General features: G+C 48.2%; 2 protein-coding genes across 4 annotated transcripts; one reads left to right on the top strand and one right to left on the bottom strand.

Moving 5' to 3' along the window:
- The first annotated feature begins 69,998 nt into the window (after positions 1-69,998).
- PDIA6 (protein disulfide isomerase family A member 6) lies at positions 69,999-94,759 on the top strand. The gene is made up of 13 exons (XM_060116823.1): positions 69,999-70,120; positions 75,504-75,645; positions 79,803-79,860; positions 80,311-80,437; positions 83,794-83,900; positions 85,610-85,740; positions 86,140-86,254; positions 86,785-86,925; positions 87,686-87,770; positions 87,893-87,965; positions 89,718-89,876; positions 93,561-93,657; positions 94,262-94,759. The coding sequence occupies exons 1-13, from the start codon at positions 70,102-70,104 to the stop codon at positions 94,328-94,330; spliced, it is 1,323 nt and encodes a 440-aa protein (XP_059972806.1). The 5' UTR covers positions 69,999-70,101; the 3' UTR covers positions 94,331-94,759.
- A 617-nt stretch (positions 94,760-95,376) lies between these two features.
- Positions 95,377-142,167, bottom strand: ATP6V1C2 (ATPase H+ transporting V1 subunit C2). Of its 3 annotated transcripts, XM_060117378.1 has the most exons (14): positions 142,039-142,167; positions 139,362-139,429; positions 121,065-121,150; positions 120,028-120,057; positions 113,941-114,035; positions 109,292-109,383; positions 107,874-107,972; positions 107,193-107,261; positions 105,222-105,314; positions 105,012-105,105; positions 102,279-102,416; positions 101,369-101,466; positions 95,730-95,862; positions 95,377-95,466 (listed from the first exon to the last, which is right to left on the bottom strand). In XM_060117378.1, exons 1-14 carry the CDS (start codon positions 142,165-142,167, stop codon positions 95,377-95,379), a joined length of 1,314 nt encoding a protein of 437 aa, XP_059973361.1. The 3 variants fall into 3 exon arrangements, with proteins under 3 accessions (XP_059973361.1, XP_059973362.1, XP_059973363.1); XM_060117379.1 differs by lacking the exon at positions 120,028-120,057; XM_060117380.1 differs by lacking the exons at positions 102,279-102,416; positions 120,028-120,057.
- Between the last annotated feature and the right edge of the window lie 1,513 nt (positions 142,168-143,680).

Below are 143,680 nucleotides of genomic sequence, written 5' to 3'. Positions count from 1 at the left end.
GTGTATGTCCAAGCCAGTGCTTTTCACTGAACTTGGCTGCCGTGTAGGAGATATGTGATCTCCTGCACAGCACAGGGGAAAGGGAACCTCAGGCATGGAGACAGCCAGCCTCTCCTTACACCCCGTCTTCCACCGTGGAATTCAGCAAAGGGCCACGGACCTCGGCTCAGTTCCTGACATTAACACGTATTCGAGCTGCTCAGGGCCCTGCCCTGGAAACATCTGACAAATGCTTGTCTCTTGGTGCCCCTGGCTCCATATCTGCTCCTGGCCAGAGACTGGGAAGGAAAGGGGACATTATGGGGTCAAGTGAGGAGAGAAAGGGCATGATGTGGGAAGTGGAAAGTGGTGTGGGCTGAATGTGAGCTGGAAGCAGAGTGGGAAGAGGGGTGGAGGGGGGCAAGGAAGGGGACTGGGAGTAAGGAGAAAACACTCAGGAACATCTTCTCACGTTTCAAAGAAAATGTCATGACAGGCAGGACTTGATAATTACTGTCATTTGTGGGATGTTTCAGTACAAGAGAACCAAAGAATCACGATGTCATGAGCTCAGGGCTTTCCTCCAAATCAGCATGCAGTCACCAAATGTATATGGTTTGAGTGTCCTCGGGAGCTTCCTGTGCCTTAGTCACACCATGGGCTGCACACCAGGGCCCTTTGGGGAATAGAAAGCTCTTCTTCATGTGGTTATGACAAGCAAATAGGACCTCACATGTGTACAGATGGACCCTGGGAGGTGCTAGGGTTCCAGAGAGCTTGGAGCCCCAGAACCTCAGAACTGGAAGGAAACTCACATTGTTTAGGTCAACCTTCCATCCACTGTGTCCCTCCAAGCAGGCGCTCAGTCTCGGCTTGGATGCCTCTAGTGGTGGGGAGCTCATGACCTGCAGGGAATGGCGGAGGGGTGGGGAGTGATGCAACAGGAAAACTCTCAGGAAGAAAAGAGGCCATCCACTTCCTGGTAGTGAAGTCATTCCACATCCCGAGACCATGAGGGCAATACCTCTCTAGGCAAGAGGTTGGATGTCTCACAGAAAACTAAGCTTTGAGTCCCACCTCTGCCATCTTGTAGCTGTGTGAACTTGGACATGTCACTTTGCCTTCTGGAGTCTCAGCTGCCTTTTCTACAAAATAGAGAAAATGCCCGCTAGACCTCCAGTAGGTGGTCATGTAGAGCAATAAGGAAAGCACATGGTGAACCAGGATGTAAAGAGTTGCTATCATCACACCCATCTTTCATAATATTGAGATTGAAATGGGACCTAAGAAATCAGATACAAACTGGTTTGCTTGCTAGTGCCAGTATATGAGTTCTCATGTCCTTGTCTATAAAAACGTGCTGACAGTCAGACAGAGAAAGTAGCAGGGAGAGGTCAGGAACTGGGGAGATGCTTACGTCCAGATTCCGTTCACGTGCCTTCGTAAATGCCCAGCATAGCATCACTCACTGCGTTCACTCTCCAGTTCTCGTTCCACACCCACCACCAGGAGGTGGTAGCTGTGGAGTCTGGATAGGATGACCCCACCCTCGGCCTCAAAGTGGAGTCCCGATCATTCTAACCCACTAACGTCCCCCCCTTGACACATACATCTCCCTCGTCCCCATTATCGTTTCGGGGGGGAAAAAAGCGACCCAGCTCCAAACTTCTCAGAGTATTCCCCTGGCCATGGCAATGAAGATTGGATGAGACCTAAGTTGCTCCAATCAAGGGGCAGCAAAAGATTTTTGTTTGATTGATGAGGCAAGAGACACTCCCTCTCCTTCTGGACATGGATGTGGAAGCATGTTCCTCTGCAAGCTGTTGGCATTCACCTTGCAACCATGAGGAGAGCCAGCCTTCAAATGAAACAGACATGGTCAATGGCAGAATGGAGACAGACACAAATGTCCTTGGACTGAAGTACTAGATCAAACTGATCCTGAAGCCTGAACCGTCTGGATTTTCTAGTCCAGTGAGCCAATCCACTTCTTTATTGCTTAAACCACTTTGGGTTTGCAGGTGACAGAAGAAGTGCCCATGAATGCCGTGTGGCCCATAGTTGGGACCACCTGAGATGCCCCATATCTATCTTCTCTGACTCTCTCCAAGGCCAAGGTTTGCTCCAGGATTCTGAGCAAAGTCTGGGAGCAGGGCTGTTGTATATAATTTTGCATTCTGTGCCCAGAACCAAGGTTCCTGGCAGAGGAGCTGAAAGCCAGCCCACACTCCCCTCGCCAAACCATGCTCCCCAGGGCAGGGCTGCCTCTGCCTAGGGGAGGGGGCACCATTTCTTTATTCAAAAGGGCCCTGTAGGGACTTCCCTGGTGGCGCAGTGGTTAAGAATCCTTCTGCCAATGCAGGAGACATGGGTTCGAGCCCAGGCCTGGGAAGATCCCATATGCCGCGGAGCAACTAAGCCCGTGTGCCACACTACTGAGCCTGCGCTCTAGAGCCTGCGAGCCACCACTACTGAGACCACGTGCTTCAACTACTGAAGCCCACGCGCCTAGAGCCCGTGCTCCGCAACAAGAGAAGCTGCCGCAATGAAGAGTATCCCCTGCTCGCCGCAAGTAGAGAAAGTCCGCGCACAGCAACGAAGACCCAACGCAGCCAAAAAATAAATAAATTAATAAAGAAATTTTTTTTTTTTTAAAAAAGGGACCTGTACACACCAAGCCTTTTGCCTGCAGGGATGGGTCTATCCAGGTTGGGAGTGGGAAACAGATGGCGCCTTCTCCTAATTTGCATAAATGTTCCCTATGGCCTAGTGGCAGCTGAGATCCTCTCATCTCAGGCTGACGCCCCTGCAGCCAACAGCACCCAGCACTCCCTCCCCGCCCAGAGCCCCCGACCTAGCTCGTCTGCACTGCTCTTATCACTAACTCGCTCTTTCAACAAGACTGGTGGAGGCCATCAGCCCTTCCACATCTGGCTTGTCTCAGGAGGGAGATACAGGACCTGTGACAGCCGTGATGCCTGGGGGGCTGTGCTGGAAGTCCACTGGGGAGAGAGGCCTGTGACCCGGGGAAAGGAAAGAGGGTGAGGTCAGCTGCTCTGCAGCCCGGCAGAGCCCGGCCAGCCCTAAGGGGAGCTCAGGGGTGTATCTACCCGGCAGCATTGGGCAGGATGGCCAGACCGTGATGCCCCTTCTTGATCAGTCACTGACCGTGGATGATCCTGCGATGCCCTCGGCTGAAGAGCTCCCTGTGGCTGCAGCACACCCAGGAGGGGTGGACAGCTGTGGACGAGCCCTGGCTGGTGGGGGACCAGGGCGCTGCTCTTTTCAAGGCAGATTCATCTCACCCCATCTCTGAGCCAAGTAAGGGCAGCTGCACCGTGGCTGTTTCCTCTTAGGGTTTTCAGACTGCAGGTCTGTGCTTCCATTTAAGGAATGGCGAGCACCTACTTGGCACACACTCTCTCCCATGTGAAACTGGGTGCGGGCCTCGGGAGGGGCTCACGCAGGGGCTGGTTTCCATCTGAGCTCTTTCCTGGAGCCAAGCGGGAGGGCGCGGCAGGTCTGTGCACCCACCCGGCGGCTGGTATTTCCAATAAGCCCTGAGATCAACTTCGCACTTTCAAAATGTCCACAGACTAATGGCAGCGAGGTGTTGGCAGTCCAAGGAAGCGTTTCCAGAACAGAGTCAAGACGTTTGGAGATGGAATCGGTCCAGATCTACTGCTCCGCTTGACCCACCCTCCTGCTCTGGGCCCTTCGCAGAGCTGCACCCAGGGCACCTGCTGGCCCCAGGGAGCCAAACTGGACGGCATCGCGGATGCTCAGCCGCCCAACCTGCAGCGGCGTGGCCCTCAACCGGCCTAGACCACAGGGTCTGGGCTTGTCCTCGACCCCAGCGGCGGCCGAGCCCACGCGGTTACGGCCAAACCAACCTGGCTCCTCCTTCCACTTCTGGGCTCAGGTGAAGCATGGTGCCTGGTTCCGTTTTGCCCGGTGGCTGCCCACGGACTCCACGAGACAGCCCATAATTGTGGAGCAGTTAACCCTAACCAGGAGAGACGGGAGGCCGGGAAGGGCTGGCTGATGAATTTCTTGCCTTTCCTAGAGATCACCCACCCTGTGAGCTGTTCCTCGATGCAGTGGTTCACACAGCTTCTCCAGAAACAGCGAGTGACCTTGAAATCAGCTCCATTTTTCTTAGGGTCTTGGCCTGCCTGGTCTTGTACTGCTTTGTATTTGTTTCCTTCCTTTTTTGTCTCATTTCCTTTTCCTTCCACCCTTTTTTTTGCCTCCCGGCACTGCAACATCTCCCTCCCTCTCCCCAAACATCTTGCCTCAGGGTTGGCTTCCTAGAGAATCTGGGTTAAAACAGAGCTATTCGGAAACAGCTGAAGGCCTCATCACATAAACGCCCGTAGCCAAGGGCAGCATCGGTGGGTAATCTGGGACTTCATTTCATTGTCCAACCATCCTCATGACATAATCGGAGACACAGCCTTGCTCCCCTCGATGTCCTGAGGCTGTGTTGCAATCAGTGACTGCACAGTTGTGTTACCCTCCATAGTATGACGGGTTATAGGACCATCACTGGCATCACAGACCTCATTATTCATAGTGTGTTACGGGTTGAATTGTGCCCCCCCAAAAAATATGAGGAAGTCCTAACCCTGTGACTGTGACTATGAGGCTTCTGATCACAATTCCAACGTGTGTGGGTGTGGGCATGCGGCGGTGAGGGTCCTCGCCATCAGGAAACAATTCCTTAACGCCAGCTGGGTGTCCTACAATTCAATTCAGCTCTGACACTGTCCCCTCAGAGACAGACAGCATCAACTTCCACAGGTTAAGGGGCTCGATCGGGACTGCCATCCTCCCCACACACTTCGGGGACCAGTCCTAGGTCCAGATTATCACCTGTGCATCTGACCAACTGGCTATAGATTGAAGGTTCCTATGACCCACTCCTGGGGTTCGATTAATTTGCTAGAGTGGCTCACAGAACTCAGAGAAACATTGTACTTGATTATTGATTGCTTACAAAAAGGAATGAACTCAGGGACAGCCAGATGGAAGAGATGCACAGGGCAAGGTATGAGAGAGGGGGCACAGAGCTGCCATGCCCTCTCCAAGCACACCACTGTCCCAGCATGTCCAACCTGGAAGCCCTCTGAGCCCTCTCCTTTGGGGTTTTTATGGAGATTCATTACGAAGGCATGATTGATTAGATCCTTGACCACTGGTGATTTTAACTCAGTCTCCAGCCCCTGTCTCCTACCCTGAGGCCTGAGGGGCGGGACTGAAAGTTCCAGGCCTCTAATCTCTTGGTTGGTTCTCCAGTCCCTACCCTTAGGGGTTTTCCAAAAGTCGTCCTCTCATTAACATAACAAAAACCACCTTTATTGTTCTCCTCTCTTAGGATTCCAAGGGTTTCAGGAGCCCTATGCCAGGAACTGGTCAAAGACCAAATATATGTGACCTTATTCTGAAGGAAGGTCTTTGCAGATGTAATCAATTTAAACATGAATTATGAGTTATACCGAGCCCCATCCCAATCACTGGTGTCCTTATAAGGCTCACGTCACCATTCCCACCCTCACCTCCCAATGCAGGAGGATGGGGGACTCTTCTCTGGAATAATGTATGGCATCTAATACCAGTTCCTCTCTTTCTTCTGTCCAAGTGATTCAACCACTCTGAGTCGGTATGTAAGTCTATAAACTGGACATATCAGAAGAGAAAGTATATCGTAAGGATGTTGTCAGATGCATAGGAGATCATGAATGTGAAAATTCTCAAGACCCAAAAGGTATTGCACAGCGGTCCTCATTATAATTATCATTATGGCCGTGTCAACCTATCTGTGCATGACCAACTTTGGCACCTCTCAAAATTCAAACAAAAGCCTGGTGACACGTACAAGTAGGTTCCATAGGACCACAACCTTCTCGGCAATTCATCTGCCACTCGATATTTAACTGATTGTAGAGCTCCCTAAAAATAATTTACCATAAACAGAGCTGCTAAATCTTTCCCTTGTTTTGCTTTGTGTGAAATAACTATGGCGATAAAAGTAACAAATAACCCCTTCTACCCACAGACAATTCTCTGACTCAAGAGGAACAAAGTAAAATGTCATTCCCAGATTTGGCACGAATGCGTGTGGCTGCGGGTCCATTACTGAACAAGTTTCCGTAGCTCATCAGGCATCTGTCAGCACGCGCGCTGAAATCAAACATGTAAACTCACAGGCATCAGCCCAGACAAACACCACCTGCCTCTTCATTTTATAAGATGGCTCTTTAATCCCTCCAAGTTGGAAATGTTCTTCCTAGACACCGAATACTTCTTGAGGAACAGTTTTCGTAATGAGAGTGGAATCCCTCTCCCACCCCAGCCCATTGCTTTGACAGGTGTTAATTACACTCTTGATCAGAGAGAAACATCTGCACACTTCAGCCTGGGGGGAGGTGGTCATTTGCAGCTCGGCAGGCAGTGCATGGAAAATTGCTAGAGAGACCGACTTGCTGGCCACATGGGAGCCATCGCTGGGGTTTCCCTTCACCGTGCCCCCCACCCAGTGTCTCTGGAGAGGCAGGCTTCAGAAGGAATCCCCAGACTCGCCAGCGTTCCTCCTCTCCGTATGCTATTTTTCCTTCTCTTTCTGCAAAGAGTCAGGTCTGCTGAATTGTCACACTGCACAATTCATGACTGGCCATTCTATATGTCTTTTCATAGGTTTGTGGCATTGTTATTTGGTGGCAATGTCAGCTCTGACTTCACATGCTGTCTTTATCTATCCCACTTAGATTTTTCCCCAGAAATATTTAGGTGTTTGACTACAGGGTGCTGCCCAGACCTTTAGACCCCCTGGCGATGTTGTTCAATGTACAGCATATAGACTGTTTTATGGGTTTTTTTAATTTTGAAAAAAAAATCTGATTCCAAAATACATCTGGCCCTGAGGAATTGCCCACTTGTACTCAGGTGACATTTGACAAGTGCCTTGACCCTCTCCGCCCAGACTCAGGTGAACACTTACCAGACAAACAAGAGCTTTCCTGATGTCCCCACCTGTTAGCCGTTTCTACCCAAAGCATTGCTCCTTGAGAGCGAGGATGTGTGCACACAGTTGGCTGCACCTCTCACTGGCTGTGTCACTACCCCAGGGGACTCAGCTTCCCGCCTGTCAAGTAGGGCGTCTACTTCCTAACCTCTAGCCCTGTGTGCTCCTGGCTCTGAAACACCAGCTATGAACTATCTCAGTGTTATGGACCCAAATCATATGTTGAATCCTAACCCCCTGCATGGCTGATTTGGAGATGGGGCCTGTAAGGAAGTAATTAAGGTTAAATTGGGCCTCAAGAGTGGGTCCCTGATGCAATGGGAATTGCGTCCTTACAAGAAGAGGCACCCGAGAGAAGTGCTGTTCATTCCCTCTCTCTCTGTCTCTCTGTCTCTTAGTCTCTCTGTTTCTCTCTGTCTCTCCCTCCCCCCACCTCCTTCGTGTGTGCACAGAGGAAAAACCAGGTGAGGACACAGCGAGAAGTGGCCATCTGCAAGCCAGGAAGAGGGCCCTCATCAGAAACCAAATCAGCCAGAACCTTCATCGCGGACTTTCTAGCCTCCAGAATTGTGAAAATATAAATTTCTATTGTTTAAGCCACCCAGGATTTTGTTATGGCAGCCCAGACTAACACAGATACTTACTCTAGTTTTACAGATAAGAAATAAGCTCAGAAAGGTGACATGGAGTCTTAAAGGATGAGTGAGAAACTAACAAGCAGTTAGGGGAAGGGAACACTTTTCATCCAGAAGTGCGAGGGCTTAGAGGTATAGAGAGAGGCTGGTACGTTCAGAGAGCAGGGTAGTACCTGGAGGTGAGGACTTGGGGTGCCATCTTAAGGCAACCATATGCTTTGAATAAAAAACGGGGGCATATGGTTTAGCATGAATATGTAAATGGAGTCTAATTCTGGGAAATCCAAGTTTTGAGGGTGCAGCCTGTATGCCAGGAGTGGGTGGCACAAACTCAAAAGACCTCAAACCTGAGAATATCAGTGGGACCCACCCCGTGAGCAATACCTGAGGCTCTTGTCACTTGAACACATAAAGAACACGTATTATGAAGACAACCAAAGGGGTATGTGAGAAATGCTGAACCACACGGTAGAATGAATAGAGCTTCCTAAGCCATCAACGCAGTGCACAAAATCAGCTTCTACTATTCACAGCTAATCTCTCCTCCATGGTAACTGGGATACGCCACATCATTTTCCTCTTTCTTTCTACTGCTTTCTGTGCTAACCACAAATCTACTTCTTGCTCTCAGGAAGATCTACAAGCAACATCCCAAGGTCCCAAGCTGGAAAATGATGAGAGAAGAGTTCTCAGCATCTTTGCCCTCACCTTTCTTCCATTGGCTGATTTTCTTGTTCTCACTGGCCCTGTCTTTTTCTGCTCTTGAATAAATGTCTGAAGGGACAACTTACCTCCCATGCAAATGGGCACCTCTATTTCTCTGGGCAGCCACAGTGAGAATCTTGAGTGGGGTTTAGAAGAAAATGACATCTGGGCTGTTTCCTTAAAAGCTTCTCCCCGATACATAAAGTCCTCTAAATGATAATTGCTGACTTGGTCCTGTTATCAACCTCCCCCTCCACCCCCCAAGCAGCTGGGCTTAAAAATTATCTGCTGATTGCCTCCCTGTGTGTGTGTGGGGAGGGGGGTGTTGGCTTTTTAACTCTCCCAACCCCGGTAACAGTGCACATTTTTATGTATACAGGCACATACACACACACACACACGCACGCATCTGTTTATTTAACGCTATGTGCTAGACAGTGAAGGCCTCGTAGGAAATGATCACTGCCCTCAAGCAGGAAAAGTGTGTGTGCAAATATGTGAAAAACTAATTTTCAAAGCAAGAGTTAAATAATACCAGCACCAATGGAAGAGATAATCCCTCAGACAGAGATAGCTCAGTCTTTAATAAAGCTGTCCCCCAACTCGACATGGATGCTCATGACAGCTCCGAGAAATGCTCAAGTCAAAGATGGCAGACCAGAGAGGGATGGAGGGGTTAAGCTACTGGGATTCTTAGCATGAAAGGAAGATTGGCCTTTCAAAGCCATCAGCAGGAACAAACGTTTCATTTGTAGTCCTGGCAGCCTGTCTGTACCAAATAAACAGCTTAAACAAATAGACCTTTATTTTGATAGTTTTTAAATGGGAGTCGTGTTGATTTACCCAGTGTATGACTTTTGCAAAAATCACACCATTTGAGCTTTAGAGCACTCTATTTCCCATCTCTGGGGTAAATTGACTTTTAAATGAACGTAGCTAAACAACCAAATCTCTGTCAGCAGGATGAAGGCTAAGAAGTGCGCCTGCCTCCTACATGGCTGTGTCAGTTTCTGAAGGCGTTTCTGTGACTGTTTTCAGACCATAGATCCTGAACCCTTTCCTATCCCAGCAGACATGAGAAAGCAAATGGGGACAGATCCTGGCGAGAGCAGACTCAAAGCCAAGAAGCCAGATTGGGCATCCTCTGATCCAGGACTCAAGGAATACCAAGAAAGCAATCCTTTTTCCTTTTCACTTACCTTTCACACAAAAAGGAGAGAGGATTGAGCACTCAGCGTGGTGGTCCCAGCCTGTGCCTAGGGACTCTCGGCCATAAAGGCTGCTGGCCAGACTCCCACAGGGAGGATGTTGGTCACTATATCCATCCATTGCCCATCCGTCATGGAGCCACCAAACATTTCACAAGCCCCTCACACCACACGCTTCTTACTATGCTGGATGCTCTCAAGGCGGAGGTAGAAATGAATCTGATGAGGTCCCTGCTGTCAAGGACCTCACGCATACACATGTAGGGACATAGCTAATGTAACACCCACAAAGCCGTCTCTTTAAAACTTATGACTCCAAAGCACGATGAAGTCAGACAGACCCAGGTGGAAGCCCAGCTCTGCCACTCACTAGCTTTGTCTTCTTGAGCCTCAGATATCTCACTGGGAAACTTTCAAGTCAAGTAAATGAAACTGAAAATACTCCTGTGTGTGAAATCTCCGAGCACACAGTAGGTGCTCAGTAAATGTTAGCTCCCATCCTTCTTCCCATTAGATAATTACTGCAAGCCTAATACCAACCTATAAGACTGAAAGTGGAGATGACAATATAACGGATCCTGATGGGAGTGGGAAAGACCTTTTGCCTTTACCCAAGAATTTCATGCTTCTACTGTGTAAAAGATGTTGCTGGCCCCCGCCTGCCCAAAGCATTCAGCTTCCCAGCTCCTTCTGGCTTCTTAGCCACGTAACCCCAGCACCTAGACACACAGTGGACATCAGCAAGGGTTCCGTTCAACAAGGTCCCTCCAGGATTTCCCAAGTCAATAACAGCTTCTGCGTCTTTCTGGTGGCTGTATGGCTGTGTTCCTTTCTCAGCAATCCCAATGTGTTTTTTAGGAGATAGGCTCACCTGCTATAAAGATCCAAACATGAGAGAGAAATATATTTCCAACATATAGACAGTTCAGGGAAGCTAGTGCTTTTTTACTGGGCACTTAGTATACTCAAGGCCTCATGCTAACAGTAATATGTGGTATCTAATTTAATCCTCCTAACAAGAGATGATGTTGTGGACTGAATGTGTGTGTCCCTGCCAAATTCATGTGTTGAAGCTCCAACTCCTAGTGTGGCTATATTTGGAGACGGGGCTTTCAAGGAAGTAAATAAGATTAAATAAAGTCATAAGGGTGGGGTCCTGATCCAATAGGATTAGTGTCCTTATAAGAGGAGACACAGAGAGCTCACATTCTCTGCCATACGAAGACACAAGAGAAGGTGGCCATCTACAAGCCAGGAAGAGAACTCTCAGCAGAAACCAAATCAGCAGCACCTTGATCTTGGACTTCCAGTCTCCATAACTGTGAGAAAACAAATTTTTGTTGTTTTAGCCACCCATCTACAGTATTTTGTTTTGGCAGCCCAAGTAGACCTAAGATGGATGATAGTTATTCTAGTTTTACAGGTAATAAAAATAAACACAGGAAGGTGATTTGACTTGCTGGGGTCACACAGCAAAGCCAGGATTTGGGCCCAGATTTGCCACCCTCCCCAAGGCCAGTGCTCCTTGTACTGTCCTCCAGCCACCTTTTTTGATAGCCACATGTTCTGTGGCCAAAGTGTGGTTAGAATCCTGCAGTTTGATGTCTAGGGCAGCATATCCCCAAAAGAACCCTGGGGAGCCCTATCTCTGTAGGATGTACTATGATTCAGTTGTGTCCTCCAAATAAGACATGCTGAAGTCCTAACCCCCAGTACCTTAGAATGTGACCTTATTTAAAAATAGGTCTTTGCAGATTTAACCAAGTTAAAATAAAGTCATCAGGGTGGTTCCTAATCCAATATGACTAGTGTCCTTTTAAAAAGGGGAAACTTGGACAGAGACAGACATACCCAGAGGGAAGACAGTTTGAAGAGATGCAGGGAGAACATTCTATGAAGATGGAGGATTGGAGTGATGCATCGACAAGCCAAGGAACACCCGAGGTTCCCAGAAGCTGGGAGAGAGGCTTGCAACACGTCCATCCCCAGCACCTTCAGAGACAGCATGGCCCTGTCAACACTTTGATCTGCTTTCCAGTCTTTTCTGCTGATGACGGGCAGGTGGTGGGAATTCGACTTTAACTTCACCCAGTCACTTTCAATTTTAAACTTTGACTCTTTTGCATATATACTCAAATTTAGATTCTGCTCCTTCCCCTTATCCTCCCTAGGATATCTATGTATGAGGGCAGCTCAAGCCCAGAGGGAGAAGGTAGATACCTGTCCTCCCTAGTCCCTAGCTGTGCTGCCTAGTCCTTGAGCATCATGGCCTGGCATCCATGGGCTCCTCCTGCAACAGCCCACACACCACATAGCCTCCTCATCATTGCCCCACCCCCAGGCCTCTTCTGGTCTATGATCCTCACATCAGGTCTGCTGGGCACCAGGGAACTCTTAGTCATAAAGTTTTTAAAATATGTAGTTTTCTGTATGCTGAGAACTACAAAACACTGATAAGAGAAATCAAAGAAGACCTAAATCAATGGAGAGATATACCATGTTCATGGATCAGAGGCCTCAATATTATTAATAAGTCAGTTCTTATTAAATTGATCTACTATAGATTCTGAATGATAGTATTCCAATCCTAGCAGGCTCTTTTTGTAGAAATGAATCAAACATTTGTATGGAAATGCAAAAAAAAAATTAAAATAATTTTGAAAAAGAAGAACAAAGTGGAAGGATTCACACTATTTGATTTTAAGACAATATAAAGTCACAGTAATTAAGACAGTGTGGTATCAATGAAAGAAAGACATATGGATGAATGGAACAAAACAGAATCCAGAAAGAGAACCAAACATGTATGGTCCATTGATGTTTTACTGAGGTGAAAAGATAATTTGTGGAGCAAGGTGAGTCTTTTCAACAAATGGTGCAAGAACAACTGGATATCCATACACAAAATTAAAAGAATCTCAACTCATACCTCATACCATATACAAAACTTAGCTCAAGATATCAATATATCATAGACCTAAATGTAAAACCAACAAGTATAAAACACTGAGAAGAAAAGATAAAAGAAAATCCTTCTGACCTGAGGATTAGGCAAGGTTTTTTTCAGATAAGACACAAAAAGTAGCAATCAAAACAGGAAAAAATTGAACTTCTTCAAGATTAAAAACTGCTCTTTGAAAGACACTTAAGGTAATGAAAAAAAACCCCATAAACTGAAAAAAAATTTGCAAAACATATACATGATTTTAACAAATCCAAAATATTCCTAAAATCTCAAAATTCACCAAAACAAGCCAATTTTTAAATCAGGCAAAATATTTGAACAGACCCTTAAGAAGAAACATGGATGGTAAATAGCACATGAAAAGATGCTCAACGTCATTAGTCATTATGGAAATTCAAATTAAAACTATGAGATGCTACCACACTCCTATAAGAATGACTAAAATTTATACACACACACACACACACACTCACACACCTATATGGAGAGAGAGAGAATATTAAGTACTTAGAAAGATACAGAGCAATTGGGACTCACACACTGCTGGGGGGTAGTCGCTTTGGAAAACAGTTTGGCAGTTTCTCAAAAAGTTCAACATACCCCTACCATATGATCTAGTCATTCCACATCTAAGTATTGATATTTTCCTAAGAGAAATGAAAGCATATGGCTGTAGAGTTGTACCTGAATGTACATAGAAGCTGTATTTATAAGAGCTCCAAACTGGAAACAACCCAAATGTTCTTGAACGGGAGAATGGATAAATAAATTGCATTAGGTTCCTACCATGGACTCAGCTATAAAAAAACGAACTACTGACACATTCAACAACATAGATGAATCTTAAAAAAATTATGCTAAGAGAAAGAAGTCAAACATGAAAAGCAACCGTATGACTTCATTTATAAGCCATTCAGAAAAAGGCAAAACTCTAAGGACAGAAATCCAGAGGTTGGCAGGGGATGAGGGTGGGAGGAGTGACTGACTTCAGAAGGGACAAGAGGGAACTTTTGAGGGTGAAGCAAATATTCTGTCTGGATCGTGATGATGTTTACACAACTATATACGTTTGGCAAATCTCACAAAACTGTAAACCTAAATTTTATGATATGTCAATTACATCTTACTAAACCTGACTTAACATTTTTTGTCATTATTACCATAATTGTTCTCTCTTTTTAAGCAAAAGTTTATCATTAGAAGAGAAAGGAAGCACTATTTATGCTAATTTCTTCTCATTAATACATGACTAAATACCATGTTTTTGTATAGAGAGAGCTATAAATAAAGAGCTACATCTCACTCACGTGGTACGTTCTGTACATCGCACCTGACAGGAAACTTTTAGAGTCACTGCTTCTAGACTAGTCCCTGCACAGAATCAAGGTGAGGAAAGTGGTCATGAGTGTTAATTCTCTGCTTCTCACCCACGTGCCCCTCACCACAGCTGGGGGAGGAAGGCACGGTCACCGTTATTACTGTTTCCATTACATAAACAGAAAGATGCAAGAATGCAAAGATGAAGTTAGAGTTTGCTAAAGGTCACATGGCAGGTTGGTGGCAAACCCTGAGCTTGAATCCACATCTTTTTACCACAGAGAAAATTGTAAATTTTCCTTAATCTTCTCCCCAGAAATAACAAAGTGAAGAAGTGTGGGTGGGAGCTATAGACAGAGGTCTAAGCCCAGTTGAGGGGAAATGGATGAGCAGGGAGAAAACCTGTTTACAGGCCAGTGGGCTATTTTGGGTGCTTTCCACAGACCAGCTCAGTCGACGTGACAGCGCCACCCACATCTCAGCCTGGAGCCTGTGAGGTGGCGTGGGCCCAGGGGTGACAGGAGCTGGGACATGCCACCTGCTGTGCTTCTGCAGCCTCTTTGCTCTGATGGGCCCTGAAGTGGAAAAAGCTCCTCTCGGGACAGACGACCTGGACCTGAATCCTGCTCCAGCCCACATTCCCTGTGGGGTCCTCGGGGCCCAGGACAGCAGGCAGGCCTGGGGGACCTTCCCGTGTGGATAAGCTGACTCCTGTGTCCCCACGCTGCGAACCTTCCCTTTCCGCACAGTGGGGACCAGAACTCCACTGTCGGCCCCCGGAGGCCTCCCCTATGTCACCCCAGCCCTCAGTTGGCTGCACCTTGTTCATCCCAGGCAGCATTTCCCCTAGTGAGCTTCTCTCTCCACCAGCTCTGAGGGGTCATTAAGGGGCATTTTCAAAGAGTTCTGAGGAAAAAAAATAAGTTCAGTGGGAAATTCTGGGCTAAACGAAAGAGTTATGGGTTGAATTGTCCCCAAAAGATGCATTGAGATCCCGACCCCCACTGCCTCAGAATGTGACCTTATTTGGAAATAGACTTGTTGACGTAATTAGTTTAAGATGAGGTCATTCTGGAGCAGGGTAGGGCCTTAATCCAATCTGACTGGTGTCCTTATAAGAAGAGGAGAGAGGCTCACACAGGGAGAACACGACCATGAGGCAGAGACTGAAGGGTTGCAGCTGCCGAAGACCACCAAGGAGGCCAGCAACACCAGAAGCTGGAAGAGGCGGGAAAGATCCTCCCTGTGGATTCCACAGGGAGCACAGCCCTGCTGACACCTTGATCTGGGACTTCCAGCCTCCAGAACTCTGAGAGAAGACATTTCTTTTGTTCTAAACCACCCAGTTTGTGGTACTTTGTTACGGCACCTTAGGGAAACTGGTGCACCAAGTTCAAAAGAATCCTGTACTTCTCAGTGACTTTCATAAGCTGACCTGCAAGAATGTCCAAAAAAGGAGGAAATAAGCCTCATTTTCTCAATGGATTTTTACCACAGAACTCTTTGGGAAAGGGGGATCCTCAGGGCTCACCTGTGGTCCCCCAGGGAGATGACGTAGAATGAGGGACCAGGGGGCCCACACAGCCTGGGTGCACCTCCAGGCAGGATGCTCCCTCCCACAGGTCCACCGACAGTCCCCACAGAGAGCCCTGCCCCTGGTCAGTGAAAGAAGGAAGGAAGGAATGAGCACCCCTGATTGGTAGTGGTGTCGTCCTACTGATGCATGACTAACCCTCCCCCTCCAGGGGCTCACCCCAAAGGGAGACACCACAGGACATTTGCTCGCTTCTCTGGCCTCACCTCCTACCCTCCTTACCCCTTGCACACCAGACCTTTAGTTATACGACACTAAAACGCGCCCTGCTTTCTCTCCTCTGGGCCTTTGCACGTGCTGCCCCTGCTGTCTGGAATGACCCCCTCTCCCACCCAAACCCACCTTCTGTCTTTGGCTGGGTTACCACTCATTCTTTGAGGCCAAGTTCAGGGCCTAGGGAAGCCCTATCCCAGCACCTTGCAGAGGGCCCTACCGCAGTCCTTACCCCTGGTCTCCAGCGAAGGTGGCCGCAGCCAGAGTGGGACCCAGTGCAGAGAGATGGGCCTCAGTGTCCTCAGGTCCAGTTCAGTGTGGCCTCCTGGCTCTGATCTTGGGCCCTCACTTTACCTCTCCAACTTTCTGTTTTCTCATGTATAAACAATACTCTTTGTCAGACTTTCATGAAAATAAAATAATATATGAAAGGTGCCAGACATTTAATCAGATAAATAAAAGAGCACTGTTTCTATTTTGATGTTTGTCCAGGGCATGTGTTGCCAGCGGGACTGTGAGCCTCTTGAGGGCAGGACAGTGTGTGTCCTTCCCCTTTGAGTCCCAGCCCCTGGCACAGCTCCCAACCCAACCAGACAGCAATCGCCGCCGGGGCTCAGCAGGCTGCCGGCTATGTTGTCAGCCCTTCCTCCTTCTGTTTCACAACCTGCCCCCGGGACTTCGGTGCACCAGCAGCATTGCTTGCCTGGCCGCTCCTGAGGAACCCTTTACACCTTTCCCCGTGGCCCGGAGCCTGGCGTCTGTGGAGCACAGAATGATGGTGAGTCCCGGGGCATGAATCAGCACTCGGGGGTCAACCTCAGCTCTCCGCGTGACATCCACAGCCACTGCTCACCCATCAGCAGAGCAGAGCAGGCAGCACTTCCTGTCTCAGAAAGTCCTTGTCATTTACCAAAGCAAGCTGAAAACTGCTATAGCAGATCCCACTGAAAGGACGTGCCTAGGAAGGAGGTGAGTTGAGAAGCTGCACTAACCTCTTCAGGGCTCCACTCTGTGTGGGAAGAGGTGCCCTCTTCTTAATGCTGTAGCTCTTTCCATTTTCCAAATGTATATAACATACTGATAAAAAACATACGAAGACGTGCATTCATTAAACAGATATTTGAGCATCTTTTAGTCACCAAGTTCTGTGGAAATCATGGGGACAAAAATTTTAAAGTCCTACACTTAAGAAATATATTAGTTAAGGTACAAGCTAGATGGCTAGAACAAAAATTCTCCAAATACAAGGTCCAAACCATATAGGAGTTTATTTTTCTCTGTATAAAACTTCAGAGATGAATTCTACTCCACAGGGTCATTCAGGGAACCAGGTTCCTTCTGTGTTTTTTCTTACTGTGGTATAACTTACATATAATAAAGCACAGAACTCTTAAGAGGGCAGCTCATTTAATTTTTATATGTGTATACACCTGTGTAACCAGCACCCAGATCAAGATACAGAACATTTCCAGCATCCAAGGCCCTCCTGTCTTACTGCTTTGTCACACTCTAGGGTGTTATCGTCATACTGTGGTCAAAATTCACTCAGATCATCACCTGCATGTTCCAGCCCAGAGGACAGGCAGTAGGAGGATGGGGTGGGGTTGGGGGAGGCACACAATCTCCTAATAAAAATATGATCTGGGGCTTCCCTGGTGGCGCAGTGGTTGAGAGTCTGCCTGCCGATGCAGGGGACATGGGTTCATGCCCCGGTCTGGGAAGATCCCACGTGCCACGGAGCAGCTGGGCCCGTGAGCCATGGCCGCTAAGCCTGCGCGTCCGGAGCCCGTGCTCCGCAACAGGAGAGGCCACAACAGTGAGAGGCCTGCATACCGCAAAAAAAAAAAAACCCAAAAAACCCGCAAGACAAAAAAATGTGATCTGGAAATGGTACACATCACTTCTGTGCATACTCCATTGGCTACTTCTTAGTCATATGGTCACATGGGTTGCAAGAGTAGCTGGGGAAAATTGCCTTTATTTGGGTAGCCACGTGTGCCAAAAAAAACTTCATGAGGTTCTATTACTAAGAGGAAGAAATGGAGAATGGATCCCAGGTGTGGAAGTAAGCAGGTAAATAGCCAGACAGCACACATACCTGGTCCTCTGGAGCCTGTTTATTGAGGGGACTCATGGAGCAGTAGCAGGGCATCAGAATCTGGGGGAGGGATGGACAGTGGCCCTTGGGCTGTGAGGCTTTTTAGCTGCAGTTAGAGGCGTGCTGGTCCCTCTCTAGCCAGATCAGAGACTAGGATCCAACATCAGTATGTCACGGTGGGATTTTGGCTCCATTTCAGCATCCATAGTTAGGAGACCACCAGCCCCTCCCATGTCATTATCAGGGGATGGAGTGGAAGCCCTACCATTACAGCTTTTATGACATGGCCACCTCAGGGATCTACCAGAATTGACTGCCTCAAGCTCTTGGCTTTTGCTAGTCTCCATGAGTTTTGCAGGAGATCAACTTGCAGAAAATCAATCTAGGACAAATTTACTCCTACCTATAAAGAGGACAATTAGCAGTGAGGGTCACAACAGGCTCACACTCTAATAGAAGCTGTCAACAAGCTAAAGCAAATTCAGCATGATAGAAGCTCTGACGGAAGTCTAGGAGTTCTCTGTATGGAAGGCCATCAGTGCAGAGAGAAAACACTTAAAGTGCGTCATAAGGAAAGAGGGGGCTTTTTAGTGCACAGGGGAAAGGACATGCATGGCAGGGGAATAGCATGGGCAAGGCAGCAAGAGGTGTGACGGTGGGTATAATAAGCCCCTTAACAAACACACAAACGAGCAAAGATTAACTGTACATAGGGGAAGAAACACAATAAAAAGAACCTTATGGTAACATAGGTTTATTATAGTAAGCATTAAATTTACCCGGCTCTAACTTTCCTGGAAGTCAAAGCATGCAGGAAATTCGCCAGATTATATAACTTTCAGTGCCTGATCTAAGTAAGGACACAAGCTTGTCAAGAATTATATCTTCCAAAATTGCTACCTGGCATATACTTGGTTTTAACATTAAAAGGAATTCAAAATTATAAGCAAGATGGGTAGAATTTGTCCACTGTGATATCTTAGGAAGTCTTTGCAACCTACGTATGTTAGGGGCAGCAATAAATAATATAATTCTAAACAGCATCCAGCATAGAACCATGTTACAGATAACTAGATGCCTAACCACACCTTAACTCTGCTAACATGTAAATTATTTTGGGTTTAGTCTACACTGCTGTGTCAGAGGTCCCCAAATACAGGGACTTAAAATAGACATGTGTTTCTCTTTCACATAACGGTCTGAATGCAGGCAGTGGGCCAAGACTGGCAGGTATCTCTGCTCAGTGAGGTCCTTTAGGGACCCAAATTCCTTGCCTTGTGCTTTGCCATCCCCGAGGCTGTCATCACTGTCCACGTGGTGAACCCTGGCCCCTCAGAACCCCCTCAATATCCCAGCCCAGGAAAGGTGGAAAGAGTGGGCAGGGCAAGCAGCTTACATACTTAAAAAAGTAAGTTGATCTTCTAGATAATACAAACTATTAATATAAAAATAGTAATCTGGTTTCAAAATCATAATAATTTGGAAATGGCACGCACCACTTCCTTTCCCATCCTATTGGACGAAAGTTAATCATATGGATACAGTTAGCTGCAAGGGAAGCTAGGAAATGTGGTCTGTGGTTAGGGTTAGGGTTAAGGTGGATGCATGCCTGCTTACAACTCAGGGGCAGGGCTTCCCTGGTGGCGCAGTGGTTGAGAGTCCGCCTGCCGATGCAGGGGACGCGGGTTCGTGCCCCGGTCCGGGAAGATCCCACGTGCCGCGGAGCGGCTGGGCCCGTGAGCCATGGCCGCTGAGCCTGCGCGACCGGAGCCTGTGCTCCGCAACGGGAGAGGCCACAGCAGTGAGACGCCCACGTACTGCAAAAAAAAAAAAAAAACAGAAACAAAAACAAAAACTCAGGGGCTCCTGTTGCCAAAAGAAAGAAGGGCCGTTCGCAGCCTCTGTCCCAGCGTCTAAAGACAGGTGTTCACAGAGATAAAGTAACCGAATAGCGAAGGAGTAAGGAGCTCATCAAGGCAGCGAGCTCACCAGGCCCAAGGCTTTTCTTCTATTTCTTTCAAAGAAAAAATCTGTTTGTTGCTGACCCTCACTTATGGGTAAGGAAGAGAGAGTATCAGAACAATTCAGGGAGGCCTCCATAAACTCTCCAGGCAATGGTTCAAATTTCTACTCCATTAAGCCCTCTGCCAAGATAAAGGCCAACCTAAGCAGGTAGTCAAGGTGACAAACTTACGTCCCCTTTTCTCACTTTTGCCAAAGCTGGGTGATGCCAAATCTGGCCTCACACCACCTGACCCATTCCTTGCATTCTGCAGACTATGAGACCCTCAGCGCCACCAAGAGGGTAGAAACTTGCAATCGTTGTGCAAAGGTAGTATCAGTAACCGAGGATCCTCGTTCCCGGGAACGTGTTCTTTATAGATGGAATGCTCTTCCTCACTGTGAGCAGGGTGACTCACAGAGACCCGCAGTGGCTGCCCCGAAGAAACAAAAACAGGAGATGATCGATCGATCGAGAGGGCTTGCACAGCTGCAAGCTGAGCTGTCATGTGATGAGGCGCCACGGACTTAGGGCAGGAATGCCAGCACTCTCCCACCCGGGGCCCCTCCCGTGGAAGGGATGAGCCCGAGGGCCCTGAGGGTGACCCCTCTGGAGGACGCCATCTATGCCGCAGCAGGCCCCCGCCAGGTGGGTCCGGGCCCAAGACCAGAGACGAAAGCCTTTGTGATAATCTGGTTCACGTCTCCCTTCTCCCCAAAGACTCTAAGCTCCGTAAGAGCAGGGGCCATGCCTGTCTTTTGCACTGTTATGTCCCTAGTGCCTGGCACATAGTAAATGCTCAATAAACCTTTGTGGACTGACATCCTCCCAACTCAGGCCTCACCTGGAGCCACGGTGCAAGAACACTTATTGGGTATCTGCTACCTGCTGAGAACTGAATTAAGTATTTCACCATGTGGTATCTTAGCTCATCTTAACAACCTCGACAGGTATTATTACCCACATTGGGATGGAACAGAGCCTGGGGCCCCTCCTAGACACTGTGTTCTCGTCTCAGGATTACAGGCTTCCAGAATGGGGAGCAGAGGCAGACTCTAAAGATAGCTCAACTTCTTCAACGTGCAGTCAGTCCCTTGCCTAATCCTTACACAAGCCCTGGGAGCTAGGATCCCATTTTCCACATTTTAAACAAGAGGAAACAGACTCGGAAGGATTAATAACTTGCCCAAGCCCCTCAGCTACAGGCACCAGAGCTGGGTTCGAACCCAGATCATTCTGACTCCTAAGCCCCAACTCCTTCTACTTACGTGGACTCAACACTTGTCCTTGGCTGTGGACTGAATTGTGTCCCTCCCCCAGAATTCATGTGTGGAAGCCCATGTAACTGTACTGGAGATGGGGCCTTAAAGGAGGTGATGAAAGTTAAATGAGGTCATAGGGTGGGCCCTGACTGGATAGGGTTAGTGCCCTAGTAAGAAGAGGAAGAGACACAGGCACCCTCTCTCCATCATGTGAGGACACAACAGGAGATGGCCATCTGCAAGCCAAGAAAAGGGTCCTCACCAGAAACTGACCATGCTGGCACTCTGATCTCAGATTTTCAACCTCCAGTACTATGAGAAAATAATTTCTGGTGTTTAAACCAGACAGTTTAGGGTATTTTGTTATGGCAGCCTGAGCAGACTAATACAAGATTTTTCTAACACCAGATAGCTCAGAGTTCAATGGAGCAACCGCATAAGGATTCTCTTCCTCAATGTTCAATATTTTAGGGGAAAAATTGCTTTAGTATCTCCCAAGGACATCACAGAGTGTATAAAAGAACTGGGAATTGCTGTAGCGACGGGCCTGCTGGTTTAACTTCCTCATAAAGAATTTATGGGGCACAAGTACTCCCCAGGAGCTTCCAGAAACTCTTAAAGCAATTTTTCCCAGTCTGAAGATCCTGCCTTGTAAACGCCTGGCCCTCATCACTCCTCTCCAGGGGGCAACTGCCCTTTCCCTCTGGAAGGCATCTGTTCTACCAAGCACCCCTCACAGCTACCCAGTTAACACAGAGCATTCAGAACGCCGAGGAGGAGGATTGACATCTCCCCATTTCCCAGGAGGGAAGGTGGAGTTCGATGGGGGGCAGGTCCCCAGACTCACTGAATAACAGTCCTTGAACTCCATCCAGGGTCTTCTGACATGAAAACCACGGCTCCCATGTCAAAGTACAATGTAAGAAAGTACATCTGAATAAACTGTGTTAAATACGTGAATCGATTCACGGGCAAACCGTTACATTCTAAATGACAACTAAATAAGTAGAGCTGTTTGAACACCGTGTCAGCCAGAGAGAGAAGTAACACAAAGATAAAGAGGAGTGAGGGATGGACAAAGGAGGAGGTGGAAAAGGGGAGATGTGCATTTTCTTCTCTCTGTTCATCTGGGGCTCCTTCAGTCCCCCTTCCAATTCAGTCCGTCCGGCAGTTATTGACGGAGGCCACGGGCCAGGCATGGGGCGAGGAAGGGCTGAGACTCAGAAATGACTCCACTGAAGCCCACTCGAGGCTCATTACACTCTGTCACGTCTCCACTAAATTGTGCGGAGCAAAGCAGCCTCTGGGAGTGGGAGGGAGAGTTCAGGGTCCTCCAGTGCTCTGATCACACCCCCTTGGGGACACAGCAGGTTTGTTAGTAAACTCCAAGTTAGGGCTTCCACTGACTTCCTATGTCTCATTTATGCCTCTTAACACCCTTAAGAAGAAGGTATTGTAAGCAGCTCTTTTTTACAGAAAAGGAAAATAAGGCTCAGGGAGGCTAGTTAACTTGCCCAAGGTCAAGTATCTAGTGAGTGGCCGAGCCAGGTTTGAACCCAGAGCTTCCTGGCTCCAAATCCATTGCTCCTGCCACCCTTTCAAGTTGCCTCCGGTCCTGTGTCTGATCCCTCATTTATACACGCATACGTAGGTCTAACTTGGCACTTAGAGTCCAGACAAATTTGGAGCTGGGCACAACTCAAATTCACCCTCACTCTGAGTGTGTGAGCAATGCATACCCTTGGAAGGAAACTATTTGCACCTGTTTCTGAGGGGGGATCTAAAACCAGGGAAGTAATGCCTGAGAATGAGCCTGGTAAATTTCTGAGCCACCCAAATGTGGGTTGATGCCAAGGTCAAGGTCCCTCGCTCTGTGTCTGCCAGCAGGAAACAAGACTGGGAGCCCAAGTTCACACCACAAGGTCTCCTTGAGCTCTTACCAGACCCTTCCCTGGGGGAGAGTCCCCCACCCTGGTCCCTTCCACATCCCACCATAACCAAAAGCCTCCACTTCTCCGTCAACAAAAACATAACTTAAAATACATTTGATGATTCACAGCACAGAATAGAAAGGCATCCCAGGGTCCTAGTGGGTATTGGCTCTGCCAAAGCAAATCCTCATGGCTTTCCACAGCATCACACGCTTCTTCAAAAGCGAAAAATGATTTTAGCCTTCTCAGTAGATGTTGAACCAGAAATGGAGTTTCAGATCTACATTTTGAAGTGTTTCATAAAGCATTCCTCTGGAAATAGAAATGAGTTTGCTTTTTACCACAATGCATGAACTAGCTCGTTTCTGAGCTCTTTGAGTGATCCAATTTTTTTCATGGATGTGGTACAAGGGGGTAATGCGTGAGATTTATATGTAATTCTCTTACAAATGTTTTTCTCCCAATATCTAATTATCCCATTCAAACCCAAATACATTGTCTTCTAAATTTCTAAGTGGTTTCATTAACTCTGATACATGCTCAGGAATCAAGCAAAAAAATTACAGAAGAGATAGAAAAACAAGCAGCTGCAGACACGTGCACATCTGGGTTCTAAACACTCATGGACTCGGCAGCTGAGGTGTGCTATCGAAAAGCCATTACTGGGAGTCCTTTGGTTGCCAAGGTCTTAAAAGGATTGTTCTACTGTCTCTGCCTCTCCCCTTCCTTACAAGGCCATCCTTGGGAGGCCATCTGGTCCCTCCCATCCATTCTCTCCTGTTTTCTTCCCACCGTGAGCAAACTGGGGCTCCACTCTCCTGGATAATAAATGCACAGAACTGGGAAGACGTCTTGGAGGCCTCCCTCCTGCCCCTACATCCTGTCCGTGACTATGACCCATTTAGATTTCTTTTCCATCTCATGCATAGAGGCCCAGGGTCATGGGGATCACTGTGTCTCTCCACTTTGTTTGCAATGAGAAAATAAGAACCTGGAGAGGAGAAATGACTTGACTAAGGTGACGTCCACGAAGGGGCCAAACCAGGACTAGGATGCAGGCACTTCAGCTCCGCACCTCCTTCACTCCCCAGTAGCCCTCACGTGGATGCCCGCAGACGCCCGACTGGTCTCCCTCTTTCACAACTCCCTCAACTCACCTGTCCCACCACAGCCTCGACAATGATGTCTCAGCCTCCCACTGGAACCCCTTCAAAGTCTTCCCAGGCCAAATAAAGTCCCCGATCTTTCACCTGGCGTTTGGGGACCTGACGATTCACACTCACTCTACCATTCCCACTACTTTGGAAACAAACTTCCAGATGGGTGATCCTCCAGCCCAACCTGCTTTTGGCCACCCCCAGTCTCATCCCCTTGCAACTCAAACAACCAGTCAACATCCCACCTCCCCCCCGCCCTCTGTGGCCCCTCCCCGGCCAAGTCGCCCCGACAGCACAGTGCTGGACACCCCTCACAGCACCTGTGGCCCTCTGCTACCTGGTAGAGCCCTCTGTGGGCATGCATCCTCTCCGCTGGGCTGCCAGAGTAGGAGCCACATCCTAACTATTTTTGTATAACGTTCCCTTTGAGCCCAAAGCTTAGCACAAACCAGACATTTAACAATCAAGGGTGAATAAAGTGCCGGTCCTTTTTAAGAGTGATAGCTTTCTTTCTGCATATTAACTTCCTCCAAATCGGGATTATGATCATTGTCTATACTGTGAAGGATTTCCAACTGAAAGTTTCCGACACAAGTCTACCCTCCGAAGCTGCTGAGTTGGACAATACTTGTGCTTCAACGGTAAGACCCAAGCTGAGGACCCAAGCTAAGACCTTTTGCAGAGAGTCACCAGGAAGTCCCCCACGAAAGGGGGTACAGATACCTCCCATTAGGGATCCCCAAGTCAGGAGAACCAGCCCTGCCCCCAATGACTTCCCCACCAGCTCTTCTACTATGTAGAAACTGGACTGGGGGTGGGGGAAGTTGAGGGACAAACGTCCAGAACCAGGGGGCTCACAGTCCAGCGGAACTGGAAGGACACATCTGAAGAGAGCCTAACTGCAGAGCAGGAGGCCGTAGGTGCAGTCAAAGGGATGCAAGATGATCCCTTTGACTGCACCTAGATGAACAAGATGCTACCAGATGGAGGGGGCCTGGCTTCGAGAAGAGGAGACCTCTCAGAGCCAGACCAAGGGCTTTCCACCCTTCCACTTGGCCATCACCAGCAACGTACCTCCTCGTGGCCATCAAATAGTCTCCATCCCATGCAAAGGGACGCAGGCCTAGAGGAAGGGCATTGCCTCCTGGTAATTTCATTCCTTAGAGAACTATCACCCCGCAGACTTATCCCACCTCCACTGGCCGAGGCTGGGTCACATTCTGCATTTCAACAATCACTAGCAAGGGAGATAGAATTATCACCACAACTAATCAACCTCAACTTCCTGGGAGATCAGGGAAGCATGGAGGCCCCCCACCTGAACAAAATTGGGGTTCAGTTAGCGAGGAAGAAGGGGGGTAGTGGCCGTATCAGCTACAAAAGTAGAACCTCAGCCCAGCACACTCAAACCTTCCCAGTTGACTCCATCTCACAGCCCTCTCTTGTAGGGTAACAGGACTTCAGCCGGGAGAGGCAGCATGTGGGCCATCAACGGCCTCAGAAAAATCTGGACTTTCCATTCAGTTCTGAAACCGGAGAGTCATCTGGCATTGGGCAAGTCCCTTAACCTCTCCGAGAATGTTTCGTCATCTGAAAAATGGGGATTACCCAGCTATGGTAAAGACCTGCTGAGGAACGGTTGGTGTGCTCTGTAAAATCTTATTCCATGAAAAGGGGCCTCCCTGCCTGCTCCTCAAAACAGTGTAAAAGATGATTGTGACACAGGATGCAGTTGGCTGGCTGGCACCAGTGGTGGCTATTTTGGGAGGAGTGGTTACCAAGAGACACGAGGTTCTGGTAACCTTGACAACTATAGGTAAGACCGCACGATGGTGCATCGACTTTCTGGATCCCATTCTTATCTCCTCCTCGCCAAGCTTGGTATCTGGTGATTTGTCTGTCAGATGAAGCATCTGCCAGGGCCGAGCAGGGCCTAGCATCAGCTTAGCTAGGCTACTCTCAGACAAAATGGTCCAGACGGGCTCTGGAAGGACACAGACAGCTCCCTGCTTCTAAGGTCTTTGTGGAAAGTGCTTGTTTTCCACCTTGTTCCTTGCAGTCCTTGACACCATCCTCACTCCAGAAGTCCAGACTACACCAAACACTGTGTGTGGGAGCAGGGATCGTACAGAGTAGACGCTGGTTAGCAATTCCAAGCTCAGACAGCAGCTATAAGGTGCAGGCACGGCCGCCCAAGAAGAGGCAACAGTGAGACTCCCTCATAAACTCAACGTGTTTGAACCGCTGCTTTCATTGAGTAGATACAGAAGATATTAGTAAATATAAATAGACATAGAAGCATATTTATAACCTGTGTGTAGCATGTAAAGACTACCAGGGCTACAGGCGCCCACATACCCACAACCCAGCTGAAGAACCAGAACGTGGCTGGCACCTTGGCAGCCACATGTGCCCTTCCCCATCACGTCCCCGCCCCTAGCATCTGGGTACCTCTATCATGAATTGTCTGTTTACATTTCCTTGCTGTGCTTCATAGTTACCGTGTTTGTATCCCTGAAAATGTATTTAGTTTTGCATATTTTTGAACTTTACATAAATGGAATGATATAGATTAATATAGACTCATTCTTTTCCCACCGCTTTTTTTCTTTTTTTTGGATGCACCATAAATTCCTGAGACTAGCCCTTCTTTTTTTTTAAGATTTTTTTCCCTTTTTAAATTAATTAATGAATTAATTTTATTTTTGGCTGCATTGGGTCTTCGTTGCTGTGCGTGGGCTTTCTCTAACCGTGGCGAGCGAGGGCTCTTCTTCATTGCATTGCGCGAGCTTCTCATTGCAGTGGCTTCTCTTGTTGCGGAGCACAGGCTCTAGGCACGTGGGCTTCAGTAGTTGTGGCACACAGGCTTGGTTGCTCCACGGCACGTAGGATCTTCCTGGGCCAGGGCTCGAACCCATGCCCCCTGCATTGGCATGTGGATTCTTAACCACTGCGCCACCAGGGAAGTCCCGAGACTCACCCTTTTTGAGACACACTTATTTGTAGTGCACTTGTTGTCATTGCAGTATAGTGTTCCATTGCATAAACACACCAGGAACTTATTTATCCCTTCTCCTGACAATGAACACTTAGGTTGTTTCCAATTTTATGCCACTAGGCACAATGCTGCCGTGAGCATTCTTCATAAGATTTACTCTAGAACACGTACCTAGGAGGATGACTCCGCTGGGTCCTAAGGTATAGGCATCTTTAGCTTTGCTAGGTAATGCCAACTTGTTTTCCAAAGTACTTGTGCCAATTTACATTCCCACCAGAAATGGACAGATTCATGAATTCTCTTCAAATCTCTTTAATGAACAAAATTTTTTATTTTTAATGTTATCTGATTTATCCATCTTTACCTTTACGATCTGTACATTAAGTCCCCTACATACAAACAAGTTCTGTTCCAAGAGTGCATTCATAAATTCAGTTTATTCATAAGTCCAACAAAGTTAGCCTAGGTACCAAACTAACACAATCAGCTGTATAGTACCATACTGTAATAGGTTTATAATACTTCTCACACTAATAATACATAAAAACAAACACAAAAAATAAAGAAATATTTTTAAGCTTACAGTACAGTACCTTGTAAAGTACAGCAGTACAGCACAACAGCTGGCATCTAGGGGCTGGCATCAAGTGAACAGGCAAGAAGAGTCACTGACTGGAGGAGGGAGAGGAGGTGGGAGGTGGTAGAGCTGAGGGATCGTCAGCAACAGGAGATGGAGGGCGAGCTGCCATTTCACTCACGCCTGATGTTGATGGCACAGGTTCTGGTTCCTTGCTGGATTCAATTCTATCTACCCTCTTGAAAAAACGATCCAGTGCTGGCTGGGTAGTAGCATGTTCACATCCTTGAAAGTTCTCTACTTAAAGGTTCATATAGGGGACTTACTGTACTTTTTTGTATATTGTATCTTGTTACTTCACTTCAGGTCATAAAGATAAATACCATATTATCTTCTTAAAATTTTATAATTCTGACTTTCATAGCTAGGTCTTTAATCTGCCTGGAATTGATTTTTGTAAATGGTGTGACAAAGGATTCCATTTCATTTTTATTCTATATTGCTGTGTTTTGCTGAGCAACGTTAATGAAAAGTACATTTCCCCCACTAATCTACACTGCCTTGTTTCGTCATAAATCAGGTTTAAATGCACATCTGTTTCTGGGCCTGCATTTTGCTCCATTGGTTTATTTTTATATCCCTGTGCCAATGCCACATCATCTTATTACTACAACTTTGTATAAGTACTGTTATGTCGTAAGGCTAGTCCCCATCTTGTTCTTCTCGGGTATTTTAGTTATACTTGGCCAATTGCTCTTCTGTATATATTCTGGAATCAGCTTGTCAAGGTCCACACACACACATACACGCACACAAAATGGTTGGGGCTTTGAGTAGCATAGAATTGAATGTGTAGGTTAGTTCACAAAAAATTAACATCTATATGATTTTGACTATTTTGTATCAATAAACATGATACATATTCCCATTTCTTTCTTAATGCTTTTCAGTAAAAATTATATCATTTTTCTCAACCTTGCCATTACATACTTTTAAATTTATTTCTATGCACTTATTATTATTTATACTCTAAGTGCTATTTTTAATATCATTCTCTTTAATAGACTGTTGGAGTATTAAAGTGCATTTGACTTTGTCCTGCCTTTCCTCTACAAACTGTATGCCTGGTTGATGAGGACAAGTTGATGAGGATAAGTTTATTTTTACACCCGTATTCTAGCTGATAATTGAGGGAATTATAGAATTAAACTATCACCATTTCACAATTCCTAATGGATTAATGGATATAAGTAATGATCATCAATAGCTACTAACATCCCCCAAAAACAAAGAACCAGTCATTATGTGCCTCTTAATTGAAGAATACAAGATTACCCTATGAATGAAAAAAAATGAAAAAGAAAAAATAAACAAACAAAAATATAAAAACTTTAAAAAAAAAGAATACCCTATGAAGTAGCCTTGCCCAAAAAAATTCAGTCTAAAACTGATCAAGCCCTTAGATCCAATTAATAATTTACAGGAAAAACAGAGTATAGAAGAACATGTTAAACACCATGGGCATGCAATAGGCAAAATCCACAACAAACAAACCAGTTTGTTCAACAAAGAATTTGCAAGGAAAAATAAGAAACCACAGAGACGTATCTATAGATTACAAGAGACCCAAGAGACACATTAACAAATCACACTGTGAGTCGAACAAACTATATGTATGAGAATTGGAGAAATTTGAACTCTGACTACATAATAAGGATTCATTGTTAACATCTGTTTTTAAGTGTGATAACGGTATTATGATTATATTTTTAGACTGTCTCTATCTTTTAAAGGTACATACTGAAGTACTTATGGGTAAAATTGTAAGCTGCCTGGGATTTGCTTCAAAAATAATCCAGGATAGAGGAGTGGGTGGGGATGGATGAACAGGACTGTTCATGAGTTCATAAATCGTTTAAGCTGGTGATATGCACATGAGAGCTTAATAAGTTATTTTCTCCACTTCCGTACATTTAAAAAATTTTCCATAGTATAAAGCTTTTTTAAAAAGCTAAAAGAAAATAATGTCATTTATCCATTGGATGCAATTTTCTATATATATTACATCAAGCTTTCTAAATGTATTTTTTCAAATTTTCTATGTACAAACTGAATCTTTTATCTGCTTTCCCTATCAGTTAATGAGAGAGGTACAGTTAAATCTTCCAATTTGATGGTAGATTCGTCAACTTCCTCTTACAGTTCTTTTCTTAAACCAACTTTTGCTTTATATATTTTAAGGCAATATTACTAGGTAAATACAAGTTTAGAGTTATAATATCTTTCTGATGAATTCTTTTATTAATATGCAATAATCCTCTTTATCTCCAGTAATTCCTTAACCTCTATTTTGCCTGCAATTAGATTATATTGTATACCTGCTACTTATATAATATTGTACATCAACTATACTTCAATAAGAATAATCAAAAAAAGAAAAACAAACAAAAAATCTAGTACACTAAAAAATGCATACTTAATAAAACCTGAAGATAATAATTGTATCTTCCTTCCAAACAAAAGAACCTTATAATTCATATGCTAAATTTTCTAGTATATTTGTTCTACCTCATTTCTTTAATCTTGCAAATTAGTAATTATTATTATTATTGCTGTTGTTGTTTTGGTATAATCAAAGGCTGCTTGGATTTACATATTTACCAACTTCTTTGCCCTCCACCTCTTTTTACATTTCAGATCTTCCATCTAGAATGAGCCCTCTGCTTTTAGAATTTCCTTTAGTGAGATCGTACTTGTGATAAACTCTCCATTTTTGTCTTGAAATGTCTGTATTTTACCCTTCTTCTTGTAAAATAATGTTTCTGCATATAACACTCTAGATTTCCAGCTATATTTCCCAGTTATATATTACAGATATATAGTACCCTTTGAAAGTACACTCTCTGCTGGCTTCCACTGTTGCTATTAAGAAGTTAGCTGCACTGCCTTTCTACAAATAGTACTGAGAGCGAAAAATGAAAGCCCTACACCTCCAGAAAAGGAAGTCAAAGCAAAGCCAAGAAAGCAAAACAGAAAAGGTGCCCATAGTCACTAACAACAACAAAAAATGATGAAAGGAACGAAGGAGAACTTGTTCCACGTCACCCACATTCGGGCAGCCCAAGACACTGCAACTCTGAGGTAGCCAAGTACCCTGAAAAAAATGCACCCTGAATAATCAGCTTGACCCACATGCTGTCATCAGGTTTCCCCGGCCACAGAGTCCACCATGAAGATGGAAAAGAGCTGCACACCGGTGTTCACCACGGACATCAAGACCAACAAGCATCAGATCAGATGAGCTGTGAAGAGGCTCTCTGACGCTGGTGTGGCCAAGGCCGTGCCCTCACCTGGCCTGACGGAGAGAAGGCGGCACTGGAACTGGCCTTGACTTTGGCTTTGGGTGCGGCCAATGAGATTGGGGGATTATCTAAACAGGGCAGAGCTGGTGAGTTCTCAATAGAATAAACTTTTCCACCATCCACAAAAGGAAGGGGGCTTCCCTGGTGGCGCAGTGGTTGAGGGTCCGCCTGCCGATGCAGGGGACACGGGCTCATGCCCCGGTCCGGGAAGATCGCACATGCCACGGAGTGGCTGGGCCCGTGAGCCATGGCCGCTGAGCCTGCGCGTCCGGAGCCTGTGCTCCGCAACGGGAGAGGCCACAACAGTGAGAGGCCCGTGTACCGCAAAAAAAAAAAAAAAAAAAAAAAAAAAAAAAGGGAAGGAGGAGGAGGAGAAAGAAAAGGAGGAGAAAGAGAAGAAATCTCCTAGTAGAAATTGTCATTCCTTTGAAAGCGATCTGACTCTCCACTTGTTGCCATTAATGTCTTCTTGTCTTTGGTGTCCTGTAGATTCTGTTTGACGTGATACCAGCTCTTTTTTATTCTTTACAACAGCCAGTTGAGGCAGGCAAGACAGTTACCCGGGAAAAGCCCAAACGGACTTTTTGGCCAGTCCAATATCACGTGAAAGATGCAGAAGCTAAGGCTGAGAGGTCAAGGGTTACAAGGGAGAGAAAGACTAGAAGGCACTTTCAACCATGAAATGTCCTGCTCTTTATAATAAAGGATGAAGAAATGGCTAAGTTAGATGTAGGTTCTGTCAGAACTAGAAGCAGAGACCTCAAAGAATGTCAGAAATCTCACTGAGGGCGTCAGGCTGGCCCTTAGGACTGCACATGTGTGACAGGAAGGTGGTGAAAGTAGAGAGGCTAGTTCTCAGCTTCTCAGACCCAGAAGCTCCAACCTCCTGATCTCCCAACTGCGAGAACCCAAGCTCTTGAGAGGCTGATTGGGATAAGAAAGGATTTCTGAGAATTAATTTGCAACTCAAAATAGAATGACCAGAGGGCTCAGACAGTCCAGAGCAGTGATCTCCCCATTTTTTTAATGTGCCACCCACCAGTAAAATATTTAGAGTATGCATCCTCAATAAATGCGCTTTTATCTTTTATAGATTGTTAAGTAGTGAATAAGACTAAACTACCACATTATGTAGACGGTAACAAGTAAACTGAAAATAGGATGGGGGTGGAGGTGGTGGGATGAATTGGGAGATTGGGATTGACATACATGCACTAGTACGTATAAAACAGATAACTAATAAGAACCTGCTGTATAAAAATAAATTAAATTTAATTTAAAAAAAAGAACATGGAATGTCAGAAAACGATCAAATATAAATACAAATGGAAGTTCTAATATTTGTCCCCAGTCTCCAGTGAACCATCTTGTCTCTCAAAGCAGCCATAACAAAACAATAACAGCAAGGTTCCTGCTGAACACCTTATGAGCTACAAATGTTTTCTTTACATCTGAGGAAACCAAGGATAAGTAAGGTCACAACCTTGATCTGCATCACACCAAGTGGGGGACACAGCCAGGACTTGAACTTGGGTCTGCCTGGCTTCACGTCCTGAGTATGATCTTTTCCCCCATTGTCTTTGCCCCAGTTTCAGGGGCAAGTTAGCTAAGACAGGAGCTTTAGCAGGAGTGGAATCAGCAGTGCTCTCATGGTCAGTAATTACAAGCTGAAACAACCGTGACTTCAGTACCATATTTAATTTTTATAAATACTTGGCTTTCTGACTGCATATGACTAAAAATGCCCATTACACTAACCAGATACCCAGAATTAGAAAATAAGCCATTTTTAAACCACCAAAACATCTAGCGGTATATAATTATTCACTGCCTACAGACTTTATATTTTTAAAAGAGCTGCAAAGAGCAGGAATAATGAAGCTGGCATTATTATTCCATCATTAGATCACCATTGTGTTTTAGTCACGTGATTAACAAATTTCCCTCCTGATTGAAACTGAAATGCCAGTCAGGATTAGCTGGATTTCAGGGTCAGTCATGGGAAAATATAAAATGGAAGAGGTGGTTTTGATTACACAAGGCTAGAAACTGGCAGGGTGCAGCCTCAGACACTGGTCTGCTGTCCTGGACAATCTACCAAGTAACAGTGTGAGCTCCCTTTGATGCCACTGATTTGATGCAGTTGGAAGGAAATTCCTGTCAAGATGGCAAACTGTCACTGCTTGGTGCCCCCTCCCCTAAAATCGACCTGGAGGAATTACAAAGCAAGAGAAGCACGGGTCAGAGGAGCAAACACCAAGCAACAACGAGATCAGGAGGTTCCGAAAACCAGAGAACGGCGTAAGCAATGCCCGGCATCAAAGGTGCCTCCCAAACATCACCCACACAACCTGCTGAGATGACCGGGCTTTGCCCACCACAGCCAAGGGGATCTTCCCAAGGTCTGGCAGCGTCTCAGAGCGGGCAGGACACCGTCAAAACTAACTGAGAATTGGAAGCTGGTTTCAGGCGGGTCTTCCGAATGGGGAAAGCTTGACTAGGACCACACAGGGGCCATGACTCTGATTCTGAGGCCCAGGGTTCAGCTAATCTGAGGGCACAAACCGGTTCTTGATGTTTTCCATCAAAAAGTTGATAGTCTTTCTGGAAATTTCTATAAGAACAACCAAGCAATTACCTGGAAAAATAAAGTTAGTGAAGACAGAGAACTAGCACAGGGTCATACTAGTGTAGGCAGTAGGTGCAGTCCAGGCCTGGTATGGGTAAACCTCTGTTCTTACTGATTAGAGTGGGGCTGGCGCTGGTGCTGGAAGACCCCCAGAGATGGCAGTGAGAGGGAAGGTTAGGGCACTTTTAAGTTCCGCTCCGGCCGCCATTCTGCCATCCTTAGAACAGTCACTGTGGGCCCATCAGGCTAGGCCCCTGCCCCTAGTCTCTGTGACATAAGCAGAGCAGTACGTGATCCTTGCTGGGGTGAAGGTATGAGAAAAACAGGTGAGGACAGACCCCCAACCCCAGGCAGCACCCCCAAGCACCTACAGCATGGGGGCCTGAGGAGACTGGCTCTTTCCAAAGCTGCTGAGGGTCAGAGATACAACCCCGACCAGAGCTTCAGGGAGGGAAACCAAAAATGGGAGTGAGTCTCTGGGATCTGGGTTCTATAGACAAAGGGAGAATTCCTTTTCATTCTCTCCTCCTAGGTTCTCCAGCTGCACCTCTGAACCGGACAGGTTGACAAAGAGGAGAATTTATTAGCTTGTGCATCACGTATACACATGGGAGTACCCAGAAGTGAATAACTCAGAAGGGGTTAGAATTTGGGGTCTCTTCATCTAATTTAGTAGGGGAAAGGGATGGGGAGAAAGGACATCTTGGGAAAAGCAAATGACTTTTTGGAAAGATAAATGGGCCTTTAGGGGAATAGATGGAGATATGACCGTTTGTGACAATGTCTGGATGGGTGGTGCAGACTCCGAGAAAAATAATCCCGGAGGGGATTTATGACAACTGAGTTCTTTTTGGAGACTCTGCTTTCAGGCAGATAAGGGATTTCAGGAACTCAAATGCCTTCAGCTCAAAATAATTCTTATGTCTACATGGCAGATTTCGGGTGGCAAATCCTGATCCCTTGAGCTCCATCCCTCCCCTCCCGTTAGACTCTGGGATTGACACAGGCCTGGCCTTTCCTATGGGGTCCTGAACCCACAGGCCAAAGTAGCCAGATTCCTGAGAAGGACAGCCATTCTGAAATAAAGACGGCCGAATAAACATCATTTACCCCCTGAAGCAGAATGATCGAAAGAGGGGGACAAAAAATTTTAAAGAGCATAATAATAAAAATACTTAAGATAAGGGAAGAATTGGCAAAAACCACCTGTAAGAATAAGAAAACATTTTTTTTAAAGAAGAGGAAGGGCAAAGAACTTGAGGAGACATTTCGCCAAAGAAGATAACACCAACGGCCAATGAGCACAGGAGAAGAGGCTGAACACCATTAGTCATTAAGGAAATGCAAATCAAAACCACAGTGAGGTACCACTTCACACTCATCAGGATGGCTATGATGCAGGGGGAAAAAAACAGAAAATAACAAAAGTTGAGGAGGTTATGAAGAAATTGCAACGCTTGCTGATGGAAATGGAGCAGCTACTATGGAAAATGGTACAGCGGTTCCTCAAAAAGTGAATCATAGAATCACCATTTGACCCAGCAAATGAGTATAATCCCGAAAGAACCGGAATCCGGGACTTGAACAGATATTTGTACACCCGTCGTCATAGCAGCATTGTTCACAGCAGCCAAAAGGTGGAAGCAGCCCCAGTGTCTACTGACAGATGAATGAATAAACAAAACATGGTATATACATACAACGGAATATGATTCAGACTTAAAAAGGAAGGAGAGGAGGGATAAATTAGGAATATGGGATTAACAGGTACAAACTACATAAAATAACTAAGCAACAAGGATTTACAGTGTAGTATAGGGAACTATATTCAATATCGTGTAATAACCTATAATGGAAAATAATCTGAAAAAATATATATAACTGAATCACTTTGCTACACACCTGAAACTAATGCAATACTGCAAATCAACTATATTTCAGTTACAAAAAAGAGAACTAAAAAAAAGAAAAGGAAGGAAATTCCAGCACATGTTATAACATGGTTGCCAGAGGAGGGAGGAAATGGGAAGTTATTTTCTCAGTTTGGGATGATGAAAAAGTCCCAGTGGCGGCGGCGATGGTAGCACAAGAATGTACTTAATGCAACTGAACTGTACACTTAACGTGGTCACGATGGTAAATTTTATGTTATGCATATTTTACTATGATTTTTTTAAAGCTTCCATCCACTTATCTCCATTGAGACAAGACTCTTCTCTCCCTGTAATCTGAGCATCCCTAGGAAGCTGCAGTGTCCCTGGCGGGGACATTTCCTGGCATCCTGAGCCTCAAGCCACGTGTCCAGAGGTGTCGCTCTTTAAGGAGGAGACCAAGCGCACGCCGGCCCTCTCTCCACACCGGTCTCATAAAGCAGTTTTGAGGGTAAAATGAGTAACGCCTCTAATGTGCCTAAAACCAAAGCTGGCTCACAGTAACCCCCGATATTTTAATTAATACTACGGTTTCGAACACCTTCACAGAACTTCAAGTGTTTTAGTTTCTCGTTTAAAGTAGAATTGCAGATCTTTTGTCTTGGTTCTCCAGAATCGGCCTCATCCCCAGCGCAGATGAGAACCATGCTAAGTGAAAGCCCCAGAGCATCCCCAGAAGCTACCAAGAAGTTGCCCTTATGCAGTTGGTCTTTATGCTTCCCTGAGAATCAGAAACTTTAGCTTACATCCCAGGTCCACATTGTCGGCGCCGTGACCCCAGTCGGGCAAGTGGTTGAGCCTGCTGAGGCCTCAGCTTGTGCGCGTGAAGGTGAGCTGGGCCCAGCAGCAGAGCTCTGGGCTCGGATGTGTTGTGGGTCGCGGAGGGCGGGGGGTGCCCAGATCAGGGCACTCGGGCTTGCTCGGGGAAGCATGTACGCAGGCGCACTGGCAGATGCAGGAGGCCTCAGGTCTTGGGAGGGCTGACTCGGTCATCAGATGGAGCCAGCCTGGCCTCACGCCCAGAGAGCAGCTCGGGGCCAGTAGCTCAGGGTTCAAGGCCTGAAGAGCTTCTGGCTCCAGGAGAAGGGGCTGCCCGGAGGCCCAGGTGCAGCAGGAAGGTTGTCACACAGCCAGAGACACCTGGCAGGCCACCAGGTCCCTCGCCTGGGGCTTCACTGGGCCCACTCACTGCCTCTCCATTCCTGGGCGACTTCCTGAGACCAGCATCCAGGCTTCGCGGGTCCATCTCCAAGCCCTCTGGCCACCTGCTCTCACCACCAGGCCTCCCTCCACCTCCTTTAGCACCCCACCAGCCTTACCACACCACCACCGCTGCCCACACCCCAAAATCTTGCTTTTTCACAGTACACCTTAGTGGTGCAACTGAAATACTGGTTCCTCCTCCTTCCAGGACAGAGACAGCTTAATTTCCTGACTGTGTTATAAGGCAGGGGATAATTACATCCCATTCTTCTAGCACAGAAAAGATAAGATTTTTTTGTTTCCTATCAAAACAGGCTGAATATTTATATTCTGCCATAATTTCAATGCATCACCTTCTAATGAGCGAGCTGTGGCCCCTGCCTTGAGATTCTGGTCAGCCAGCAGCAAGGTGTCAAGGACAGCGCCCTCTGGTGAGAGAACTGGGGGACAGTTAGGGTGGCAGCAAGCAGTGCAAAAAGATGTCCAGATAGCAGCCTGGGCGCGGGACTACTGTGACCTAGGACAGTCACTCGAGAATCAGGGCTTGGGCTGGGCGGAGATGGGACTGCAGAAAGTGTGGAGCATTGTAAGAGCAAGCTGGCAGCAGAGGGGACATCTGGGTGGTCTGGAACCAGCTGGTGCTTCAGGGCCATTTCCCAGGAGCCCTTTGACTGGTCCGAGGGGGCTGGCTTGGAGGACTTGGAAAAAGGCAGGAACAGAAGGCCTACGGTAGTCCTAGGAAGCAGGATTCCCATCAACTGAGGGAGTCAGTCAGTGCTCCCTCGAGCCTCTGAATTCAAGCAACAATACCCCAAACTGGGACAGACCCAGACAAGGAACGTGTAAACGCAAGGCAGCCTCCTGGGCAGCAGCAAGCTGCTGCCCAAGTCCGCTGCTAGTGTAAGTGGAGTCTGGGATTTGGGGTACAGAGCACCTGATGGACGATGGATGGAACACTCTGGTCGACGGTGGGCAGCTCAGAGCATCCTTTCTTCTCTGCATCCTCAGGGCACAGGTAGGCACCCTCTAAGAGTCTGCTGATTGGAGCAGACGTCTGGCAGTCTGTCTTGGATGCATGCTCACCTCAAAACAGGCCTTGCTTTCTCTTTTAGTTCCTGTCTCTCAGAGGTCTGGCCTGAGTCCCCACCTGCCAAGCCTGGACAGGAACTAGTTGTGTGTTTACGTGCTTGCTTGCTTGTGTTTCTTCCTTGCCTCCTTCCAAAAAGGATCTGAGATAACTCTCCACGATATGAACGAGATAGAAAGTGGATACGTTTGAAAATCAGGGTGTTGGATAACAGTTGGTCAGTTTCTTACAAACTAAATATATTCTTACCATATCATCCAGCAATCACAGTCCTTGGTATTTACCCAGATGAGTTGGAAACATCCCCACACTAAAACCTGCACACGGATGTTTACAGCAGCTTTACTCATAATTGCCAAAAGTTGAAAGCAACCAATATCCTTCAGTGGGTAAATGGACAAGCTGGGGTATATCCAGGCAATGGAACATTATTCAGCACTAAAAAGAAATAAGCCATCAAGCCATAAACAGACATGGCAGAAACTTAAATGCGTATTACTAAGTGAAAGAAGCCAATCTGAAAAGGCTACATATTGTATGATTCCAACTACATATATGACATCCTGGAGAAAGCAAAACTATGGAGACAGAAAAAAGATAAGTGGTTGCTAGGGCTTGGGGGGAGGGAGGGATAGGCGAGAACAGAGGATTCTTAGGGTAGTGAAAACTATGCTGTGTGATGCTATGATGTTAGAGACACGTCAGTATTCATTTGTTAAAACTCATAGAATCCACAGCAGCAAGAGTAAGCTATAAACTATGGACTCTGGGTGATGAGGTGTGTGATGTGTGGTCATCATTTGTAACAAATGTACCCTCTGCGGCGGGATGCGGATAGAGGGGAGGCTGCGCGTGTGTGGGGCAGGGGGTGTAGGACAAACCTCTGTACCCTCCCCTCAGTTCTGCTTTGAACCTAAAACTGCTCTAACAACAAAAATCGATTTTTTTTTAAATCTGGGCAATGAAAAATACTAGTAAAGTGGAAAGATAATGCCTGGGACGTGCCTGGTGGCACAGTGGTTACGAATCCGCCTGCCAGTGCGGGGGACACGGGTTCGAGCGTCTGCGCCCAGCCCTGCCTCGGAGACCAACTCACTGTCTGTCTATTGGGAGATGGTGTTCATAGAACAAATCTCAGACCTCGGGTGGGCTAAGTGCTCTCCCTGAGGTGTGCGAGGTGCCCAGAGGGAGCACCCGCAGGGGAACGGCAGCCTTGGAGGTCTAATACCCCTCCCCCATTTTCTGCCCATCAGTAAAAGCTGCTGAAACTGAGCTTTGGGTCGCATCAGCCACCACTGCTGCAGGAGGATCCACAGGGGGAGGGAAAAAGGGCACCGCCAGTGTGTCAGGGGAGCTTACGGCCCCACAGAGAATTCCTAAGAACACTTAGTGATTTGTAATGAGGTGGATAGACCTAGAGTCTGTCATACAGAGTGAAGTAAGTCAGAAAGAGAAAGACAAATACCGTATGCTGACACATATATATGGAATATAAGAAAAAAAAATGTCATGAAGAACCTAGGGGTAAAACGGGAATAAAGACACAGACCTACTTGAGAATGGACTTGAGGATATGGGGAGGGGGAAGGGTAAGCTGTGACAAAGTGAAAGAGAGGCATGGACATATATACACTACCAAACGTAGGCTAGATAGACAGTGGGAAGCAGCCGCAGAGCACAGGGAGATCAGCTCGGTGCTTTGTGACTGCCTGGAGGGGAGGGATGGGGAGGGTGGGAGGGAGGGAGATGCATGGGGTGGGGATGTGGGAACAGATGTATGTGTATGACTGATTCACTTTGTTATAAAGCAGAAACTAATAAAAAAAATGGAAATAAATAAATAAATAAATAAATAAATAAATAAATATGTACTCATGGGGGAAAAAAAAAAAAAAAAAAAACACTTAGTGACGCTCAACTCCCGAGGTGACAGAGTCCAACGCGCAGCTCACTTCCCTGCTGGGACCCTGCTCTTATCCTGTTCCCCCCCTCAGGTTAACTTTGCATGCAGGGAGGTGACCCTGGCAAAGCATTTAAGTTCTATTAGGCAGTAATAGCCTAATAAATGCCTGTCATCCACTACCTGGAAATTTAGAGGAAAGCTGGGGTAATTTTTACCAATCTCTAAGTACCTCTAAGTAGGAAATTGGCTGACAAACCCATGCAGACATTCTAGAACGTCGTGTTCTTGTGTAATTTGGTCTCACTTTCTAGAACACTTATCCCTGTTGAGAACACGCTGTTGCTAGGTTACGACCAGTGAGTAAACACCCTGACTTTCTATTATTGTTTCATAGAATCCCAGCCCCTGTCGCTTTATTAAAATGGCTCCGCTAAGGGCGCCCGTGACCTCCGACTCGGTCTCTCTAATGGACACTTTCTAGTCCCTACCTTGCCAGACCTGTGGCCCACGAACTTGGGTATTTATCTCTGTGGCCTCTGGAACATTCCTTGGGCCTCTCTGCTCCTTCCCCTGTGCCCCTCCCCGCAGCCTGCCCTTAAACACGGCTGATCCCCAAGCTCCTCCACCACGGCCGGAATAGGGTGAGGCGACGAGGCCCAGGCAGCAGTTCTCAAGAGTGCAGAGGGCTTCCCTGGCGGCGCAGTGGTTGAGAGTCCGCCTGCCGATGCAGGGGACACGGGTTTGCGCCCTGGTCCGGGAAGATCCCACATGCCGCGGAGCGGCTGGGCCCGTGAGCCATGGCCGCTGAGCCTGCGCGTCCGGAGCCTGTGGTCTGCAACGGGAGAGGCCACAACAGTGAGAGGCCCGTGTACCGCTAAAAAAAAAAAAAAAAAAAAAAAGAGTGCAGGGCCTGTGCCCGAGATGGAGGGCCTCCTGCCATCTGCATCCCAGGCCCCCGGCTGGCCTCTTCCCTCGGATGCTGTCTCCCCAGGTACACTGGTCCAGGCCGCCCCATAGGCACAGGCCTCACCTCCCACATCTACTGGGGCTTCTCCCCGAGCTTTTCCCCAGCCTCAGGCCCACGTGTCCACCTTCCTTCTGACGTCTCCACCAGGATGTCCTCGGCTCCCCCAAAGCAACCTCCCTCACCTTCCCAGGAGACTGCAGCCCCCATCGCAGTGAATAAGGTCACCTTTCTCCTTCGGTTACCCAAGCTAGGGAAGTGAAAGTCATCCCCCCACCAAAAAAAACCCACATCTCTATCACCTGGGCACGATGACTTCATGCGTTTCTCCAAATCACCCCCCTGTGACTACCTTACATCAGACCCTCACATCTCTCTCCTGGACGGTTGCAAAATTCACCTAGTCACTCCCCTTACCTCCACCTGGATAACGTACCTCGCCCAGTCATCCAAGACTCAGTGCATTCCTGCCCTAATCAATAGCCTCATGCACAGGAATTTGTGCGTAGAATGAATTCCCTTCCAATAGAGGACAACTTGGCAATATTTGTCAAAAATTTAAATGCAAACGCCCTTTGACTTAGCAATCCCACTTCAGGGAATTCATGCTCCGCCCACATTCCTATGTAGGAGGATATTAATTGCAGCCTTGTTTGTAATAGCGAGACACCGGAAACAACCTCAATGCCCATTCATAGGGTAAATGTTGAGTACAGCATGCTGGGTCCATGGAACATTTTACGGCCCACAGAAAGGCCATGGCAGCTCTACATGTACTAATACAGGATGACTCACAATGCAAAGAGTAGAACAGGGTTGTATCACGTGCTACCGCTGTGCTCAAAGGGGGGTATATCTATATACGCTCTTATATTTGGATTCTGTCGGGCATAAAACACCAAAAAGGGACAGTGATTGCTTTTGAGATGAAGACTCGGGGATAAAGTCCAGGGGAGACTTGTCACTACATATTTTTTGCACCGTCAAAAATTCTTTTTTTTTTTTTTAATTAATTAATTTATTTTGGGCTGTGTAGGGTCTTCGTTTCTGTGCGAGGGCTTTCTCTAGTTGTGGCAAGCGGGGGCCACTCTTCATCGCGGTGCGTGGGCCTCTCACTATCACGGCCTCTCTTGTTGCGGAGCACAGGCTCCAGACGCGCAGGCTCAGTAGTTGTGGCTCATGGGCCTAGTTGCTCCATGGCATGTGGGATCTTCCCAGACCAGGGCTCGAACCCGCGTCCCCTGCATTAGCAGGCAGATTCTCAACCACTGCGCCACCAGGGAAGCCCAGCACCGTCAAAAATTCTTTACGCTGACCATGTTTTACCTTTTCAAATAAAAATACGTTCAACCCGTCTTGCACGCTGCAGTCAGCAACCTTTGCAAAGTGCAAATCTGATCACGTCACGCTCCCGCTTCAAACTCTTCAGGGGCTCTCCACGATGGGGTATCTGGGACGGTCACAGTTGATACCTGTCATAGAGTAATTAACATCTGTAAGGTATTTTTAGCACCTTTTCACTCCCAAAATTGTCCTGAGTGGTTGATACATTATATCCTTTCTCCATCGGTGACACTAAAGATATAGTCTACCCTCCATAACTGGAGTTGCACATGTTCCTCATCTGGCCCATCTCCCCAGCCCCACCCGAGGTGGCCCCTGGATAGCTTTTTAAGCTCCAGAAACCATTTACTGAACGATTTACTGCTCCCCTGCACACAGGCTATTTTTAGCCCCCTTTGTACCCTCTACTGGGGAAACCTAGGTCCCCACCCAGCCCCAGGCACAGCCAGCCACTCGGCCCTCCAGCCTCGGCCCCAGGCATCGCCTTCTGTCACTGCACTGTTCTGAAAGCCACACAGAGCCCAAAGCCTCCAGCACAGCATGAAGCTTTTACATTCCTGATTTCTCTGCTATTCTTGAGGGCTCAAACTGTGTCCTGTTTGAAATCGAAGAAAACGGTAAAGCATTGAATTCCAGCCCAGCTCCAGAGTCAGAAACACTTGATTTGAATCAGGAGTCTGCCACTTAGCTGTACATCCTTGGACCAGTTACTTCAACTCCCTGAGTATTCCTTTCTTCATCTGTTTTTCCACTCAACCTCCAATTTTTTTTTGAGATCTATGAATGTGGATGCATGTAGTGCTAGTTGGTTTATTTCACCTGGTGTAGTAAACACGTTAATTGATGGAGTTTCTCTGTTTTCACTCTTAGGAATCTCTGCCCTGACTAACTGAATGTACACACTTTAACTTTCCTGTGGGCATTCTCTTTCTACTTTACCTATTTTTCTTCGCCCGGATTTTTTAATGTATCCACTTTTCATCTCGTTTGTATTTAGGTACACTGTCTCAAGCCCTTCTGGGGATGAGCAGGAAGGACACACAAGCAAGAAAGCACACTAACAACACCAGGCCAGACCCCCCCGGGGGAAGACCCAGAAGAAAAGGGGAGCCTGTCATGAGGTGAACAAACATCAAACAACAGACAACCAGAAACTGCTAGAATGGAGTCTCCCCACAGCACTGCTGAGTGGCCCATGAACATACTTGAGCCTCAGTTTCCTCATCTGTAAACTGGGGACAACAAGGGTTCCTACTTCACAGAGTTGTAAAGATGAAATAATTCAGGGAGTTCCCTGGTGGCTTAGTGGTTAGGATTCAGAGCGTTCACTGCAGGGGGCACAGGTTCGATGCCCGGCGGGGAAACTAGGATCCCACATGCCGTGTTGTGCGGCCAAAATAATAATACTAATTCATGAAAGACCTTACTACAGTGCCTGGCACATAGTAGGGACAATAAATGCTGGCAACACATGAACTGATACAGGATGTGGAAGCACTCTCAGAGCTCACCTAGAGAAATCCAGTCCCCCTCACTCAGGACTCAGAAAGAAGTTACTGGAGCTGTCCTACCATGCTCGCAGGCTTTCCCCATGGAACTGACTCCGTCTAGGAAGATCGTCTTCCTGCCTGGAAGACAGGACAACTGACCCGAGCTGGCATGTAGCCGGGTCCTGTCCGCATCGGGCAAGCTTGTCCTCACTCGTGCCTGCTATCAAGAACCCAAAGGAGAAGGCATTCTGCGGGAAGGGGTGCTCAGGGATGTCAGAGGTTTTCTCTTCAAAAGAGAAAACCTGCCATTTTTAGAAGGCAGAAAGATTTTTAAGTGGTAGTTGAGAGAGTCAATTGAAAACCAGACTGTGCCCTCTTAGTGATGAGACATCTGCTCTTACATAGCCTGTGTGCACAGGGTCACAGGCTTTCGCAGACCTGATCAAGGCCGGGTTCTAATACTGGCGCTTCTGAGGCCAGTGCACCCCTGGGGCCTGGGGGTACAGAAGGCAGTGTTTCCATGGCCAGGACCCACGTGGTCAGCAGACGGCTAAGTGGTGAAAGAAGGACAAAGCGAGGGTGAGCACTGAGCTCTGGGAGCAGAATCCAGCAGGGATTCCAGATCTCGTGTGGGATGCGCTAGAAGGAACGCAAGAGGCAGATGAATGCCTCTTACTAGCAGCGTGACTTCAAACTTGGTATTTAATGTCTCTGAGCCTCTTATTTACTTACCTGTGCAGCAGGGGTGATGCTAACCGTGTAGATTAAGAATACGGATGACAACGGGGTAGCACAGATGACACAGTTAAGTCGTGCTGGGTTTCATCGCTCTCACAATACTTTTTAAATGCAGTCTTGCAACGTCACAGAACTTTGAAAATCTGTGCGGGAGACACACTCTTACCCCTCACACAGCCCGCCATCCTTCTGGCCCCTAACTGTGTCAGCTGTCACTTTATTATCTCTCAGCTCCAAATTCACCCTGTTTGCCCGCCTTGTGGATACGGGAGCTGGACCCTGGAAACATTTCCCCTTGCCAGCTGGTGCAAGGTTAGGCTCTGTCCCTAGAGGGCGCTGGAGGGACTCTGCAAGGCCACGCAGGGGAAAGGGCTTCTCTCGGCTCCCAGGCCGCCAGGAGGACTGGTGTGCTGCAGTCGTGGCGGCATTCCTACTCCAGCAAACCTCACCACCACCCAGCAAGCCGCTTTCACTTTCGAGGACCAGCTCCAGCCTGCTCTCCCAGCCCGACAGCTTGGCCCTGGAGACCGCTCTGGCCCCCATTCTGGCAGGTTTTGTGTTCCTGTAGGGGCCACGCCCTGTCCTAAAGGTCTGAGTCCCATCCTGGGAACTCCCAAGTCCACAGTCCCTTCCTTGTCTACTCCCCGTCGGCCCCCCCGGGGGCAGCAGCTCCCTGCACCTGCTATTCCTGTGTGTGTGTGCCCTCGAGGACTCTTTTGCCCTTTTAGTGGTGAACCACATGGATTAGTGTCCTAGGGCGGCCATAACCAACTGGTGGCTTTAAACAACAGAAATGTGTTCTCTCACGGTTCTGGAGACGAGAAGTCCAAAAGCAAGGTGTCCACCAGGGCTCATTCCTTCTGGAGGCTCTGCGGGAGCAGCGACCCCACACCTGTCTCGGCTTCTGGTGTCGCCAGCCATCCTCCGCATCCCTTGCCTTACAGCTGCATCACTCCAATCTCGGCCTCTGTCGTCAGATGGCGTTCTCCTGTGCATCTGCGTCCAAGTTTCCCTCTTCCTCTAAGGACACGAGCCTTATTGGATTACGGCCCATCCTAATGAGCTCATCTTCACTTGGTTACATCTGCAAAGACCCTATTTCCAAATAAGGTCAGGCTTACAAGTACCATAGATTACGGCTTCAACACATCTTCTGGGGGGAGCTACAATCAACTGATAACACCCCCTTTTGCTAGCTGATCATTCCTTTTATGACATTTCCCCCATGCAAATTACTGCTGTGGTCTCTGCTTCCTGACTCACTCAAGTCACCGTGCCTCTCATCTCTACCCCTCCAGCACCCTGACCCGCTCACTGCCTCTGCGCTCACCCGCCTACAGCCCCATCCAGGAGGCAGCACACAAGACCACGTCACTTTGTTGCTGACAACCCTCCAGAGACTTCTTAGCCAGGATAAAATCCATGTCCTGCCCCGGCTTGCTGCCCCCACTCATTCTATACCTGCAGCTCCCGGCTCACTCACCGTGCGCCAAGCCCACTGACCTAGTTTTAGGCCTCGAACCTGCCAACGCCATTCCCATCTCAGGGTCTTAGCTGTGCTGCTCCTTCAGCTGGGTCTACTGTCACCCCCCAAGACATTCGCCCGCTGCCTCCTGGTTGTTCAGGCCTCTGCTCAGCATCTGCTCCAAGGAGAGGCCCTTTCTGAGCAGCTGGACTGTCCTCCTGGTCACCCTGTGCCACAAGGCCTCATCTGATAGTCTTTCCCGCATATGTCTGTACCTAAGATCACTGTATTTGTTTGTTCTGTGTCTGTAAAATGTAAACCCCTGGGATGAGGACTCTGGCTTTGTCCTTACCTACTGTCTCCAGCACCAAGTATGTGCCCAGCACATAGTAGGTGCTCACTAAATATCTGATGACTGACTATTGACATTTTAGAGTTTATTAGGACTGGAGTCTGAAGAATACTGTTATTACTCACCCAGTGTTTTCAAAAATCAGACTTTTACAAATAACAACAACCTAAAAGAAACTTTGCATTTTCTGTTTCCTTCTTAAAACTCAGCACCTTTGTCCTCTCCCCTTGGTGTTCTGGAAAATGCCGTATGGTCAGACCTGCAGCTGACTGAGGTCATATTCCACTTTAGTGAACTTTAGTGAGCCTGTGTGACTTCCAGGTGGACAAGGCCCATCCTGCCAAGAAGAACTTCCACACAGGCCTGGCCAGAAACTAGAAGGTTCTCCGAGTACAGGTGCTGATTTCTGAGAAGCAGTACTTTCAAGTACAGAGAAGATGGACAGTTGGTCGTGGCTAGGGCTTTGTTTCCCAATTTGTCACCTCTGTGTCCTTGGGGCACACCTTTCACCCCGGTCAGTCATAGATCTCCTCCTCGAAATAAGTCCATATTCTCCGTCTGGGTCGGGTCAGGAGACCCTGCTTTGAGGGAAATGCACCCAGTCAAGAGATCACCTACAATCTTGCAGTGTTCCAACTGTGATAAATTTACTGCCAATTAAGCTATTTTCTAATACAAACCAACATAATCATTAAGAGAACAATCTTGATGGAATTAGCATTTGCTTAAACTCCTGGGAACTGTTCACAAGATAAAAACCTACAAATGATTAAAGCAAGTTGCCTGGAGCCTGCTTCCTCGGCTGGGGGCCTCCACCCAAATCAGCCTCCTGTATGAAACCTGAGAGGTTTGCAAATGGAGCTGTCCTGCCTGGAGGCTTGGCCTGTGTGTGTCAGATCCCAGCAGACACGGATCCCAAGGAGATTCCATTCCTGCCTTCTCCACTTTGGGAGCTCGAGAGAAGCACATCCAAGCGGTGGGAGAGTGGCCAGTTCTGGGCAAAAGAGCCTCCGTGTGGACCTCGGCACCGACTTTCACACGAACTTTCTGAGCCTCTATTTTTCCTTTGTGAAATGGGGGTTCTAATCCCTACCTTTGCGGAGTATAAGGATTAGCGGTACGATATGCAAAGTGCCTGGCACAGCGGGGGCTGCCATCAGCGGTGCCGCTACATCATCATCTTTAGGGCCCGCGTAGGGGAGGGATCAAGGCCACAGCCCAGCGGCCGCCCAGCTGTCCAGTCAGAACCCCTCAGCCCCTTGCTTCTCACAACCCCATTCCTGGAACACAAGGTGGGCAAGGCAACCTGTTCGTTCTCAGCCGCCTCCCTGGCACCCAGAACCTGTGTGCGCATGCTGGGACCTCCATAAACATCTGTAGAATGACCACGTGAGTGAACGAGCAGCACCTCCCAACACTAACCGCCATCTTCGCTGATATGCCTCTCACCTCAAGAAGTTTCTAGAGGGTCTCAGATGTCATCCCTGGGTCCCTCCATTCCTGAGATCCATGCCAGTCTATCCAAGTGGTCCCCTTAGCTCTCAACAGAAGCTCCTGTACAGTCTCTACCCCTCCAAACCCCTAGAGGTGATGACCCCCGCACCAGTAGAGCAGGTCTGGGCTCCCGGCAAAGATGGTCCACTGACCTCTTGCCCTTCGGTCAGCATCCTTCAGGGTCTCAGTTGAAACTCAGACAGAATAAAAGTCTAATTCTAAACATCCCTTTGCACAGATATAGAAATATTATGAAATAAAACGCAAAATGCACATGATTTCTGAGACAAAATGCAAGACTTCAAAGATATTCCTTGTTTGTCCTGCTCCAGCTCGGGCAGCTCTGCCCACACCTGTGCATGCCTGTGACATCAGGAAGCAGCAGAGGCTGCACGAGCTTGCCCACCAGGCTGCCGGTTCAAATCCCAGGTCCGATACCCGGTAGCTGGGAGTCCTTGGGCAAGTTACGTAACCTCCCTGTGCCTGGGCTTCCGTGCCTGTAAGGTGGGGATAATAATAGTACCTGCCTCACCAGGTTGTCATGAGGGCTAAATGAGTCTATATTTGTAAGACACTTCCAAGTGTTCCTTAAATCTTCATCTGTGCTTTCTTTCCCAACCTCACCCTGGCTTCATCTTATTTTTTCCTCTCCTCGTTTTATTTCTCTCCGATTACCCACTTCTTAAAAATCTTGTCATATTGAATTATCTTTACACACTGCCTCAAATACTTTGGGGAGCTAAGCAGGGCACAAATAAATAATATACGCTCTGTTCTCCTCTCTCTGCTGCGCTCCTTGGATACCTAGTAAGTCTTTATGAGAATGTCAGTCCTGGAGAGGGGGTTGTACCCAGCATGGGGGAGGGGGCAGCGTGCTGGTGGCAGAGCTAATGGAATAGGAGAGGGGGTGGGAGAGCGGTGACACTAAGAATGGAAGCAAGGGGCAGAGTCAGGGCCTTAACCAGGCTGCTTCCAGAAGATTCTCCTTCTCAGCACCAAACCCAGGCAGGTTCGGTGTTCTATTCTTTAAGAGAGGCAGGATTTCCTTGTTGTAAGGGGGACATATCATTATTAACCATTATTAATTTTTAAAGATGGGGAAACAGAGCCTCAGAGAGATGCTATCCTCTCTCCGTGCACACAGCTTGCTAGAGTGGGTGGAGGAGCAGGGCCTGGCGGGCTAGTTAGTTCCAGGTGGGTTTCCCTGGCCCTGCCTGCTGCACCGAGGGCTTCTGTGCAAGACACACGTCCCTTCCTTGTTATATAGAGTAAGCCGTTTCTTTCTTTTTTTAATCCCCATAGAACACAAGTGGGAATAAAAAGGCACAATACTGAGAAAATGTGCTGGAATTAGACAGTGGTGATAGCTGTACAATCTTGTGAATATTAAAAAAACAAAACAAAAAAAACCCCACTGAACTGGACACTTTTAAAAGGTGGATTTTATGTCATGTGAACTATATCTTAATTTTTTAAAAGCCTAAAAAAATTCTGTTTAAAATCGCAGAGCCCCAAAGCCCCAGTTCTATTCTAGACAAGGACGCTGCAGGCCTGATGTCGAGATAGTGCCCACAGCTGCAGTTGTAGGATAAGACAGCCTTAAAGGAGTGTGACCATCTGTAACTGAACTACAGGAACCTTAGCTGATATCTGCTCCCTGGGAGAGAGACCCTCAGAAAAAGAGGGCTAGCTCCCCACTTCCATTCCATTAGTGACCAAAGTAATTTTAATTTATCAAAGAGATATATCAATGAGTTTAATGGTTGAATGAGTTCTTGGTGCTGGGGAAGAGCTAAGGTATTTGGGTACCAAAAAAGATGTAACTTTACCTCCCTGAAGACAGCAGATGGAGGTGTGTCTTCATCTGAGCTGGGTAAATGTGTCCTTCTTTCAGGCTCTAATTTGAGTCCCTGGGATACAGGATGATCCAAACACTGGTTAGAATGGCCACATCACCCCCCCCACCTCAGAGGGTCCACAGCGCCTGCCCCAGTCCCCCTGGAGGGGATTCCGGTTTGTGGGACAGAAAGCTGACCCTCCAGCCAGGATCTCCACTCCCCGGGGCAGAGCCATTGGTCCTATTCAGAGTGGTCTGTTGAATTCAGTGTGGTTGATTGTGCTGGATGTGGTGACATAAATGCCTGGAGGGAAGGGGAACCCGGGCTTGGCCCCGGATGATGCTGAGGTGCGGGTGAGGGGTAGAGAGCAGAGGAGGGGTGTGGAGTGAGGGTGCCCTGAGCATCCTTTACCTCTAAGATGAGGGTTTGGGTTTTAGGGCCTCAGAAGTTCCTTCTACAGTAAAAGAAGACCATTTCTCCATCCCCACACACAGAAGGTTCCTGGGCTGCAAGAAACAAGCCCAGGAATCTGGGGACTCCTAAGTCTAGGCTAACTTCTCATCCGGCTGCCAGGGTCCTAGATTGAAAGTTTTTTAAAGAGACAGGGCTTTCTCTTCCAGCCCTGAGGGCAAGGTGAGGCCAGCAGTGAGGAGGGCCTCCTTACCCCCAGGGTGGACACATCCCAGCAGACAGCTCTCCGGGGTGTTAGTTCCTGGGGCCGCTGTGTCCCCTCTGCCATCACTGTGGGTCTCTCCAGTCAGTCTCACCTCTGAGGTAAACAGGACCAGAGAGGGACACCCTGTTCTGTTCCCTTCATAAAGAAAAGTCATGCTTACAAGTATCCATATTACTTATGAGGGCTTCACTGGTGGCACAGTGGTTAAGAATCCACCTGCCAATGCAGGGGACACGGGTTCAAGCCCTGGTCCGGGAAGATCCCACATGCCGCGGAGCTGCTGGGCCCGTGAGCCACAACTACTGAGCCCGCATGCCGCAACTACTGAAGCCCACACACCTAGAGCCCGTGCTCCACAACAAGAGAAGCCACCGCAATGAGAATCCCGCGCACCGCAACGAAGAGTAGCCCCTGCTCGCCGCAACTAGAGAAAGCCACCGCACAGCAACAAAGACCCAACGCAGACAAAAATAAATAAATTTATTTATTTAAAAAAATATAGGGCCTCCCTGGTGGCGCAGTGGTTAAGAGTCCGCCTGCCGATGCAGGGGATACGGGTTCGTGCCCCGGTCTGGGAGGATCCCATATGCCGCGGAGCGGCTGGGCCCGTGAGCCATGGCCGCTGGGCCTGCGCATCCGGAGCCTGTGCTCCGCAACGGGAGAGGCCACAACAGTGAGAGGCCCGCATACCGCAAAAAGAAAAAAAAAAAAAAAAAAAAATATTACTTATAAGATGGGGGTGTCGCCTCTCTTTCCAAATGCCAGATTTGAGATGTTGCTTCCTGATTTTGCCATCCCTCTGTGCGAGAATTAGACCAGGTAAGGCAGGAAGCAAGATTTTGTTTCAGCTACTGCAGTCACTGTCCACATTGACACATGGCCACTGCCACTTCATGCAGAACTCTAAGAAGTTCTGTCACAGAGAACCAGCCAAAACAGGAGGAAACAGGCCGAGGATCAAGTAACACATTTCCCTCACCTCGGTTAATAGGATCATCTCAGGCTGGAACAGCACTTTACAGTTTCCCGGCAAGGTTGCAGCCCTTACTTAACTTGAGGGCTGAGGCTAAGTCCCGAGAAAAGGTGACACTCGAGGGTGGAATCCAGGCCAGCGCTCTGCACCAGTGTCCTCCCGGGTCCAAGTCAAACTTTGTTTAGTCTTAGCCCCAAACAAAATGTTTTGTTCACGAAAACAATGGCCTGATTTCGCTCCCCCAGAAAGGGATTCAAATGCACTTAGGAGCCCTACTTCCTGTTCCCCGCCAGCCTCCCGGCCTCCCGGGCCGCGGCGCTGCCCCCACGCCCGTCCACAGCGCCACCTGCTGGGCGACGCCGGCCGCGCGGCTTCTCTCCCGCCGCTTTCGTCCCGGCCTGAGCCGCGGGCATCGAGAGCGCGGAGGACGCGGGGCTGCAAGAAACGTGGGTGGACCTAGAGTCTGTCATACAGAGTGAAGTAACTCAGGAAGAGAAAGACAAATACCGTATGCTAACACATATATATGGAATATAAGAAAAAAAATGTCATGAAGAACGTAGGGGTAAGACGGGAATAAAGACACAGACCTCCTAGAGAATGGACTTGAGGATACGGGGAGGGGGAAGGGTAAGCTGTGACGAAGTGAGAGAGTGGCATGGACATACACACACTACCAAACGTAAAATAGATAGCTAGTGGGAAGCAGCCGCATAGCACAGGGAGATAAGCTTGGTGCTTTGTGACCACCTAGAGAGGTGGGATAGGGAGGGTGGGAGGGAGACCAAGAAGGAAGGGATATGGGAACATATGTATATGTATAACTGATTCACTTTGTTATAAAGCAGGGACTAACACACCATTGTAAAGCAATTATACTCCAATAAAGATGTTAAAAAAAAAAGAAAAGAAAAGAAACAAGCCCAGGAAGGAAGCCCAGAAGGTGATGGGTGGGAACGTGGAGTCGCATTGATTCACTGCGGGCCTGTAAGGTCAGGAACATGGGCCCTGGAGTCCGACGGTCTTGGATGTGCCGCCCGCCGCCCTTACCTTCCAGCCCTGTGACCCTGAACCTCTCTTGCCTTGTCACGTCTAAAAGAAAAAAAACGTGTCTCAGCTCACAGACTGCTTGTGAGGCCCACAGGACCTCAGGCCTGCAGGTAAAATGTGAAGTGGCGGCTGACCCAGAATAAGTGCTCGAGAAACACAGAAGTATTGTTAATTTCATAAACACATGCTATAAAATCAATTCATTCGACAAACATTTTCTGAGTGGCCACTGTGTGCCGGCCGCTCAGTGTCCAAAGGGAAGGGAAGAGCCTACCTCTCTGTGTTTATAAAACGAAGGACCCGGCAGACTCCCTTAGGCCACAGGAGCTCTGGTCCTTCATCCAGTCAAAACCTGTTCACTGAGCACCTGGACCGTCCAGGCCCAAGGAGAGCACATCCGTCAGAGCCCCAGTCCGGAGGGGCCAAGGGCCAGTGGATGCCCGGGGCAGTACCACAGGGTCGTGCCTGCCAGAGGTCTGTGCCCGGACCCCCAGGAGGGAGGGAAGCCTTTCAGGGGAGGAGGCATACAAATCTAGAAGGTTCTGGAATGTTCTCTTTCCACTGAGAGTCTTTTTCTCTCCAAAGCATACAGCTGTGGGCAGCACCTGTGGCCCACACAGAAACAGAGCTTCCCTTTGATCCAGCTTGAGATTTTTACCTTTTTAATCTCTGCTCAGAAATGGAGCCCGAATGGAAATGGAATTGCTGCCTCCTTTTGAAATCATGCAGCTGCTGCCGCCAGAAAAAAAAAAAATTAAAATGCACTGGGGATTTGTCTTCAGCTCTGCATTGTGCTTCCTGTATAAGCTATTGGGATTCCTCAACAGTACTGAGAAAATTCGTAATGCCGGATTTAGATCTTCGTCAGACATTTGGGGGTTGCAGAAGGATGAGGAGTTTATTTCAGAATTCTGTGTCTCTGTGGCATCATCAAAAGATAAGTGAAACACAGAGAAGCACTGGCGAGGCCTGGGAGAAAGGAACATTCTCTACCACGAGTGCCGGCGGCTTCTGATAACCAGATGGGGGGCAGCCGCTCCAGGATCCTGGTACCCAGACTTCCGCTCCGAGACACTTTGTAGCTTCTGGCCCTGAGGACATGGTGTAACCTTTCCAGCCTTGATTTCTTTATCCACTTATTATCCTGGAGAGCCTGCTGTGCGTCAGCAGTTTGCCCAGGGAACGCTCATGGGCCTGAGTCACTGCCTTACCCTGCAGGAGCTCCAGACCGCCGTCACTGTGAGAAGGATGCGTCACAATTCAAGGGGTCTGTGCTAAGTACACGGGCATTCGGGAAACTTCTGAGAAGGGGCTCAGGAAAGTTCTGAGCAGACTGCAGTCACCATTTACTTGACAGAAGTCAGGGGATGAGTCCTCCAAGGGCTCGTGAGGTCCCAGGGCCTTTGCCCTTGTCTGTGACATTTATTTACGCACCTGCAGGACTGATTGAAAACCCCCAGTGCGGTGGAATGCGTGCAAGCGTGGAGAAATAGCAGCAAAGAAGCCTTGAGAAACTGCCCCCCGGACATCCTGATCCCAGGAATCCCAAAGAGGGACAAGGTGGTGGCAGCTGTGTGGAGAAGGGGAGTGGGGGGGGGGAGAGAGTGGGTGGTAGGAGAGGCGGAGACCCTGAAACTCCCTCAGGCAGGAACCAGCCCGGACCAGATTGGGTCTGGAGGCCAAACTGACATCCGCCCCTCCTGTGAAGCTGGCCTGACCACCGGGGCTGGGCTGGGTGGGCTGCAGCCTTAGGTGTGCTCCCAAGGCTGCTTATTGAACCTGGTCAGCACCTGGTGACACAGCCCGTCCAGGCTATGAAGAGGGCTGGCAGGGATCTAGCCCTGCCCTCTGTACAGGGCTGGCACATAAAACACCGTCTTTGCAGCTGGAAGTGAGCGACTGTGGCCACGCTGCCGGAAGAGGCTTTCGGTCCAGGAGGAATTGGTCACCTTCTCCCCAGGCAGCGTGGCTGGTGCAGCATATTCTCAGCACTCCGAGTGACTCTACAGTGGTGGGAGAGCCCTTGCAGATCAGCCAGGCCAGAGGTTTCCACCGGTCAAGAGCGTGCCCTTTACATAGACTACAATATAAATAGGGCCCCTGGAATTGGGCAGAGCTGTGGCCCCAGCCACAAGGGTCACGGGGAGGCTGGGGGGGCGGCAGAGGGGGGTCACAGAACCAATCAACTCGAAGCCTCTCTGTCCCCTCCTTATACCCCTCCTACTGCAGTAAATTCATCTCTGGCTCCAAGTATGAAGTTGAAACTAACCCAAGCGAACTGTAAGTGAAAGGAATCCCAGAAAGAAAGAAATTGGTCGAGGGGTGCTTTCAGCAGGGCTTGAAGCAGAGTGGAGGTCCCCGCACTTCCCCAAGGGCCCTCCGAGTTTAACAGGTGGTTAGGACCACCTCGTGGCTCAGGGGCAGGGAGAGGCCGGTTGATGCCTGTGCAGGACAGGGTCCTTAGTGACCAGAAGAAGGGGGCTGAGAGGTTAGCTGGGGAGAAATGAGATACTCTCCCGAAAGGGCTGCTCTAAGCGGTTCATGCCCGGAGGAGGCCACACCAGCCCATCCATTTACCTCCTGAAAAATCGGCCGAGGTAACACTGGGGACTGCACCCGAGTTCGAGTCTGCTCTGTGAAGTCTGTCTCTAAACTGAGGCTACTTCCTTGGACTATTTTCTCCATTTAACTGAATTTAGGTATCTTTCACAAATTTCTTTGCCTCCCTGGGCTGGATTTGGGATTTCAGAGTGAGCTCATGGACGCTCCTTCCAGAAAACAATCTGGAATCACCTAGTCTCTTAGGATGTGCTTGCTCCCTTGGCCTGCAAAGGAGGATGTGAACGACACCGCACAGCACGGGCACTTAGCGCCACCTGGTGAGCCTTCTAATTATACTGGGGCGCCGTAGACAGGCGGCCGGTGAAGGCATTTGGACTTGATAGTGTAGCTACTGGGCCACTGAAGTTCGATTTGTGTCACCGTTTCACGCGGCCTCTAAGTCTCAAAGGAATCCACAGTCAGGCTTTCGAGGTTACCTCCAAGTGAGATTCAACATTTAGTCACAAGGCTGTACTGGCAGGGTAGAAAAAATGAAACATTCTTTAAACTGCTTTGGACTTGTGTCATCAAGTCACACCACTTGGGATGGACTAGATAGTATTAACTTTTTTTAATTCTACAAATTATCGTGTGACTAGCCCTCCTGGATAGCATTACATTTTTTAAATTTAAAGCATTGATTCTGTTAAAAGTAAACATGTAAAATCCATCATAACCTTATAACCCTGCTTTGACTAGTCTTTGGGTTTATTCACTGTGTCCAAGAATAAAATAAGGAAGGGGCCTGGGCCTCTCTCAACCTCTGGAAAGCTCTGGAAAGTTCTGGGGAAGGATGGAATGGAAGAGAACCAGAGGAAGGTGAAGCAAGGAAGCATTTGTAATAGTTCAGGCCTGAGATGCTGGAACCTGAGCTGGGCCAGGATCTGTGTGGATGGAGAGGAGAGATGCTGCTTAGGTTTCAGGTTTGGCAGGATTTGGTGATTGATTCTGCAAAAGGAATAAAATGGTTTACAATCCCCTGCCTGCTAATGAGGGCAGATCCTGGTAACCACAGGACCTTTTGTTTGGAGAGCAGAAAGTCAACACCCTTGGTGTTAACAGCTTTGGGCAGTATCAGGCAGGGGAGGTGGGGGAATGAGAACTTGAATAAACAGGAAGGGGCCAAACTACTTAAGCAGGAAAGGGAGCAGGTATGTGAAACGTGGACATTCCAGAGGCTTCAGGAGCCAGTGGTCCTGGGGACCGCCCCGGGGAGGGTCTCCACAGGACAGGGCCCTGGGTATCACAGGGCCCAGAAGAAGACCCCTGGAGAGATTTGGTTCAGTCAGATGAGAGGCTTCAGGGAATTCTGAGACCTGCTGAGGTCAGCACAGTAATGGGAATGGCCTGGGGACCCAGGTCCAGGACAGGGGAGGGAGGCGTCCAGGATGAACCCCCAGTTTCTCTCTCTGATGACCTGGCCTCTGAAGACCGAATTCTTGAGGAGGAGCCAGCTTGTTGGGGAGGTGATGCAATCAGATGTCCCCAGATCACACCAACCTGTGGGTTTGAGTGGAGTTGTCCTATTGTAACAGCAGAGTGCTGAGATTCTCCCTGAGAATTTTCCCAGGGAGCCGCCGGTGCTGGGGGGACACTGCCTGACCTGCAGAGCCAGAGCGGGAGGTCATTTTGCCTTTGTGCTCCTCTCTGAAGGAGGGATCTCCCAGGAGCATGCTTGTGCCCCCAGTTCTCAGAGGTCCACATAAGAATCAGACCAGGGGAAAAACAGAGCAAGACTGGGCCATGCCCAGCATGGCCCTCCCCGGCAGTGACAGCATGTAAACGTGGCACTTTGCCTGTCCCCTCCCCTCCCAGGGCGCCGTCTGGATGTACGGGGAAGCCTCCTGTGTCCTGTGCAAGTGGGGGAGGGAGACGGAGCCTCAGTGATATCTGCTGGGGGTGGGGGGACCAGTACCTGCTAGTCCCAGCCCAGATTAGAGCAGGCTAGCCAAAGACCCTGGAGAATTCTAAGTTCAGCCCCAGACAAGTCCCAGGCAAGCAGGGCATAAAAACAGTCCATGACCGATACTAAAGATCCAGCTGGAGATCAGGGAGATTCGGGGAGCTTCAGAAAGGGGGGCCCTTGTCTCTGTCCTCAGGAAGCTCTCCTGAGACTTGCTAGAACAGCAATACCTAATAACTCAGGCTCAAACTCTGAAGTGACCACCATATTTTTCAGTTTTAGCTTTGCCTAGAAGCCCCACAAATTGTTTAGGAAGATAAAGCCAGGCCAGAACATTAACCAAATGCCACTGGGTCGATATCCAAGCCTCCTGTTTGACTTGTGACAGGCCATAGAGGGTGGAGCTATTGCCATGCTATGAAAGGCCTCCTTAGAGGGAAGACTCCCAGATAAGGAGGATATGCCCAGTTATCTCTGTTTGCTGAACTACGATGAGAATCACTGATTATTGCCCTTAACTAGGATCCTCACAGCCACAGAAACACTTACAATGCTGCAGAGGGAAAGCACTGACTTCTCAAGAAAGGTTTCTGCTTTCCGGATGTTTGCTTAACATCAGTTCAGGTACTGCTGAGTAGGAGGTGTTACCCAGGTGCACAGCCAGAGGCCTCCCCTCAGGGGAATTGGGGACCTGGCCTTCCCTGCTCCCTTTCTCTTCTCTCTGCCGCTGCTTCCCAGGTGTCCTGCATTTATTCAGCCCTCATTTACTGGGGACTTGCCTTGCAAGGGGAACTCTGTCCAGCCCCACGAGGAGGGATAGTTGATTGACTAAATCCCGCCCTCCACTTCTTACAGGGCAACGGTAGAGACGCAGGGAGCCAGGCGAAACGAGTTGGGGATGCACTGATACTTCCAGCTAAGAGGAAAGGCCGGGGGAGTAGGCAGATTTCATCAAGGCTGTAAAGGACGGGCAGTATTTCATCAACAAAAAAGTGAGAAAAGGGCATTCCAATCTGTGAATAAATTTCCAACTCTGAATAAAATAAATCTCTGAAGCCGTTTTTAGAACATGGCCCTGAAATGCTTTGCCACTCTTCTCATTCAGAGATGGGTCTAGTCCCCTCCCCTTGAATCTGGGCCCTATGACTGCTCAACTAATGTCAGTTTCCTGGTCCAGGCCTTAAACTGGCAGCTTCGTCTTCCTAACTCTTAGGATACTCACTCTTGAACCCAGCTTCCAGACCAGAAAGGAACCCCCACCTAGCCCATGCGAAAAGACACAGGGAGAGGCACCTGTAGGTGTTCTGGCCAAGAGCCCCGGCGGAGGTCCCAGCCAACAGCCAGGGTCAAGGTCCAGACACTGAGTGAGGCTGCAGGTGCTTCCAGCTCCCAGCCCCCGAGCCACCGTGGCTGCCGCCGTGCAAAGAACTGGCCTCCGGTAAAATGAGAACAGTGATTTCCAACCCGCAAGGTTTGCATGAGGATTAAATGGAACAAAATATGTGATGTATCCCATCACCAGGGACAAACCAGCGGCAACAAAGTTAGGCTCGGTGGCTTCCTGCAATGTGACGTGGGCTGGGGGCAGGAGGGACTGCAGAGAAACGGGGAAAACTCTCATCGAAGGGAGAAGTAAGATTACTGTATGATTTTGGAGAAGAGTAGAGTTTAGGTAAAGCTTAAGTGAAGCAGTGTATCAATAGGCTCAAAGCAAAACAGGATTTTGTATAAAAGGATCACCATCAGACCAGGGCTACAGAGTGGACTCAGGGTCCTATTTCCTTAGAAACTACCAAGTTGAGATAAATATGTTCAACTGTGCCCAGAAAGCCCTGGGTTGGAAATAGAGGCGACTTCTCACTGTCACAATGACTCAGACCTTCCAGGCAAGACAGGGATGTTCCATACTTGCTGTATTGATCTCAGAACAGCAAAGCTTCTGATAATCTGTGGCTTTAGGGAACTGGGTTTTTCAGCACTACATCCTTTTGTTGATTAACCAGCTTTTACAGGTTCACATATGTGAATGCCAAGCACACTGCCTACATATAGTGAACGCTCAATAATGGTTTCCCTGTTTCCCCACCTTACCTCCTCTTCTCTCTCACTTTTCAGTCTAAGCTGCTTCTCTGGCCCAACCCCTGTCAGGGAAAAACCCCACAGGTGTCCAACCACCATGGCCACTGCGCCCGATAAGCAGAGGAAACTCCCCACGTGAGAGCCTCCATCTGATTCACGATAGCCCAAAGGCGTAAGCATCTCCAGCGCCCACAGATGGATGAAAGGATAAACAAACTGTGGTCTATACATGCGATGGAATACTACTCAAACTTGAAAAGGACAGAAATTGCAATATAGGCTCTAGTATGGATGGATCTTGAGGATGTTATGTTAAGTGAAATAAGCCAGACACAAAAGAACAAATGTATGTGTGATTCCACTTACATGAGGTACCTAGAGTAATCAGATTCTGGGGCAAAATAGAAGGGTGGTTGCCAAGGGCTGGAGGAGAGGGGAATGGGGTTATTATTTAATGGGTACAGACTTTCAGTTTGGGAAGATGAAAAAGTTCCAGAGATGGATGGTGGTGATGGTCCAACAATGTGAATGTACCTAATGCCATTGAGCCATACACCTAAAAGTGGTTAAAATGGTTAATTTTGTTGTGTGTATTTTACTACAATTTTTAAAAAGCCTCTCCCCACTTTTCCTTACTGAGAACAAGACCCTGCTCTGCTATATTCTGAGCCTCAGAATGAATGAGAGGGACTTTCCTGGGGGTGCAGTGGTTAAGAATCCGCCTGCCAATGCAGGGAACACGGGTTCAAGCCCTGATCCGGGAAGAGCCCTCATGCCACGGAGCAACTAAGCCCATGCACCATAACTACTAAGCCCGCATGCCACAACTACTGAAGCCCGCGTGCCTAGATCCTATGCTCGGCAACAAAGAGAAGCCACCACAATGAGAAGCCCGCGCACCGCAACGAAGCCCCAATGCAGCCAAAAATAAAGAAATAATTTTAAATACATAAATACATAAATAAATAACAATTTTTAAAAAAGAATGAATGAGAAATTCAGACAGGAGCATCCCTAGGGAGAAGCCAGTGTACCCTGGAGGGGCCTGCCCCAGTCCTCTCCATTCGTACATTTATCAAAGCAAAACTAAACCATGTGACGAATTATTTCAAAATACAGTGGCCTAGAGCTATAGGGTCTCCTTTGTCTCTAAAATAGCAGCCGCATGGCACTGACCTTCACAGTCCTTCTGGACTCACGTTCCTTCGCATCACTGTTCCTCACCCCAGGGGCACTGCGGTGGTCTGCATGGTGGAAGCTGAGGTGCCCCACGGCTAAGTAGCAGCTGGGGAAGAGGGAAGGGAGTGCCTGGCTAAGTCGTTGAGACATCACCTGCTCCTTCATTCCATTGGCAAGGGCTTGGACAAGTACAGGGCCGCTGGGCAGCCACACACCCAGCTACAATTCTATTATGATGAAGGGAGAAGAAGACAGATTTTGGTGCTTAACTAGTGGTCTCTACCAAGAGTGACTCTGAAACTAGAGTCACCCTCAACACTGGTGCTTGAGGAGAGTTCTTTGCTCCAATCCAGAAGGATCACGAGGGTGTCTAGAACTCGGAAGTAGTGCCTGGAGACCGTTGGACCCCAATGGAGGAGGTTTGCCGCCATAACTCTATCCATTCTATCATAACCGTGTCACCATCAGCTGTTAAGGGTGAGGCAAGTGACTTGTTGCTAATAATAAAGTACACATGTCTGCAAACCGTTCACTATTTTATGTAGAGAGTAACCAGGTTAGCCTCTTAATGGCATCACTGTCACTCGAGAAAAACCACATGGGCTTCCTGAGTGGGGGGGAAAGGCAGAGTGAAGCCCAGCAGCCTGCAGTTGCATGACGTGTGTTTGCATACGTGAGTTTTACCCCTCAGGAACGTTGGCAGGGCGCTCCCAGCGTGAAGGGCTGGAAAGGCAAAGAAGTCTAAGAATAGGCAGCACGATATAGAGGCAAGAGCATGGATCTGAGACTCAAGGAACTTGGGTTCTAGTCTTTGGTCTGCCATTAACTAAGTCAAATGAGCACATATCCTGAAAGCCTGTAACATGCCAAGCACATGTGCAGAAATGTCCTTGGGCAGGTCACATGACCTCTCTCCCTGTTGGTCACTTCCACCCCTGCCCCCATAAAATTAAAGGTTGAATTCAGTATCTGCTGAAACTGGTGTTTGTTGCTGCACGCGGGCTTTCTCTCGTTGAGGCGAGCGGGGGCTACTCTTCGTTGTGGTGCACGGGCTTCTTACTGTGGTGGCTTCTCTTGTTGCAGAGCACAGGCTCTAGGGGCGTGGGCTTTAGTAGCTGTGGCGCATGGGCTCAGTAGTTGTGGCTTGCGGGCTCTAGAGCTCAGGCTCAGTAGTTGCGGTGCATGGGCTTAGTTGCTCCGCAGCACATGGGATCTTCCCGGACCAGGGCTTGAACCTGTGTCCCCTGCGTTAGCAGGTGGATTCTTAACCACTGCGCCACCAGGGAAGCCCCTATTTTTATTCTTGCAACTTGTCTGTGAGTTTGAAGTTTTTTCCAAATAAAAAGTTATTTTCAAATTTCTTTCTCAGTCCTTAAATATCTACCCAACTGTGGTCAGTATCAGAAATTCCGACGCTTGGAAATATATTCCTCTGAGAACTTTAGAAATGAGTTGTAGTGAGCACTCTCATATACTATGGATAGAACTGTAAACTGATTGAGGATCTGTCTAGAGGCCAATTTACTGATATAAATCAAGAGCCTTAAAATGATCATGGATGAGTGAATAGTTGTGAGATACAGCAAATACAGTAAAATATTCTTGTAGAACTTGGGTGGGTATGTGAGTGTTCACTGGAAAATGCTTTTGACATTTCTATATGTTTGAAATTTTTAATAATAAAACATTGGGAGGTGGAAGGGCTCATGATTCACTGAGAGTGAAGCCTGAGGAAATAGTCTGGTGATGCAATTTAAAAACCTGTATTGCAGAATGCTTGTGATGGACACCAATGACCTCTCTTTTCCTGGAAGCTGCTCTTCTCTCTCAGTCATGAGAGAGGGTCTCTGTAGCCACGCTCCATCCCCCTGGGCACTGTTGACTTAACTGGGCATTTAACCCACTCCTATCAGGTTTCTGTCTCCAGAAAGTTGGAATTTGGCTTATAAATTTGTGTTCGTTCTTGGCTGGTCTGTTAAATGGGAAAAATGTCACAATTTAAGAGCTATACTGTGGCTGTTATGGGATGAATTGTATCCCCTCAAAAATATGTTGCAGTTCAAACCAAGAACCTCAAAAGTGATCTTATTTAGAAATAGGGTCTTTGCGGGTGTAATTAGTTAAGATGAAGTCATGCTGGAGTAGGGTGAGCCCTTAATCCAACACGACTGGTGTCCTTTTAAGAAGAGGAGAAGAGACACAGACAGACAGGGAGAACTCTTGTGACGATGGAGGCAGAGGCTGGAGCGATGCATCCCCAAAGCCCGCGGACACCAAGGACTGCAGAAAACTTCAGAACTAGAAGATGCGAGGAGGGCTCCTCCTACAGGTCTCAGAGAGCACTGCCCTGCTGACACCTTGATTTCAGACTTTGAGCCTCAGAACTGTGAAAAGATAAATTTCTCTTGTCTTAAATTTCTGGTCCTTTGTTATGGCAGCCCTCGGTAACTAGCGCAGTGGCCGTCCTCCGCCATGTGAACTGAATAGAAGAAGGAAGCAGGTGCGTTAAGAGATCGGGGAGGAGTGGGCTAGCGTCTCAGTCGAGGACAGTCACTTTCTGCTTCTAGTCTCTTCCTGAAGACAGGTTACATCCCTGCCCTCGGGCTCTGAGACCGCGCGGGTCCTTCACTTACAGAGCCCTTATTCTATTTCAGCCAGCTTGAGTCGCATGTTGCTTATAACCAAGTTCTAATAAGGAGAACCGTGGTGAGTGCAGCCTCACTTAAAACAGCAAAACAAAAAGGGGAGCAGGGGGGGACCAACACAATGGCTGACAACAGAGAACCCGTTAAATACATGGTGGTACATTCATAAGAAAGGCCATTAAGCAGTCCATCAAAAATCACATTATTGAAGCGCATATACTCCTGCACTTTACACCTTTTTTCTTTAACCCTTTTTTCTTTACGCACTTTCCCCTTAAATATGCTGCTACCTCTGAATTACAGTGAGGTCCTTTTCCTCTGGGCGTAGAAAGTCATTCTTTTCATCCCCAGAAGTAGGAATTTAATTCCCCTCATTTCCCTTCACTCTAAGTTCAAGGCCACTGCCCTTTTTTGCCCCCGGGGAGCACCTGCGATCATCACAGCTTCCATAAGGAGAGGATGATGGAGTTTGTCGCCTTCCAGGTGGAGAGCTGACACTATGTGTCTGGACAGCAATGGTGCTGAGACGGGCCCTTTTTAAGAAAGATGGGGCTTCCCTGGTGGCGCAGTGGTTGAGAGTCCGCCTGCCGATGCAGGGGACACGGGTTCGTGCCCCGGTCCGGGAGGATCCCACCTGCCGCGGAGCGGCTGGACCCGTGAGCCATGGCCACTGAGCCTGCGCGTCCGGAGCCTGTGCTCCGCCACGGGAGAGGCCACAACAGGGAGAGGCCCGCGTACCGCAAAAAAAAAAAAAAAAAAAAAAAAAGAAAGATGGCCCTCCATGACCCTTGTGCTCTCTGTTCCAATTTACCTGGTCCTCTTGGAGAAACAGAGGCAAGGTCATCACTCCCCGCTAAATAGCGCAGAGCCCTGGCTGTCCTCCTGGGATGTGGAACGAACACGAGGCTCCCCACAGACACGCGCCCCTCCATGGAGCCTGCTGTCCCCGAGCAGGCTTCCAAAAACGCACTGGCGTGAGGGTTGCTCATTTCTTTTTTATTAAAATACAATACATACTAGAGCCCTAATTATGCCAGGTACTGTCCCAGGGGCTGTCACTGGCCCCCAGGAGCACTCGGCTAGCAGAGGGGCCAGACAAGAAAATGGCACATTATACTGTCCTGATCCAGAGAAGCCTTCTGGGGGCCCAGAAGAATAGCTTCTCTTTGTGTTTGGTTGATTACGGTGGTAAAATACACACAAAATAAAATTTACCATTTTAAGTACACGATTCAGTGGCATTAAGTACATTCACATTGTTGTGCCACGATCAACACCATCATCTCCAGAGCCTTTTCATCTCCACGAACAGAAACTCTGTTCCCATTAAACAATCCCCATCACTCTGTCCTCTGGAAACCTCTGTTCTACTTTTTTTTTTTTTTTTTTTTTTTGCGGTACACGGGCCTCCCTCTGTTGTGGCCTCTCTCGTTGCGGAGCACAGGCTCCGGACGCGCAGGCTCAGCGGCCATGACTCACGGGCCCAGCCGCTCCGCGGCTTGTGGGATCTTCCCAGACCGGGGCACGAACCCGCGTCCTCTGCATCGGCAGGCGGACTCTCAACCACTGCACCACCAGGGAAGCCCTGTTCTACTTTTTTGTCTTTATGAATTTGACTAATCTAAGTACTTCATTCAAGTGGAATCATATAACTTGTCTTTTTGTGTCTGGCTTATTTAATACATATAACTATCATACAGGTGTTAGCATAAGTGCTTTCAAGATTCATCCATATTATACTGTGTATCAGAATTTTATTCCTTTAGAAGGCTGAATAATACTCCATTGCATGGATATATCACATTTTATGTATCCGTTCAACCATCCATGAACACTTGGATCACTTCCGCCTTTTGACTACTGAGAATAATGCTGTAGTGAACAGTGGCCTACACTGTTTAAGAACATTGGCGTGTCTGTTTAAGTCTGTTTTCAGTTCTTTGGGGTACACACCTAGGAGTGGAATTGCTGGGTCATATGGTAAGTCTATGTTTAACTTTTTGAGGAGCTGTCATACTATTTTCCAGAGCAGCTACACCATTTTACATCCCTGCCAGAAGTGCACAAGGATTCCACTTTCTCCATGTTTTTTCCAACACTTGTCATTTTCTGGATTTTTTTTTCACAATAGCCATCCTAACGGATGTGAGGAATAATGTCTTTGCTGAATTTGGAAGAATGCATAGAACTAATTAAGCAACAGTGCGGGAGAAGAATGCCCACAGCAGAGCCAGCAGTATGTGGGATGTCAGGACTGTATGAGAGTTCTAGGGGCTGTGAGTAGAGTGGACAACTGGGGAGACCAGAGGGGAGGCTGGGGCTCCAGGGGGAAACCAGACGTGGAGGGCCATGGGGGCTGGGCCCAGGCAACGAGACACTCCCTAGAGCATCCGGAGCCCCAGGATAACGTGTAATGCGGTGCAAGGCCTGGAGGCATGCAACCTCGGTGGGGACCTCCTGGTCCTCTTGTTACCTGTGGGCCTTCAGGCACAGTATTCCACCTACCCAGACTTCCATCTCCTCCACTGAAAATGGGGACACAGTTGTGACTTCATCACAGGATGGCCACCAGGCTGTAATGAGACAATCCAAGTAAAAGAGTCACACAGCCTCTGCCCCAGGGCACTCGCTCCCTGAATGATCGCCCTTATTATCAAGAGGAGAGAATTATCCTAATAGTAAAATGATAAAGGTGCAGACATTTGAGGAAGGCACTGAGCATAATGGAGTCAGCCCCAGCCGGGCCACATGGAGGATAAGAGAGGACTAAGGCTCCCTCTTCAGCAAGCTCACGACCCCTTGCAGGAGGCTCTGAGCCAGGCCTTCTTACTGCACTTTAGAGCTGCTGAAGCCGTGTGAGAATCTGTGGTGGACTTTATAAATTTTCTGCCAAATGTTCCACTTACCCTCCCCACTTCCCTATGAGAAAATGATCCGTCGCTGTTACCAAGTGAATTGTGTCCTCTCAAAATTCATATGTTGAAGTCCTGGCTCTCAATGTGACTGTATTCGGAGATGGGGTCTTTAAGGAGGTAATTAAGGTTAAATGACATCATAAGGGTGGGGCCCTAAGCCAGTAGGACTGGTGTCTGTATGAGAGGGAGAGACACACAGAGGAAATGCCCCCTGAGGACACAGACAGAAGGCAGCCTTTCTACAAGCCAAGGAGAGAAGCCTCAGAAGAAACCAACCCTGTGGCACTCGATCTTGGACTTCCAGCCTCCAGAATTGTGGGACTATGAATTCCTGTTGTTTAAGCCACTCAGTCTATGGTATTTTGTTATGGCAGCTCTAGAAAACTAATACAATCCCTCCTAGTTAAACTCATGTGTCCTGCTTGGTCCAATAAATGTGAGATGTGTGACTTCCAAACAGAAGATGTAAGAGCCTGTGTGTTGTAGTGTCAGGGACTCCTCTGACCTCAGCAACATTCCTGGTAGAAGCTACTCCAACACCTGGGTCCCAGAGTGAAGCTGATGTAGAGCAGAGCTGTAGACAACCCATGATAGACAGGTAGGATGACTGAGAAATAAGCCTTTATTGTTTTAAGCCACTGACATGAGGGTTGTTTGTTACTGCAGCATCACCTAGCCCATCCTGACTGTTGTAGATGCTAAGATCCATAGCTCTGTGAGCTTGCATGAGTTTTTTTTTTCACCTCTCTGAGCCTCTTCTTATATATAAAAGAGGCATGATAATACCTGCCTTGTAGGGTCATTATTCCTTCACTCAACACATATTCACTGTGGGCTGCTGGGTGTCAGCCCTGGGCCAGGCATGGTGGTACAGCAGAAGCAGCAAAGACACATAACCTGCCTTCATGGACTTCACAAATAGGACAAAGAGAACAAATAAATAATTACAAACTGTGATAACCTCTTATGGTAGGCAGGATGATGGACCCCCGAAAATGTCCATGTCCCAACCCCCAGAACTGGTGAATACGCTACATGACGTGGCAAAGGAGAATTCAGTTTGCTGATGGAATTGTGTTGCTGATCAGCTTACCCTAAAACAGGGAGATTGTCCTGGATTATCTGGATGGGCCCTGTAATCACAAGGGTCCTTAAAAGTGGGAGATGGGGACAGGAGAGAGGGAACAGAGAGAAGTGACATGAGAAGGACATGGCCTGACGTTGTTGGCTTTAAAGATGGAAGATGGTGCGAATTTTAAAGGTGTGGTCTGGAAAGGCCTCTGAAGACTTGAAGTGTAAGCAGATCCATGAAGGATGAAAAGGTGGGAAGAGTCGTTTGGGGGCAGATTTCATAAGTTAATGAAGGTTGTGAACTTAACCTCATGCTTGACCCCTGGGAAGCAACCGATGTATAGTGACTGTGATTATAAGACATGCATGTGTACAGTTTTCAGAAAAAATCCAGCAGCTGAGAGAGAAGGCCATGCACTTTCCTGCCCCCGTGCCTTTGCTTATGCCATGCCCTCTGCCTGGAACACCTTTCTCTTCTTTCCCTGACTGGTAAGACCCTCCACTGGTATATATATATATGTATAACTGAATTGTCTTGCTGTACACCAGAAACTAACACAACATTGTAAATCAACTATACTTCAGTTAAAAAAAAAAAAAAAAAAGAAAGAAAGAAAAGAAAAGAAAAAAAAAAAAGACCCTCCCCCGGTGTCAGAGGAGGCAAAGTCAGATGGTATGCTGGTTCCTTCCTCAGGGCTTTCATTTCATTCGCTTCTGAGCAAATGTGACACACACATGAGAATGTCCCCTAGAGGTACTTATTCTCTTCCAGCCCCACGGCCTTCCTCTCCTCTCCTTTAAGGATGGAAAGGGTGCTACAGGAATTTGGGATTGACGGACAAAGGCAGACAAGCAATAATGACAATAACTGAGTGTGCGGGGCTGGAAATTATAAGGAAATGAAAGGAAAAGAAATGTCCAGTTTATTCATCAATGTCCCCACCCCTGCTTAAAAAAAATCTGGAGCAAGTACATACAAAGTTATCACCTATTACTTATTTATTATTATAATAATTATTATTAACTATATGAAGCATGGTGGGAATTTGAGTTACTAATTCTGCTCATTGTCCTAGAAAAAAAATCAGGGTTTCTGGACAGCCCTCTCTTGCTCCTTAAATCATCTGCTTTATTCTTTTCTGGTTGGTGATCAAGCCTTTGAGGACAGAACAAGAAGAGGAGCCTGCTGTACTTCAACAATATTATTGCTGTCCTTTCTGTCTTTTCTGGGAACAGTGGCCCAGGGCTGGTGTTTGATCAGCTCAGCCTCCAGCCAAAGTCAGCAGGACTTTTTGAAATTGTCTCCAATCTTGGTCACCCAATGCTGAATGCTCCATGCTTATTTGCTGAGCGCCCAAAGAGCCACACAGAATGTGGGCTCAAAGTTCTAGAATTCAAGAAATTTAGTTATATAAAATGCTTTAATCTTTTGTTCTTAAAATCACAGTGTTGATAAAAGTGTAGCTGTTGAGACTGGTCCCAGTCAACCTGCAACGGAGGGCTGGTCAGGTTTCTCCACACACCATGTACTTCTCCACTTCTGTGCCTTTGGTCATGAACCTGCCCTCGTCTGGAACATCTCCTTGCCACACCAGGAACCCTCTTCCACATCAGACTCCCTCAAGCAGAGCAAATCGCTGGCGTAGTCCATGATCCCAGAGGACTTACTGTATATACCTTGTATATACCTTCACTATAGCTTTTTATTGACCTGCCTCCCTCATTGGACTGTGAGCTCCTTCGGGCAGGGAGCATCTCTTCATCATGTTAATATCCCCAGGACCTACCACTGTGCCTGAAATAAGGGGATATTCAGTGAATGTTTGTCAATGAATGAGTGAAGGAAGGAATGAGGGAAAGAGTGAGTGAACAGTGAATTTTCCTTTGTTTACACCTGTAACCAAAGCCTTCTTTGTACTTTAGCTTTTAGATTCAAAGCCCTAAGAAGAGCCAGAGGGACTTCCCTGGTGGTGCAGTGGTGGTGAATCCACCTGCCAATGCAGGGGACACGGGTTTGAGCCCTGGTCCGGGAAGATCCCACATGCCGCGGAGCAACTAAGCCCGTGCGCCACAACTACTGAGCCTGCGCTCTAGAGCCCGCGAGCCACAACTACTGAAGCCCGCGCGCCTAGAGCCCGTGCTCTGCAACAAGAGAAGCCACCGCAATGAGAAGCTCGCGCACCACAATGAAGAGCAGCCCCCGCTCGCCGCAACTAGAGAAAGCCAGCGCGCAGCGATGAAGACCCAATGCAGCCAAAAACAAACAAACAAACAAACAAACAAATAAATAAATAAACAAACAAAAAGCAGGCATCTACATCGCTCAGTCTATATATGATCTTAATGTCTCACCATGTCACACAGCCCCCAGCACCACCCCTTCATCTGGCTTTTGTTGCCAGTTTCCTTTTCATGGTGCCAGTTCACCCCACTGTGCCCTCTTCACTCCCTTTGCTCTCTGTGCCTTGAATGACTTTCTCCTCCTTCCAGACTCAGCTCTAGTGCCGCTTCCTCCAGGAAGCCCTACCAGTCTCCACTACTCCCAGACCCCATAAATGCTTTGGCCAGAATCAGAGCTGTTTTATGCATTAAGCACTACAGAGAAATAAACCATTAGTAATACAAAAAGAAAATGCTCGAGTCCGCTCTAAATGTCAGAGAGGAAATCACAGTGGAAAGATATTGAAGTCTTAGCCTGCTGTGCTTAAAATATTTCACTTTTGCACACTTTGCAAAACACATGACCGTGTGAACTCATTGCTAGGGCCCCTCTCGGGTGAGGAGGTAAACCCTGTACGTTAGGAGCTCTGAAGCTTAAGCCCCACAGGGTTTCTACAGAGAACTGAGTGCCTGTCTGTGAAAAGCTTTGCAGTCTTGTGCCCTGGTCGTGGGAAATTTTAAAGTAATTCAACAAAGTAAATACTTGCTGAATTATGTTATATACAGTATGTGTTTAGCAAGTGTTTTATGACTGAATACTCGTTCGGGCACAGGAAAAACTAATGTGTCATTTGATAAGATCGTAGATGCACTGAGGGCCCAAAGAAACATCCTCCCTAGGGACAAAGAGGATAAGGGTCGGGGGTCGGGGGGAACAAGGGATGAATGAAGGTTGGAAACGGACTCGTTAGAAACAAGTGGGAAAAGAGAGAATCCTAAGGATCCGAGAGGTAAACCAAGTACTGTACTCCTGGAGAAAAAAGCACGGAGAGCCCAGGAGCCACCGTAGGTACGTTAGGGACACGCGGGACGGACGGGCTGGCCTGCCCCGCCCCCAGCTAGTCCCTCCTTCCGTCGCTCGCCCCGCCCCCTCAAAACCCAAACCGGTAACCTCTACCCGGCTGCCTCCCATTGGCTATGCAAATGAGAGAAGTCTGTCGGGACCAATAAGCCGCGGCCACGGCTTGGGGACGTCTTCCGGCCCGCCCCTGCCGCACCGCCCCGCGTTTGCCTCACGGGTCGAGGACTGGACGTGGGGCGGCGGGGGCGCGGTACGGCGGAGGGGAGGCGGTGGCTGGACTACGCGGTGGCCCCGGCCCTCGGCATGGCTCGCCTGGTGCTTGGTAGGCGCAGGCCTCTTCGTCCGCGGGGGTGGAAGGGCAGCCTGGGAGATCGGGAACCCCCATGGCGGGCCGCGGACGGTGGAGCGAGCGGGTGCGTGGCCTTGGCCGGGCCCGCGCTGGCGGGGAGGGTCGCTGGCCCGGCCCACGCGGAGGACGCAGTAGGGGAAGCCCCTGGGGCGGTGGGGGAGCTCCGGGGACTGGGGCTGCCCTTGGCCGGAGCCCCCTGCTCGGGCCCTCGGGCAGAAGTGCGGGGCGCGTGGGGAGGTGAGGGCGCCCTTGGCGGGGGCGACTTCCTCCCACCCGGGAGGAGCGTGTGCGCGAGCGCGGCCGGAGGCGGGAGCCCCGAGGTCGGACTCGAACCCAGGGCGCCTGGGACAGCTCCGAGCGTGGGGCCGAGTGGCCGGTGCCGGGCTCCGGTGAAGGGGCGGCGTCGGGCGGGCCGGGTGTGAGCGAAGGCCAGGAACTGCCTTTGAGCCCAGAGACCGGCTATGGCTGATCCCTGGCCGAGGTTGGGTACTGGGGGGCCACCTAGCAGGGGGACCTTTTTCTGGGCCTCCAGTGTGTGCGGGAGAGTCACGGGCTCCTCACACTGAAAGTCGTCCTCACCACCTGTTTTATGGAATTCCCACTAATAAAAAACCTGAACTATCAAAACCCGGTCCTGAAATAAATCAGGAGAGTTTCCTTAAAAGGCAACAGTACCTTCCTAAAGCGGGTCTTACGATGCAAGACCACTTTAAATGTGATTGCACTTCTGACAACCAAATTGAACCCGGACTTTCTGGACTTCGGTAAATGTCAGTTTTAGAGACTACAGTAGTGAGGTTGAGGACCCCGTTCCTTCCTGGGCTCCCCTTGGTCCCAGCCAAGGTGTTCTGACAGTGGATACCTGAACACTGTGGATCCAGATTAGCAGGGTTTGAGTCCCACCCTTCCGTCCCCCCCGCATCTATTAGCTGTGTGACTGGGAGCTAGTTACTTAACCACTCTGGGCTAGTACTCCATAGGGTTGTTCTCAGGATTAAGGAATTTATATATGTCTAAAGAGAGTAAACAAGATAGAAATATTTGCCGTCTTACCGTAGAGAGAATAGATGATGGGGAAAGAACTTAGTTTCTGTTTAGTTGCCTGCGAGTGAATTCAGACAGGGCTGTGAAAGAGTGTAGGATTCTTACAATTAACTCATTATAATAATAAATGTAGTCAGCCTTTTGGGGTGCCCTCTCGGTTTCTGGATGAGTGCTTTGGGACCATGTACTCTTGATAGCAGGTGTGGGACAGAGATGTTAGTGATGTGGATTTATACCATCCTTTACTACCCTGGAGGAATCATGGGAGGCCACAGATGGCAAAATCATCTCACATAGATTCTAGACCCTGGGATGTTCCCGTTTCCCGTCGGTGCTCGTTATCAGCGAGTGGAATGGCCATGTGAATTTTAGAAACAGAACAGTGTTGGTCAGCCTTGACCTACTTTATCATCTTAAGTGGGCTGAGGGGTTTTGTACTGACTGCTTTTCTGCTGTTGGAATTTGTACCTCTTCTCATGCTTTTCTGAGTAGCACGTTCGATTTCCTTGTAACCCTACTAGGTCTTACTGCCTTTTAAGGAGCTTAGGTCTTGAACCTTTATCAAGACATTTCCACTGACAGCCATTTATGAGGAGGGAATGCTCCTGTGAGAACCAGGCCACTTTATAGACAAGTAAGAAAAGTCCAGCCCCCTTACTGGGTGAGGGGGAAAGCTCAAGTTCATGTTCTACTGAGTGTCATTAGGCATGACCGTCTTTGTACAGAAAGGAGGCACATTCCTGAGGTAAACAGTCATGGTTCATGCTTTGATGACTCCGGCCTGCTTGACACAGCATGAGGAGGAGAGTACCTTCTTTATTGCCGTCCCTGATGGGCATGAGGAGGGAAAGAAGGGAATTCTCCCGCCACAGGCCATAGAATGCCCCTCCTGGGGTTATACTTCTGCAGGCTCCAGTCCTTTGGTTAAAATTTGGGGTTGCATAGCAAGGTACTCTTTCTAATTATGTGGCCTTAGGCAAGTTACCTTTTCTGGTTTCCATGTCCTGTGCTAAAAATGGGCCTGATGATACACACCACATAGAGTAAATGAGCTAGCGGTACGTAGTGCTGTGTAAGTGTTATTCTTAGTTAAGATGTCAGTGTTTGGAGGGTAGTTGGACAGATACATATATCAAAATGTTAGCCATACCCCATTCCCCTTGTAAGATTTTCTCTTAAAGAAATAATCATATTTATTTGAGGAGGGAAGAAGTATTAGCATTCTTAGCATTGGCCTGTTAATAGAAAAAAATGGAGACCATCAAATTATGTCAGTAGTGGATTAGGAACATGATGCGGCCATTAAAAATGGTTACATGGGGGGTAATGGGTAATCCATAATTACTTACGTAGAAAATGTAACTTATTTTGAGTGAAAAAAGGTTACAGAAGGGAATGTATTATATAAATTTTTAGGCCTCTGTATAGTGTAGAGATATGTAAGTTAAGAGTACCCACCAAAATATTAATGGTTTTTTCTGGTGGGACTGTTGATAGTTTTTCTTTTTTGGCTTTTCTCATTTTTGAAACTTTAACAAGGAGCTCAGTATATTGAAAAACTAATAATTCATACGGATTTTTTTTTTTTTTTAAAGAAGATGAACGTCTTTAAACGTAGTAGATCTCCATAGAGGATTTTCTAAGACCAGTCTTACTCTCAGGGTTACTCAGAATTAGGACTGTCTCTGCTTAGGTTCTTGATTTACTTGCTTTATTAAATATGTCAAACTCTGTAATCTTTCCTGCAGCAGCGAAGAGATTAAGCAGCACCATCCAATAGAAATATAAAGCCAAATTTGTATGTAATTTTAAATTTTCTAGTAGCCACATTTAAAAAGGCAAAAAGAAGTAGGTGAGATTAATTTTAATATATATTTATTTATCCAGTATATCTAAAATATCATCTCAAGAGGAAATCAATATCAGAAATATTAGTGAGATAACTTACTCTTTTCCCCTACCAAGTCTCTGCGATTTGGTGTGCTTTTTACACCTACAGCACACCTCAGTGTCAGGTAGCCATGTGTGGCCAGCGGCTGCCATGTTGCACAGCAGTTGTCAAGGGAGCCTCGCTTTGTTTGGCTTGACCTCCATCCACACCCTTTCCCACCTCTTGAAATGGAAGACGAGGTCATTCGGTTGCAAGCTACCCCCCTCACTGACTCTGGGTTCCCTCCCGGCCTCCTAATTCAGGCATTTTGTTACATTATTCCCTGTACTTTAGCCTCTCCCTCCACATATTTCTTCACTTTGTGCTCAGCTCACTCCCATCTTTAAAAAGAAAGCTTCCTTCTATCCCCCATTTTCTTACTGTCTCCTGCTCTTTCTAAGAAACTTGTTTAAAGAGTTACTGCATGATTTTCACAGCTTGTCCCCTCCTGCTCTCTCCAGCCTTGTGCAGCCTGACTGCTGCTTACTTTCACTACTGTACCTCAACTGCCCGGGACCCCAGTGACCTCTCTGTCATTGTATCCAGTGGACAGTTTGCAGTCGTTCCTACTTTACCTCCCAGTAGCCTTTGTTACTGTTCCTCATTCCGTCTTTCCCCTGGTTTATGTGAAACCACTCTGCTGATAATTCTCCATCCACTGTCCACACTGCAGCCAGAATACTCTTTATAGAAAGCAAATCTGATCATCCCCGCTGCATGATAACCCTTTAGTGGCTTCACATCACCCTTAGTAAGGTCCACGGTTAAGTCCTGCGATACTAGTCACGTCTGTCATTCAAATGCAGTGGTCTCGAACAGTGTCATTGTTATTCATGCCCATGGCATACTGAACATTTTTATCTTGAACACTAAAAAGACAACATGGTTTAATGGGTAGAGCTTGGAAGTAGAAGTCAGGGAGCTGCTCTACCAGTTATATGTGTGACCACAGACGGGCCACTTGCTCTCTATCTGCCCTTGTTTCCTTATTTACAAAATAAGGATGATTCCCACGTTCCCGTTAGTAGTGCTGTGAAAAATCAAGTGGATCCAATGCATTTGAAAGTGATTTAAAAATTCAACATGCCTTGTAAGTATAAGGTGGAGGATTGAGCAGTAGAACAATTAACACCAGAAGAAGCTTACCATTGGGTTGTTCAAAAAGTTCCATTTGAAATCTTCCACATTCTGTTTACAAAGTAAGCCTGTGAAACTGTGAGTAAGATGGCGTATACACACATGCTTTCTTCGAAGACAGGTGAGTCTCTTATAATTCTTTGCATCAAGAGATTAAAAGAAGGAAATTATATGGTCATCTTCATAGATGCTGAAAAGAAAGTAATAGAAATTTCTTTAATATCATTAAGGTTATCTGTTTCAACCCAAAAGCTAGCAAATGGGAAAATAGACCTATTAAAGTAAAAAACGTTCTGTTATTTAGCATTATTCTGGAGATATTAGACAATGCAGTTAGAAAACAAATTATATATTTTATAAAATTTCATATATAACATATGTAATTTATGTTGTGTGTCTGTGTATACATACACAGACAAATTTAAAGGAGGTAAAATTCTGATATTACCAACTCAGAAAACTTGGGGTTTTAAAATACTCAGAACTCATTTTTCTGTGTAATTGTTATAATCTGCATGTAAATTCCCAGAGTAGCAACAAAAATACACTTGGTCCACAGGGTGGCTAAGCTATGCTGTTACTAATACGGACTCTCTCCTTCCTTTATAACACTGTCCACATGAACTTTCTTTTGGAGCTCATCCTGCAGCACTGAGTGCCCGATGATGTGCCACAGATAGTGTTAGTAGAAAGAAAAATATTTAAAAAACAATCATTGCCCTTAAGAGAGTCATAGTCTAGTAGGGGAGGCAAATAATTATTTTTCCCATCAATAAGCTTTAATAAAGATAGCGTGCTAATACTGCAACTGAATAACCCAAGAAATACCATGTGGATTGTCCGAGGTCGCAGAGCTAGATGTAACTTCCCCATTTTCCAGTGCCCTCGCCCGTGAAACGGCGGTCACAGTACTGCCTCATGGAGTGTGGCCGTACAGGGTGAAGGTGGTAGCGCAGGAAGAGCACGAAGAAGAGGATTTAAATCCGGTCCCAAGGCAGCTCGAGACATGAGGGTGTGGGCTGTCTGTTCCCTTGTTAGCACGGCACCAGGGGGGACTAAAATTCCAGGGGCTCCAGCAGCAGCCAGGCTGGGAGTGGGAGTTGGGGAGAAGGGGGTTAGGAGAGAGCTGACCCAGGCTGTCCTCTGTGAAGGGCCTTGGTCAGTTGAAAAGGACTTTGGTGGCCCAGGTTTCCTGTCAGAGCATGAACCCTGATGCTGATGGTGTACTTTTTGTTGTTACTCCAGGTCTGATGAGCTGTACCCTCTTTATAGCAGTTAATGGTCTGTATTCGTCTAGTGATGATGTAATCGAATTAACTCCGTCAAACTTCAACCGAGAAGTTATTCAGAGTGATAGTTTGTGGCTTGTAGAATTCTATGCTCCGTGGTAAGTATTATAAAATAACTGTCAGTTACTTAAGGTACTTTATAAAATTAAGACAAATACTACATAAAAATGTAATTTTAGGGCTTCCCTGGTGGCGCAGTGCTTGAGAGTCCGCCTGACGATGCAGGGGACGCGGGGTCGTGCCCCGGTCCGGGAGGATCCCACGTGCCGCAGAGCGGCTGGGCCCGTGAGCCATGGCCGCTGAGCCTGCGCGTCCGGAGCCTGTGCTCCATGACGAGAGGGGCCACAGCGGTGAGAGGCCCGCGTACCACAAAAAAAAAAAAAAAAAAAATGTAATTTTATTCAGCCATCTCGTTTACCTAGTTTACTGATTGTTTAAAAGAGGTAGAGGACAGGGCTTCCCTGGTGGCACAGTGCTTGAGAGTCCGCCTGCCGATGCAGGGGATGCGGGTTCGTGCCCCGGTCCGGGAAGATCCCACAGGCCGCAGAGCGGCTGGGCCCGTGGGCCGTGGCCGCTGAGCCTGCGCGTCCGGAGCCTGTGCTCCGCAACGGGAGAGGCCGCAGCAGTGAGAGGCCTGCGTACTGCAAAAAAAAAAAAAAAAAAAGAAGAAGTAGAGGACACATCCATGTAATACTAATAAGAATAGACCTCATAATGGCAAAATATAAAGAAATAAAAGAAGTAGAGGAGAGGGACACTGTTGATTGGGTCTGTTAAAGGGTGCAGAGATTGAGCCGATGACAAAACAAATGGTGGAAGTAGCTAATAGTTGCAAGAAAGAAGGAAGGAAAAAACCCGTATAATTTTACGAAGATACGTCTTTATGATGAAGCAAGTGGGGTGAAGATGGAAGGGATATTGATTTTATGCAGAGAGAATATGGGGCAAAGGAAAGGGAAGAACCAGTGGTTGACTCCATTTTGTTTCTTGAAGAGGGTTGCTTCCAAAAATATGTAATTAGAAAATGTGGTTTGATTTAAAAGCTCTTCTCTTGCCTTACGTCTATTTCTGGGGGGGGGCGGGGAAACAAACTTGTAATTACCATTGAAATTAATAGTGCCCAGTTTCATACAGCTGACCCTTGAGCAGCACAGGTGTGAACTGCGCCAAGTCCAATTACATGTGGATTCTTTTTTTCCAACAAATTTGTACTGCAGTGTTACACAATCCACTGTTGGTTGAATCCACGGATACAGAGGGCTGACTGTAAAGTTACATGCGGATTTTCCACTGCAGAGGGTCAGCACTTCTAACCCCCATGTTGTTCAAGGGTCATCTGTGCAGTCAAAATACAGTATTGTTTATGTAGTTAAAACCTTTAATGGAAACAAAACAAAAAACCAACAGATACACATGTATAAAATAAAGGCTATATGGGCTTCCCTGGTGGCGCAGTGGTTGAGAGTCTGCTTGCCAATGCAGGGGACATGGGTTCGTGCCGCGGTCTGGGAAGATCCCACATGCCACGGAGCAGCTAGGCCCGTGAGCCATGGCCGCTGAGCCTGCGCATCCGGAGCCTGTCCTCCACAACGGGAGAGGCCACAACAGTGAGAAGCCCGCGTACTGCAAAAAAAATAAATAAATAAAGGCTATAGGATCACAAAGGAAACCTAAAATATTGGAATAACATTATTAAAATATCAAAATAAATCTTGATATGATTATGTACTCATTTACTGGAACGTAAATACCAACATCTAACAGCTAGCTACCATAATTCTGAAACAGTAATGAACATACATAAATGATATTTAAAGATAACCTGCAACAGCTATAGTGGTGATAAGAAAATAGCTGTGATTTTTATTTGTGACAGAGTCACAAGTACTAACCAACTATGATAGGTTGTTAATGTTTATAACTGAAGGAAATCCTAAATTTCAATTACAGGTTAATGAAAAATAGAGAATTTTTTCTTTCCCCATCAGAGTTCACAGAGCCCCTCAATTTTTATCCACTAGTCCTTTGGGGATTCATAGACCCCAGTTGAAGAACCCTTGAGTTACAGGGTGTGCTGCTATATTTATGTTTGTGGCATTTTGATCTGTCTTTACATTGCTTCACATTGGAATTGAAGGGGGTATATACTCTGACAATCTCTGATTTGAGTCCTTATTTCATTAGAATAAATTGAAATTAAAGAGGCACAAAAGGGTCCTGTAAAATTTTGACTCCTGGACTTCCAAGTAGCTCACTTAAACAGCAAAACATACTGTATGTGTAGTATGTAGGATCAGCATTTCAGGATGCTTTGCTGAAAGATCCTGACTTTTGAAATATTGGATTGGACTTCCCTGGTGGCGCAGTGGTTAAGAATCCACTTGGCAACACAGGTGACACGGGTTCGAGCCCTGGTCCGGGAAGATCCCACATGCTGCGGAGCAACTAAGCCCGTGCGCCAAGGCTACTGAAGCCTGCACGCCTGGAACCTGTGCTCCGCAGCAAGAGAGGCCACGCAGTGAGAAGCCCGTGCACCACAACGAAGAGCAGCCCCCGCTCGCCGCAACTAGAGAAAGCCCGTGCACAGCAATGAAGACCAATGCAGCCAAAAATAAATAAATAAAGTAAAATAAAATAAAATATTGGATTAAGCTTAAGCCCCTATGAAAGGTGATGTTACATAGTGATTAAGAATGTGGGATCTGGAGCCAGGAAAACCTGTCAGGCAGCTTTGTCACTGGGTGGTATTGGGAGGGTTTCTTAACTTCTCAGGCTCTGTTTCATCCCCTGTAAAATGAAAATGACAAAGTGTGCTTGCAGGGTGGTTGTGCTGATTAAATGAAATCCTGTATGAAGAGTGCTCATCGTGGTGCTGGCACGTGGCATTGGCTCATTAGATCCTTAGAGACTGAATTAGAAGAAAATTTACTTTGTTTAAAAAAGGAGGGCTTCCCTGGTGGCGCAGTGGTTGAGAGTCCGCCTGCCAATGCATGGCACATAGATTCGTGCCCCGGTCCGGGAAGATCCCACAGGCCGCAGAGCGGCTGAGCCTGTGTGTCCAGAGCCTGTGCTCTACAACGGGAGAGGCCACAACAGTGAGAGGCCCGCGTACCGCAAAAAAAAAAAAGGGAAAAAGTCACCTATATAGATAAACTAGCTATGCTGTCTTCATACAATGGGTATTATACAATGATGAAAATAATGCAGCTACCTATAACCTCGATGACTGGTTTAAGCGTAACAGATTTCTGTATATATAATGTTTAAAAGCAGCTTTCTGTGTGTGTTATATTTCACGATTATTCTTTTCAAGTACTGGTACCTAAAAGATTAGGATTATTTTTCCTTGTGTTCATGTGTCTCTGTCACTCATTCGTGTTCTTTTATCACCACCTTGCGGTATCAAGTGCTTTTCACTTGTTAGCCATACTAAATTGGGACTACATGTGCATTTTTACCTCTGCAAGCTGCTTGTGGGAGCCAAAGAACGTTGAGATTTAGGCACTGGAGATTTAGACTCTAAAACAGTTGCCTCATCTATAAAATGAAAAGTCTGGACTAGATCAGGGACTATCAAACCTTAATAGATTCTTCGTTTGTTTGTTTGTTTTTTCGGTATGTGGGCCTCTCACTGTTGTGCCCTCTCCAGTTGCGGAGCACAGGCTCCGGACGCGCAGGCTCAGCGGCCATGGCTCACGGGCCCAGCCGCTCCGTGGCACGTGGGATCTTCCCGGACCGGGGCACGAACCCGTGTCCCCTGCATCGGCAGGCGGACTCTCAACTACTGCACCACCAGGGAAGCCCAAACCTTAATAAATTTAAGAATCACTAGGAGAACTTATTAAAATACAGGTTCCTGAATCCCTTCTCTAGGAACTCTGGTTTCTTGGGGCCCAAGAACCTGCACTTTGCTAAGCCGTACAACTGGGACCACATGTGAGGCACATTTGACCAGATAAACACTAAAGTTTCCACTCAGGGAGAGAGTTATGAATGAGGGTGTTTGTTTAAACTCTTTAAATACGCTTTAACTCTGCAGTAATTTGGAAGCTTTTTTATTATGATATGAAAGAGGATCATAGTAAAATCAGGACAGTGAGTTCCTTCAGGTCACCGATCCTGTTTTTTTAGCGCTGTTCTCCCCGCAGGTCCCCACCCTCAGTGCGTGTCACTCAGTGGACTGTTGGTGAATGTCTTTTGAGTTGGGAATCAAAGACTTAACTGTTGCCTTCTTTGTGTTTTCATCCCCTGAAAGGTGTGGCCACTGCCAAAGGTTAACACCAGAATGGAAGAAAGTAGCAACTGCACTGAAAGTGAGTTTCTGAGATGTCCACATTCACCCGTGTATGTTAAAATAAGTTTAATTAAGCAAATGGGCTTAATGTACAAAGGAAGTTAATTTGCATATTGAAGCCCAATTCTCTTGTTCTGGTGCCAAAATTATGTAGGGAGCAAAGGGATACTGTACATTCTAATTTTGATCTTGTCTACTTTTGTTAATTCTGTTTCCCAGTTAAATGGCATAATTATGCTTAGTCGTGCTAATTCTGGGAGCTGCACAGTTTCCTCACAGGCTGACTGGCATGTTGCCCAGCTCTCCATTTAGGAATGGTTTCCCAGGCTAAAGTTCTCATTGATTCTGTTGGCAAATGGAACCTGGCCCTTTGTTATCTTGTCTCTGAGTCTACATCATCAGATGATGGATTCTTGTGGAATCTGCTCTGGTTGAAAGAAAAATAGATATTTCTTTAATGTTTCCACAGGATGTTGTAAAAGTTGGTGCAGTTGACGCAGATAAACATCAGTCCCTGGGAGGTCAATATGGTGTTCAGGGATTTCCTACCATTAAGATTTTTGGATCTAATAAAAACCAACCAGAAGATTATCAGGGTAAGGACTTTTCCTAATTACTTCATTCCATTGGTTGGAATTTTAATTTGAGCAGGTAGGTAGAAAGTAGAGAACCTGGGATTCTATAACCTGTTGGCCCTGCTACCTGCAAGTTTCTCACCCTGTTCGTGCCTGAATTTCCTTATCTGTCAAATGGTATAGGGTAACTCCTACCTCTTCTGGGTTGCTCTAAAGATTAAATATGTGTCAAACAGGTAAAAGTTTTTTTATTATTGTTTATACTAGGTTAGGCCCACACGGGCTTAGCAATGGTAGAGTAATTTTTGTGCTTCCCTCTTTTTCATTACAGTTTTTAAAAAATACTAGTTACTGGATATTTTATAGTTAATTAATATTTAATAAGTTTCTGTAATTACTTAATATTTGAAAATATCTACAAGTGTTTTCTTGCTCTGATTGCTCGTCCCTTCACTGTGGGGCGGGTCTGGCATATCAGGGTGGAAAAAGAAGAGTCCTGTAATTTGAAAGTCAGTTTAAACTATTGCTATTACTATGGAGTATTTTGCCCATGAATCTTTATGCCTTGTAAACATGTATAATATCTGAATATTAAAGCTATTATTTAGTCTTTTAAACTATTGATAATAAAGAAGTACCACAAGTTCTCCATTTTATAGATAGTGGTAAATTGTATGTGCTGTGAGTCACTGAGGCGAGTGGGGAGAGGATTTTGGCTCAGACTTCCTGTTCTTTTACAGAATCGCCTGTTATTTAAGATGTCACAAACAGAGCATCATATTTAAGACAGTCAGAATTGCTAAGTTGGGCTATATCCAGGGTCTAATAAAGGTATTGGGCATAATGTATTTAAAGTTTAAATTATGGCTCATTTGATCTTTTTTTAAAAAAGATTTTGTTACAAGGGGCATATAAGTGACTAAACTTAGAGTCTAAAATCTTAGGTTTTGCTTTATGTGAGAAGAACAAGTTTTCAGGGTTGGTGGGGGGAGAATCAGCATCACGATAAAAACAAAGTGACTATTGTCTTATCTGTACTTGGTGTCCTGCATTGTATCCAGCAGATTGAGAAAACATTCTCAGAAAAGGGAATGTGAAGGGAGCAGAGAAACTATAAAGTGAGCTTTGAAGACAACCTGGCCGGGGTTTAACTGCTGGCTAAACAGAATACCTTATCTCTCTGGATCTGCTTCTTGGTTGTAAAATGGGGATGTGAAAACCTATTTTAGGCTACTGGAGGTTTCACTGAAATAGTACATGTAAAGCAGGTAACTTGGTAAATGTCTGTGTGGTTGGTACCTCACCAAGATGGGGGTCAAAATACTTGGAGATGAGGCCTTAGACACATCATTTCTCCTGGACTCCCCAGCTCTAAAGTTCCTTAAAATGATCAGTTTCATTTTTCTGACTAACCACCTGCTTTTCTGCTTTGGAATGTAATTTGTTCATTTTGCTAACTTGTAAAAATGGAATGTTTACAGCAGGGGTTAGCGTTTGTCCTGCTGCTTGTTTTTGTAAATGAAGTTTTTCAAAACACAGTCACACTTGTTCATTCATATGGTCTATGCTTACTTTCACACTAAAACAGCAGAATTGAGTAGCTGTAGCAGTATGGCCTGCAAAGATGAAAATAATTACTGTTTGGTCTTTTGCAGGAACAGTTTGCTCACCCTTGGTCTAGACTGAGAAAACCCTCTCTTTTTCCCTAGTGTATTTCTTTTTTTTTTTTTTTAATATATTTTTTTTAATATTTTCACTTTTTTTAAAAAATTAATTTAATTTATTTATTTGGCTACGTTGGGTCTTCGTTGCTGTGCGCGGGCTTTCTCTAGTTGCAGCGAGCGGGGGCTACTCTTTGTTGCGGTTCACGGGCTTCTCATTGTGGTGGCTTCTCTTGTTACGGAGCATGGACTCTAGGCGTGCGGGCTTCAGTAGTTGTGCCACGTGGGCTCAGTAGTTGTGGCTCGTGGGCTCTAGAGCGCAGGCTCAGTAGTTGCGGCGCATGGGCTTAGTTGCTCCATGGCATGTGGACCAGAGATCAAACCTGTGTCCCCTGCATTGGCAGGGGGATTCTTAACCACTGTGCCACCAGGGAAGTCCCCCTAGTGTTTTTCCTGATTTGGTATATTTCCAGGTGGAGATTGGTGGTGGAAGGGGCACTGGTTCAGAAAGTGGAGGTGTCTGCGGTAGATAGGGAGCCGAAGGCTGTTTTTATGTTGAGGTCTTGCCTTTCTGTCTTAGGAAGTGACATACTTGGTAATCTCAGCCAGGATGTAGTACAGGATGATCTGAACACACTCCGAATGCTGCTGTTCTGTATTTTCTTTCTAATGTCAAGTCTGAAGCGTTCTCAGAAGTTTTTATCTCTTCCTGGGCAGTTTGATTAGAACACTCTATTTTTTTTTTTTTTTTTTTTTTTTTTTTTTCCTTTTTGCGGTATGCGGGCCTCTCACTGTTGTGGCCTCTCCCGTTGCGGAGCACAGGCTCCAGATGCGCAGGCCCAGCGGCCATGGCTCACGGGCCCAGCCGCTCTGCGGCATATGGGATCCTTCCAGACCGGGGCACGAACCCGTATCCCCTGCATCGGCAGGCGGACTCTCAACCACTGCGCCACCAGGGAGGCCCAGAACACTCTATTTTTAAGAAAGGAGAAGAAAGAAGAAACTTTCTAAAAAGATTTGTTAGTTTTGCCTTTAAACTCCAAAGATAGTCTCAAGGCATATATTATCCATATTCTTCTGAGTCAGTTAATAGTCCCCTGACTTCTTCTTGAGCACATGGTTTCTGGTAAACTTCCAAAGGCTCTTGTCACTATCTTTAATACGGGGCATGTTACTTCCTATATTAGGAGTAAGTTCAGCTACAGAACCTAAAAGCCCAAAATAGGTGTTTTAAGCAAGGTAGAAAACAGTGGATTGCTTTCCAGTTTCTTAGCTTCGGACCCCTCGTGTCCTACTTCTTATTACCTCATAGAAATAGTTTTTCCATTTGCCTCACTTGGTGCTTTATGTTGAGAAATTTCCCCCGCTCTCTTAACTAGGTAACCTTCTTTTTCATCTGTGTACATGTTATACATCCAGTAAACATCTGGGAACTGTTCTCAATAGTAGATGGTATTTATGGGGGAAGAGAATGTCCTCGTTCACACTAATAACCTAACACTGAAGAAGAGGACTTAGTTTTCCCAGCGTAAAATCTAGCAGGAAACACATTCTGGAAGAAACTGGCTCTGTCTTAAAGATACACGTGGTGTTAGGTCTGTTTGAACATCAGATGAAGCTGACAGGTATGTACAGGTTCAAGCCTTCAGGTGGCATCAGATGTCGGCTCCCAGCCCGCCCGCCCCCCTCACCTGCTGGCCTGTCGTCTCCCCGTAGGTGGCAGAACTGGTGAAGCCATCGTGGACGCCGCTCTCAGTTCTCTGCGCCAGCTCGTGAAGGACCGCCTTGGGGGCAGGAGTGGTGGATACAGTTCTGGAAAACAAGTAAGGCTGCGTGTAATGTCAGTTTTTAATGTGGCATGATTCGAAGCCTGACTGTAAACTCCGCCTAGAAGATAATTATTCCTTAAAATGTTTTAAATTGGTGGACTTTCAGTTAAAAAATAATAGAAGGTTGAGTCAAGCGACTCCAAAAGGGAGTCAGACACCCAGCCTATTCGTGTGGCCCCTCAGAATCACTGTCGCCATACCCAGTCCTAGGGCATCCGCCACAGCCGCCGGCCAGGAACCACGCCCCGAGGTGGCTTTCTTGGCCCAGGGCCGAAGTACAGGAGTTTGGCCTACAGTGGGAGAAAGAGCCCCAGGCCGTGGGAGTTGGAATCTGGCTTCCATGGTGTTTGTAGTTCCAAAGTGGAGAGAGGGAGACCAGCTCTCCTCCAGGTCAACTTTGGGCAAACGTGGATGAAATTTGGATGACCTCTTGGCCCGTGTCTGTGGCAATCAGGCTGAAATCCCTGGGCATCTTTACATAAATGGATAGGGAAGAAGACTCCTGTTCTCTGGACTGGTATTATAGATTGCCGTGTATGAAATGTGATGTAGTTACGTTCTTGCGAAAAGTCATTGAATTCTTCCTGGTACACACAGGCACGCCTCGTTGTGTTGCGCTTCTCAGATCATTGCGTTTTTTACAAAGTGAAGGTATGCGGCAATCTTGTGTCGAGCAAGCCTCTTGGTGCCATTTTTCCAACAGCATTTGCTCACTGTGTCACATTTTGGTGATTCTTGAAATATTTCAGAGTTTTTCCTTATATTTATGGTGATCTTGATCGGTGATCTTTGGTGTTACTATTACAAAAAGAATATGATTTGCTAAAGGCTCAGATAAGGGTTAGCATTTTTCAGCACTGAAGTATTTTTTAATTATTGTATGGTCATTGTCTTTTAGATATAATACTATCGCACACTTAATAAACTACACTATAGTGTAAACATAACCTTTATGTGCACCAGGAGACCAAAACATTCATGTGAGTTGCTTTATTGCAATGCTCACTTTATTGCAGTGGTCTGGAACCAAACCTGCAGTATCTCCAAGGTCCGCCTGCATGTGTAAACACAACCCTTCACTCTTGTAGGAGGCCAGTAAGTCTAGCTTCTTTATACAGACCCAGAGCTTACCAGAGATTTCATGATTTTGCCTTTTATTTCAAACTTAGACATTTAATGAGCACAGTTGTCTTTCCTACCCCCATGGCTTTTGGCTCAGGCAACAGAAAGCATTATATCGATTCTGACTGCTTTGTAGGTTTAGTACTGAAGAAAATTCTTTGAAAGATAAAAGGATTAAATGTTATTTTTAGCTTTCTTAAATGGTAGGGGCTTTATGAAGAGGCACTAACTGGATGTCCTGGGGTGAACCAGAGCTGTTCCGAATTAGAATGGTGTTATTCAGGTGGTTCTTTGAGCCATGCTTCGGTTTCTCTTAATGAAGATAGCAGGGGGGTGGAGTTCAGATCCACGTTCCATATTACACTGAGTGTACTGCTAATTGTTTGAAGGTAAATACTGTTTGCCAAGTAAAAAGAATAATATTAAGGAACGTCCCCAATCTGAATAAAATAGTTTTCAGTTGAAAGAAGAACTCAAAACTTTAAGTTGTAGAAATGATTATTGTTATACATATATTTAGAAAAGGATTAGTGTTCTTTTTGGCCAAGTTGTAACTTAAGGTTTAATGTCACAAATGACAGGGTAGAAGTGACAGTTCAAGTAAGAAGGACGTGATTGAGCTGACGGATGACACCTTTGATAAGAGTGTTCTTGACAGTGAAGATGTCTGGATGGTCGAGTTCTATGCTCCTTGGTGTGGACACTGCAAGAAGTAAGTGCTTTGTACCAGGTTCTTTTTTAAGTCAGGTGCTTTTAGTCTGTCCACGTGGCTCGCTTTGAAAGAGCTGAACCAGGTCATAGGTAACCTCCAGGATCTCCTCCCCAAAAGCTCCGGCTCTGAATGAATGTGAAACGTCGGCATTAGGGCCGAGTGTTTCCTCTGTCATATTTTCAGTGATTAACAGGGAGCTGGCATGCAGATTTGGGGGGTGCGGTGGACAAAGGACCAGGAAGTGAATGTGAAGCGGGGGGCATCATGCCTTTCGTAAAGCTACACACAGAGTGTTTCCCAAGTGTGATTTAACCGGATTGGGCAGAAATGCACACACCAGTTAAAGTATTTGTGCTTACAGTTAAAATACACTTTCAAAGCGCAGGTATTTTTCTACAGTCTAGAGCCAGAATGGGCTGCGGCAGCTACAGAGGTAAAAGAGCAAACGAAAGGAAAAGTGAAACTCGCAGCTGTGGACGCCACCACGAACCAGGTTCTAGCCAGCCGATACGGGGTGCGTGTGCTTACAAGGCTGATGTCTTTGTGAGGTGCCCTGTGTTTTCACCTCTACACCATCGAGTACTCCTGGGCTCTCTAGGACGTGGGAGGGGGGAGGCTAGCCGTTTTGTAATGACGAAATTAAATCATTTTACTGTTGTAACAAGTAAGTCTGGCACTCAAGACTGTTGGGGGCTTTTTAGTTTTGTTTGTTTTGTTTTCAGTATCGCACTGCCTGTGTGTTTAATGTGAAGCCGAGCTTTCTCAGGTTGTTCGTACAGCGTTTGAAGTTGGTTCCTTTGTTCTAGAGCACGTAGACTGTGTTAAGTATACATCCAGGGTTTTTATAAGGTTCGGCTAAGCCTGGCAGTGAGACTCTTAAAACCCCCTGATTAACAGACCTCTGTGTGCTATCCCTTACACATCGATGCAGGCTAGGGAATATTTTTGTTACATTAAATTACCTATAAGGTAGTTTTAGAAACCATAAAGATCTTACTTCTTATGATATGGTAATTTGATTTGTACTCCGATATTTTTTAATAGATTAGGGGATTTCCTACAATCAAGATATTTCAGAAAGGCGAGTCTCCTGTGGATTATGATGGGGGGCGGACGAGATCCGACATCGTTTCCCGGGCCCTTGATTTGTTTTCTGATAACGCTCCGCCTCCTGAGCTCCTAGAGGTAATTAAACCTCTTCAATCACTTGTAGTAAGGGAAGCTTTTCCAGCCTGACGATAGAGGATATTAAAGCAGTGATAGCGTGCTGTCTTTTCAAATAAGCTCTTTCTCTTCTCTTTTAAAATGCTCTCTTTCGAGTGTTTTTGTACTTTCAGATGGGGAAAACTTGTCTGAAAATGGCTGCCTTTCATAAGTTTTAGTACCAAAGTAATCGCACTGTGAGCAAAAGGGTACCTCAGCGTCTTAAAAATAGAACGAATCCGTTCTTTCATTTATCGTTCTCAAAACAATAGCTAACATTTATTGAGCACCTGACCATGTGACAAGCACTGTTCTGGTATTTTTATGTGGATTTTTCTCATTTTCTTCTCCTGTGAACACTTAGAGGTAGATACTGTTTTTAATCTCCATTTTAAATATGGGGACACAGGCACAGAGAGCCTCAAGTTCAGGTAAATATATAATCCGTGCAAACGTGTCTTTTTTATCTGTCTAAACAACTAAGTGTCATAGCCAGGCTATGCCCAGGTATTCTGACCGTGTGTATATACAAGTGCCTCACCACCACCGCGGATAGATGGCTGAGGGATGAAAGCAGAAATCTTCACAGAACGTTCTCGGGGTGTTTCTGTAAGGCTCACAGAAGTGTCATCTGGCTCTTGAGTTGCTTTGCTCTTAACGAGAGTGACGATGCTCACGCCGGCCGACCTCTGGGTTTTGTGTCACGTGGCCTCCCAACACCCTTGTCTTCTGGGCCCCGCAGATCCTCAGCGAGGACGTCGCCAGGAGGACGTGTGAGGACCACCAGCTCTGTGTCGTCGCTGTGCTGCCCCATATTCTTGACACGGGTATGGCGCGCCGCTTTCCATTCGTCGTTCTGTGTTCCTTGCTCTGAGAACACTTAATTAACAGGTTACTTTTACCCATTCCTTTATCTCTACCTTAAATTTGTTTTGTCCATTTACATCAGGAGCTGCAGGCAGAAATTCTTACTTGGAAGTTCTTCTGAAGTTGGCAGACAAATACAAAAAGAAAATATGGGGGTAAGTTATCGAACTGTCTCAGCGTCGTCCGGGCGGGAGAGTGCAGTGCTGTGCGAAAGCGGCCCCCTCTGTGTTTTCTTTTTTTTTTTTTTTTTTTTGCGGTACGCGGGCCTCTCACTGTTGTGGCCTCTCCCGTTGCGGAGCACAGGCTCTGGACGCGCAGGCCCAGCAGCCATGGCTCACGGGCCCAGCCGCTCCGCGGCATATGGGATCCTCCCAGACCAGGGCACGAACCCGTATCCCCTGCATCGGCAGGCAGACTCTCAACCACTTGCGCCACCAGGGAGGCCCCCCCTCTGTGTTTTCTGTAGGCTCTGTTCCTGTGCTCACTTTGGCATGTTTTTTTTTTATTTAGGATATAACAACACTGACCACCTAGGAGGAAATGAAGTCATGCAGGACTCTTATTTAGAACACACTTATTTGTACCCCAGCACACTTTTTCTTAGAGGAATCGTGTTCTCATGGTGGTTGGGTTCTAGGCCAGCAGGCAGAAAACGCCATTAGTGACAGAGCTCAGTTCTAGCACAGCCCTGAAGGCCAGATAAAGAAAGCAGAAGCAGAGGTGTGTTACTTTACCCTCTTCTGAGTGAGGGCCGGACGCAGGCAAACGTTTAAAACAAGTCTTGTCTCTGTTTTCACTGTGTTAATAATCTTTCTGCTCCGTGCCGTCCGTATCCACTGCTGTCCCAGGTACCATGTGTCCCTGCCGTCCCTCTCACGGTGGCCTCACACCGCCTCCGTTAGTCCAGCAAGTGTTTACTGTGTGCCTGCAGAGGCTGCGTGCCTAAGTTCCTTATTCTTCTCCCTTGTATGAGTGGAGGGAAGAGGGTTTTTTGGTTTGTTTTTTGAGGGTTTTCTCCTTTTTTTTTTTTTTTTTTTTTTTTTGGCCTCGCTGTGGGGCATGCGGGATCTTACCCCGACCGGGGATCGGACAGCCCGGGAAGTCCCAGGGGAAGAGATGTGGTTGAGCATTGTTGTGTGTGTTAAGTAACGGCACATCCTTAACTTCCTGGGAAGTCCCAGGGGAAGAGATGTGGTTGAGCATTGTTGTGTGTGTTAAGTAACGGCACATCCTTAACTTCCTGGGAAGTCCCAGGGGAAGAGATGTGGTTGAGCATTGTTGTGTGTGTTAAGTAACGGCACATCCTTAACTTCCTGGGAAGTCCCAGGGGAAGAGATGTGGTTGAGCATTGTTGTGTGTGTTAAGTAACGGCACATCCTTAACTTCCTGGGAAGTCCCAGGGGAAGAGATGTGGTTGAGCATTGTTGTGTGTGTTAAGTAATGGCACATCCTTAACTTCCTGGGAAGTCCCAGGGGAAGAGATGTGGTTGAGCATTGTTGTGTGTGTTAAGTAACGGCACATCCTTAACTTTCAAAAAGAAGTTGTTACACTGCTAAAGGATGTGCTTGATAACCCAAACGATGTGGGTGGGATTTCAGGTAACAGAGAAAATTCCTCAGGTTTGTCAGACAGTGTTTTGGGGACTGAGGGGAAAAGCAGTCCTATAGATAGACCAGTCCATTTGGGGGACTTCTGGTGTTAGGGTCTAGGGAACATAGGAGAGGAACTGTAGTTACTTCAGAGCACATCTAGAACACATTATTTTAAAAACAAATCTTTAATTTTTCATTTATTTTTTCACCTATTTCATTCAAAAGATGCGTAATCTTTTGTTCTTTAATTGTTAGTCAGGCTCTGACTAACTCAAAAAGGGATCTTTGCCCTAAAAACCAATCTGCTTTTCTAGGTGGCTGTGGACGGAAGCCGGAGCCCAGTCTGAACTTGAGAATGCACTGGGGATTGGGGGGTTCGGGTACCCCGCCATGGCAGCTATTAACGCACGCAAGATGAAATTTGCTCTTCTGAAGGGATCGTTCAGCGAGCAAGGCATTAATGAGTTTCTCAGGTAATTTCTTGCTTCTTTGAGTTATTTTTGTTTTGTCTCTTTGTTTGGCTCTATTGTGGTAATTGGTTCCAAACTAGATTTATATAGACTGGGCGATAACTGGAATAGTTTTGTATTTCACGTTTCGGAGAATTAACGTTTATAAATTAGAGCTTTGGAGCCATCTTCCTGTGCCACGGAAGTCTTCTACTTAGTGAGTGATACTACACATTCCTCCTCTCGGGCCACCTTGCCGTTCTGTGCACTTGGCACTGGGCTTGTCCTCATTCTCATAAAGGTCTCATACGGGCTATAAGCGGTCCCGTCTTACCCACTCCCGCCCTAGGACGCTTTGTACCCCTGACTTCAGGTGATAGAAATCCCTGGGCATTGGATTTAGAATGTAGTTATTTCAAAATGCACCTACTGAAGTGACTCCAAAACGTGCAAACGACATGATAGGTTCTCAAACTCAAAACCCAATTTACAAAGCTCGCTAAGCTGCCCTGTAGTTCAGCTCATCCTAAAACTGACTTAGTCATCATTTAGGCAAATACAAAATGTTAACCCGTACTTTTTCTTAGATTTGTGGTAATTTGACTAATGCCTCTTCCCTATTAACTGTGAGTTCCACAAAGGTTGAATCTTTTACACAAAACTTTACCCCTAGTCACCACTGTAGAGCCTGGCTGGTAATAAGCGCTTGTAAATATTTATGAATGAACGATTGACTTCTTGTCTCTGGAACAGTTTCAGTTAGGAAAGGCATCCCTACCCTCAGGGACATTGGCAGGAAGACTACTCATCAAGTGTGCTTCATCCTTTCTCACCAGCTAATTCCAATCTAGAAAACCTTAGAGGAGTGCAGGAGAGTAGTAAGTAACCTTGAGATGAAGCCTCTGGAGCCACGTGAAGTACAGAGGAGGTAAACGCTTCCAGGAACAATAGCATGTTGTAAACTTGGGACAGTTACTTTTGGTTGAGATCATACAGGTCACTGGTTCTCAAACTCTGTGTCTTGGAGTTAACAGAAAACCTCAGATTACCAGTGGAGAAAAGTCTGCGGTAATGAATAGGAAGGAAACAAAACGTGGCAGTACACTTGTTTCTAGCCACATGTGAGTCTTCTTTTCTAAGCAGACTGAACTTGTACAGAGCATGTCACTAGTGAGGAAACTGCTTCCAGCCGGCCGGGCTGGGGCCTGGCACAGAGCTGGCGGGTACACCTGCTTGGTGGCGAGAGGCACCAGCGTACGTACTTGAAAGACCACACACCTGCCACGTTCTGCGTGGCTATTGGAAAACCAAGGACAAAAACCATCAGTGCGTATACGCAGGTTGTCAAACAACCCTCAGAAGTTAATGGTAACATGAAGCTAAACTAACAATTTATAAATGTAGGGGCAGCAATTGAACACTGTGGTCAACCCAAGGTGACATTAGTGGTTTCTGCATCTTTCCTTAAGAATGTCATGTTATGAGAGTTCCCTGATGGTCTAGTGGTTAAGATTCTGGGCTTTCACTGCAATGGCCTGGGTTCAATCCCTGGTCGGGGAACTGAGATCCTGCAAGCTGCATGGTGTGGCCAAAAAAAAAAAAAAAAAAAGTCATGTTATGTTCTGTTGGACTAGCAGCCAGAAAAGCTAAGTATATAATTGTGCATTGTGCCCCCAGAAGTGAAAAAGGGCTTGAGTCATACATTGGCTTGGCCAGAAAGTTCGTTCACGTTTTTCCGTAAGATGTCAAGCAAACTTTCTGGCCAACCCAGTAGATGCGTTCGTGGCCGTTCAGTTTGAAGGTGGTGGCCATGCTTCTCCAGGCTTTCTTAGTTAGAAGAGAGATCTGTTAGCATTTAGCCTAAAAGGAAGATGGAGCCAGAGGGCAAGTGCGTAATTGAAATTAAAAAACCTTTTTTGTTTTTTTTTAAATGATGATTGAACTCTCTGCCCTCGAGGTTTTGTTCCTTTTTGAAGGTTTGACATCTTTCCTCTAGTCTGTTTGTTTTTGCCGCTGACATTATTAAGTAGGAAGCTAGAGGCTGATGTGCGGAGATAATAAATAACCTGATTAAGGACACAAAACTAGTGAGAAGTAGAACCGCTGACTTTTTATTATATACATGGGTTTGTATTTCCCACATAAACCAGAGCCTGGCTTGTCCTGTGCCTTTCCCTAGTAAATGGAGCCATTCTGGCGGAGGTCGTAGCCTGCGTGTGACACGGGTCTGACTTATTCTACACACAGCACAGTTCATGGAATGGTGGTAAAGTGGGGTTTGACATATTTATAATCCTGTTTTCTGAATGTAACTGGTATGTGTACATCAAGGTTGCTGAGCGTGGGGACTCAACATTCTGGGCCAGGTAGTTGTTTGTCCTGTGCATTATAGGATGTGTAGTAGCATCCCTGGCCTCTACCCCCGGATGTCAGCAGCGTACACACACAGACACACACACACACTCAGTGATTTTTGAGTTGTGACAATCAAAAATGTCTTCAGACATTGCCAAATGTCCACTGGGGGCAAAAATTGCCCTCAATTTCAGAACCACTGATACACATTGTAAATTACGTGAAGTAGCCGAAAGCAATGGATAAAATTACCCAGTTTTCCCACCATGCAAAGTAACTGTTGTCAGACACATACAGGAAACTTGATATCCTGTTTGTTTTTCTTTTACCCATATTCTTTTTCTTTAATCGAACTATAATTAATTTACAAATGTGTTAGTTTCAAGTGTACAGTGAAGTGATTCAGTTATGCATATATTTATCTATATAGCTATATATGTATTCTTTTTCCAATTCTTTTTTCCGTCATAGGTTATTACAAGATATTGCGTATAGTTCCCTGTGCTATACAGTAGGACCTTGTTGTTTATCTATTTTATATATAGTGGTGTGTAAATGTTAATCCCAAACTCCTAGTTCTAAGCACCCTTCACCGAGGATAATTGGAGGCTCCTTTTATAAAGAAGCCTTGCTCACAGTCTGGTGATCGCGTCTGCATCCTTCCAGGGAACTGTTTATCAATACCTGCCAAAGTCAAAACCTAACACAATGTTTCGTGGTACAACTCTTCTGTCTGAAAGCTTGATATGTGTGAAAATTGCCACCATCACCTGTAGATCATTGAGGGGGCCTGTGGTGCCTGTGGGCTGGTTCTAAGTGCCTCTGCTTCCTGTTAGAAATCTGAGAAAAGGGTTTCAGTTTTAAGGTACCATCTTTCAAAAAGCCTTTCTAAAGTTAGTGTGGAATTTTGTTAATCAACTGTTAGTGTTGGTCTAGACCATGTTCTGGGTCAACTTGGATCGTTTTTACACACTTAAGTTGTATTTTAGCAAGATATGTTTGCTATTTTTTTTTTTAATTATTGGTAGTACCTGGCTTTACCTACTGCCAAGGCCTTAGTCAGGAATGTCATTATATTGGTATCTGGTTACACTGTTGTCCCTGATTGAAAAGATAATTCCGTTCATGAAGTGCTTTTCCGGGGAGAGAGGTGAGAAATGCCTCTATGCAGACATAGCAGGGAGTAGGGAAATCGTTATTTTTGACAAGTTGTTTCCTCATCCGCGTCAGCAGAGAAATGCCTCTATGCAGACATAGCAGGGAGGAGGGAAATCGTTAGTTTTGACAAGTTGTTTCCTCGTCCGCGTCAGCAAGTCCATCGTTAACACCGCGCTCTGCTCTTTTTCCCCCAAGGGAGCTGTCTTTCGGGCGTGGGTCTACAGCACCCGTAGGAGGTGGGGCTTTCCCTGCCATCAGCACCAGAGAGCCCTGGGACGGCAAGGACGGCGAGGTGAGTCCCGGACCGAGCTGTGTGTGAACAGGACTCGCTGTCCGGGCTTTGGTCCAGCCCCTTACTTTCCCAATCCCTGTGCATCTTTGCTACTTGTAAACAAGACCTTTCCATCAGACCTAAGCCTTGACGTGAGCATAAACCTGAAGAATCAACCTCATGGGCCTTTCGGGGTGTTCTTTGTCTCAAGACCCTTCATCCCACCCTCCCTGTTACAGAGTGCTACATGGCATAGGATATTCGTGACAGAGACACTGAGGTAAATTTCAGTGAGGTTGCTTTCCTGACTGTTACCTGTAAAGTGAACATTTAACCTAGAATTCATTAACTTTGAGAGAAGCACAAAATTACAGCTTTGAAATTAGTATTTATTCCGGTACACTTCTGCCCACCTCCCTGAAAAGGACCAGTTAAATAGCGGTTAGTTTTCTATCTGTGTAATAATAGGCAAAGTTAAAAGCAGGAGCTGGACTGGGGAGAAACTCGTGACCAGAGCACCTCTGGAAGTTTAGTCCTCGTAAAATGAGATGTCAGACTTTCAGGGTCGCCCTGTCTGTGGTTCTGCATAGACCCTGCAGGGCCTGATGGTGGTTTTGTTTTACAGCTTCCCGTGGAAGACGATATTGACCTGAGTGACGTGGAGCTCGATGACCTGGAGAAAGATGAGTTATGAGAGGCGCCGTACAGACTCCAATTTTCTTTTCTTGGGAGCGGATTTTCCAGCAGTGAAGGAACATTCTTTCCAATCAGATGAATCTACCAGTGGCCTTTTTAACCAAGAAGTAACACTGATTGGTCATTTGAAAACACTGCAACAGTGAACTTCTGCGTCTCAAGAAAACAATGAAAAATTCTGTGAATTGTCATAGCCGGTGAATTGGGTTGTATTCTGTCAGATAATATTTTGAAGAAAACTGATGGGCTCTTGAAGCGTTTTTCCCTCCCTCTGACTGCTGCTTGAATGTTCTTGGAGGCTGTTTCTTACATACAAGTTTTTTAATGTGATCCTTTCCTTTGAATATTAATGGCTTTTTTCCATTAAAGAATAAAACTATTTTGGACAATGCCAATAAAGGTATGAAATTAGTGTCCACATCGTAAATTCAGTATATTAGTATTATGAAGGGATGACGTTGATGTCTCTCCTCCCTATAAATCTGTGGTTCACATGACACCATCTGGATGCCTGCCACCACACAGATTTTACACGTGTCCTGCAAGGCTGAGTTTCAACTGTAAGTGTGAAACGTAAAGCGAGCTTATATAGAAGAATGAAAAACAAGGGTTTGTCAAGTGAGAACTGCATTCCACCCCCACTATTTTGTCTTTGGGCCATCACCAGCGACTACTAGGGTATACAGCTGGTTATACAGTTAGTCCAAGGTTTTTAATACGCTATGAAACCCTCACAAAATGTCCATTAAGACGTGAAATAAGCGGCAGGTTAGCAATTTATAGGAAGTCCCCATTTATGTAAAACATTCAGAAAAGTGAAGTTTTGAATTATGTTAGAATGTAAATGAAGAGACAATTCAAAGGATTGAGAACATTTCTTTATTGTAACTTAAAAAAAATAAATACAACTGTAACTAATTTTTGTGAGCAATTTCTCTAAAAATTTAAAATTCTGTAGGATACTTCAACTCTTCTCTGGCTAAAGGAAGGAAGCGTCTGGTAATTTGCACAAATATGCAAGTTTAGCGCTGCCGGCTCATCTTTCTAGTCAAGAAGACCAAGGTCGATGTGGAAATAGACATAAGGAAAGTAGTCTTGGTTGCTGAGTTGCAATCCAGGGATCTCCACGGATGCCTACAAAAGACATGGTCACCTTCTAAGTGCATAAACTCGTTTCTTGTTTTACTTTTCTGTTTGAGGAAAGCTCTCTAGGCATCGACTGTATTGTCTGCCCCACAGTCCGCCCCCTACCCCAAACACACAGCCTCTTGTTAAACTTTCACATTCGTGAAGTGTAGATTTTCCTAACAGTCTGGCAGGTACCACTTTGGGAAAGTACCTCCCATGTGGAGAGGCTGACCTTACTGTAGAAAGGCAGCTCTGGATAATATACCTACATCCAATATACTTGCGGCTGCGACTTCATCCAGATGTCTGAAGACGGAGTTCAGAACCTCTCTTAAACGTTTGGTGGATGACTTCTTATGAGGCTGGAGGAGAACCGCCTGGAAGTTCACTGGCAATCCATACCTGTTCAAAGTGTAGAGTTACTGCAGATACGGGTAAAACGAACCTGACACTCCAGTAAGAATGAAAAACGAGGCAACATAGCTCAGGAAAAGAAAACTCGAGTGGAATGTCGGGGGTCAGAAGTGAGACTAACTGCTAGATCTTTGTGCATGGAAAAATCTCTAGAATATGCTCACCCACTTCTGATAGTGACAGTTTTTTAACTAAAGAGCTAAGGGGTCTCCGGGGTGTATGTAATCATCAGGTGGGGAGGGGTCAAGCTGAATGGAGGCTGTTTGACTAAATAGTCTGACTCCAAAGGCTTCGTCTAAAACCCAGCTTAGCTGACATACTTTTTCTCCACTGAAAAAACCAGCACACGCACACACACGCAAATCTGGTTTATCAAGATTGTGAATTCCTTTTGCTGAGTTTTGGGTGGACAGAAAGGATTTAAAATGGACTTTGTATCCATGAGTACCTTTGAAACCACTTGCAGCTATTCCTGTGGTGGTATCTCAGAACACTTAAAATATTTACACTGGGTACTACATAAACAGTAAACATGCATTTTGTGATTCTCAATGTTTTTAAAATACATATATATACTACCAGTGAGCAAATGCTTGGATGTTCGATACTTATCACCTGTGCTTCATGCCCGAGCCCAGCATGTGAAAGCTGGCCTTAAGATGCCCTTTTACTGCCTGACCTGTTGTTATTACTTAGTTTTAATTTCACAGTCAATGCCCATAAACTAGCCCCTGGCTTTCCCGTCCTCATTTCTGGCTGCTAATGGTGCAAAGTGTTCACTAAAGTCCCGAGGTCTCCTAGTGGATCTGCAGAAAGGTGAAGTAAATACGTGAAAGGGCCATTTGTAATTGCTTCACTGTAACCAAGCATAAGACGTACCTAGTCCCGTTGCCTTAGAACACTGGATGAGCGGGGCCCCACCAAACCCAAGAGGCAAGGGCCACAGAGGCCGGCAGATGCTGGCAGGGATGGCAGGGGCACTTGGGCTGGATCGTGGGTGAGAGGATGGGCCAGCTGACCGCCCTCATTCCTTTGTTCCTTGCCACCAAAGCTCCGGTCACCCGGAGGACACTGAGCACAGGGTCGTAGTGCTTCTGGAGAGCCCCTACTACCCGCACGAGCAGTTACCCTCGCCCTGCCTTCCCTCCTGAACTTCCTCCCCGAACTCCCAGTGCCCTGGAAACCCACCCCACACCCTCGACCTCACCAGCGCAGCTCTACCCGCTTACTACAGGGAAGTCTGCAGCCTTCTCAAAGTGTGACGGTCACCAATCTCACAGCCCAGGCAACCTGTATGCCAGGAGACGGCATTCCAGTTCCCAGATGCAGTTGCTAGACCATCACTCTGCTACCTGGACACAGAACCTGCCTCTGCCATGCTCCAATCTGGTCATCCCATTGCATTCATCAGCAGGTTGCCCTGGAAGATTATTATTCTCCTGAACAAGGACCCCGTCTTTTGAGTTCTCCCCTGACCAGCCTGCGAGCTCCTTGAAGGCAGCGCTCTGCATCTGTCTTGTTCACTCACGGATCCCCAGTGCATGGCGGGTAATAGGCACCCCCTCAGTACTGGCTGAACGAATGCTCCTAGCCCCTCATCCAGCCTCCACGCCCTGGACCCCTTTCTCAGCCCACTCCCCTCTTGGTTTCAGGGTTTGCACATTCTTCCAGATCCTTCCAGCCCTCTCCCTGCCAGCCCTCCCTCCAGGTCAGTTTAGTGAACACCTCATCCTGCTCAGAACCTGCTTTCCAGGAATGGCGGGTCGGCTCTCCGCTCCTTCCTGCTCCAGGCCGCCCCCCTGCTGCCCCCTCCTGGACGCCTCAGTAGAGGAGCCTCCTTCCCCTCCAGGCCCCCTGGTGGGGAGCCCTCCACCTGCACTCTCCGTGCTGAGAATACTGCAGCCACCACCCTCCCCTTTAACATGGCACCATTGCAGCTCTATTTACAACAGCCAGGACATGGAAGCAACCAAAGTGTCCATCAACAGATGAATGGCTAAAGAAGATGTGGCACATATATACAATGGAGTATTAGCCATAAAAACAAACGAAATTGAGTTATTTGTAGTGAGGTGGATGGACCTAGAGTCTGTCATACAGAGTGAAGTAAGAAAGAGAAAAACAAATACCGTATGCTAACACATGTATATGGAATCTAAGGAAAAAAAAAAAGGTCATGAAGAACCTAGGGGTAAGACGGGATTAAAGACACAGACCTACTAGAGAATGGACTTGAGGATATGGGGAGGGGGAAGGGTAAGCTGGGACGAAGTGAGAGAGTGGCATGGACATATATACACTACCAAACGTAAAACAGATAGCTAGTGGGAAGCAGCCGCATAGCACAGGGAGATCAGCTTGGTGCTTTGTGACCACCTAGAGGGGTGGGATAGGGACGGTGGGAGGGAGGGAGATGCAAGAGGGAAGAGATATGTATATGTATAACTGATATGTATATGTATAACATATGTATAACTGATTCATTTTGTTATAAAGCAGAAACTAACACACCATTGTAAAGCAATTATACTCCAATAAAGATGTTAAAAAATAAAAAATAAAATTCTACATATCCAGAACTAAAAAAAAAAAAAAACCATGGCACCATTGTGCCCTGTTTAAAATAAAAATTCCCTCACCTCCCTCCCGCTCTCACCCCACATCCGAGAGCACCCAATGTCCTGTGTCACCCAAGCATCCTTCAGCCACTACACTCGAGCTGCCCACACCAATGACCTCCCAGCGGCCCCATCCCAGAGACAGCTAAAGCCTTAACCTTCTGTTCCCTGACTCACCCATCTCTCCCTCCTCCGGCCTCTGACATCCACACAGGCTTCTTTGCTTCCACTCCTTAAATGCTGGTACATTCCCTCTAAGCGACTCTCTGCAGGTGAACCCATCCACACACATCAATCATCACTGGTGCTCCCCTAATATCCATTCCCCACTAGACCTCTCCCAAGATCCAGACTAATGACCCAGCCACCAGCTTCTCCGGTCTCACCATGGTCCCACCACTCACCCAGGGCCCGTTTCCATCCTCACCTTGGGTGACATAAGCCCCTGATTCACTTCACCCTGAGAATGAACCAGCACTTCCTCAGCTGAGGGCTGGTCCACTTCTCTTTGATTTGCTTCAGGCCACAAACGTGGGGCACCTCCTCTTTGTCTGACTCTGGGCTGGGTGACAGGCAGAGAGGCCAAGTCACCCCAGCCCTCCCCTCCAGCTCTCAGCGTAGGGAAAAAGGACAGAACCAGCTCTGAGAAAAGACACAGCAACAAGTGCGAGCTGGGGGAAGAGACCTACGCGGGGTCGGAGGATCAAGAAACAGGCGAACCTTACCCGTCTGCTCTAATCAACTTGTTGCTTTAACATCTATTTTCTTAGCTTAGGCTCTCTCCATACGATGGAATACGAAAAAGCCATTAAGAAGGAGCGAGTATCTCTATGCATACGGATAAGACTATAATGCAAAGCAGATGAAAAAAGCAAGTTGCAGAACAGTAAGTATAAATGATGACATTTGGGGGATGAGAAGAGTCTTGAAACCATTAACTGGGATGATCTATGGGCAGTGGGGCTGCGAGGAACTTACTTTCCATAGTACATATTTCTGAACTTGATTTTTTTTTTTACAGTGTTCATGTATTACAACTATTCAGGAGAAATAAAAAGTACAGTTTTTGAAAATGTCATACATTGATAGTTTTGAAAGGAATTATTTTTGCATATACTGTTTTACCGAGATGAAACAAATATTAGGGACGTCCCTCTCAACCTCTCACTTGAGCAAAATGGGCATCCTGTAAGGCTGGGCAGGCTTTGCCACACTGGGCCTGAGAACCCCTGATTTCCAAGGTGAGCAGGGACAGACTGGGCCTGTCTACACTGTCGATGGCTGGAACACTCCGGGGTATCTTGAGTGTGCCCTTCAGCCCAGCGCCACAGTCCTCGCCACTACAGGGGTCTGAGATGGTTGAGAGGACAAGGAACCACCATCAGACCCGGTCTGTATCTGGACAAAACCACACTGGCAGCCACGAGGAGGATGCACTGGAGGCAGGGGCCCAAGCAACAGCTGGGCGGGAGACGGCAGGAGAGAAAGCAAAGGCAGGATGGAGGGCCGTCAGGGGTGCGTGAGGTGCAGGGAGGTGGGGAGGGACATGAGGATGAGGGAGAGGAGGTGTCCAAGCGGGCCCTGAAGTTTGGGGAAGGACCTGAGGCCACAGGGAGAAACGGGGATCAGGAGGAAGGGACGGGGAGGGAAGATGAGTCAGGAATCCAGCGAAGCCGGTCGGGAAGTGCACGGCAGTGGAGACCTAGGAAGCCTGGGCAGGAGAGAGAGCGGGGCAGTCAGCCTGGCGGAAGGGGCCCAGCAAGACCACCCCAGAGGGGCCGAGGGGCCCTGGAGCCTGCAGGGCAGAGTGGGCCAAGCTCTGGGAGAAGGGGGCAGCGGCCGTGAGCAGTGCTGCCAAGACCCCCCCGCCCCATAGCTCAGGACACGGGATATGTTCAAACACAGTAGAAAGCAGGCTTCAACAGATATTTCCTGTTTGATTCCATTTTTGTAAAATGTATGCATATCTGCGGAATCTAAAAAGAAATGATACAAAACAGAAACAGACTCACAGACTTAGAGGATGAATTTATGGTTACCAGGGAGGACGGGACAGGGAGTTTGGGACTGACATGTACACACGGCTCTATTTTAAAGGGATAACCAACAAGGACCTAGTGTAGAGCACAGGGAGCTCTGCTCGGTGCTATGTGGCAGCCTGGCTGGGAGGGGAGTCTGGGGGAGAACGGATACATGCATTATGTGTGGCTGAGTCCCTTTGCTGTGCACCTGAAACTATCATCACAACATTGTTAATCGGCTAACGTCCAATATAAAATAAAAAGTTAAAAAAAGTTATGCATATCTGCAAATTTAAAGAAGCAAACCCCCCAAATCTGAAGGATGCTGGTACACCAGCATGTTAGCAGTGCTTCCTCTTGGTGCTTTTTATTCACTCTTTGGGATTACCTACAGTTTCTACAAAATAGTGAACCTACTTTGCATTTGTTTAAAAAAAAAAAAGGTAAAATAAGTTTAGCTTTTGTTGGTTCGGTTTGGTTTGGGTTTTACTTTTTGTGCTGCCTTGAGGGTTAGGCCTCAAAGGTCAAGGATGGAGACGGTCGGTGCTGGTGTTTCTTCCAGGAGCCACTGGCCCCTGGTGGGCTGCACAGAGCAGGTGGGCACAGCAGGACACCAGCCCCATGACTGGCAGGAAAGCACTGGACAGCAGGCGCCCTCAGGACTGAGGGAAGGAAACCCTAAGCCTGTTGCCAAGAGCCAGGAGCTGCAGAGGAAGAGGGCAGCAAAGCCAGGGCGTGTCCCCGAGGAGGCCGGAGGGGCCAGAAGGGGGGTGGCAGAGCCCAGGTGGCCCCAGAGCTGGCGACGCCCGACCTCCCACCGCAGGACAGCCCAGGGCGGGCATCTCGTCCACGCACCTGAGCACAGACTCCACAAACACTCTCAGTGCCTTGATGTGGATCCAGGCAATAAAGGCTTCGCTGAAGTTCACCTTGAGCCATCGCAGCAGCGGGCCCTGCAGGGACAGGAGTGCGGTGACCCCTCCCGGCCACTCCACCCGACGCCCGGCCAACAAGGGACGTGGGTTTTGACAGAGCAAGCCCCGAGCCGAGAAGAAACGCCCAGTGACGAGCAGAAGCAGCGAGTCGGTCGGAAGAGGCCAGGGTGAGGCCCAGGCCCACGTTCTCCAGGGCACCTGGCGCTGGGGCAGCTCAGTGGGCCTGCCAGCCGGCACACACATGGGGCCATGACCCACCGGGCTGCGGGGGGTGGGCAGCCCCTGACCTCGCGGCTTTCAGCAGGCAGCCAGCAGGCTTCTGGCTGACACTGCACCTCCAAGGAGCTCCCCTTCTCGAAGGCTTCACCCCAAGTCCCGGCATCATCCACCAGCCGCCACTTCCAGGGGGTTCCTCACAGCCCCACTGCACGTGGCCACAGCCGCTATCGCTAATGCTGGCATGGCTGGTCCTCCTCGGATGCCCACAAAGGTCAGGGGTGGGTCAGGGGCGGGCACCCAGGGGAAGAGAGCTGAGCTGCCCGACCACCATCCCCCAGCCAGGACCTGCCCCATCACCAGCTCCAGCCACCGCCAGCCAGGACAAAGGCACCCTGGCCGGCAAGCACCAATCATTGCTGGGGGAGGGGGAGGGGCAGCTCCCAAGAGACCCTGCAGATTAGAAGGAAGGCATGATTCTGGAATCCTTGAATTTAAGACCTCAGAAGCCATAGTAGATAACAGGAAAAGCAAGGATTTGTTTTCTCCAGAGATGCCTGCGCGGGCGAGGACGTGCGAGCCGGGGACCCCAGGGCTCCCGGGGGGTTGCTTACCTCACCCGCACCCTCACTCTCTCTCTCTCTGGCGCTCTGCCCCGCAGCGGGCCTATCGGGGTTCCCTAGCGGGGTTACCTTAACCTTGTGGTCCGGGAAGGTGGATGATCCCTTTTTAAGAGCAACACAGGAAGTTTGCTAAAGGCACAGAAATCATTTATTAATCTTTCAGCAAACATGCATCACAAACAAACAGAAATCACTCTCACGGCCTGAAAAGCACCTGAAGGCGGGCTCAGGCGTGCTGGTTGGACTGGAGGTAAGCCGGTGCTGCTGGCTCTCCCCCTCCAGGGCGGGGGTGTTAAAGCCCTCGGCTTCCGTATGCCACGGGCAGAGCCCACAGCCCCTCCCCCAGCCTGGCCTCGGCCAGGAGCTGCCCCTCCCTGGACCGTCTGTGCGACCAGCTCCGCCTTCCGGGCTGCCTGGGCTGAGTCAGGGTGTCTCTCCCAAGTCCAGCTCACAGTAGCCTCCTTGGCCGTCAGGATGCACTTAAGCATGTTACATGCAGAAAACTGGTCAGGCGTGCTGTTAGGACACATTCGACCCTTTACCATCTTTCTCTGCAGACAGGTGCCAAGAGCGGGAAAATCCCATCCTGGGCTCTCAAAGGGAACTGACACCCACCACCCTAGGACACAGGATGCTGGTCCTATGCACCTCCAAAAAGGCTAAAGCGGGAAAGAGATTCTTAAGAAGCCGGGGTAGGGCTGACCCCAGCTGACCCCTGCTCGCTGGCGCCCAGCAAGAGCCTCGCAGGGAACTACAGGTTTCCAAGTTAGTTTGTCCTTCGGAGCTCCGCTTCCCCTCCACGGAGAACGGGCAGGGCTCCCCGGGGCAGCCAGGGAGCGGAAGTCTACACCACACGAAAAAATGCCAGCGAGCAACCTGAGACAGAGGCGCAGGCGTTGGGCTCGGGTATATCACCTTGATCCCCAGGGGGTCTGTGCCACCGTGTAGGTGGGTGCCAAAGGCTCGCCCCTGGTCACCTGTGAAAGGTGCCACCATCTAGCTCCCTCCAGAGACACCGTGGGGGGCTCGGGCCAGGACTAAAGCAAGCGGGGAAAGGGCTCAGCTAAAGAGAAGGCTGGAACCTTCTTGGGATATTAGGGTTCTGGGCGAGCTCAGGTGAAGGAGGAAACCCTTTGGATCTCAGCTCTTGCTGGTGAGCATCTTTCCTGCCTGGTGAGTCGGGTCCGAGGCCAGGGGCATAGGGCTCCAGCTCAGTCCTTAGTCTCAGGAAGGGCCCCGGAGCCTTGACCCAAGCCTGACAGATTGTGGATCTAAGAAGTGTGTGTTCCCTTGGCGTGCACACACATGTCCACACACGTATGTGTGTGTGTGCGCACGTGTGCCTTTCTCCTCGGGGAGAGGGCTGAAATCCCTCACAGGCAGTTGTATATGATCAGTTCCCATTTCCTCCACAGAGGGGGATGGGTCCATCCAGTGGGGCTCTGGGGACCCCATTTCTGGGGCCCCGTGGCTGGTTCTCACTCCTGATGGGGCCAGGTGTCTGCAGTCCCTGTGCAAAGGCCACGGAGCCAGAGAGGTCAGGCGGGATGCACAGAATTCCCCAGCCCGAGGCAGGAGGCGGCCCGGGGCACAGGCACAGCCGCACGGGAGGCACTGGCTTTTCACCCAAACACACACTCACAGCTTCACGTTTACACACCAACTTTCCTCACCCCTCCCTTCCTCTCTCCTCTAGAGGCTGAACTGGAAGTTTCTCTGAGAACCCTCCTTGGGGGAACTGTAGGGCAGGGGACCTGAAAACATCCCCCACTGGCTCAGCCCCGCTCTGAGCTGGAGGATGCTGAGTCCTGAAGGTGCCCATTTTACAGAGCGACTTTCTCAAGGCTACACCATTCACATTTCAAAAATGAAAATCTAGGGCTTCCTGGTGGCGCGGTGGTTGAGAGTCCGCCTGCCGATGCAGGGGATACGGGTTCGTGCCCCGATCTGGGAGGATCCCATATGCCGCGGAGCGGCTGGGCCCGTGAGCCATGGCCACTGAGCCTGCGCGTCCGGAGCCTGTGCTCCGCAACGGGAGAGGCCACAGCAGTGAGAGGCCCGCGTACCGCAAAAAAAAAAAAAAAAAAAAAAAAAAAAGAAAGAAAATCTGTTTTTCTCTCTGTTGAGCTCAGCTGCCCTCACACATGAGAAGGTTCTGAGTGGCTGTGGTTGGAAGTCTCTAGGATAAGCACCCACTCTTTGCTAAAAGCCTCAGGGAGGTAAATACAGGTGCCAGTGACGGGGATGTCACAGCACGCCTGGACATCACACGGACCAGGGCTTCGGGTGACGGCTGGCTGCACTCTGCAAGGTGGCGGCCCTGCCATTCTCAGCACAGGCGCTCCTGCCCGGAGCCCTGACAGCCTTGCTCGACCGCAGGCGGCCAGGTGGGGTCCTCTCCCAGGGCCAGTGCTGGTTCACCTCTCAGAGCCTCACTTTCTCCTCCGCAGAACAGAGCTAAGAGTTCCTTCCCAGAGGGCAGTGCCAGGCTCGGTGAGATCTCCTACAGCAGGGCTCATGGCTCATGTGTCACCTCCAGGTTACCGGTGCTTGTCACCCTCCCCCAGACCCTGTCTGGCAGCCCCAGGAGTGTGCACCGGGCAAGTAGGGACGTTGGGCGTGGGTGTTGGGACTTAGGCGGGGCCCTTCTGCTCCAGGCCTTGGGTGCGTGGGCACCACCCAACGCCTTCAAGAAAATCCTCCGGGCCTGTATCATAGACTCACGTATTGTTGCTTCTTATCCGACAGCAATCTGGTCATCTCTTCCCTTTCCCTTTTAATTTCTTTTTCATCATAGTAAAATTCACGGACAGTGAACCTTAAAACAAGCAAAGGAGAGGCTCCTGCTAAGAAGCTTCCAGTCAGAGCAGAGACCACCCCCCCTGCAGTGGAGAGAAACCGAACCCGGAGAAACCCACCGAGGCCAGCCCTTACTTATTCTCTCTGGCTTTGGTTTTGAAATCGTCAATCACTTTTCGAAACAGAGTCACGGTGAAGAGGCCGCCCTCGTTGTCCTCAGCTAACAACCTGTGGGAGAGAAGCGTTTGTTCACTGGACTCACCACCAGGCCCTGGAGCTGGGCCGAAGGAGCCTGTCCTCTCCCCGGCGGGGTGGGTCGCTGCAGGGGGAGCCTGGTGGCCGCGAGGGTGGAGGAAGCGAGGGCGTCCCTTCCTAGCACCAAACTCCTGGCTGCGCGGTGTAAGCTGCCGGCGCCTTGCCGGCGTCTCGTCTCCTTCTCTCACCCTCCAGGCTAGGGCTCCAGGGGTGACCCAAACGCCGGAGACCTGCTCGGCTCTGGGGTGGGCTCCAGGTCATGAACTGGCCGAGAGCAAGCTGTACGCAGGTCTTAGTCACCTGCTGCGCCGAGCGGGGCGCACCAGCTCTCACGCGCTGTGGTTGTAACAAAGCAGAGGGCAAAGTTCCAGGTGGTGGAAACCATCCCACAATGGGCATTTCACGTCCAACGGCACAATGTTCTAATTAGACACGGTCTCCCTGGCACACCTTGAGGTAGGACCACTGCGGTTGCTGTCCTCAATGTGGGGGTCACTGGGGCCCGTGGTCTGAGCGTCTTTGAGTCCCACTGGCCAGATGACCTGACAATGGGAGCCCTTGGGCCCAAGCTGGGTCTCGGGTCACCTCTCCTGCTTCTCCGAGCCCACACCCATAGGGGTTGACCCAGGTTCCAGAAACCTTTCCAGAGTAATCTCAGCAGACTCCAGGTGCCCCCTGACAATGGAGGGCCTGGGGGCTCTGGTCTGAGAAGTCAAGCCACCTCCTGAAGCAGCCTCTCCTGGCAGGACTTCCCAGCACTTGGCCATGGAGAGCCAGCATTGCAGAGCAGTGAACACTCCTGCCAAGCAGGCCAGCGTCGAGCGCCAGCTCCTCTGCCGGACTGTACGCCCTCCTCCTCCAGCCTCCCCTGGTGACCTCAGGCTGTGACTGTCCTGAGCCCTGCACCCTTCAGTGACTTTGTGACCCTGGGAGAGCCAGCAGGCGCCCCAGGCCAGAGGCCTCTGGGCTGGGATGGGAGTGGGCAGGGCTGCCCAAGACTCATTGAGAAATCATTTAAAGTGCAAGCTATTTCAGGCATGGGAAAAGGTACAGAGAATAAATACCCATGTATTCCCCGCCCAGCTTAAGACATCAAACAATTTTCATACAATAGAAGCCCCACACGCCTTCCCCAACCTTATTCTAATCCCACCCCTAGGTCACTGCTGTGCTGAGTTTGGCGTTTCTCATCCTCAAACACCCATAATTCCGTGCACCTGCATTACCCAAGTCACATACAGTTTAGTTTTGTCCATTTTTAGATTTTAAGTAAATGGCTTCGTGCTGTGTGTCCCCTTCTGCAACTTGCTTTCCGCTTAACATCACAGAGTGAGATTTATCCTTGCTCATGCCCGTGACGCTAAACTGTTGATTTTCCCAGCTGTGTCGTATTCAGGGTTCAACTATGTTCCTCGATTCCTTCTGCTGTCACTTTTCCAGCCCTCACTGGCTGCTCCTGCTCTGACCCCAGCAGGCCACACGTCGAGACTCTTTTCCTCCCCTGCTCGTGCTCTGCGGCCATCACAGCCAGGCTCTTGCTTGACCCTCAGGTGGGAAAGAATCCAGGCCAAGCTGAGAATGCAGAGCAGAGCACAGCGCAGGCCCTGCATGCCCCGAGGGCCGGAAGGTAGTCCGGGAGGGCTTCCCGGAGGAGGGGGCAAGGAAGCGGGGTCCTGAAAGATGGAGGGAGTCTGGCATGTGGCTGAGTGTGTGGCTGTGAAGGCACAAGTGTGGAGGGCTGAAGGCACTTGTGCCCTTGGGGCATGTTTGGTGGCTAGGTGCCCCAGAGCACCCACACCTGCCCCCCCACACACCCCCCAGGCCCTGGGGCCAAGCTGAGGTCTCACTTACTTTGTCGACCGTGGGACCACCATGTCCGAGAGGGATTCGTAGGTTTTTTGCCATTGTGCATAGCTTGGTCTGTGAGAGTACAGAATCATTCAGTGATTTTATGCAGAAAAGATTGTGGGGTGTCCTGAGAGTCCAGGAAGCTGCATGCCCCTTTCCCTGAGGGCCTGAGAGGAGCAGGGCTAGGGGCCAGACAGTGCCCCAAACATCCCCTGAGGCACTGCCGTGGGCTTTGGGACCCCTGTCCCCAGCCCCATCTGGGGCTTAGCCTCCCCATGAGGCCCCAGGCACCGTGGAGCGGCTGTGAGAAGGACTCAGGAGATTCCTGCTGGGGGTTCTGATCCTGGCCCTGTGTGAGCTGGGGCAAACCAGCTGACCTCTCAAGCTGCAGAACAAGGGAACAGTAACAGCCCCCGCCTGACCCCAGGCGTGTTGTGAGGGAAACGAGCTCCTGTGTGTGGCATCGGGCACACAGCAGATGCCCGAGAAATGACCGCTTCTGTCACTATTACCGCCACAAGCACTGTCACCTGCTCCCCTGACCACCCCACAGCTGCCATTTAGGGCCCCAGGATCTGGCCTTGGGGGACTCCCGCTTCATCTCTGTTGGGCGGGACAAATTTCCTTCTGTGATCACCAGCCCAGATGGAGACCCCAAACAACTCACCTTCCTGGTCCACTTACTTGGGAACAATGACCAGAAGTGTGATCAGATACTCAGAATCCAACACAAAGTCTTCTTTGCTCACAATATCGCTTAGCGTCCGAGTGAAGAGGTTTCCCCTGAATCCACGTGGGACAAAGGGGTTGTGATCAGCAGAGAAGGACACAGAGGCATCCCTGGGCCTGTGGGATGCACAGACCCCAGCACCCCCACGACACGCAGGTGTTGGGACAGCAGGGGACAGGAAGGCTCAGGACGCTTCCTGGGGAGGGGTGGGGGCCCTGGGCTAAGTGTCCCCCAGCTCTGTGTCTGGGCGCCCAGAACTGCTGTGCCTGGCAGGACCCCAGGTCCTATCACCAGTCACCCGAGCTGAATCCAACACCTCGGGCAGCTGCGCTGCCTCAGAACAAGCCACCGGCTGTTGGGAGGGGACCGCTGGCGACTGGCAGCTTATGTTACCCAAATGGAACACAGAGGTCAGCTCACGCCACCAGCTGGGCCACTCGGGGCAGAGACAGGCCCAGAAGAGGGCTCCGTTTCACTTTACACACCTTACAGGTCCAGCAGCCAGGGGACATTCACCTGAAATAGCTTTGTACATGTGTCCAGTGGAACCTGCCTCATCAAGGGCATGGTATTTTTAGCACAGAGATCGAGGCTATTGTATCAGCAAATGGGCCAAAACACAACTACCGAGACGGTCTGTAGCATCAGCACGTAGGCCGTGAGGTTACATACCCAAGTGCACGTTGCTTCCCGAGGAAAGAGCTCTTGAGCCCTTAGTCAAGGCCGAAGCTTTAGGTAAAAAGCCGGCCCACAGGGCTCTCCACACTGCCCCGCCCGGAGCCCACACGCCCTCTTCCCCATGCCGACCAGCCATCGCTGATAAGGCCCTTAGGGTCCCTCTCCAAAGGCACCCTGCAGTGCCCGTCTGTCCCGGACTCCTTACGCTATCAGACCTTACCTGTCCGGTTTACACCTGCACCCCTTGCGCAAAGCAGACTTTCCATAACTATTTGTTGAGTGAATAACTGTGAGCTCTCCAAGCGCAGAAATGATATTTTATTCTGCTCTGTATCTTTAGGGCCTAGCATAAGGCCTGAGTATCGTGGGTACTTAATAAACATTGATCCGAAGAAGAAAAAGAGAAACATCAGAGGGAGATAGAGACTGTCTGACCCTCCTCACCCTCCCCTCCTGCACTCCGTGTGTGTTCCATCAGCCACTGTTACTGCTGGCCCTCCCTGCCCAGCACGTAACTCCTGAAGAGGCAGGAGTGCCTCTGTGTCTGTCTGTCCGTCTGGCTGGCTGTCTGTCTCTCTCAGACACAGACACCCAGCTCACCCAGTGATCTGAAAGGCCCGTGCAGGAGCCCGGCTTGGACGCTGCCCCGGCCAGGCCCTGAGGCCGCAAGGAGCGTGGGACCCCGAATACTCACGTGGATTTCTTCTCCAGGTTCTCCAGATTTGTCTTCAGAGCGCTGTAGGCGGCCGTTCGGGACTTCAGGTCCGTCTCAATCTGTGCCAGTTGCTATTTGGAAAAGCAAAAGAGTTTAAAGAGTTGGCTGAACTTTTCAAAATTGCCGCAAATGGCTCCTGGTGCACTTAAGGAAAACACTGCACCCTGCCCGTTTGCCGGGATGGCTTATGTTTTTCTCCCCTCTGCTCTCCCAGACCTTCCAGCATTTGACCCTACAGTGAGCTCACCCCGGGAGGCAGGGAAGGGATTAATGTCCCCACTTTGCCGACAGGGGGTTCAAGATATAAATGGCTTTTCTAGGCTCACTCAGCAAGCTGAGTCTTGTCCCGATTTCAAGCCCATCTCGTACTCTCAGGGCCCCCAGGGCCCCAACTCCACATGCTCTCAGGCTCTGCTAGAGGTCAGCTCGGGCTGACCCCCATCCCGGCTTCTCAGGGGACCCGCTGTAGCCCAGCCCCGACCAGCACCCAGGTCTGCAGGCTCAGCTGTGCCCCACGGCAGTCCCTTCCTGTTCTGTGTAGGTAGGAAGGCTCTTTTCAGTTTGGAGGCAGGTCACCAGCCTGACGTTAGGGATATCCCCCAGTTCTGGAAGTTTCAGGAGCACGTCCGGGATGCCCCCCTGCGGCGGGCAGGGGAATGAGGCGCAGCTCTCCAGATGCCTGGCCTCGGGTGCCCCACCTGCTCAGCCGGGGTGACAACTCACCCACAGCGGTGAAAGAAAAATGCTCAGCAGGCCCAAGTCAACGGAAGCGCTCAAAACTCAGCAGCTGTTACGACGATCACTGCAAATCAGTATCTCAAGGTCACTGAAGCCAGCGGTTCAGCGACAGCGGCGAACCCCTCTTGCACGTGGGAACTGTGGGGATCTTCTGGCTCACACTTTAACAGCAGGGTCCACGAACACAGAACTGGTCCGACAAAGCACGGCACCCACGCCACGGAATACTGTGCCAGCGACACGGTGCCTGAGGGCTGGTCCCGTGGCTCTTGGGAGACTGCCCGTTTCCTCCAGGACACACCGGGAGGAAACACATTCAGGGACGCCTCACTGGTGGCCCGCCCTCGGCTGCGGAGGGGACATTTACGTCGCACCAACGAACACAACAGAGCAGCACACCACTGCTGCTACGGGAATATCTCAAGAATCACTACACAGAAAAAGGAGGCAATCTGTAGGATATGAGCAATTTTGAGTTGAAATATATATACTTTCAATAGAGATGAGAGGATCCACTTTAAACGTGTAAACATTGGTTACCTTTAGGGAGATTAAAGGGAGAGGCAATTGGAGGGGAGGGAACGTGTGGGTGATGACGGCGGGGGGGGGCCTTTAACGCTTTCATCTTTCCATTTTGATTGTTTGATTTTTAAAATAAGATTTATAATTTTTTTTGTACAATTTTTAGAACCTTTTTACCTTGAAATGATTATCGATTCACAGGAAATTGCAAGATAGTACACAGAGATCCCATGTACCCGTCTCACCCATTGGCAACATCTCACATAACAAGAGTACAATATCGTAACCAGGAAATTGACATGGCTACGAGCCACAGATCTTGATTTTTAAAATAAGATTTATACACTTGTATTTTTTTTTTTTTTTTTTTGCGGTATGCGGGCCTCTCACTGTTGTGGCCTCCCCCGTTGCGGAGCACAGGCTCCGGACGCGCAGGCTCCGGACGCGCAGGCTCAGCGGCCATGGCTCACGGGCCCAGCCGCTCCGCGGCATATGGGATCCTCCCAGACCGGGGCACGAACCCGTATCCCCTGCATCGGCAGGCGGACTCCCAACCACTTGCGCCACCAGGGAGGCCCCACTTGTATTTTTTTAAAAGGAAAAAATAATCAAACAAAAAATCCTGTGTCGTCTTTATTCTTCTGATTTTACCACAAGCCAAGGAAAAACTACACAGTTTTAGAAAAACTACCATGTTTAGAAACCAGCAACACAATGAGAGGAACTAGGACTTGGAAACCCGTCCGGCCCGAATCGGAACGCCAGTTCCAGCTCTGGCTGTGTGACATGTGTCAGCTTCTCAACCTCTCTGAGCTCAGTGCCATGGAATTACCATGAGCTGCTACAGTCCTCAGAGCAGGTCATCCAGAAAGGTGAGTCCTTCCTTCAACAGACTGAGCCCCCCCTGAAGGGCAGGCTGGGCCTGGGTCATCTCTGCAATTCCGGGCAGAGCGGCCGGCACAAGGCAGTGCTTTGAGAACATGTCCAGAACCGAACGCTCCCAGTCCTGCTCCTTCTGGCATGTGGCTGGCATGCACTTCCCACCACTGAGGGGCAGGTGCGCCAGGCAGAGCCCTGAGACCCTGTGAACCTCCCTGCACAGCACCCAGAGGTGCTTCAGGTGGTGGAGACGCCAGCGGCTGCTGCCTGAGCGGTTTGGCAGGGAGCAGGCCCCCGCCGAGCACCGTGGACATGCGTGCGGTAGGCAAAGAGACTGTTTGCTGTTACGCCGGTGAGATCTGGGAGCCTTTTTGAAACTACACTGTGACCCAGCCCGTGGAGACAGACGCAGCCAGGGGCTGGGTCCCCATTCTAGCTCCTCTTCATTAGGGGAGGCAGGTGGGCTCAGTTCCCAGCTGTTGGGAGGGTCGGGGGCCCAGCCCTGAGAGTGTCAGCACAGGGCGCCTCCCAGGTGGGGAGACCTGTTCAGACACCTCGAAGACGCTGGTCACTTTCAGAGAAGGGAGTTCCTCTCACTAGGACGTCTCTAGTTAACAGATTTAGATCTCCCAACGCGGGGAAGAGGCTTGAGCCAGTGCTGAGGGCAGCGCTCGAGTGCTCCTGGGGCAGGACGGGGTGAGGGAGACAATACCCGGAACCTCTGGCTGGCTGGCCTCAAAGAGCTGATTCCTGGTAGTGGAGCCAGCCCAGGGCTTCCTTGGGAAGTGATGCCAGGCATACAGCCCAACCAAGACCTGCATCCCCATCCCAGGGCAATACTTCAACACCTGCAGGTCCTGGGGGATGCCACGCAACCTCTCAGCCAGCTTCCCCATCAGAAAGCAGAGGAAGGCGACACCTACCCCATAGGGGTGACGTGGGAAGTAAAAGCCCAGCGTGGCTCCAGGCACACAGGGAGCGCTTTCCAAACCAGTGCCCTCCTCTCCACCCTGCTTTCCTGCCCAAGTCACTCTCTGGGTCCCCCGGACTAGAGAGAAGCCAGGTCCTGTCCCCTACAACTGCGCTGCTTCCCGCCTCAGCTGACGCCCCAATGCACTCTGGGAACCCCCCTCACTGCCTGCATCCCCGGGACAGCCATGCCGGCGAGCGTTGTCCCCAGTGGACGTTTGGCACAGCCCTGGCCATGCTGCCTGGCCTCACCAGAGTAGGGCAGGGAGCGGCCAGTCCCACAAACTACTGTGTGCTTCCAGCTTGGGGGTGGAGGTGCACAACACCCTCCTGGATGCCACACCTGGCACAGGTGCTCTGGGAGCCCCTCCTCGAGGGGCCTTCCAGAATCACTGCCCAATCGCCCCAGGAGGGGCTGGGACCTCTGTGATGTAAAGGGTGCCCGATGAGCCGCAGCCAGATGCCGGAGCCTTCTGGTCCCACCCGTGCTCCCAGAGACACAGGCCGGGCGCCTGCCTGCCAGCAGGAGATGCACAGGACTGCAAGGGGGGTGGGTCCCAGCAGCCCATCACCTTCACCTGAGCCGCCCAGACACACCTGGGTGCTTCTGTCGCCCTGAGACAACAGGAAGGCTCTGTTCCCGGTCTGGCTGAGATGCTCCCCAGCCACCCAGCCACCCAGCCACAGGAGACGTGACACATTGGGGGCTCTGTGCATCTTGGAGGGAGGGGAGGGACAGCGGTCATGAACCATCAGGCTAAAATCTCAGCATCTTCATCAGCGCCCACCCTCAGGGAGACCAACAGGAGTCAACACGCTGCAAGACACCGGCGATGTCCCCAGAGGGCTCCGCCTTGGTGCTCTTGTTAATGCAGCAGAAGCTGGAGGCACCCCGCTCACCGAGACAGTGCAATCATCGGGGCAGCACCCACCGGCCTCCCCACTGTTACCAGGGGTGGGACCCCGGGAGATGCCTCCCAGGAGTTAGGGCTCTTAAGCCAAACTCTCCATGGAAGCAGATAGTTTTTGTTAAGTAAACAATCACCGTTGGGGTCAGGAGAGTCACAGTGGGGCTGACTTCTCCATCAGCATATTTCAAAGGGGAGCGCAGTGAACAGGTGCCGGGGTCTGGGGTCAGAACACCAGGGGCTCAGAGCACCCGTCAAGGGGAGTGTCCTGTAAGACGAAGCCACCCTGCCCAGTGGCAGATATGGAAGAGGAGTAGGGAGGACAGGTGGTCACCAAGCCGTTTCCAGTGCTGCCCTGAAACCCAAAGGTGTCTGACCTTGCCTGGCGCATGGAAGGCCACAGCTCAGGGCCCAGTCAGGACTGGCGGGAGCCAGACGGGAAGGGACCCCACCCAGGGCCACTGGGCAGGACGAGAACCCACCCAGCCTCCTGCCTCTGGGAAGTCCCTCCCTGCTTTGCCAGGGTGCAAACGCCGTGTAGCTTCACCCCAGATGGTCAGTGACGCCGGTCACAGCAGTGTGACGTCCCCCAAGAGAAGGCCCTTCTCTTACCTTTGCCAGAGTGTCTGCTATGCTCACCAGCGGCTGCTTTGCAGGATACTTGGCCATGTCCCATTCGAAGTGGGTCACGAAGGACGTTAAGTCAGCTGGAAGAACATAAACACATTGTGACAGACAGCGGACCTCCCGTCTCTCCTGAGACGCAGGCAGGCCAAGCATCCCCGCTGAAACCGAGGAAGCAACGAGAGAAACGGAAGGACAGACTCGGGGCGCCCTCCCCCTCCGGGAGAGCAGGTACTCCCTACGGGAGCAGAGGGCCAGGCCAACATCGGCCAGGACCACGGGTAGCCCTACCCTCAGGGTGCTGTAACGGTGCGCTCCCGCACCCAGACTCAAACTCAGACGGCTGCCCCAGAGCCCCGCGTGTGGGAGGTCCTGCTCTCCCAGGGGGTGGCCACGAAGTCGGAGATGTTCTGCGGCACCAGACGAATCCCCTGCCTTTTCCAGTTGGTTCGACCACACTCCCAGCTGAGCTGTCCGTTCGAGGTACCCCAGAGAGCCCCAAGCCAACCCCCAAGACCCCACAGCCATCATGGGTGCCACCTGCCCGGCAGATGACCATCTCCCTGCCTCTCCCACGTCCCAGCGCTAGACATAGGCCAGGTCCTCACACGCCCGTTTCAACAAAGGCATTTTCAACATTAGCGAAATACTGGAGTTAGTGAAGGTGGTTTTTACCACCTGGTACGGACGTGCATTTGTCAGGGTATGTTCTTTACATAAAAGTGCATAGTGAGCGGAACAAATCGGTGTTTTCTCAAATTTTCTTTTCTCTCTTACTTTCTCCGAAAGCGAGCCTAAACCTGCGCGCTCAGGGTGTCTGTGATAGTCTCTAACCGGCCGCGGGTGGAGGAAGGGGCTGGGAGGTCAGGCGGCGGCGCTTGGGGGCCCTGGGGCGTGTTAGTAACCAACTCTCTTCGCGCCTCAGCCTCCTGACCTGAGAAGTGGGTGCGCGAAGGGGTGTCCACACACCTCCTGAGGGCCCTCTCTCCTCAGGTGAGCTCTAGGCACATTGAAAGGGTGTGACCCGGGGGTCAGCTGCAGGCTACACCCCAGTCCATTACCTCTTCAGTGTAGGACGTGCTAAGGGGGCCCCCAGGATTCCATGAACCCCAGCAAGATGGGCCTTTGCCATCCTGGGTTCTCACCCCAGGTTATGTGGACGCCGGCCCTCCAGGCAGGTGAAAAGGGACTGGTCACTGCTCCCTCGACATTCAGTCACCGCGACTGAAGGCCAGCTCACTTCTGTGCTGGGGACAGCAGACCATAGCCCCCTCGCCTTCGAGGTGCTCGCTGTTTGCTCGGGACATGAGTCAAACACGACACCACATGGGGGCTTCCCTGGTGGCGCAGCGGTTGAGGGTCCGCCTGCCGATGCAGGGGGCGCGGGTTCGTGCCCCGGTCCGGGAAGATCCCACATGCCGCGGAGCGGCTGGGCCCGTGAGCCATGGCCGCTGAGCCTGCGCGTCCGGAGCCTGTGCTCCGCAACGGGAGAGGCCACAACAGTGAGAGGCCCGCGTACCGCGAAAAAAAAAAAAAATGACACCACAGTGAGCAGTGTAACACAAGGCTGGCAGCGGCTGAGGAAGGAAAGGGAGAGCCCACACCTGCCTCCTGTCCTGGGGGGGCTCCAAGGGCGTCGTGGGGACCCCGTATTCACGCAGGGACGGAATGGGACAGAGTTTGCCACGTGGCCAGTGAAGGAGGACGCCGGGCATCGGGCGGCGTGGACTGGTGAGCGTCACACGCGGGGCATGAGGACTCCCTGGGTCTCGCTGATGGAGCAGGAAGCGTGGACGGAGGGGGAACAGGAAGGCCGGGCGGGGTCAGGAAAGTCATGTCTGCACCTTCTCCTGTGGCGATACAGACACCAGGCCCACCTCCTGAGCCCCTCGCACATGCCAGGAGTAAGACACGCGTCACTCCCACCTCAACAGCACTGCGGAAAGGTCACCAAGAGGTCAGGACGTAGCCGGGCGAGGACACTGGTGCTCTGAGGAGCCTTCTCTGGGGCTCTGAGGGAGAGAGAAGGGAAAGCTAAGAGGGGCCCGTGCCCGGGGAGTGGAGGCAGGGGGCCGACAACAGCACGCAGGGACAAGTACCCCTGGGGCACGAAGGAGGCTCGGGGCACACCTGCGTTTCCAGGTTGGGTGACTGGGTGAAAGGAGGGGATGCTCACTCAGCCAGGCAGCGGGGAGGCGGCAGCCTGGGCTGAGCAGAGGCGAGCGGAGACGGGCTCAGCCTGGGACGAGCGAAGTCGGACATTCGGGTCCGTTAAGCTCCCACACGGCAGACGGAAATGAAGTGGGGCTCGGAGGAGGGAAGTGGCCTGTGGGAGGGAGGTCAGCAGGATGACGATGCTGGTGACGACCATCACAGTAGCTGATGCTGGCTGGTGCTTGACCCTGGCCTGGACGCATGAGTTATTTCAGTTCATTTACCCTTCAACCCTGTTCAATATTATTATTATCTCCATTTCAGAGATGAGGAAACCCTGGCACAGAGGAAGTCGTGTAACGCCCACCAGAAAAGGAGACAAGGAACGTGGAGGCCAGGGAGGACCACGCTCCTTCCCCGCCCTGGCCTCGGGCAGGCGCGGCCACACTCTGGGGGGACAGGGAAGCTGCCGTTGTCGGCACCTTCGCAAGAACCACACTCCGATACTTCTGGTCTCCTGACTTAGAGGGTCCTTCAGATTCCAGCGGTGTTGGGATGGACAAGAAGGCCTCTGAGGCACCAAGCGTGGGGCCCTGACCCCAGTGGACTAGTGCCCTTATGAGGAGACACCAAAGAGCCCCCCCGCCCCCCGTGCTCCCACCAAGCAAGGGCCGTGTGAACACACAGGGAAGGGAGCAGGTTCTCACCAGGAACCACGTCTGCCAACACCTTGACCTTGAATTTCCAGCCTCCAGAGCTGTGAGAGATAAACATCTGTGGTTTAAAAGCCTCCAGTCTGCAGTATTTTGATATGGCAGCCTGAGCTAATACGGATTTTGGTATTAATTGGGTTATTAATATGGATTTGGGGATTGCTACACTAGGGCAAGGAAATGACTTTGTAGGAAGGATCCAGGCCTCGGAGGAACTGCACTGAGGTCTGGATGACGGCAGGGGTGCAGTCAGAGGCAGAAGTGACGGTCACAAAGGACTGTTCGTGTGCCAGCAGTCACCCCGATCCTGCTACTGGACCCTACTGCGGGCCAGGCCCTGCGCAAGCACGACGGTCACACACCTCCCATGCGGTCACATGCTGCACGGTGGGAGCCATCGCCCACCACACAGGCCGGGGAACAGCCCGCCCCAGGGAGGTGCCAGGCAGATGTGTGCTCTACAGAGTCCTGCCTCTGCCCCCGCCAGGCCCCATGGGCACACCACCACCCGAGCTCAGCCACCCCGACCCCTCACCCTCTCTCTCACTGCTGCTCTTGTCCTAAACATCAGGCTGGAGACCAACTCCTGAAAGCCTGCCCAGCCCTCCCTCCCCCTGCTGGCCTGAGCCCTGGTATGCTCGCCAGCCTCATCACACTAATGACGCTGCACGATCACCCCTGATTCCCTTGCTCCTTCAGCCTCCTTGAGGGCAGGTGATTATCTCTGTGTCCCCAGAGCCTGTGACACTGCCCAGCAGGGAGCAAGTACTTCGTCTGAGAATCTGCCTAATAACCCTGATTATTGTACTAACGCTATCCGGGTTGCTTAGAAGAGGTACATTTCAGACAAGGTCTCGTGTCCGTGCATTTTCACAAACTCCAGGCTTTTACGGCACTCAAACCAAAGAGAACGCGTCCCTCTTTTCTACTAGAATGTCTGTAATTCCTTTAAGGCTTAGCCCCCCTCCTCGTGGAGGCTCCTAAGCACTCGGTCTCCATCACAGCACGTCAGGCACTGTGGGTCTGATCCCCAGGCCATGAGCTCCTGGAGGGCAATCATCGCTGGATGCCCAGCACCCAGCACACTGCCTGGTACTCGATGGCCAGGCACGAGTGTCTGATGAATGAGGTTAGATAAGGAGACGGTGAAGGTCTCCCCGCAGAAACCTCCAGAAACCTCTGGTTTGTGACTGTGACTTCTCCCACCTCCTCCTCCAACACCTCCTCTTCCAGGTGGGGAGCACCAGCCCCAGCTCCAGACGCTGCCCCGTCCCCCCAGCCCCAGCTCACGCATCCAAGGGCCCTGCCCTCTCCGCCTGAGGACGGTCCTCAGCCTTGGAAAGCGGCAGCCCTGGGCCCTCCTGTGCTGCCAGTACCGCAGCCTCCGCTCCGTCTGCCCCGGAAATGGCAGGCTCCCGTCCCCTCCCCTCTCCCTGGCTGAAGTCCGGAAGCCTGGTCTTGAGGATCAAGGGCCTGTGAGGTCAGAACGCGGCCCAGGCAGGCTCACTTTGAATCAAAACACACTGTACACAGGCGGCTGCCCTTGAGCGACAATGATGTCATCTAAGAACCAAAACAAGGCCTTCCCGGCAGCAGCAGAAAGAAGGACCTGTGACCACACAGCCAGACGGGCCTTCGGATGGTTCTGACTCTGCGCACTCAGCCTCTGCTGCAATCAAATGCATCTGTGCCCTTCCACGCTGCAAGCGCAGCGGGAGGCAGAAAACCAACAAAAACAAAAGGTTCCCCGGGCAGAGCAGACAGCCGTAAAGGGATTAAGTCCATTGACAGGTGAGAAAACCGAGACCCAGGGAGGTGACCTGCCATGGTCTCAAAGGACCAAGCCTGACTCTTCCAAGGCCAGTGCTGCTGGCCCTCCAGGAAACACAGCCCAGAAGACTTGGGTGTACCCTCAGGGACATCAGATTAAAATCCCACCTGCTGGGGGCAACACTGAGTTTCTCCAGTTCATTCTCTCAATCACTAGCTCCCTGGGTGCCCTGCAGAAGAAAAATATTTCCCCATCCGAATAATATCAGGAAAGCCTGAGCCAAACTGTCTCAAAGGTCTCTTGACTGCAGTACTTTTCAGAGCCTTTACTACACGTGCATGAGCGCTGCCCTAGCGTCCTTGACCTTTGTGTGCACAGGGCTGGGGTACGGGACCAGCTGTGGAGGCTTTAGTCTGGAAGTTGTGGGCACCCAACTCCCAGGAGGCCTAGAGATCATGAAACACATACGAACAAATGAAGCTGAATTTGCACCTCCTGAGAGGAGAAGCAGCGGCTCTTAGAGTCCTGCCATTTGGACTGGGAATGGATACGATGTAATAATAACATCTAATTTTAATTGACGTGAATTTTGAGTAGAATGTAAGCATTTTGATCATTATTGTAATGTGAGTTCAAATCCTAGAATCCTCAAGACCAGGTTTTTATGTAGAAAAGTAGCTCTAGGCCCTAAGTCCACGCTTCAGTTTTGGGCCCTGTGAGTTACCTGCTGGGAAGTAAGATCAGTTCATCAATTGAACAAAATAATTTTTCTGATTTGCCTCGGCAAGAAATCTCAGTGTAACTAACAGATTGCATTTGGGAAGCCATTTTGGTGACTTCTAATCTGTAAAGATTTGTATTCGTCCTAAGAGGATTTGCTGGCTTCAATTCCACCAGTCTGAGCAGGCTGGAGAAAAACCAAAGCAAATGACACCTTCTAACAGGGAAACCAGAAATGGCCTGTTTGAGCGTAGGGACTCTCCCAGGAGGGGCCTGAGAGAAGAAGGCTCCCTGTATGAGCGAACCCCATCAAGGCCATACAAAGCTAAGCCTGGCATTTAAGTTGTCAGGGTCCACAAAACAGCCAGCCCCCAAGAACAGGCAGGAGGATGCTAGGGAGAGCCGTCAAGGCAAGAAGCGAACCGCAAGCCAAAAGATGCTCAAGTTGACCTTGAACTCCAGGGTCAAGCCATTCACCACTCCAGGAGGCATGCAGGGCTGCTGCTCGAGGCAAGGGAGATGCAAGGAAGAGTGGGGAGGGAAAAAACAGTTGCTATCTGTGTTATATGGATATCGTGACCACGCTATGAGATTGTCACTTGAGAAATCCATCGTCACCTGATCACTGTATCCCTACAACCAGACTGAGATTCCACCTTCCCGGGGACATGCGGGTGGCACACTGAGCACACACACGACAAACAACGCACAACCTACTCTTTAAACATTTCATTTTTTCCTTCAAACCTGAAATGTAATAAGGTGGAGTTATTAGACTGCATTAACATACGAAACTAAGTTCAGATTTGGGAGTACAAACATTTCCATTTATCAGTTAAAACAAGCAAAGAAAAAGCTTTCGAATGTTCCCAGGAGGGAATTCCCGGGCCGTTCAGTGGTTAGGACTCCATGCTTCCACTGCAGGGGGCACGAGTTCGATCCCTGGTCTGGGAGTTAAGACCCCGCATGCCACATGGCGGCCAAAAACAAGAAATGTTCCCCGAAGGGAAAAGACTTTAATTTATATGTAATAAATGATATAAATAAATATTAAATATAGAATATATGTTCTCATTTTCAGTATACTTATGCATAGAGTCATAGGTTTAATTATCTCTACAGATGCTGAAACACCTAATTCTAAGGTTTCCAAAGCCTCAAAGTTTTTGTCTTGCACATTTTAAGTGCACTCAAATTGTTTGTATGCTAATTCATGGACCAAAACATCCTTGGAATCCTAAGATTTATCCTGTTCGCATAGGGAAGACAGAATGCCAAAGGCAAACATGCTACCCAAAGTGTTTTTGGTCAATCTCTCCTCTACCTACTGGGCACAACTAAAGAATTCAGTCTGAGGCGTTCCCAACAATGAAGGCATTTTTCAGCCTCGTTTGGGGAAAGGGATAAATCGGTTGGGCGGTGGGGATGGAATACTCCATGCGGGATAAAGTGGAGGCTGATAGACAAGGTGGGTGAGCCAACCAACCATTAAACCTCACTGAACCCATTTTCATTTCAAATTTCATTGAGCAGTTCAGCTACAGGTAAGAAATGCCAGATGCTTTAGAAATGAGACGGCAGGATTATAAGCTTGTAAAGGGGCACGTCTTCCAAACAGCGGTGCCAATGTGTCAGTTTGGAGCCTCCATGGTACCTGTATTATTTCAGCCGCTACTGAGTGACCACATCCGAGGCCACTGATGGACCAGAATGAGCTGGGAAAGCACCGTCATAAACGCACTTCAGGAACCTACCTCCATTGGCCAGAAGGTTCTCCTGGACCTTCCCCTTTGCATCTTCCATCACTTCCACCACACTCTGGGCCATTCTCTTTATGAGGCTTTGGGGAAAGAACAAAAAGCCAGTTAGAGTAGGAAACTGCCCGCAGAATACTCTCAACTCTGCTGGCGGGAAAAGGACCAGAGTCACCCTTTGGGAGAACAATCCGGCCATATGCATGAAGAGATGTAAAATGCTAACCAGTATTTAAACCAGTGTTTCCACTTCTGGGAAACTATCTTAAGGAAACAGGACAAACAGAAAAAGCCTTCTGAGTAAAAGATGTTCTCTGCAGTAACGTTGCTGACAGCGAAAAACTGGAAGCCACTGAAAGGTTTGACAATAGCAGATTGTTTAAGTGAAGGATGGTATACCCAGCTGAGGGGTTATTAGCAGCCACTGAAAATAGGTTTACAAAGAATTTCTAATACCGTGGAACAAGGCGTGCATTATAATGTTACGTGGAGAAAAACCAAGATACAGACTTATACAGACAGTATGGCTGCAGCTATGTGAAAATGTTCTTCCTACTTTACATATTTTCTATTCTAATCCAGTATTACTTTTATAATTAGAAAATTTAAACTTTCTAAGTCTTCAGAAAACAGACTGAAGGCTCCAGAAAGTCTGAGAAAGGAAAGGGAAGTCTGAGACTTGGAGGCAGAAAGGGCTCAAGTTCACTGTGGCTCTGCCAAATGTATGACTCTGGCCAAATTTATTTAATCTCTTTGAGCCTCAGTTTTCTTTTCTGCAAAATGGGATGATACCCATTTTGCGGGATTGTTATAAATATTAATAGAGCTAATCAGGCAGGAGTGTCTGGTGGCAAAGAGTGTCCACTCCTGGAGGCCCATCAGTTAGAAGTCCAGCTGGCAGCAGGCCAACCAGGATCAAAGTCTAAAAGCTCTGATGATCTACATCTTTGCCTCAGGCCCTCTCTCCTCATTCTCCTGGCTCCTAGGAGGGAGCAGGTGTTTGCAGGGAGGAGGATGAGGTCACTGAATTCCAAATGGAGAACATGGTTTTCTGCTGATGCAGGCACTGGCCGTGTGGCCACTCAGAGCGTGGAGCCCCGGGGCCTAGGGCCCGACACAGAAAACTGAGGCAGAGGGTACTGAAAGGCCCCAGATTAAAGAAAGAGAGGGAGAGAGGGAAAGACGGAGAGAGGGAAGGAAAAAGTGACAGAGCAGGCAGGGAGAGCAACTTGTTTTTGGATCTAACTCATGTATGTTCGTGACCATGAACTGAAAAATACAAGTATAAAGTAATTAATGGGCTTCCCTGGTGGCGCAGTGGTTGAGAATCCGCCTGCCGATGCAGGGGCACAGGTTCGAGCCCTGGTCCGGGAAGATCCCACATGTCGCGGAGCAATTGAGCCCGTGCACCACAACTACTGAGCCCATGCGCCACAACTACTGAGCCTGTGCTCTAGAGCCTGCGAGCCACAACTACTGAGCCCACGTGCCACAACTACCGAAGCCCGCGCGCCTAGAGCCCGTGCTCCGCGACAAGAGAAGTCACCGCAATGAGAAGCCCGAGCACTGCAATGAACAGTAGCCCCCGCTCGCCGTAACTAGAGAAAGCCTGCGTGCAGCAACAAAGACCCAATGCAGCCAAGAATAAATAAAATTAATTAATTAATTAATTTAAAAAAATGAACCACCACACTCTCCCACCCAAAAGGAAACACATGGTTTGCATTTTGGCATATTTCCAAATACTTAACACTTCCACGGTTTATATTAAGTTGAGGTTCTCTTTTGTTTACCAAGTCCTCTATCACTGTTATTGAATCATCCAAAACTTCTCGAATTTTTGTGATGATTAAGATCCCATTTTACAGATGGGAGACTGTGGCCCAGAGGAGTAATTTGCCTCCCAACTACCCAGTTTGTCTGTGGACCCCAAGGCTCTAGGCCACCTGGGCTCAAATCACAAATGTGTTGGCATTTCTTAGGATAGTAGTTCTGCATCTTACTAATGACAACTGGGGCAAGTTACCTAGCTAACCTCATTCTGTTTCCTTGGCAAAATGGGGGTGATGTTGCTCATCTCACAGAGTTTGGTGCAATGCATATCAAGAACCAGGCCCGGGCTTCCCTGGTGGCGCAGTGGTTGAGAGTCCGCCTGCCGATGCAGGGGACGCGGGTTCGTGCCCCGGTCCGGGAAGATCCCACATGCCGCGGAGCGGCTGGGCCCATGAGCCATGGCCGCTGAGCCTGCGCGTCCAGAGCCTGTGCTCCGCAACGGGAGAGGCCACAACAGTGAGAGGCCCACGTACTGCAAAAAAAAAAAAAAAAAAGAACCAGGCCCCCGGGAGCTTGTGGTAGGTACCTTCAGATGAGCTCCCAGCAGCCTGATGGAGGCGTCTGGGCTCTCTGCCCTCTGGCTCCCCAGTAGATTCAGATTCGATAGGAGACGGTGAGGGCAGGGGTAGGGGGTACAAATCTCTTTCCCTCCCAGTTCCAGTAACCTATCTCCCCTCATCTCCTATAGCCTAGGGGTGTGGCAACCTCTCTGAGTCTACCTAGGTTCCTGTACCCTTCCTTGTGCTTCTCAACAGCCCTCATACAACTATATATGCTCCTTTATGAATAGACCTTTCTCAAATCATCCTAATTGGAGTGTATCTTCTGTTATTTGTTAGAACCCTGACCCTATAAATTCATTCGTTCATTCACTCATTCATTTAGCAAATTCCAGACATTCATCAACTGTGTGCCAAGCACGGATGAGAGTGCTGTGAACCTAGATGCTATGCACAGAGCAGCCCCTGCTCTGAGAGCTTCTTTCTAATGCTGTCAAGGGATCCTCTTTATCATTATTATAGTGACACATGCAGGTGGCTGTCTCTTATTACCATATCCTCTGTCATATTCCGAGTAATTTCTTTACATGAAGGAAATAGTAACTGCAGCCCCAATGGCAATGCCTGAAGCACAGCAGCTGTTCAGGAAATGTTTGCTGAATGAATAAACGAATGTCATAGCACCTAAATAACACACATGCTTCCTTCCTAATCGGCCTAAAAGCAGAACTCCCTCGTCATTCTGTTAATGACTCTTTGCTGTTCCCAATTCTAGCCTCCAAGAAATGTTTAACTATAACAAGCATGGCGGCACACCTGCCCCTAGGTGTGTACACCACCACGGAACATCTCAGAATAGCACGGTCTGACGAAGCTTAATTGCTGGAAAAATTGCTTGTTGCACATAACAAAAATTCCCTGACTTACTGTGATCATTAACTACAGTCATCCGTGAATTGTGGTATGACGAAATCAGAACATTTTTCTCATAGAAAGGAATCTAAGGGTCTAGACACTGTTTTAAATTTACTTTTTTCCCTTTACAGTTCATTGTGAAAACCTTTACACGTCACGGTAGAGCTTCCTCATTCCTTTCATTGACTGCATAGCATTTCATTGCAAGGTTGTATCATAACTAATTCTCTCGACTGAACATTTGGGTTGTTTACGCTTTGAATGATTTTGCAACAAAACGCATATTTTGCCCATTTGTGCAGACACATATGTAGGATAACTTGCAGAGGAGTAACTACTGGAATACAGGGTGTGAGCATTTGCAATTTTAACAGATAAGGCCAAATTATCCGCCAAGTATACAGAGCCAATGTACCCTCCCACCAACAATGGATGAGAGTGCCTGCCTCCTAAATCCTCGCCAACGTAATGGATTATGGATCTTTTTAATCCCTGCCAATCTGATAGCTGAAAAGTTCTATCTCACTGGTGCTCCGACTTGCATCTGTTTGATCATCGATGAGGCTGGACATCTTTTGATAGGTTTATTAGACTCTACCGATGGCTATTTTCTTCTGGTAATAGAGTGTTCATATCTTTCACTGGTTTCTCAACATTTTTTTTTTTAAAAAACATAGATTTGTAAGGGCTCTTAGGTGTTTTGGGGACTCAATTCTTGAGATGCTCTTTTGAGCTAGGTAACATCCCCACTCAGAAGATGAAAAAATTAAGCCTTAAAGAGCTAAAAGTCACCCTACAGTGAGTTATAAGTGTCAGAGCAGAAGTTGAGCCCAGATCTACATGACTCCAAAGCCATGCTCTTCAGTGCTTGTCTGAACTAAACTCTGGCTCCCTCCTCTAACACAAAAGCTTATACTAACCCACAAGGTAAGATATAGAAGTCATATTTTTAATTAAAAATGCAAACTGCAGATGGTGTGTAACCTTGATTGGGGTTTGGTTACACTTAGGCACCCAACAAAATTCATCAACTTGTTCATTCAAGATGTACACATTTCACTGTATGTACATTTTACCTCATTAAAAAAATTTTTTGATGGCCAACAGGCATATGAAAACATGCTCAATATCACTAATTATTTGAGAATTGCAAATCAAAACTACAATGAGGTATCACCTCACACCGGTCAGAATGACCATCATGAAAAAGTCTACAAATAATAAATGCTGGAGAGGGTGTGGAGAAAAAGGAAACCTCCTACACTGTTGGTGGGAATGTAAATTGATACAGCCACTGTGCAGAACAGTATGGAGGTTCCTTAAAAAACTAAAAATAGAACTACCATAAAATAGAACTACCAGCAATCCCACTACTGGGCATATATCCAGAGAAAACTCTAGTTAGAAAAGATACATTCACCCCATTGTTCATAGCAGCACTGTGTACCATAGCCAAAACATGGAAACAAACCCAAATGTCCATCGACAGGTGAGTGAATAAAGAAGACATGGTACATATATACAATGGAATATTACTCAGCCATGAAAAAGAATGAAATAATGCCTTTTGCAGCAACATGGATGGACCTAGAGATTATCATATTAAGTGAAGCAAGTCAGATAAAGAAAGACTTATATGTGAAATCTTAAAAAATGATACAAATGAACTTATTTACGAAACAGAAACTGACTCTCAGACATAGAAAACGAACTTATGGTTACCAAAGGGGACAACGGGGTGGGGAGGGGAAAGATAAATTAGGAGTTTGGGATTAATATACACTTACTACTATACATAAAATAGATAAACAACATGGGCCTACTGTATAACACAGGGAACTATATTCAATATCTTATTGAATAACCTATAATCACCATTATAATAACCTATAATGGAAAAGAATCTGAAAAAGAATATATATATATATATATATATATATATATATATATATATATATATATATATATCAGAAACAGACAAATATTTCCACCTTTAGAGGAATGCCACTCAGTTAAGTAACCCCACCCCCTGCCACCGTCACTCAGAACGGAACTGGTTCTGGCTAGGTTGGCTTTGTGCAGCTCAACTTGCCCACAACACAGCATAGAAATTCTTGCTCCTCTCCAAAAAGCCAACCTGCCGGGACTTCCCTGGTGCTCCAGTGGTTAGGACTCTGTGCTTCCACTGCAGGGGGCATGGGTTCGATCCCTGGTTGGGGAACTAAGATCCCACATGCCGCCACCAAAATAAAAATTTTTAAAAAACCAACCTACCCCCAGAGAAAATTTGCCCCCTAGTGGAACGTGGAGGAGAGGAAGGCTACTTGTTCTGAAGTGGTACTGAAATGCTCTGGTGTCTTTTAGGAATAACCGGGCAGTTAGTCCCCTAAGCATCAGCACACATTTGTCTACGTTCTGGAAAGTTTGCCAAAAGTCAACCCACCAAGCAGCCCGGTCACCACACCCAATGGCAGGGGCCCCAGGGCTCACAGGTGAAGGGTGCCACCAGAGTGGTACCACCCGCAGCCTTCCCAGGGGATGGAGGGGTCAAGGTCAGAAATGGCAGATCACAAAATGGGATGACAGGTGACTCAGGAACACCCGAAAGTGTGCTTGCTCATGCTGGTGAGCCAAGAAATCCACATTCACACAATCATACATCATTTTCATTTTGCCAGGGACATGAACAACGTTTTTTAAAGGCACTGAATCGATGAGGGTCTGATGAAACAGCACGTTCTTGCAACCTCGGTGGAAAACGATTTAGCAATGCGTACAAGCAACTTTAAATATTTCTACATCCTTTGAACCTGTAATTTCACTTTCGGAAGTGCAACTTCAGGAGGTAACCAAAAATGAAGACAAAGATTTATGCTAAGATGCTAATTAGGGTGTTAATTATAGTAGAATCATCTGTGTTTTACTACCATAAAAAATAAAACGAAACAAGCCCCCCACCCCGGCCATTAAAAAATCTTTAGCATTACTTTAGAGCCATGGAAGTATGACCATAACATAATGTGCCCACCCAGAATCATCATATGGGGTCACAGCTGGAAGGGCCTTCAGGGACCAAGGCAAGGTGGGGACTTGCCTGAGGTCACACAGCTCCTTGGGGGCTGACCAGGACCAAAACTAGGCCTCTAGGACAGCTTGGTGCCCCTTGGGAGGGGACGGCAATGGGTACCAATCAGCCTTTGGGGATGATGACACCATTCTAGAATTAGGTAGTGGCAATGGCTGGGCTACTTTGTAAATATACTAGAGACAAATGAATTTTATACATTAAGGGGATGAATACTGCAGTGTTGAATTATATCTCAATTTTATTAAAAAAATGTCTCAGCCTTTTTGCTGGCTTCGAGGGTGGAGACCCAGCGTGGAGAATGTCAAGGACTGGTCTGGTCATTTATGCTGGATGTCGCCACCTCCCCCAAAGCTCCTTGGCTCCACGCCCTTTTTTCCCATCACCACTATATTTTACAGTGACCAGAAATCTGTCCAGGCCCTGCCCTGGGTCGCTGTCCTAGGCAGGTCATGCCATTTTTGTCCAGGTTTCCCTCAACAGCCTCCTCTGTGCTTTCCTTGCCTCTCCCAGTCTGGCTTCCTCCTGCCCCTCCCTCCCATGGCAGCCAGAGGGATCTCTAAAAATACACATCTCAGCATGCCATCAGTATTGCTTCAACTCTAGCATTGGTTTCCCAAGAAGTTCAAATAGTGACGTTCCAACTCCTTAGCAGAGTTTACAAGGAACACCCCTCCCTGTCCGGCCTCCTCTTTCTCCACCCTCTTCCCCTTTCCTTGCCCTTTCCAGGCCAGCCTTCTGAAGCTACCTGGATGCTACTCACCCTTTATAACAGCCCAAGTGCCCCCTCCTCAAGGCAACTCAACCCTAACAAATATTGTACAACAGAGCGTTGGAGAACACCTCCACCCACAACACGTTGCTTCCTCTGCTGCACACCTGAAACTAATGCAACATTGCAAATCAACTGTACCTCAAAAAAAAAAAAAAAACTACCATTAAAAAAAAAAAATCATTGCTTCCCGCACTCAGCAAAAACATACTGTATCCGTTATGCACCAGGCGATGTTATGGGAAACGGCAGTGAACAAACAGACCACAGTTGTTGCCCTCAGGGGGGCTTACACCAGGACCCTCCCTCCATCATATAAATTATCACACTGCTGAAGTGCTGGTTTCCTCATTTGGTCACCACTAAACAAACAGATCTTGGAAACTTTATTAATTGAGCTATCATCAGCTCAAGCAAATATATAGTGGCTCCTAGAAAACACACAGACGCCCAGCAAATCCTGGCTGGCTCGCTGGATAAGCGCCTTAGGATGTGAAGCAAGAGATCAGCCAATGCTCCTCAGAGCCACCACGGTCCCCAGTCTTCCCTGCTTCCCTCACGCGCCAGCGACAGGATCCAGACGTTTGCTTTATTCTGCTGCCTCATCGCCCAGAATGCGAACTTTTCAAAGAAGGGGCATTTCTTTAAAAAAAAAAAAAATCAGTATTCCTGGGAATTCCTGGCAGTCCAGTGATTAGGACTCTGTGCTTCCACTACAGGGGGACAGGGTTCAATCCCTGGTCAGGGAACTAAGATCCCGCAGGCCACAGCGCGGCCAAAAAAAAAAAAAAAAAAATCAGTAGCCCGTATGTCTACAAAATAGTAGTACTCAATGCAGCTGTAATATCAAGCTTAGTCCATGGCAAGAGGGCCGTGCCCTGGGACCCCATGCTTTAGAGGGTCCTAATCTGGCCCTCATCTAAGCCACTACCATCCCACAGGGTCAGGAAGCAATGCAAAGGTCTGAGGGTCAAAGGGGAGGTATGCAATCACACTTCGGGTATCAGGAGCCTAGCTGCCTCAAGGAACAGGTATTTACCCAAGAGAAATGAAAGCTATGTCAATACAAAAACGGTACATAGACATTCATAACAACTTAAATAGTCCGAAACTGGAAACCATCTAAATGTCCTCTAATGGGTGAATAAATTGTGGCTTACCCATAAAACGGAATACTACTCGGCAGTAAAAAAAAAAAAAAAAAAAAAAAGACTATTAATATACACACCACAACATCAATAAATCTCAAATAATGATACAGAATGGAAAAACCAAACCAAAAAAGTACACACTATATCATTCCATTTATATAAAAGTACTAGGACTTCCCTGGTGGCGCAGTGGTTAAGAATCTGCCTGCCAATGCAGGGGACACGGGTTCGAGCCCTGGTCCGGGAGGATCCCACATGCAGCGAAGTGGCTGGGGCCGTGAGCCATGGCCGCTGAGCCTGCGCGTCCAGAGCCTGTGCTCCGCAACGGGAGAAGCCACAATGGTGAGAGGCCCACGTACCGCAAAAAAAAAAAAAAAAAGCCTACGCTACACTGAGGTACCATTTCTTACCTATCAGGTTCATAAACCGCTCCCCAAATTTGACAGCATACTTGATTAGAAAGATTGTAGGAAAATGGGGACTCCTTAATTTCATTGCTAGTGGAAATGCAAAAATGGTCAGAGAAATCTGACAACAACCATTAAAATTACAAAGGCATATGACCCCGGGATCCAGCAATTTGCTTCTGAGAATTCATCCTGCAGATACACCTGCACAATTATATGTGCAAAGGAATGATGTTGGAGCAAGATTACACCCTGTAGCACTGTTGGTAACGGCCCCCTTCCCCATAAAAGTAAATAAGCCAAGTGTCCACTTCTAGGGCTGGTTAATAAACTATGATACCTCCCCCATGTGGAACGCAAGGTAGCTTAAAACCAAGAAGGCTCTCTATGTACTGACAGGGAAAATCTCCCAGGATATATTGTTAAGTGAAAAAGAAGCAAGATGCTAAACATGTGAATTACTACTTTGTATTTGAAAAGGGGAGAAATAAAAATCTATACTGGAATTTGCCTGTATTTGCATAAAGAAGGACCAGAAATGTATACAAGCAGCTTCCTAAGTGGGGGCTGAGGAGGGAGTTGGATGGGGAGAGGATAAGGGAAACTTCTCATGTGGAGCTTTTTATATTGTTTTTATCTTTGATGCATGTGAATGTATTACCTGTTCACAAACAAACAAACAAAAAACCACACACACACACACACACACACACACAAAAACAAGTACAAAAAACTTTGTTGTAAGTTTTTAAATATAAATTTAGAATCCCTGGCCTTAAGACATACTTCCTAGAAGTACGTTAGGATCCAGTGGGTAAATAGCTGTGTAAGTGCTATTACTAACACCGGTCCTCAAAGTCGGAAGCCCATCTGCCTCAGGATCACCCAGAGGTCCCATTTAAAATGCAGATTCCTAGGCCCTGCCCCAACCGGACCCCATCAGCATCCCTGGAGGTGGTGCCCCAGGACCTGTAATTTTTTTAAGTTCCCCAGGAGATGGTACAGGTGCTAGAAGAGGAGGCCCACTGCTGTGAGATGGACGTGTACCCAGTAAATATGAATTCAGCGCACACTCTGAGCCAGGCACTGCTCTAGGAGCTGCGCACAGAAATACTGTCCCTGTTTCCTTGGGGCATATATTCTACAAGAGACACACAAAGACAAACAAGGAGAGTGTTAAACAGTGGTGTGTGGAAGGCAGAGAATTAAAACAGGGTGACCTAGAGGGGCTCGGCTGGCTGCTAGTCCACAGAAGGCCTCTGGAGGGGGTGACATTCCAACTGAGATGGGATGACGACAGGGGGCCCACCCTTCGAAGGTGAGGTGGCAGGTGGGGGGGCCTGGGTCAGGAGTTCGGTGCAAAAATACAGAATGAGAAGAAGGTGGTTTGGATGAAGGCAGGGAAGTGGACGGAAACGGGACAGGTTTGGCAGGCGGAGGCCGCCGGGCTCAGTCCTCACTGGGGTCTCAAGTGGAGGGTCAGGAAGGAGGGGCCCAGACCGTTTGCTCGGTGCCTGGGCCCCGGGAGCCTTTGACTGAGGCGGGTAAGACCATGTAAGAGGAGAATGGAAACATATAAGCTGTCCGTTGAGAATGATATTAATTTCGGACATAAAGCCAATGCCAAAAAAGAACCATTTAAAGCTGCCCCTTAAGCCTCTGAAAATAAGTCTAAGTGGCTGCCATCTATGTAAGGCGTGAAGAGTGCTGTGTGGACAGGACTAGGCTGAGGTCTGGAGAACAGTGGAGCCGTGGCTCCCAGGAGCTGATCCAGGTCTAAAATGGAAGGGGGGACTTCCCTGGTGGTCCAGTGGTAAAGAATCCGCCTTCCAATTCAGTGGACGCGTGTTTGATCCCTGGTCGGGGAGCTAAGATCCCACATGCCGCAGGGCAACTAAGCCTGCGCACCACAACTACTGAGCTCGTGCGCCTCAACTAGAGAAGAGAAAACCCACACACCACAGCTAGGGAGAAGCCCGCGGGCCGCAACAAGACCTGACGCAGCCAAAAAAATAAAGAAAATAAATAAATAAAAAAGAGGGGCCCGATACTAAATTTAGCCTCCAAAGAATCACTCTGAGTTTCACAATGTTGCCTGAGGCTGGCGCTGGCCTGTTGCCTCCTGCACAGAAATCAACGCCCCCTCCTTCCCTGCAGGTGGGACTTCTGCTTTGGTGAGAACTGCTGGAGCTGGTCGGGGGCTGTCAAAGCAGAGACTATCCCGGCAGGGCTTGAAGGAGGGGATGAAGGCAGGGCGGGCGGGAAAGAAGTTAACCGCCATCTGCCAGAAAGGGAGAGAAGCAGGGGGACCAGTGAAGGCCTGACACACATCAGCTATGACCCTGCACAGTGACTTAACTCTGAGAACATCAATCTTCTCATCTAGAACGTGGAGATAGTCACCCAGTTCCTGGGACTGTGGTGAAGATCTCATGAGGAAATAGAGAAACGGAAGGCGCCTAATACAGTGCCTGGCATACAACGGGTTATCAAAGAATAGCCCCTAGCAAAACAGGGACGTGACAACCAGCAGGTGGTGTGGACTCAAGACAGGGAACAATATAACAGAGACTCTAGAGAACATCCAGGGGCGACCCTCAGCGGAGTCCTAACTGTCATAGACCTTTATGATCCAGCAGGAAGAGCAGCAAAGTGCATCAAGATTAGAAACATGGACCCAGCAGATATGAAAGTCATTGATACTGCGGGTCCAACAGACATATATCAACTCTGTACAATGAAAACAAGAGACCACACCCATCTCAGGCACCCATGCAACACTGAGAAAAAGCAGCAAAGAAAACTTCAAATTCCCAAAGGTAGAAATAGCACTTATTTTATTCTCTAACAACAAAGCAATAGAATTAGAAGTGAAAAACGAAAACAGAAACAACAAAAAAACTCAACAGCCCAGAAATTTAAAAAAGCATTTAAGGGCTTCCCTGGTGGTGCAGTGGTTGAGAGTCTGCCTGCCGATGCAGGGGACACGGGTTCGTGCCCCGGTCTGGGAGGATCCCACATGCCGCAGAGTGGCTGGGCCCGTGAGCCATGGCCGCTGAGCCTGCGCGTCCGGAGCCTGTGCTCCGCAACGGGAGAGGCCACAACAGTGAGAGGCCCGTGTACCGCAAAAAAAAAAAAAAAAAAAAAAAAAAAAATAGAATGAGGACGCTGGCAGAAACTAACACACCATTGTAAAGCAATTATACTCAATAAAGATGTTTAAAAAAATCAAAGGGTTACATTTCAGGAGACAAAGCTTGAGCTAGAATAAAGGAATGAGATTCAAAAAGAAAAAAAGAAAAAAGAATGAGGACTCTGCAGCCAGACTCCCTGGCCTCTAACTTTAGCTTCATCAGTTATTGAAATCTCTGGGCTGTCACAGAATAGGCATTCAATAAATGTTAACTATCACTATGTTATGATAACATTATTATTATTATTTATTATAATTTTTTTTTGCGGTACGCGGGCCTCTCACTGTTGTGGCCTCTCTCGCTGCGGAGCACAGGCTCTGGATGCACAGGCTCAGCGGCCATGGCTCACGGGCCCAGCCGCTCCGTGGCATGTGGGATCTTCCCGGACCAGGGCACGGACGCGTGTCCCCTGCATCGGCAGGTGGACTCTCAACCACTGCACAACCAGGGAAGCCCTGTTATGATAACATTACGATGTTAGTATTGCTGTTGTTCATGATTACTGATGCAAAATCTTACAGCCTTAGCAAACAGAGTTCAACATCCCCAATAGGGTTTCTCCTTGGAATGCAAGGATGATTCAATAATTATGATATCTATTAATAAATATACCATATTAAGGTCAAGGAAAAAGAAAGAAACAACATAGGACCAATTCGTTATATGCCACAAAAGGAATCTGAAAACAATTACAATACTTATTCCAGATAAACTTAGTAAAACAGAAACAGATACTTCCTTAGCATGATAATAGTATATTTAAAAACAAGAGCTCAATGATATTTAATGGTGAGCCACTAAAATCATCCGAATTAAAGGCAGGAACGAGAATACCATGTCCACTACCATCACTGAGAAATTAAACATTTTTCTGGGCTACTACCCTCTGCAATTAAGCAAGAAAACAAAATGAGAGAAAAGCAGGGAAAGCTGTCATTTACAGACAATATGATCACATGCCTAAAAACCTTAGAAAATAAGCTGAAAAATCATTAGAAACAACAAGGAAATTCCATAAGTTGTCACGTCGTTAAGTTAATGTGAAAAATCCCTATTTACAAACAATAAACATTTAAAGAAAAGATCTCATTTACAATAGCAACAAAATAAAAACTGTAACACTTGGGAAAAAATAAGATATTTTGCAGGACCTTCTGAATAGACCATTAAAGCTTTACCAGAGGAACAAAGAGAAAGAACTAAGTCAATTGAAAGATGAACGGTGCTCATGGAAACACTCAAAGTTTTAAGAATGTTAATCTCCACTAATTTCAGTGCAATCCGAAATGAATCCTGAATAGGATCTTTGCAAATCTGTTTGTGCTAAGTAGATATCTCAAAATAAAATTTGTAAATATTGGGTTGGATCATGAATGTGCATGTGTGTGTGTGTGTGTGTGTGTGTGTGTGTGTGTGTTTCATTTTGTCTTTTTTCACCAGGGAAGAAATCACACAAAACCCTAATAATGGCTACCTATGGGGAGAGCGACTGGGGTGAAAGTGGAACTTTCAATTTTCTTTTTGTACCTTTTTATACCATTTGATTTTTTTAAATGTGTAAATATATTACTTTTTAAAAGTGTCAACAATAATTATCTGAGCAATGAATAAAACACAAGTAAGACACCTTTCAAGGTCTGTATTAAAAAATACTATTAAGCGTCCTGTTGGCTCTGGTGGGAGCCACTGAGAGGAAGGGTAGGCACAGATGGACACATGGGTGAATTAGTGAATCTGGTTCAAGGGTCTATTCCCCCTCCACTGCCCCCAGCCCACCCAGCTCTTTCTAGGAACTTCTCTCTGGGCATGTTTCCTCATCTAGAACATGAAGGAGTTCGATTAGATCTCTAAGGACCCATTCAGCTCTAATATTCCAGGATTCTTTCTTCCGTTCATTCATTCGGCTGGTCTTCTGGAGCTTACAGTCTAGCTGGGAAGACAGACAGTCACCAAACGATCCCATAAGAACATGTACAAGGCCACCATGGAGGGTGCTATGAAGAAGCGGGCACACTCAGTTGTCCTAGGAGAGGGTCCATCAGCAAGTCCGCAGGCAGGGGGTGTGGGTGAGAGGAGAGTCTGGGGGAGCTGAACAGGATTAGCAGGTGATAACAGGGGCGAGTGGGGTATAGGGAAAATTAGTCATTCCAGAGAGCAGGAGGTCAGCGCACACACAGCGGGACTACCAAGCAGCCCTGAGGACTCACAGCACACATAAACAGGCATTCGACTGACATTTCTCCAGTGACTCTAAACTGCATCAATGCAGGTAATCTCATCCTGATGTTCTTGCAGTGACAGAGAAGAGAAGCTTGGGTAATTTTTTTTTAATTATAGTTTTGCTTCTCTTTAGAATGCCCTTAGAAGAACCGACTTCCTAAGACTTGCATCACTAAGCAGACAGCCACACTTGGATATGGAATCTTTGATCGGCCAACCCTCAGTCAACTTCACGGAGCCACGTGGATAAAGAAAAGCCACCAGCTATTCCGCAAGCCAGGTAATGCACTCAGGGGCAGCTGACGGTCGCCAAAGTACCAGAGAAACTCATGAGGTGCCTCTGACAGCCCAAGCGCCAGTGAAGTGTAATTTTTTAACCAGCACTGAAAACAGGCTAAGATACTGGGAAGGACGCAAATGTAGAAGAGAAAAAAAAAAAAAGGGAGGGAGGGCTCTTCTAAAGGTAAAATCATTTGGTTTCTCAAAAGTTCCTTAATTACAGTGCAAATACAGAGTAAATTACCAAAGACAGCATGGGGGAATAAATCAAAAACAAAAGGAAGGCTCCAGTAAGCAAAAGCTGCCTTCCAGCTATGTGGAAAAACACTCTAGTGCACCGAGTAAATAAATAATAAAAGGATGTGGAAACAATACACCTTGAAAACTCCTGATCCTTCTCTGTTCTCCTGGCCAGTAGCAGCGTTGACAGGTTTATGCTGCCCGGGTTACATACCCAGCTAGCATTTATTTATCCAATAACACCTGCGTACTTTTAACTGAAGCTGATCTCTGTATTTTATTAGTGTATCCCATTATTTTACCCCAAGCTCCAGCATTAACCCCCAAACAAAAGTTATCTGACCCCTAGACTAGATAAATGCTAGAAATAAGAATTTCAGCGTGTTCAGACCACACCACTTTTTTTCTCCCCCTGAGAGGAAGGCTCTTGGGAATATACACCCACAAGGAAAAAATAAAACAATGCACAGTGATTTTCATTCTTCCATACCTCACCCTGTTTAAAAAAAAAAACAAACAACTCTTTAATTCATTCGGGTGTTATGTTTCACAATTACAGCCTTAATTTGGCTTACTCACGCATTTTCTTAAACACAAGTAACTTGTGCAACCGACAGGTACGGGACAAAACACAAATGCTTACTGAAAAAAAACAAAGAAACAAACAAAAAAGGAAAGTGGAAGTGATAATAATCCAAGATCACAGAATTTTATTAGAGGTAGAGGGGGCTTTGGTGAATAAGAAAGAGGTTAAGGACTTGCACCAGGGAAGAAAATTGGTAGCAAAGAAAGGTCTAGAAAGGTCTAGAAAAATAAAAATGCTGACTAGCTGTCATTTCTGCAGCAGGCCTGAGAACAATTCACACTTTTTTTTTTTTTTTTTTTTTTTTAACAATTCACTCCCCGGAAGCCAACACTGCTGCACCTCACTGCATAGCCTCCTCCTGTGGTTTGTCAGGGCTGCCGAGGAAAGGCATCTCCGGCCCAGGACAGTGGGCTGGCCTCCACGGTATCTGTTAGACCCACCTCCCCATGGGGCAGAGCAGCCTAAGAAAGGAGCTGATATTTAGGCATCAAGCCACTTTTTCTTGGATGTTAGTTTCTCATAGAACACTTCCTGGGATTTGCTCATTCTTGATTCAACATGATTTCACTCCCCTTCATTCTTCCCTGAAAGCACAGAGATGATCACTACTGTCCCATTTCACAGATGAGAAAGGTGAAGGTTAGGTTTCTTTCTCAAGGACTGTGAGCTACAAACTGCTTGGTGATTAGGATTGCCTTTATGTGGTTAGTCCAACATCCCACATAGAGCAAACCGTTACTAATAAAGGATTCTTTTTATTCTTAGGCAATGGGTGGCTGAACAGCAACTGGAACACCGAAAACTTAATTTCTAGCCCATGGCACCAAGCTGCAGATTAGAAACCTCAAAGTATGATCACTAGAACTCCTAATTATACAATTTCCATAAAAATGCATCAGAAAAGGCAGTAGCATGCACATCACCATTCCACTGAGAAGGTAAAAAGCACATGTCCACAGGCCCTGAAAATAGGAAACCCTCTATTTAGGGTCAGGCAGTCAAACCGTGGTCTCCCCTGGTCATGCAGATTGGTAGGTGTATGCCTTGGCCCCTGAAGTCTCTTTCCTCACCTATCTCACCTGTATTTTTCTTAAAACCAAGTGAAAACACTTGTTAAACAACAGTTTCATCTTCACCAAGACAAGGAAGTATTATTATTTAAAATCTACCTAAAAGGTAAATTATGGCAAATCCATATGGTATAACATTACAGTGGACTAGGTAATGGTGAGATCCAAAGAACAAGATACGAAGGGAAAAGCAAGTTACAAAATATGTGTAATATGGGGACTTCCCTGGTGGCACAGTGTTTGAGAATCCGCCTGCCAATGCAGGGGACGTGGGTTCTAGTCCTGGTCCAGGAAGATCCCACATGCCGCGGAGCAACTAGGCCCGTGCGCCACACCTACTGAAGCCCGCGCGCCTAGAGCCCGTGTTCCGCCCCAATGACAAGACCGTGCATCACAATTAAGAGTAGCCCCTGCTCGTTGCAACTAGAGAAAGCCCGCGCGCAGCAACGAAGCTCCAACGTGGCTAAAAATAAATAAATAAATTTATTTTTAAAAATATGTATAATATGAAGTCACCTTTATTAACATATGTATGCATAAATAATACTTATGTATAGAAAAAGTTGGATGTACATACTGCAAATAAAACAAATATAACATATCCAGTTATCTCCGGATGGCATATTTACAAGTGATTTGTATCGTATGATTTGTATTTTCTTTTTTATGCTTTTCTATGATCTATAAATATTTCCCAATGTTCATGTACCAGATTTGTAATAATTTTTTTAAATAAATGATTTGAAGACTAAAATATCCTCATACACTTTTGGTGGGAGTACACATAGGAACGAATTCATGGAGGGGTAATATGGACATATCTGTAGATGTTTACATGCAATACTCCTTGATGCAGTGTTTCAATTTTTAATTATCCCACTCCTACATGGGCAGAAAGAAGTACAAAAAAGGACAGTCATTACAGCATCGTTTGTAATAGCAAAAGACTAGAAAACGTAAATGTCCATCAATAAGAAAATTCAAATAAATTAGGTTACATTTATTCAAGGTAATGCAGCCAGTTTAAAAAAAATGCAGGGGCTTCCCTGGTGGTGCAGTGGTTAAGAATCTGTCTGCCAATGCAGGGGACACGGGTTCAAGCCCTGGTCCGGGAAGATCCCACATGTCGCAGAGCAACTAAGTCCGTGCGTGACAACTACCGAGCCTGCGCTCTACAGCCCGCGAGCCACAACTACGGAAGCCTGTGTTCCACAACTACTGAAGCCCGCGTGCCTAGAGCCCATGCTCTGCAACAAGAGAAGCCACCGCAATGAGAAGCCCATGCACCGCAACAAAGAGTAGCCCCCGCTCGTTCCAACTAGAGAAAGCCCGCACGCAGCAAGGAAGATCTAACACAGCCAAATAAATTAATTTAAAAAATTTTTTTAAAGATTAAAAAATAAAATTTAAAAAAATTTAAAAATGCAATTATGGACTGACATGAAACTATCTCTAAGAAATGTGATTAAGGGGAAAAAGCAAAGTGCAGAATATATATGCTATCATTTGTATAAAATTATTTTTAAGAAAATGTTCATATTTATTTGTACATGTACAGGCTGTCTCTGGAAGGCTCTCCTAAAAATTATAATAATGTTGCCTTAAAAGAGGAAAAATGAGGGGACAGGAAACTGAAAAATAGGTGAGAAGAAAACAATTTTCACTGGATAGCTTTCCTTTGTACTTGAATTTTTTACTACGTGCATATGTTCCCTACAAAAACAAAACCAAACGAAAAACTTAAAAAGCCTTGGGGGGAAAACAGCACCAACTGTTTTTCTAAGTGTTTCAGTACCTTATGCCGTAGCCCTCTTCATTTTGAAGGCAGCCCCCTAAAAAAAACTCTGCCTCAGCAAACAAAACTACGCAAGGGACCCCACGTGCAGTTATGGAGCTGGCACCCTCACGGAGACCTGCCCGGGCTCTTCCTGTGACTTCCAGGGCCGGGTTTAGGCAAGCACGGCCTTGGCCAAAGCAAGAGCACCGTGTCCTCTGACAACAAAGTCACATTCTCACTTGTATGTAGTAAATAAGAAATATTTTACCTTTCAGCAAAGATATCGAGTTTCCCCAACTCATCAGAGAGGCCAACAAGGGAATCCAAGGTCCCCACCTAGAAAGATCGGAGAGAAGTTAGATGCTCAGGCTTTGTAGCTGGCGGGGGGCACGGGGTTTCAACTAAGGCGCAGGGAATTCTTCTATCTTGACTCAGTTGTTCTTGGTCAATGGTGAAACTGGAAACTGAGACGAGCTCTCAAGGGAAATCAGTGGATTTTGGACGATAATTAGTATTACTATTATTATTTTTTTGGCCAACAGGATAAACTGTCATTTCTGCCATAGAAAGGAGTGACTATGTGTCATGGTCTACCCTCAGCTTATTTTCGTCTAAGAATGGCAGTCTGCTCTTCGGGGGATTAATCAACACAGCCAAGGAAGCAATGAGACAGAAAGCAAGTCAAGGAAGTTATCATTTCTGAAAGCCTTTCTTCTCCAAGGTAGTCCAGCCAATCCCTATCTCTGGTCCTCTGTGCCGTTATTAACAGTGATCTGGCTGGGGCAAGGGCAGCTTTTCCTCCTGCTCCCATTCATGAAAGTCCTTTTCTTTACAGATTACTCAGGACAAGCTGTTTCTTGTGGAAATTATTACTGTGTCCAAAATTGTATTTAAAGGTCTACTCACAGAATCAGAAGGAAAAAGTTTGTTATCACATTATCAACCACCCATCAGATGTTGAAAAGTAATCAGGGAACTATGAAGTCTGGATATTCCTAGTAAGTGTTGTTTCTTTTCAGACAACTTAATTTTAAGCAACTTTTGGAAGAAGTCATGTCTTTTTTTAATCTTTGTACCCTCGGGTCTGGCACAGCACTTCACATGTAGTAAGCAATGAGTGGATGCTTAATTTACTAACCTTCACAGTATCTGACCCTGGACAAACCATGGCAGGTTTGAAAAATCAGCAAGATGTGGGTTCAGAACCCAGTGTTGCCACTTACCAGCTCCACAACCCAGGTCTCCTTTCTCAGCCCATCCTGAACTATAAAGTGGGAGTTGTGAAGATTCAGGAAGATGTGCTTAAAGAACCTGGCCCCCAGCATACCGCTCCATAAACACTAGCAAATGTAGTAGCATCATTAACAACTATGCAGAAAAGCCAGAGGGGCAAACTGAGGTTTGAAAGAGGATTACACAGCAGTTTACTTGAAGAGCCACCTCTGGGCATTTAGCACCATTCCTCCAGAATCCATGACATAGTTGTAGGGCAAAAAGACTGCCTTAGGCTTCTTCCCCTTGGAGGAAGCATGGCAAAAAGTCCACTCTTTTTGAAGTAAGAAGATTGCACGTATCCTTGCTCCTCTTGCTCCTCTTCCATGTCTGTTTCATTTTAAAATCTCTTTCTGGGACTTCCCTGGTGCTCCAGTGGCTAAGACTCCGCATTCCCAATGCAGTGGGCCTGGGTTCGATCCCTGGTCAGGGAACTAGATCCCACATGCCACAGCTAAGAGTTTGCATGCCACAACTATGAGTTCGCATGCTGCAACTAAAGATCCCACGTGCTGCAACCAAGATCCGGCACAGCCACATAAATATTTTAAAAGTAAATAAATAAAATAAAATCTCTTTCTGCCATCTGCCCAGTTGTCACTAAATCTTCTTCCTTCTCTCTCCACCAGAACCAGAGGGATGCTGGATTGCCTGCCCTGCTCCCAGTTCAAGAGCACAATCAAGGATGAACCTCTTGGGCTTCCCTGGTGGCACAGTGGTTAAGAATCCACCTGCCAATGCAGGGGACACTGGTTCTAGCCGTGGTCCGGGAAGATCCCACATGCCACGGAGCAACTAACCCAGGCACCACAACTGCTGAGCCTGCGCTCTAGAGCCCGTGAGCCACAACTACTGAAGCCCGTGAGCCTGGAGCCTGTGTTCCACAACAAGAGAAGCCACTGCAATGAGAAGCCTGAGCACTGCAATGAAGAGTAGCCCCCGCTCGCCACAACTAAAGAAAGACCACGTGCAGCAACAAAGACCCAACGCAGCCAAAAATAAATAAATTAATTAATTTTTAAAAAGGGATGAAACTCTCCTGGGGTGGCGCAGTGGTTAAGCATCTGCCTGCCAGTGCAGGAGACACGGGTTCGATCCCTGGTCTGCGAAGATCCCACATGCCGCGGAGCAACTAAGCCCTCAAGCCACAACTACTGAGCCCACGCACCGCAACTACTGAAGCCCACGCACCTACAGCCCGTGCTCCGCAACAAGACAAGCCACCGCAATGAGAAGCCCGTGCACCGCAATGAAGAGTAGCCCCCGCTCGCTGCAGCCAAAAATTAAAAAAAAAAAAAGGATGAACCTCTCTCCAAGCCTGCACATTTAAAGTATACTGTTGGTCTTCTTAGATGTTGAAGATAAAACAGGAAGAATCTGAGAACTCAATGAGGACCCAAGTGTGTTTAAGACACTCTTTCCACTTTTTGAAGACACTGCTAGCCACACCCTTGTCTCCCTCTCATTCCGTCCTGTGGCTCTAATTCCACAAGCATCACAGTTAATTTGGGGCTATTCGTGAAGTCCCATCCAGACCAGGCCCCCGTACAGCTTCACAGCCAGGCTGATCCTCAGCATTGGCGCCGTTGTCCTGTTGTTTTCTCCTTGGCTTTTCAGAAGACACCCACACCACCCCAGCCCATCACCTCCTTCCTCCTCCTGGGGTATTTTACCTTAAAATCAGGAATCGTGAATTTGGTGTTATAAGACAGGTTTGACTTGGAGGTTACTGTATTCATCCTCTCCAGCGCTTGTAAATTTTCCTTATCTCCAGGGGCAGAAATTAACCAAAACTCGGACATGTTTCCAGTCTTCTTTTATCCAGTTACTGACCAGAACCACAGCAACATACACAAACAGAAACAGGAGAGAAGTGTCAAAATACCTCTACCTGTTCACCACTCCCTTCCCTCAGAATTAATCCTCTCCACTTTTCCCATCTCCCGTTCCTTCCCCCCTTTGACCTTCCAGTTCAGATTCTACAGTTCCAAGGACAGCCATCTGCCCAAAGCTTATCTCCACTTGGAAAGCCCTCAGGTCTTGTAAAGACTCCCAAAGACCCTCCTTCCCAGGGTGGTTCTGACTGGTTTTGAGGAGAGAAGGAGGGGGAGTGTGATTCCTGTCCCTCCGACTTCAGCGAAAAACCCATTCCTGGCATCATAAAATGGGGGCCAGTAAGCTGGACTTGGGCACAAAACCCATTCCTGGCATCATAAAATGGGGGGCAGTAAGCTGGACTTGGGCACCTTCTGGACTATTTCTCTCCCTTCCACGCTGCATCTCCAGGGATGTAGGATTGGGGGGTTAGAGGGGTGGTGAGGCAGGAACCAGACAAGGAGGCACTTCCACAATGGGCAGGCTGGGCAAACCCAGATCTTAACTGACCAACCTTGAGATTGGAGCTAGCTTTACAACGACTTCAGAAGAACCCCTTTCTTTATAAAATAAGGAGGGGAGAGGGAAGGTAAGGGGGCTATTAGAGTCGTTTTTCCACGGGACTAGGTGTCTATTCTGCAGAGGTGGGTAACGCGCTGGGTCCGGCTGGGAGTTTCTGTCCAGCGTCTAAAGTCGATTAGCTCTGCTCATTCAAACGTGTACACACCCACACCTTTCTCCCCTCGGCCTGTTTCTCCCTTCCATCGCCTCCCAAAACGTCTCCGGGTGGCTACGAAAAAACCAGGATAATAGCCAGAGACCCATCGTGCAAGCTCTTCTTGTTGGCCCCCGTCTCACCCCCTCGAAGACAATCTTAGCCCCTCCCAACCCTGCGCACGCCGGACGCAGCTCCTTTCGCGCTTGACCGCTGATGGCCTGGGGACAAACTGGCCCTGCGCAGAACCTGGGGAGATGCCACCTGCCCGGCCCCTGGGAGGGCGCAGCAGAGACGCCGGTTCCCTGGTTCCCACGGAGAAGGCTCGGCCCTGGACGGCGCCCCTGGGCCGAGGCGAAGCGGGGACCAGAGCGACGCGGGCGGCTCGAGCTGGGCCCCCGGTTGCGACGCGCGACCTCTCCCCACGCCGCCTCGGGCCCCCGATCCGCCGCGCGTCCTTACCGGGAGCCCGCGGGCCTCGCGGGCTGGGGGCGGACTGGCGCCAGGCCGGAGCGCACGGCCGGCTCCCGGGAGGCAGCGGCTTCTGCACGACGCCCCGCCCCGAGCTTTTATCCGAGCGGGAGGCGGCCGCCCCTCTGGACATTTGCATACCGGGCCGCCCGCCTCCAGCCGCCGCCGGGCGGGGGGCGCCCGCCGGGCCCCTGCGGCCGCTGTGCCACGCGAGAGGCCGGCGGATCCAGCCCTTCGCGACTTGGCCGAGATCC

The sequence above is a fragment of the Mesoplodon densirostris genome, chromosome 14, assembly GCF_025265405.1.
Source record: "Mesoplodon densirostris isolate mMesDen1 chromosome 14, mMesDen1 primary haplotype, whole genome shotgun sequence".
NCBI lineage: Eukaryota > Metazoa > Chordata > Mammalia > Artiodactyla > Ziphiidae > Mesoplodon > Mesoplodon densirostris.
The sequence above is the reverse complement of the archived record's forward strand: the minus strand, read 5'-3'. Positions and strand labels throughout refer to the sequence as shown.

What these genes read in the sequence shown, in the direction of transcription:
- ATP6V1C2 (XM_060117378.1), bottom strand. Translation starts at nt 142,167, where the DNA reads ATGTCCGAGTTTTGGTTAATTTCTGCCCCTGGAGATAAGGAAAATTTA. An exon ending in GAACCTTCTGGCCAATGGAG is followed by an intron (nt 120,058 to 121,064) that starts GTAGGTTCCTGA and finishes ATTACATTTCAG; the next exon opens with GTTTGAAGGAAAAAATGAAA. An exon ending in CGGATAAGAAGCAACAATAC is followed by an intron (nt 102,417 to 105,011) that starts GTGAGTCTATGA and finishes CTGTGCCTTTAG; the next exon opens with CAAACTTCCTGTGTTGCTCT.
- PDIA6 (XM_060116823.1), top strand. An exon ending in TTCTAGCCAGCCGATACGGG is followed by an intron (nt 86,255 to 86,784) that starts GTGCGTGTGCTT and finishes ATTTTTTAATAG; the next exon opens with ATTAGGGGATTTCCTACAAT. An exon ending in GGCATTAATGAGTTTCTCAG is followed by an intron (nt 89,877 to 93,560) that starts GTAATTTCTTGC and finishes TTTTCCCCCAAG; the next exon opens with GGAGCTGTCTTTCGGGCGTG.